General features: G+C 55.5%; 4 protein-coding genes and 1 pseudogene across 6 annotated transcripts; 2 read left to right on the forward strand and 3 right to left on the reverse strand.

Annotated features, from left to right (window-relative positions):
• Positions 1-19,513: 19,513 nt before the first annotated feature.
• On the forward strand, positions 19,514-35,799 carry PPP1R9B (protein phosphatase 1 regulatory subunit 9B). Its single transcript, XM_081109143.1, has 10 exons — positions 19,514-21,013; positions 24,859-24,991; positions 26,467-26,587; positions 28,809-28,913; positions 29,918-30,053; positions 30,496-30,648; positions 30,772-30,825; positions 33,438-33,667; positions 33,979-34,075; positions 34,252-35,799. The coding sequence occupies exons 1-10, from the start codon at positions 19,628-19,630 to the stop codon at positions 34,303-34,305; spliced, it is 2,469 nt and encodes an 822-aa protein (XP_080965269.1). The 5' UTR covers positions 19,514-19,627; the 3' UTR covers positions 34,306-35,799.
• Positions 35,800-39,309: 3,510 nt separating this feature from the next.
• SAMD14 (sterile alpha motif domain containing 14) lies at positions 39,310-56,703 on the forward strand. Of its 2 annotated transcripts, XM_081110556.1 has the most exons (10): positions 39,310-39,570; positions 44,244-44,298; positions 50,885-51,051; positions 51,496-51,784; positions 52,899-52,986; positions 53,087-53,161; positions 53,266-53,425; positions 53,952-54,071; positions 54,159-54,314; positions 55,076-56,703. In XM_081110556.1, exons 2-10 carry the CDS (start codon positions 44,256-44,258, stop codon positions 55,229-55,231), a joined length of 1,254 nt encoding a protein of 417 aa, XP_080966682.1. In that variant the 5' UTR covers positions 39,310-39,570; positions 44,244-44,255; the 3' UTR covers positions 55,232-56,703. The 2 variants fall into 2 exon arrangements, with proteins under 2 accessions (XP_080966682.1, XP_080966681.1); XM_081110555.1 differs by having other exon boundaries at positions 39,453-39,570; positions 53,952-54,314.
• A 198-nt stretch (positions 56,704-56,901) lies between these two features.
• PDK2 (pyruvate dehydrogenase kinase 2) lies at positions 56,902-72,862 on the reverse strand. Its single transcript, XM_081109625.1, has 11 exons — positions 72,495-72,862; positions 70,496-70,637; positions 63,135-63,206; positions 62,582-62,766; positions 62,206-62,295; positions 61,928-62,005; positions 59,691-59,767; positions 59,505-59,603; positions 59,229-59,336; positions 58,483-58,596; positions 56,902-57,964 (listed from the first exon to the last, which is right to left on the reverse strand). Exons 1-11 carry the CDS (start codon positions 72,610-72,612, stop codon positions 57,824-57,826), a joined length of 1,224 nt encoding a protein of 407 aa, XP_080965751.1. The 5' UTR covers positions 72,613-72,862; the 3' UTR covers positions 56,902-57,823.
• Positions 72,863-75,533: 2,671 nt separating this feature from the next.
• On the reverse strand, positions 75,534-104,529 carry ITGA3 (integrin subunit alpha 3; the record flags this gene model as incomplete). The annotated part of the gene is made up of 25 exons (XM_081108965.1): positions 75,534-77,350; positions 78,572-78,697; positions 81,644-81,742; positions 82,581-82,694; positions 83,394-83,516; positions 83,698-83,880; positions 84,034-84,136; positions 84,652-84,729; positions 84,843-84,922; positions 85,511-85,579; positions 85,814-85,961; positions 86,272-86,369; positions 86,480-86,629; positions 87,183-87,319; positions 87,395-87,462; positions 88,850-88,936; positions 89,100-89,236; positions 89,361-89,449; positions 91,055-91,251; positions 91,708-91,915; positions 92,250-92,336; positions 94,400-94,649; positions 96,818-96,897; positions 97,219-97,346; positions 104,324-104,529. 25 exons carry the CDS (start codon positions 104,527-104,529, stop codon positions 77,195-77,197), a joined length of 3,201 nt encoding a protein of 1,066 aa, XP_080965091.1. The 3' UTR covers positions 75,534-77,194.
• A 21,232-nt stretch (positions 104,530-125,761) lies between these two features.
• On the reverse strand, positions 125,762-128,278 carry LOC308531873 (glucosamine-6-phosphate deaminase 1-like; annotated as a pseudogene). The gene is made up of 3 exons: positions 128,198-128,278; positions 126,786-127,569; positions 125,762-125,828 (listed from the first exon to the last, which is right to left on the reverse strand). The product of its transcript is annotated as a glucosamine-6-phosphate deaminase 1-like (transcript).
• Between the last annotated feature and the right edge of the window lie 11,151 nt (positions 128,279-139,429).

The raw sequence follows: 139,429 nt of genomic DNA on the forward strand, positions 1-139,429 counted from the left end.
GGGAGAGGCCTGGACCAGGCCCAGCCAGGAAGAGACCGGGGCGGGGGACACAGGCGGAGAGGCCCGTAGGCCTGGACATGGGGCCACCTGGACGCCTTACTGCAGACGTGGCCCTGAAAGAGCCCCTTGCCCTCTCTGGGCTGCTTCCACCACTGGGGAGAATAGCACTCGCCTCTCGGTGTCCTTGTGAGGGACCCACGAAATCACGAACTCAGCACACGTTCAAGGAGCAGCTGCCAGGGAGCGGGCCCTGGGGATGCGGAGGTGAGCAGACTCCGGACCGCGTGGGGCTTGCCTGCCGGCGGGTAGTGACAGCTCACCCCTGCCAGTCACATGCTGAAGGGTCCACATAGATTTACGCAGAGCAGCTCATTCCATCGCACAGCAGCTCCCTGCGGTGTTCGTATTGTCCCCACTTACAGGTGAGCAAACTGAGGCACAGGGAGTGTGTAGCCTCCCCAAGGCCACACCACTGCCCACTGAGTACCTGGAAAGCACGCAGCCCAGTTCTGAATCAGTCCAGGGCACCCCTTCCTTCTGCACCTGCCCAAGGACCTAGTGCAGGGGTGTACCCTTCCTTCTGGGGGCTTCCCACTTGGAGGCGGGGCTCATGGGTGCCAGGGCTTCAAAATTCTTGGTGTCTGTGTAAACACGGCATTGAGAAAAAGAGCATTGCCACTTCACCCTGGCAAATGCCCCGGGCAAGGATATCTGGGACCTGCACTGCCGAGAGCCTGAGGGGGTAGGTGTTGGCCTGGTGAGCAGGTGACTTAGTCCTTGTCCCTTCCTCTCTCTCCCACCTGACTGTCCCACCCGTCCCTGGAGAGCCAGCAAATTCCGGAGTCAGCGTCCACTCAGGCTGGCAGGCAGGATGGTGTTTGTCCCAGAGACACATTGGCACCTCTCTGACTCCTCGGAGATGGAGGGCAAGAGGGAGGAAGATTCTGCTGGCAAAGCGAGAGGCGGAGGGCTCTGGGGGAGCAGGCAGAGGTGCCAGCGCTGGCCAGCTGCCCAGGCCTCAGCCCCTCAGCAGCACATGTGACTCCCTTCCTCTCCCTGCTGCCTCCCCTGCTATTTTTGGAGCCACCCACTCACACCCTCAGCTGCCTTAAGGTGGCAGTGCCCGAACCCAGTGCCACCAGGCCCAGAGGAGCCGGCCTCCCTTACTGATCCGCTTCCCCTCCCCCAAACCAGGGGCACCAGGGACTGTGCCCGGGACCAGCTCGAAGTCCCCTGAAAGTCCCCTCTGGCCCACCAGGGCAGCTCCCCCCGTCAGAGCTGTCTGGATTGCAACCTGCTGTTGTAACACTCAGCACCTTCTATTCCTTGGGGCCTGTAGGTTTACAGAGGATCACAGCCTCTGTAAACATATTCTAGAAATTTGTAAATAAAACAAATATACAGGCTAACAACATGAGCCCCCACATACCCATCACCCAGCTTCACCAATCATCAGCTCATGGCCAGTCTGGTTTCATCTATACCCCTCCCAATTTCCCCCTCCTATTTAATTGCCTCTGTTAGCATATCAGTATGTAACTTCGGAAGAGAATTTTTTTTTAACATAATCACATGATTAGACTTAAAGTTAAGAATTCCTAAAATCAGATCTGTAGAGTTCAAATTTACAATTTCTTATAAATGCCTTCTTCTTCTTTTGTTTTTGCAATGTATTGGTTTGAATCGGGTTTCAAATCAGGTGCACAGGCCTCTTTTAAATCTCTAGGTTCCTGTTCCAACTCTCTCTCTCTCTCTCTCTCTCTCTCTCTCTCTCTCTCTCTCTCTTCTTGAGGGGACCAGGTTATTTGCTATGTAAATTTCCACCATTTGCGTTTTGCAGATTGCATCTCTACAGTGTTCTGTCCCATGCTCCCCTGGCCTCTGAACTTCTTGTATATTGTATTTCCTGTGTGTTGTTATTTCTCATAAACTGTAATAGGTCAAGAGTGCCCATCAGCTGCAGGTTCCATTTTCTTTGGCAAGACTGCTTCATAGGTGGCAATGGTGCTTCTTCCACACAGCGGCACAGCAGCCATTGCTCTCAGACCTCATCTGCTCATTTGTTATTTGTTTATTATTATTATTATTTTACAAAATGGTGATATTCAAAATCACTCTTTCCTTTATTAGCTGGAATAATTCTAAACAGGAAAACTGCCCCTCCCTTACTGTTTGGTTGTTGAGTGATGTGCAGCTCTTACAGGAAAGACAGGCCAGATCCTTGACTCTCTTCCTATATTTGCCAATTTCCAAATAATGAGTTGGTTCTCTAGAGCTCTCTAATCTGTGACCCATTAGCTTTTTAAAATTAGTAGTATAATTATGAATGTATGGCTCTAAATGTATTCGATTGCTTCAATCGGTTGCGACTTGTGTCCCATCTTGAGCTCCTGATTTGGTCCGCACCGAACCAGTTGGAGCATCCATCTGGGGTACTGGAGGGCCAGGTCTCTGCCTCTTGGCCTCTCTCAGCCTTGTCCCCACAAGGCCAGCCCTGCCCTCAGCTAGCTGGGCCTCTGTCCCTGCTGCTTTGCCATCTGTACCTGTTTCCCAGCGTTCTGTCGGATCTTGGCCCTTCAGTGTCTCAGCTCAATCCCTGTGGTCCTTTGACCCTGTCTCCCCCCATCTCAGTGAATGTTTGCTGAATGAATGAAGTCTCCCCAACTCTGTCTCATCTCATTTCTGTCTCTGTGAACCTATCTCTTGATATCTGAGGGCCATATTTTCTTCGTCTGCATCTAAGACGGAGGATGAGTCTTCCTGGCCAGGCAACCAAGAGCAAAGGCGGTCAAGGAGGCAGAGGGTCCAGGTAGTGGGTTCTGGGACCCCAATCTCACCCAGCAGATCTCCTGGACCTGGGCTCCACGCCCTCCCACAGTTCCCAGACCAGGCAGGCTCCCTCCTGCCTCCCTGCCTCGCACATGCAGTTCCCTGCACCTCCAATGCCCTTCCTCATCCTTCAAATCCCAGCTCGGCTTTAACTCCACTGGAGGACCTTCCCTGAGTCACTTGGGGCTCCCCCTGCATCCTGCACCCAACCCAGTCACAGCTGTTTTCTGGATGATGCTCTCACAGGGCGGGGAGGTCTTGGGGATCTAGCTTTGCCGTTGTGCCCCAGCCCCTGGCACAGACAGGTGCTCAGTAATTCCAGAAGGAGGGGAAGGGAACAGAGAAACACTTCTCAGAGGACTGGAGAGGATCTGGACCGTGAGCACCTGGCCCGGAGCAAAGCCCCCTCACTCCCTTCCTGCCACCTCCACTTGAGCTTGGGCTCCAGCACCTTCTGCCTCACCTGGTTTGGAGCCGGCTCAGGGGTCATCTCCATACCTGCAGGCCTCTGTCTGTTGCCCATTTGGGTGCAAGGTACCCTCCTACTTCTGAGCGGAGCGCCTGACAGGTTGTCCCTGCAGCATGTAGAGGCTCGGATCCTAGAGGCTGTGTACAAGTCCTGGTCACCGCATCCCAGCTTGTGCCCTGAAGGGGTCTCTCTGGTAATACAGCGACATGGCCATAGTTACAAATGCACAGAGGGCCCTGGAGCCTCCTGGGTTCATGAAAATGGGGACCACACACATCAGCTGCAGAGACCGTCCTGATTCCCAGTCCAGCTCTGCTCCTTCCCGGCTGAGGGAAGCGCCGAGGCCTGGTTCTGACCTGTGAAATGGGAAGATGTGCTGGGCTGGCTCCCGGTGGACACTGCTGGGCAGCAGAGATGACTCTTACCTTTTGCAGTAACAGGAATGGGCCAGCAGATGGCGACAGCCTCTGCCGCCTCCCAAGGCAGGCCGCTGGGCAGAGCAGAACCCACACGTGGATCCCCTTCGGAAGGGGTAAGGGGGAGGCTGAAGGATGCCTTTGGGGCCAGGTGGGCATCCCGCTGCCCTGGGAGGGCTGCTCCACCTGCCACTCTGCAGATGGGTCCCCTCTGGTGGCCGCACTGCGCAGGCTGAGCCCTCCAGGAGCTGGACGTCAGCACAGACTCAGTGCTCACAAAGTTTCTGAGAGAGGTGGGGGACCAAGGGGGGGGGAGTGGGGGGGTGTCCACCTGGTGTCTGCACCCCTCTGTCTAAGGGGTCAACCCACTGGCCCCTCCCTGACAGGTTTGAGGACCCTGGGGCTGCAGGCAGGACCTGGGGGACCAGTGACAGGCTGAGGCCCTGGGCTCAGCAGGTCCCTGGAGCTGCAGGGGAGCCCTGAGGGTGCTGTGCTCGGAAAGGGGACTCCAGAGGGTGAGAGATGCTGCCACGGAAGTGGAGTGGCATCAGGGACTTGGCAGGCGGCACCGGGCCAGAGCGAAAGCAGGAAGTCAGCCGGTTTGCAGATGCCGGTTTCCAGACCCCGAATCAATTTCTTTTCGAGGTAAAACAAAATCAGCCAAGGGAGGCAGGGGTGGAAGCCAAAGACAGGAAAAATAATGATACATTGTATTCTAAGCCACAGACCCCTCTCCCCAAAGCAGTGGGACTCCACGGAGGTTCCCAGCTGGGAGGGGCGCTGGGACAAAGAGAGCAGCCACCCAGAGGCCCTGGGGCAATGATGGGACCCCTGTCCTCTGGGGCTGGAGGAGGTGTGGGGGTGGAAGGGGCAAGCCCATCAGAGCAAATGGCCACAAAGTGAAGGGCCGTCTACCCAGAGGTCACAGGTGAAGGAGGCACAGTCTGTGGGCAGCCCAGGGTTCTGTGTTTAGCTCTGCCCTTTAACTGCTCTGTGCCCTGGAGGAAGTCGCTCACCCTCTCTGTGCTTCAGGAGCCTCACCTGAATACAATGGGCCACAGCTGCACCTCCCAGGAGCCTGGGGTGATTGTGTGTGTGTGTGTGTGTGTGTGTGCCCTGAGGGCATTCCGCTTCCTCATCAACCCCCCTGCCTCCCCACCCTCCCCTCCCCCAGCCTTCCAGGGGCTGCACAGGCCCACCTGGACCTCTTGCGTGGACTCCGACAGAACTTTGCTGTCCTGTCTCCTTCTCAGTCCCAGCTGCCCCAGACCCAGCAGGAAAGAGAGGGCGCGCACACACCATTTTCTGGAAGGACTTTGGCAAAGGGACTATTGACAGGTGGGAGAGCAGGGCCAGACAGCCAACCAGGGAGGTGGCACCCCAGAAACAGACCAGCTGAGGTCTCAAGGGGTGGGGCCACGAGGTCAGGGGTAAGCGGGCATTGTACAAGGGGACAGGGCCACTCACTCAGCCAGCTGTGGGCATCTGATCAAGGGGGCAGGGCCACGGCCACGAGTTCCCCTGGAATTGGGCTTCTGATCAAGGGGGTGGGTCCATGTGATTGACCAGAAGTGTGCATGTGAACAGGGGCAGAGCCACGTGATCATGCGGGAGTAGTCACGTGAGGACAGAAGGCCCACATCAAGACTGAAGGGGTGTGGCCAGGAGCCCCCACAAGCTGAAGAGGCAGGAAGGACCCTCCCCTGGAGCCCTTCGAGGGACCACAGCCCCCCGACACCCTGATTGCAGATTCTGGGCCCAGAACGGGGAGAGCACATGTTCCTGTCTGTTTAGGCCAGTCTGTAGTCATGGGAGCAGCAGCCTCAGGAAATGCACCCCTCCTTGCCCCACCTTTTGGGGCTTTGAGTTCTGAGATCAGCTGAGCCCTGTGCCCCGGCACAGGAGACCCCCTAGACCTCTCACTGCGGAGGCTCACAGGGGATTCATCCCTGTGTCTGTGCCTCGGTCCGGTCTCTCACTGCCCCAGGGGCTCCTTGGCAGGGACAGTGCAGTGGGCACACCAGGGCAGGCGCTTGGTGGGAAGGGCAGGCTACGTGGCTCAGGGACTCCTCCCCTTGCCGAGCCAGCCCCCAGCTGCCGGATGATGCAGGGAACTCCCCAGCCCCGCCCTTACTTCCTGGGCCTTCCCCCTAATGAATCCAGCCTGGGGCTCCCTTCCTGGAGCACGTGGGTTGTAGTGCCCATATTCCAGATGCCAACACTGACGCTCAGGGAGGGGGAGCAGAGGTTCCTAGCCCCAGCCCACCTCCCCCTCAACTCAGCCCAGCTCACAGGGGGCTACCCCAGCTGCTGCCTGGTTGCCATGGTGTTAAAGGAGGAGATTTCTGAGAAACAATCCAAAACACACACCAGCTTCCTCACTCTCTCTCTCCAGCTTCAAAGCCTCCTTTTGTGCAGGTAAGTGGGGACCTCTTCCTGGCCAGGCAGCCGGGAGCAAAGGTCAAGGAGGCAGAGGGTCCAGGTAGTGGGTTCTGGGACCCCAACCTCACCCAGCATCTTTCCCGGACTTGGGCTCCACGCCCTCCCACAGTTCCCAGACCAGGCGGGCTCCTTCCTGCCCCCCTGCCTTGCACATGCAGTTCCCTCCACCTCCAATGCCCTTCCTCATCCTTCAAATCCTAGCTCGGCTTTAACTCCACTGGAGGACCTTCCCTGAGCCACTTGGGGCTCCCCCTGCATCCTGCACCCAACCCAGTCACAGCTGTTTTCTGGATGATGCCCTCACAGGGCGGGGAGGTCTTGGGGATCTAGCTTTGCCGTTGTGCCCCAGCCCCTGGCACAGACAGGTGCTCAGTAATTCCAGAAGGAGGGGAAGGGAGCAGAGAAACACCTCTCAGAGGACTGGAGAGGATCTGGACCGTGAGCACCTGGCCCAGGGCTGGGCCCGGAGCAAAGCCCCCTCACTCCCTTCCTGCCGCCTCCACTTGAGCTTGGGCTCCAGCACCTTCTGCCTCACCTGGTTTGGAGCCGGCTCAGGGGTCATCTCCATACCTGCAGGCCTCTGTCTGTTGCCCATTTGGGTGCAAGGTAGTCACACCAGGATGCAGCCGTGCACTTGACTTCATAGAAGGTAGTGTGTTTGGGAGAAAGGCCTCCATTCTGGAAATCCCAGACTGTGCAAACTTGCAAGGGCCCGAGGGCTGACCTTGAGCAGGGTTTTCAAAGGGTTTTCACAGGAATACTTTCTGCAAACAAAGCCTTACCTGAGGGCCAGTATATAAAACAGATGGAAACTAAGCTGCTTGGGGCGAAGTGGTTAAGTGGTGGGTGTTGAAGGCGCCTGGGAGGGGGGACCTGGGTCCTCTTTCCCCTGTAACTCTGGGTCCCGGGGAGATGGGGGTTGGGGTTAGTCCTGGCGGTGGGATGGGGTGGCCAGGGGAGAGGGAGAGCCCTGGGGAGAGTCCAGTGGCTGAAAGTTACTGGTACAGAAGGGCTTTAGTATTTTCAGAACTGCGTGTTCATGCCAGTGTGGCTGGGCCAAGGAACTCTTTCACAGCAAGAAGTCAGTCTATACAAACAAAAATGAAAATATGTCCTTGGAAAATAATCACAATGACTTCAACCTTTAATGTCCTCACAGTTTCTTTTTCTTTTCTTTTTTTTTTTTAATCTTGAAGGGGTATTTTAGGGGAGGTATCTTTTGTCTAGAGGAAATATTTGTATGAATTCAGCAATTCCATCAACCTCTTTTTCTTTTGCGGAATTCGAGTAAAATTAAATTTAAAATTGTGTCCTAAAAATAAAAATAAAACGGGGGGTGACATGTTGTCATTAGGGACAAAGGAAAGGGATTCTCATCCTTGTGATCTGCTTGTCGCATCTGCTTCGGAGACTCCACCCACATCTTTCTCTCCCAGCCTCCGCGCCGCCCCCCGCGCAACAACAAAGGGTGCGATCTGTCAGATCACCAGGAGAGGGCGCGCCTGCCGCTCCAGCCCGGCCCTGCGCCTGCGCAATGCTGGGACGGAGAGGGTGCGGGGTGGGGCTGGGAGTAAGGAAGCCGCCCCGCCCCAGGTCGGGGATGCGCGTCAGGGATGCGCGCTGAGCGAGGCGAGTGGAGGGAGCCGCGGAGGAGGGGACCCGCGCCTCCAGCTGTGTCTTGTCCTCCCCTTCCGGGTCCAGACCATGTTCTTCGCAACGGGAAGGAGACCCCGCATGGAGACCGAGTACTGGACACAATGCCCGCTTCCCCACCGTCTCCAGCTTCTGGACCAGCCCTCCCCCATCCGGCCATATGAGGAGGCACCCACCTGAGGACCTACGTGTACCCAGAATCCTCGCTTCTTACTGGGGGACTCAGTCCTCAAAGCGGTTCCTTGGCGCCGAGGCCACCCAAAAAGCCATCCGTCCTGAGTCTGAGAATGTCACAGGCCATCCCTGGACAAACCGCTGAGTTTACAGAGAAGGGGGGTGCGGGAGCGAATGTCCGAGGTCCCACAGCACAGTATTCTGTGCAGCTAGACCGACAGACCTTTCCACTGAGAGCTCCCTCTCTGTAAAGAGGCGGCAGGTAAACAGGGTCAATGAGATCATGGAAGCACAAGTGCTTTGTAAGCTGTAAGGCAGTGGTTCTCAACCTTCCTAAGGCCGCGACCCTTTAATACAGTTCCTCATGTTGTGGTGACCCCTAACCATAAAATTATTTTCGTTGCTACTTCATAACTGTAATTTTGCTACAGTGATGAATCGTCATGTAAATATCTGATATGCAGGATGTATTTTCATTGTTACAAGTTGAATATAATTAAAGCATAGTGATTAATCACAAAAACAATATGTAATTATATATGTGTTTTCTGGTGGGCTTAGGCGACCCCTGTGAAAGGGTCGTTCGACCCCCAAAGGGGTCGCGACCCACAGGTTGAGAACCGCTGCTCTAAGGGGTCTTTTATGTATTTGCTAGAGGACCGGTGCCCGAATTCATGCACAGGTGGGGTCTGGCCCACCCGCACCAATCCGGCAGGCTTGCCAGGGGTGGGGGTGGGAGGTCGGCCTGCCGGCCCCACCCTCTGGTCAAACTCCTGGTCCAGGGGATAATTTGCATATTAGCCTTTTATTATATAGGATAGCTGATGGTGCAAGGCAAGAGCTGCCCAGGGCCTGCCCACTGGCTCAGCTTGAGAGCTGGGAGAAGTCAGATTTAGAAGCCACCACTCAGTAATACAAGGGTTGGGAAAATAAAATCTCTGACATTTTTTTTGCAGATGGTATGATAATTTATATAGAAAATCCACGAGATAATACAGGAATGTTATTGAGGTATTAAGAGAAATCAGCAAGGTTGCTGGACAAAGAGTAATATCCCAATGCAAATAACATACAAATTCAACAGCAGTTCAATAATGAGCAATAATTTATTTGAAATTGTAATATCTTTTTAAAAAGAAATCATCCACAATAAAATTAAAATTGTACACAACCCAGGGAAAAAAACTTAGAAAAGACATTCAAAGATATTTGTGAAGAAAAACAATAGGCCACAAAAACTATAGGCTCTAAAAGGAATAAATTGAGAGATAGACGTCATGAAGACAATTTCCCCATATAAATCTATCGAGTTAATGCAACTCTACTAAATATTCCAAGAGGATTTTTCAGAGAGCAATGTAAACTGATTCTAAAATCCATATGGAAGAACAAAGGACCAGGAAGAGACTAGACAATTGTGAAAAAGAATAAGTCCCTAACAGATACCAAGACTCATTTGAAAGCGATCGTAATTAAAACAATGTGGTATTGGTGCAGGGCTAGACAAAGAGATCGATAGAATAGAGTGCCCAGAAACAGTTCCAAGTGTATGTGGGAATTTGATTTATGATGGCAGTGGCATTGCAATTCAGTGAAAGAGAATAAACTATTCAATTAAAAAGTGTTGTGACATTTGGCTTTTCATATGAAAAATCACACCATAAAGATTAATTCCAGATGGATTAAAGACCTAAAAGTGAAAAGTAAAACTTTAAAATAATTAGAAGAAAATGTAGGAGATCTCACAGTAAGAAAATATTTCTTAGACAAGAAACACAAAAGGCTGATCAATTTAACTACATTACCCAAAAAATGCTTTCTGCTATGAAAATGACATTATAAGCAAAGTTAAAAGACAGCGACAGCCTAGGTGGCAATGTTAGCAGCACATAACACAGGTAAAGGTTAGTCCCCAGGATAGAAAGACTTCCTACCCGTCAATAAAGGAAGCACAGACCTTTTGAGTGCCACCCAATGGCATTCCTTCCCCTCCTCCTAAGAAACCCTAGGGGATTCAGGAATCAGGGGTCTAGGCTTTGCGGGAGGCTGGACCTGCCCCAGCCCCATCAGGTGGAGAGTGATTGTTCTAAATAACATGATAAAAAAAAATAACCTGAGAGCCCGGCCAGCATGGCTCAGTGGTTGAGCATCTACTTAGGAACCAGGAGGTTGCTGGTTCAATTCCCGGTCAGGGCACATGCCCAGGTTTTGGGCTTGATCCCCCGTTGGGGGCGTGCAGGAGGCAGCTATCAATGATTCTCTCTCATCATTGATGTTTCTATCTCTCTCCCTCTCCCTTCATCTCTGAAATCTACAAAAATGTATATATGCATATATATTTAAATAACATGAGAATTCAGTTTCTCTGATCAATTGGTTTAGGTGTGGACACGTATGCAATTCTGTCCACCCAGACTGGAAGGGAATCTGGGACAGAGACACTGAGGAAGCATTCCCTTTCTCCTGCCTCTAGACATTGTTGTCCCTGTGACACCCTGAGAACTGAGGCTGCCATCTTGGGCCATGAAGGGGCCAATCTAAGAGGCACGCCCAGATGTGAGGCAGGTATGTTAGAAAGATGGAGCCAGCCTGGTTCTTGTGGTCACAACTGAGCCTCTGAATTAACCAACCCTAGGACTTCTTGTTATGTGAGATCGTAAAATTCCATTTTTGGTTTAAACCACATCTAGTTGGGCTTTCTGTCACTTGTAGCAAAAGCTGCAATTAGATAGCCAAAGAAATGGACATCAGCAGTTTGCCCAGAGGAAACCCAGATGGCCAAATGAGCATGATAAGATGTTTGACTTCACAGACAGGAAATGCAGATTCAAATGAGATACCACAAAAAAAAAAAAAAGAGATACCATTTACACCCATCAGATTGGCAGAAATAAAGTCTCACAAGCAGATGTTGGCAAGAACGTAATCAGACAAGACGTCTTGTGCAAATGCTGGTGGTGAGAGCATAAATCGGTTTGGTCGCTGTAGAGAGCAATTTGCAGTCAAGTTGAAAGTGTGCCTGCCCTATGACCCCGGCCTTCTGCTCCTAGGTATACACTTTAAATGTGGCTCAGACAAGTACAAGGGTGTTCACTACAGCCCTACTTATAATAGCAAAACATAGAAACACCCCAAATCCTCGTCAGCAGAAGAAGTGACAAATAAATGTGGCGTACTCACATGATGAAATAATAAACAGAAGTTGAAATGAAGGAACTAAACCCATATGTTGATACATGGCTCCATTGTGAAAAGCATGTCAAGTGGGGGCAGGGCGGGGGAAGACATGAGTAGGCAAGTAGACATGGTCTTTAAAGCCACATGAAGGGTTAACTGGTCCTTGAGGGTTGATTATCAGCAGAATTTAAATTTGGATTCTAGTCATTTGGACCATAAAGTAGCGATGAGAGTAAAGGAATACATCATTAGAGTGCTTTGGGATTGAAGCATTTTTAGTAGACAGAAAGTTTCATAAATATTAGCCACGCCTTAGATACCAGGTAAGAAATATTAAGTTTCCCCAACAATTCACAAATATAGCCCAGTCATTATTGACTTCCTAGGTCTGACAGAATAGCTGATAGGAAGTCACCAGACTCCCAAGAGTTCTACACTGTTACTATTGACAAATTCATTGTTTCACAGCCTACTGAAGTGTGGGTGTATGGGGAGGGGGAGGGAACTCATTCACAACGTAATCTAAAGGAGATGGCCACCTGTGGGGACAGGTATGCAGGGACGATTATATGCAGGAAAACAAAAGCCATTCTCACCCTTTATCCCAGTGACCTTCAGGTACTCATGACGCAGCACTGCCCTGAATTGCACTATGATCTCCTTGAGTGACAGGTGGCTCAGTTCCTCTCACATTTTGTTTCTGTTTAATATGCAAATGTAAGTGTGAGATCTTTTTATTATTATTATTATTGATTTCAGAGAGGAAGGGAGAGGGAGAGAGAGAAACATCAACACTGAGAGAGAATCATTGATTGGCTGCCTCCTGCACGCCCTGCCCTGGGGATCAAGCCGCAATCCTGGCATGTGCCCTGACCGGGAATCAAACCGTGAACTCCTGTTTCATAGGTCAATGTGCAACCACTGAGCCACGCCGGCCGGGCAAGTATGAGATCTTGAGCATGTTTGCATATGCTAACTTAAGTTAAAAAATGAATTTATAAGTACAGTTTTCGGAATTATTTCTATTGAAATAAATTACTTAAAAATGAAAAGGACATATGATACACACAGTATGATGTTTGTTATGTACATTTTAACAATACAGAAAATATTATGTTGCTTTATGGATTTTTAAATGTGTAGGGGAAACATAAAATTATGGCTAGACTTAAGAAGAAAGGAGATTCTGACACATGCTACAACATGGATGAAGCTTGAAGCCATTATGCTAAGTGAAATAAGCCAGATACAACAGTGCCGGGGTCCATCCCCGGGGGTCCAGGGGCTCCCAAAGGTGTGGACGGAGTCGGCGAAGAATGTTTTACACGGAGACAGCGTTCAGAACTCTCTAGCTCTCTTTAGTCTCCGCGGATCTTCCTGTGCCTGGCTGAGGCCACAGAGAAAGATGCCAAGGCAAGCTGAGCCTTTATTTTATAGTGAGAGGTAAACAAGGTGGTGGTTACCAAAGTTACACTGTTCTTGTGAGTTTCACTTGTTTACACTGTTCTTGTGAGTTTCACTTGTTTTTGTTCTTGTTGCACTTCCCTCAGCCCATTAGTGTCATAAGGGCAAGCCTAATTATGCTTAAGAGGACTGGGCCCTCAGCCTAGCCTGCACCCTCTCTAATCCAGGACGGGTCAGAGGATGTCCGACTGCCGGTGTAGGCCCAATCCTGGGGATCAGGCTTAAACCAGCAGTCGGACATCCCTCTCAAAATCCAGGACTGCTGGTTTCTAACTGCTCACCTGCCTGCCTGCCTGGTCGCCCCCAACTGCCCCCTGCTGACCTGGTCGCCCCACGCAGCCTCCTGTTCGGTTGTTACTGTTACTGTGATGGCATCCTGAACAATTTGCATATTCCTCTATTATTAGTATAGATATCTAGTCAAATTCATAGGGACAGGAAGTAGAATGGTGGTTGCCAGGGGCTGGGAGGTGGGGACATGGAAAGTCTGTGTTTAATGGGTACAGAGTTTCATTTAGGAAGATGAAAAATTTCTGGAGATGAATGGTGGTGGTAAGTACATATAAATGTACTTAATACCATTGAACTGTACACTTTAAATGGTGAAAATAGTAAATGCTATGTATATATATATATTTTTTTATTGATTTTTTACAGAGAGGAAGGGAGAGGGATAGAGAGTTAGAAACATCGATCAGCTGCCTCCTGCACACCTCCTACTGGGGATGTGCCCGCAACCAAGGTACATGCCCTTGAACGGAATCGAACCTGGGACCTTTCAGTCTGCAGGCCGACGCTCTATCCACTGAGCCAAACCAGTTAGGGTGCTATGTATATTTTATAATTAGTAATAATAATTTAGAAAATATGGCTCTAAAGGATGCATTCCCACTTTGTGAGAGTGGGTCGGGCAGGCAGTGGCACTAGGAAGAGAGGGAGGCTTTGGCTCAAACTCTCATGTTCTAGTTCTTTTCTATGATAGGATCTGAAGCAAAAATGACACAATGCTAGATTTGTAAATTCGGTTCATGATGTGATTCTCTGAACTTTTCTGATTTTTTTAAAAAAAAAAACTTTTCAAACTTAGAATAAAAAAAAGTATAAATAACTTTTTAAGAAAGAAGAATTCTGTGAAGAAAAGCTGCCTTGATGTGGCAGGATCTGTCCCCCAATCCATCACCCCCAAGACCACATGACGTGCAAGGGGGTGAGTGTGGGAGACCTGAGAGCTGGCGTGATGGAGGCTACACCTGTGCCAGGCACCACACCAGCCTGGCAGAGCCTGGCAGAGCTGGTCAGGAGAGGAGCTGGCAGGAGCAGCTCTTTCCCTTGACCCCAGGCAGGGGAGGTAAAGGCTGGTGGAGGAAGGTGACCAGAGAGCAGACAGAAAATAGAAACCCCCATCAAACCTCAGGAATGTGTATTATGAGCAGTTGGAGCAGACAGCAGAAGAATTCTTCGAATCTGCTGATGACAAAACAGATTGCCCAATCTTTCCGGTTCTCTTTTTCTTTGACCTCCCTGCCTTTCTCTGGAGCTTCCACAGCTATGGCTGTCTGGGTTGCAAAATACATATTTACAGGCCTCTACACCCAGCTAAATATAGGCTTTCTTTTAAAGCAACTGATGATTTGGAGAAATCTTTTCCTCTGTCCCACCCCTTCCCTGCCCCCCAACACACACACACACACACACACACACACACACACACACACATTCCTCCTTCTTGGTCTCCATCCTAGATCTCCAAGATGCATCTAAACTCTCCCAGTGGCACTAGAGTGAAGTGTGGAGGGTGAGTGAAAGAAGGGGGGCAGAAGAGAGGGGCACAGGCAGCAAGGCACAACTGTCTCCCAGCTGTGGGACAACCCCAAAGATCCCCTCTCCCTGCTGGGGCAATGGGGAGGGGGGGGGCGGGAACAAGGAACCAAGAAGCAGGAATGAGAAACCCTTTGGAAGGTAGAGAAGAGAGGTCACCTTTTCTCCAAAAGATGATTCCAAAGGATTGGGAGGCGCGGCAGGCAGGGGGTGCTGATTCTGCAGAATTTCCTATCAGAGAAGGAAACAAGAGGCCCATGTCTGCCCGTGAAGACACATGGAGAGAGGCAGACACTGGTCCATTTTCAGCCCTACTGCCCCATACATGAGCACATGTACCGACACACTCAACCATGTTCAGAGACACATGCCACCAATGACGGCCAACACCAAGCTCCTACTTCTAGCCCTGATCTATTTTAAATGCTGTATGCATTGCAAACCTGTTTAACCCCCATAATCCTAGGAGGTCAGTGTATTACCTCAATTTGATGGTGCGGAATTTGAAGTCCCTTCACTGGGAAGTGGCAGGTTGGGGGGTTCTAGTGAAGATCTGGCTTCAAAGCCCATGCTCCGCTCTGCTCCGCACTGAGTGGGGGAGATCCAGGATCCGGATCTCAGGAGACACACTCAGAGTGTGTCTAAATGAAACATTTGGAGACAATAGTGGCTTTGAGAGTAGAAAGGACTAGTTCAAGGTCACTGAGCAAATGGGTAGAGGAGCTAGGATTCAAGTCTGACTTCCGAACACTCTCCTGGACTCTTTCCTTCAAAACTGGCTCAGTCACTTTTCTCTCCACGTCTCAGCCTTCCTCATTCCCCTTGGGACAGGGTCAGCCAAAGGCCATTAAAGGCCTTCCAACACTGACAGCCTGGATTGGAGTTCGGTATATCACGCACGTACACATATACATACACATAACATACACCGATACAGCCTTCTCATAGCAGCCCAAGTCCCTAGCAGAGGAGAACAGATAAGGAGAGTGATTGTGGCAGGAACCACCGGCTCAACATAAAAGGGCTGAAGGCCAGCCTCTGATCAGATGATCATGGCCAGGGAAACACTGCTTTCAGAGGCTGAGTCTCAAGGCCCCAGGGCTGGGAAGGGAAGCCAGCCTTGGCACCCAGCCAGGGCCTGAGCCCAGGGCCTAAGGGTTTGGTACTTATCACAAATCAGATCTCTCCCTGCATCATCACCAGTCTTTACAGTTACCCTTAGTGTTTAAAACTAGCAAGCCTCAAGGAACAGATCTGAGGATCCTTATCAGACTTGTCCGTAGGTGGGAGCTTCATCAAGAAGAGAATAGGGCCCTAACCGGTTTGGCTCAGTGGATAGAGTGTCAGCCTGTGGACTCAAGCTTCCAGGGTTCGATTCCGGTCATGTGCCTTGGTTGCGGGGATTTGCGGGCACATCCCCAGTGGGGAGTGTGCATCGATGTTTCTCTCTCATTGATGTTTCTAACTCTCTATCCCTCTCCCTTCCTCTCTGTAAAAAATCAATAAAATATATTTTTTAAAAAAGAGAAGAGAGTAGGGGGTGTATTATCTCTCCCTATAGAAGCCTCCAGCCTTTTCAGCAAGGACTGTGAAAGGCCTCACCTTCCTCATACACCCAATCTTCTGTGTTCCAGCCACTTTTCCCTCAGTTTATCCTCTCAGAGCACAGAGAGGCTAAGTGACTTGTCCCAGGTCACACAGCTAGTAGGTGGTGGAGCCAGGATTTGAACTCTTAACAGCTTAGCCCCTGGGTCAACTAGGGGAACCACTCGACCCTCTATTCCAAGGCAAAGGTAAGGAATGAACTTTTATTCAAAGCCCACCAGGCAACTTGGCCATCAAGGCCCCCTCCACAAAGGACAATGAAAAAAAGAAAGAATGGTTAGATTTCCCTGGGGTTCTGAACTGGAGGACACAGGTGAGGACCACAGCCCAAGGAATAAAAATTAGATTTAAACGCTCCAATTTGGATAGCAACCCTCCCTAAAGTAATAGTCCTCCTCGTCCTTTACAGTCCTTACACGTATAATGGGGAGATGTGGCCAGAAAAGTACTGCTGCAGGCAGGCGGGGAAGGGATGGAGACAAATCTCCCAGGCCAGCAGGCTTGGTGCCTGACTTCAGGGAAGGAAGGAGTGATGGGAAAGCTCTTATTGCTCAATAAAAGCTTCTTGGGGAATTCTGGCTGGGGGTGTCATTGAGCTAACCAGGAGCCCATGAAATAATAATCCCACTCATTAGCCTCTGTCATCCAAGCTCTGGGCTGGCTCCACCCTCCCGCATCCCTGAGCCCTTAAAGGGATTTCACTTTGGAAAGTCTCAAGACAAGAGACCCAAACATCCCAAGAATTCTAGTTCAATCCAAGGTGCTGCTGAAGATGTTGTTGGGGTCCTAGGGTGCCTGGGCCCGCACGCTGGCCCTTGGCTCCTCCTCCCACCCGAGGAGCCGTCTTTCCCACCTGGCCAGGAGCGTGGGCACAACCCCCTGGGGCTGGGACCAGTTAAGATGACTCACCAACGGGTGTGGGAGATTCTGGGCAGAACACCCTGGGACCTTCGACCTCCTCCAATTCACACAGAGTTTCTGAGGACACTGCCCACACCCCAAAGCCCAGCGAGGTGAGCTTTTCTAACTCACTTCCACGCTGGGGTTGGGGGGCAGGAGGGGGCTCTGCCAAGCCCCAGACTTGAGCTTAGAAACCCAAGTCCCAAAGCATGTTCCTGAAAGCAGTCTTTTCAGACGGAGTAGGAGGGAGGGGAGCGGGAGGCTGGCTTCCCCACGCTGCCCTATGCCAGGCCAAAGTGTCAAATCGGGGAGGGGAAAGTTTCCAGGCCAGCTGGGCAAAGAAGAGGCAGGTGGCCTTGGAAAGCCTGAGGTCTGGGTTCATTCCCGGCTCCAGCTCGGAACCCAAATCTTCCTTCTCACTTAGTCTGAGGCTCGCCAGCCTCATGGTCAGTCCTGCGGTTCCTGGCCCCTCCCTGTCCCGATATCCAGGGTTCCCAGGAGCTTCCCACACCCCATCCCCCACGCTCTGGCACACGTGCTAACCGGTTTCCATCCCGCAAAACCCTCGCACACACACCTACGGTGCAGGGGCGGAAAGGCTCCCTTTGACAGCCCTTCTAGGCAAGGGGGAGGGGGGATTGGGAAGAGGAGGAAGAGGATGGAAGGGAAGAGGGCGGGGGAGGAGGCCGCAGGAAGGCCCGAGATGCAGGAAGCAGCTGGGAGTGGGGGGAGGCTTTGTGCCTGAGTTGTTCTCTGGGTCCTAGGGTCCACAATGCTCCTCGTTTTCTGGGATCTGTGGAGTGAAGCAGAGCATCTGGGCCTGTCACGGTTAGAGCGCGGACCTCCTCTCCCAGGCCCCGGAGGCTGGAGGCTGGAGGCTGGAGAGGAGTAGAGGGCAACCCCAGGCCCCTTGTTTGCAAGCTGGGGTGGGGGGTGGGGGTGATGTGAGGGAGCATCAAAACATCTTTATGGCCCTGTCTGGTTTGGCTCAGTGGGTAGAGCGTCCGCCTGCAGAATGAAAGGTCCCAGGTTTGATTCCGGTGGGGGGGCGGGGGGGGGGATGTACCTTGGTTGCGGGCACCTCCTCCAGTGGGAGGTGTGCAGGAGGCAGCTGATCGATATTTTGTTTCTCTCCTATCGATGTTTCTAACTCTCTGTCCCTCTCCCTTCCTCTCTGTAAAAAATCAAAAAAAATATTTAAAAAAACCCAAAAAACATCTTTCTGGGGTGCTAAGACAGAGGACGCGCAGGTCACTGCCGCCCTTCGGCCTTCCTCCCCGCACACAGTGGCCAGGATCCTCTTAGAGCAGAGACCCGAACCCCGGCCTCCAGCATTGTTCCTCCATACGCCTTCCTTTTTGAGGAGGGAGGTGACCTAGGAGGGGCATGAAGACAGGAACCTGCCCCCTCCCTTCCAGCCTGGGTGCAGAGCAGGCCGGTGACCGGACAACCCCTTCAGACTCCCCCAGGGACAAGGCCCGCTGGCGCTGGCGGGAGGACCATTTCCTTTCTCCAGCCCCTTCCTCCTCCTCCACGAGGCCAGCAACACCGGGCCAAGGTTCACACCTGGAGGGAGGAAGCTTGTTAAAATGCAGATTCCTGGGGCAGGCTGCCGAGCTTCTACTTCACCAAGTTTGGGGAGCCGCCCCCCCAATATCTGCATTTTTAAACATTTAGGATCCCAGAGCGGTCTTGAGGCTGATGGCCTTGAACATGCCAGGGAGCTCAAAGGCCTTCAGGGAAATACTCGTTGGCCCCTCCCCACTGATCTCTCCTCACTCCGGGGTGGAAAGGGGCGGCACTGAGACCACTGCGGTTGGGTTGCCTCCCCCCAGTATAGAGTGGGGGTGCGGTTCTGTGGGCTGCGATAAGCCGCAGTCGGAGGTTGGGATGGAAGCGTTTAAGCGGACTGGCCAGGGCCTGGGGTCAACGGAAGGCTGTCGGCGTGCGGCCGGCGTGGGATCGGGAGGGGACGCGTTGGAGTGGAGGGGAAGGGGAGGGCTCACAGGCGCCGGCCCCGGAAATCCGATCCCTCTAGGACCCAGAGGTGCCAGTTCCCCGGCGGCGGCGGCGGCGAGAAGGGCAGCCGCTCGGTCTCCGGCAGCCGCCGCTCGGGCTGAGCCAGAGAAAGACCGAGGCTCGGGGCGCGGGGGGGAGGGAGGGAGGGAGGGTGGCGCGGCGGCGGAACGGCCCGGGCCGGCCGAGCAGCCATGGGCACCGGGGTGCCGGGCTCCCCGAGAGCCAAGGTCCCTGGCCGGGGTGGGGGACACCCGGGCTGCCAGCCCCGCTGACACCGCCTCGGACGATGTGAGCCGGCGCCTCCGCCGCTGCTTCGCGGGCAGGGCGCGCGGTCCCACCGGCCCCGCCGCCGTTTTCCGGATTGGGTTTGGGTTGGGGGCGACCGGACCAGGCCGCTCGAGCTTGGAACGGGGGCTGGCTGTCTTGGGCAGCTTGATTGGCGGAGACGACCCACACCGGGGCTCGCAGATTTTTTTTTCTCCTTTTTTTTTTTTAAGCGGCCTTAACTGTCTTTGGCAGCTTGGTTTTGGGGGGAGCCTATAAAAAGGCCTTTCGGGGTTTCTTTTCTCGGGGGGGTGGGGGCGGTGGTTCCGACTTGGCCAGCCGCCTGTCGGAGGGGGGGAGCGGGGAGCGGGGGCATGCGAGCCCGGCTCCCCCCATCATGATGAAGACGGAGCCGCGGGGGCCCGGGGGTCCCCTCCGGAGCGCCTCCCCGCACCGCAGCGCCTACGAGGCGGGCATCCAGGCGCTCAAGCCGCCCGACGCGCCCGGGCCCGACGAGGCCCCCAAGGCAGCCCACCACAAGAAATATGGCTCCAACGTCCACCGCATCAAAAGTATGTTCCTGCAGATGGGCACCACGGCGGGGCCGCCGGGCGAGGCGGGGGGCGCCGCCGCCGCCGCCGCCGCCGGCCCCACCGAGGCCCCGCGGGCGCCCGAGCGCGGCGTGCGCCTGTCGCTGCCCAGGGCCAGCAGCCTGAACGAGAACGTGGACCACAGCGCCCTGCTCAAGCTGGGCACCAGCGTGTCCGAGCGCGTGAGCCGCTTCGACTCCAAGCCCGCGCCCTCCGCGCAGCCCGCGCCGCCGCCGCACCCGCCGTCCCGGCTGCAGGAGACGCGGAAGCTGTTCGAACGGAGCGCCCCGGCCGCGGGCGGCGACAAGGAGGCGGCGGCGCGGCGGCTGCTGCGGCAGGAGCGCGCCGGCCTGCAGGACCGGAAGCTGGACGTCGTGGTGCGCTTCAACGGCAGCACCGAGGCCCTGGACAAGCTGGACGCCGACGCCGTGTCGCCGACGGTCAGCCAGCTCAGCGCCGTCTTCGAGAAGGCCGACTCCAGGACCGGCCCCCACCGCGGGCCCGGGCCGCCCCGGGCCACGGCCGCCGGGGCGCCCCCGGTCAACTCGAAGCTGGTCAGTAAGCGGTCCCGGGTGTTCCAGCCACCGCCGCCGCCGCCCGCCCCGTCGGGGGATGCCCCCGCCGAGAAAGAGCGCGGCCCCGCCGGGCAGCAGCCCCCGCAGCACCGAGTGGCCCCCGCCCGGCCGCCCCCCAAGCCCCGGGAGGTGCGCAAGATCAAGCCGGTGGAGGTGGAGGAGAGCGGGGAGTCGGAGGCCGAGGCGGCGCCTGGGGAGGTGATCCAGGCGGAGGTGACAGTCCACGCGGCCCTGGAGAATGGCAGCACCCGGGCCGCTGCAGCCAGCCCCGCACCCGAAGAGCAGAAGGCCCCAGGGGCCCCCGAGGAAGAGGCGACGGCCGCAGGGGCGCCTGAGCGAGGGGTGGGCCATGGCCGGGGCCCGGAGGTGGCCCTGGAGGAGGCGGATGAGTCCAAGAAAGAGGACTTCTCCGAGGCGGACTTGGTGGACGTGAGCGCCTACAGCGGGCTCGGGGAGGACTCCGGGGGCAGTGCCCTGGAGGAGGACGATGAAGACGACGACGAGGATGGGGAGCCCCCCTATGAGCCCGAGTCGGGGTGCATGGAGATCCCGGGGCTGTCGGAGGAAGAGGACCCGGTGCCCAGCCGGAAGATCCATTTCAGCACGGCGCCCATCCAAGTAAGTGACCCCCCTCCCCGCCCCGCCCCGCGCCGCCCCTGCCTGCCACGTGCACGCTGTCGCCCCCACTTCGCCCGTGGAGTTTGGCAGGCTGAGTCAGCCCCTGCCACTCAGACCCTTCCCAGAAGTTGCCACCCGGGGGGGGGGGCGTGGGGGAGTGCCCCTGTTTGTCAGAAGGGGAGGACTTTCAGGTCCCGAGACAGGGATGGCCTGCCTGGACCTGCCTCAGGTTCCCTTGTCTGCTGCCCCGCCCAGCCCTCCCGCCGCACCCCTCCCTGCCCCGTCCCCCGCAAGGGTCCTGGGGCACCTGCTTTCCCTTCCATTCCTAGTCATTCTTCCTCCAGAGGTGCCAGAGGCAAAGGCTTGGGTGTGTGTGTGTGTGTGTCCCCAGGAGAGCCTCCCCCTATTGGTCCTTACCCAGCTCTGGGCAGGAGGGGGGCAGGGGAGCTTGGAAACACCCTCTGGACTCCCCCTGTGTAGGAGCTGTTTAGGATGTGGGAGGGAGGAGCCAGGAACTCCCCAAAATTAAGGAACAGGGGACCATAGCCCTAACTCCGTCAGTCTTGTATGTAGCCCCCACCCCAGCTTTGCAGAAGTGAAAGAGGGAAGCAGTTCTTTGAGGGTGAGCTGGGCTTGGGTCATGTGACTGGGGGTGGGGGAAGGCCAGTGCTGGGGCCCTCTTTCTAGGGGTCTGGGTGGGCCAGGGGGAAGTGTTGGGTGCCACAGGGAATAGGTACTTGGTGTGGCCCTTGAGGGGGCTAGGCCTTCAGCTGGCCAGGGAGGAGGGGGTGGGGCTGAGGACCCCCAGCCCCCAGGGGACCTGGCAGCAGCCTGCATGCCTTTGCTCTTGGCTGCTCAATAGGACAGGCTCCCAAGGCCTTGGCAGGCCCTAAACGCTCTTGGCTATGTTCTCCTGGTGCCCTGACGGGGATGGGAACTGCCCCTTTGGGAGGTCTCAGTTGGCCCCCTCACCCCCACCACGCTTGGTGATTCTTTGTAGACGGTGCCAGTGCCCTGAGCTCCTCAGAGCAGTGCTGGTGTGGGGGAGGGGGCATCCCCTGGGGAGACAAGAACCTCAGGCCACCTCCCCCTTTTTTCTACCCCCCACTTCTGACTGGCACATTCAGCCTAGATGGCCCTTTCTCACCACCCCTGGTTCAGCGGCCAGGTCCACTGCATGGGGGTGCCAGGTTCCAGGACTGTTCTTGGCCTGGACCCTGCCCCTCCCCTCCTGAGTCAAACCCTCATCTGTTTGCTTGCAGTTTCCATAACGACTGGTGGACACTGAAGCTGGCCCAGTTTCCTCTCACTTGTCAGAGTATCTTAACCTCTGGCTCTCTCATCAAGGGGCCTGAGAGGTGCTATCCCCACCAGGCCAGCCCCTTCCCCAGCTACGACCTTAAAGTCCTTTCTCAATCCTCTTTCCCTCCTGAAGCTGTGAGATCCTGGAGGGAACTGAGGATTATGGGGTTTCTTGGGATGCTGAGGAAGGGTGGGGGGCACTGAGGAAGTCAGGAACCCCCCCCAGCCCCCCACCAGTTCTCTGAGCCGCCTGATCCCCTCAGAGGTGGAATTTGGTCTTTTAGACCTGGGCCTCTGACTGTCTATATTTGACACCTTACCCTGATTTTGGGCTAAAAAATAGCGCATGATTTGGAACAGTGCTCCCCGACTCCCTGGTGACTGCCGCTGCCTGAGGGTGAGAGCCGGTGGCATCTGGTCCTGCCTTACTGTGTCTGACTTTTGACCTTGCTGGGATTTCCTCCTCCCCACCCTGGGCAGGGGTCCCCATTTTCCCCTCTCCCTGCCCCCACTCTGCGTGGATACTCAGTCCAGGGCCTCGTGTCCCGCTGGTGACCCAGTTATTGCCTTTGTGGAGGCTTCTGCTAAGGACAGAGCGCCCAGTTCCAGATTGTCACCTGGGCCCAGGGCTCAGAGAGGCTGGGCACCGTGAGGGGTGGTCTGGGCCCTCTGAGCCTGAGGCCTGAGTTTCCTGCAGGACTTCATAGACTGAGAACAGAAGATGAGGACAGAACCCAGGGCAGGCTGTGAGGGTGTTTTGGAGGTCACTGCTTGTGTTCGTGGGCGCACACACTGTGAGACTGCTTGGGGGAGGGGCTTGGTGACCCAGGCCACCACGAAGACGGTGATGAAGGGACCCTGACTCAGAGGCAAAAGTGGGCCAAACCCAGTTTGCCCGGTCTCAGCTCACACCAGCTCCTGTCCTAGGGCCTGGGACACGTGTGCAATGAGGACAAAGTCACAGGCGACCCGCCCACCAGAGCCCAGCTGGGCACCCTCTCATCCTGCCCTACCACCGGCTAACCCAGGGCAGCGGACCTGGCATTTGCACCCTGTGCAGACTGGGTCGCCCTCCCTCCAGGGGGCTTGGAGGCTGCTGGCCAGGTGTCATGAGGGCAGTCCAACGGCCTGCTGCACGATGATGAGCGTTCAGGGCCTGAGCTTGAGTTTCTCTGATGCTGTGAAATTGAGGGCAATGAGTTGCATGGCCACAGAGCTCCCCTTCCCCAGCCATGCTCCCAGGCTCACCCTGGGAGTGAGCCTCTGGGCTTGGGGGCATGGGCACAGGAGCCCAAACTAAAGCTGGGACCCCAGAGTGCTGCCTGCCCTGTGCTCCTGGGACACTGTACTGGAGGAGAGGGGCCCGGCAGGTTCTCGGGGAAGGCAGTGCCCCACTCCAGCTCCTCAGGCCCAGTCATCTGACAGAGCTGCGCCCACCCATTCTCGCCCCCACTAAGCTCCAAGTGGTGCCAACCTGTCGCTGCAGGCAGTGAAGCAGGAACAAGTCATGGTACCCCAAATGGTGCTCATTAACCTCCCACTGGGGGCTCCCCTGCCTGGGCCCACAATCAGGCACTCCCACAGCCCCTGCCCTATCTTCTGTTCCTGGGAGGAGGGTCAGGCTGGGGAACCCCCCCCCCCCTTGTGCTGAGAGATTTGGGAAGAGGAGGACAGCAGAGGGGCACAGGGGACAAGGCAGAGCTGAGCTGGCCTTGGGGCCACCGCGAAGGCTGGGTTTGCTTGTCTCATCGAGGCCCAGTGCACTGGAGACAGGGCCAGCCTCAGAGAGCAGTGGTCCTACCTAGAGGGAGACTGAGGCCTGCAGGCAAGGCCATAGGTGTTCTCTCTGCTCCTACCATCTGAGGGGCACCTTAGGTGGAGGGCCTGCCCTTCCCCCATGAGGGTGGAGGTGGCCCTTCCTGCCTCCCTCCCACCCCTGGCCTCAACTTCAGGTTCAGGTCAGCCCTGTCCTCTCCATCTCTGTGTCTCCTGCTCCCCTCCCCCTCCCTGCATCTCACACCTCCCTCCTCTCTCCCCATCTGGCATCCTCCAGCATCTCCATTCTTTCTCCCCTCCGCCTCTTTCCCGCCTGCTCAGCCTGTTCCTTCTGCTATCCTGCCCCCTGTGTCCATGTCTGTATCTGCCCTCGCCTCGGTCTGGCTCTCCCTCATCTCTTACTCGCTATTTGCCCCTGTCGGTTGGTCGTTCTCTGTCCTGGGGACCTGGGTTCCTGAGTCGGGCAGTTTCTCCAGCATGGCGCTTCCTTTGCTTCTCCTGTCGGCCATGCTTACCCTGTTGGGGCTGCGGAAGAGAATCGTGGTGTGGACTGGGCTAGGCTGTGGCCCTTTCTCTCCCATGGACTCCAGAACAAGAAGGGCCTTCACTCCAAGCTGGGCTTATCCTGGGCTGGGGAGACCTTAACCTGTCTAGCGGGTGGAGGAGGCCTGTGGTAGGAGGGGAGCATCGGTGGGTGGCACAGCCTGCCCTCTTGGCCTCCCTGAGCCAGTTCTGCCCTTGCCCTCTGACCAGTGTCCCCTCCCCAGGTGTTCAGCACCTACTCCAACGAGGACTACGATCGTCGCAACGAGGACGTGGACCCCATGGCGGCCTCAGCGGAGTATGAGCTGGAGAAGCGGGTGGAGCGGTTGGAACTGTTCCCTGTGGAGCTGGAGAAGGGTGAGCGGCCAGGCCTGGCCACGTGGGTCTCCTCTCCGGTGCCAGCTTCTGCCCGGGGCCCCTGTCAGCAACCCACAGCCACACAGACTCCAGTCTACCCCAGGCTCCCACCACCAGTGCTGTGTGCTCCTTCAGTTGCCAGGCTCCCGAGGGCACGGTGTGGGCTGTCCGGAGCTGTGTGCTGGCCAGACATGATGGGAGACCTAAGGGGGCGGCAGACATGGATGGGACAGTCACATCTAACTACGCCCTTAGGCGCTGTAATAGGTGCTGGGGAAGCCCGGAGGGGCTGAAATAATGGTGTTTTACAGGAGACCTGACCAGACTTGGGGTGGGGGTTCCCCAAGGAAGTGATGTTTGAGTTGGGCTCTGAAAAGGAGTTCAGGGGAGTTTTGGGGGAAGAGAGAAGGCGGGCTTGGCTGGATTTGGACAGTGAGAGGAAGAAGGGCGTGCAAGCAAGGCCTCGAGACCATGTGAAGGACACTGTCTTTTCCCTAAGATGGACTGGTGTGGGAGAGGTATTCCAGAAAGACCTCTCCAGGCCCTAGCCGGTTTGGCTCAGTGGATAGAGCATCAGCCTGCAGACCTAAGGGTCCTGGGTTTGATTTCAGTCAAGAGCACGTACCTCCTCCCCGGCCCAGGTGCACACTGGAGGCAACCAATTGATGTGTTTCTCTCACATCGATATTTTTCTCTGTCTTTTCCTCTCTCTTCCACTCTCTCTAAAAATCAAATGGAAAATATCCTCAGGTGAGGGTTCAAAAAAGAAAGACCACTCCAGGCTGTGCTTTGGGGAGAAGGATCCGAGGACCACTGGTGTGGACAAGATGGTGGCCGTGCGGGAGGGAAGTGGGTGGCCTGAGAGGTCCTGGGGAGGCAGATCGGCAGGGTCTGGTGGTGGTTTGGCTTGGGCAAAGGCTGTGAGGGGGAGGGAGGAATCCAGGTGACTCCCAGGCCCCAGGAGGGAGTGGCAGACAGGAAGAGCCAGTTTGTGGGGGAAGACCATGAGTTGGGATGTCAGAGGCCCACGGGAGGGGCGGTGCAGCTGGGAGAGAAGAGCGGGAAGTCTTTGAAGCTGTGAGTATGGATGAGATTGCTTAAAGAAGAGCGAGCCCATTGCCGCCACCCGACTCCATCCGCACCCCCCACACACCCTCATGTGCACACACAGTAGCCTCTGGCCCGCCCACGAGGGTCACCCTCAGCAGGCCCCGCTGCCCATCCATTCTGTGGGTGGACAGAGGGCAGGGAGTGGCCCAAGAGCATCCTAGTCGACGTGGCAAAGACGGGGTGGACAAAACTGCGCCCCTTCCCCAGTTGTGGAACACTCCCAAGCGTGGAGGGGGGCCATGCCCCAGAGCGAGGGCTGGGGATGGGGTGCATCTCTCACGTTGTCGCCTGCAAGCCCTGAGCTAGACCCCCTTGCTCCCCCTTCTCCATGGCCCCCCCGCATCTCACTGCCCTCTGCTCCACAGACTCCGAGGGCCTGGGCATCAGCATCATCGGCATGGGGGCCGGGGCAGACATGGGCCTGGAGAAGCTGGGCATCTTCGTCAAGACTGTGACTGCGGGCGGTGCCGCCCACCGGGATGGCAGGTACCGCCTCTCCCTCTCTCCTCTGTAGGTGGGTCACTGAGCCAGGCTGGGCTCGGATGGTGGTGGAGCAACTCTGTGCCAGGTGCTGGTCGAGGCCTGGGGCCACGGCATGCACTTGCATTCTGGGGGGGGGGGGGGGGGGCTGAGGATGAGGGCTGGTTTGGGTGTCTGAGTGTGGGGGGGCCAGGGTAGGGAGAGCATGAGCATGGAGATTATGTGCCTGGTGGAGTATATTTGAGCATTCCCTCCTTCATTCCTCAAATATCTAATTCCTGACTCTGTCCTGGGGCTGGTGCCAGGCCCCGGGGAGTCAGTGATGAGATACTTGCCCTTAGGAATCATGTGGTGTGGTGTAGTGTGGTGTGGTGTGGTGAGGCAGACATTCAAGTGGACACAGAAAATGGTGAAATGGAGGAAAAATACAGGGCGCCATGAAGGCATAAAAAGGAGGGCTTGACCTACCACCCAAGTGAGGCTATGACCTTAAATTTCCTTTGGTACCAGGCAGCTCAATACAACTGCCCAAGGGTAGCTGCTACACCCTCTTTGGGAAAACAATTTGGCAATATTTACCAAAGCCTTAAGGAAGTAATCCTAAATGCAGAAAGGGTTTCTGCATGAAGATGCCCATCACAGTATCTATAGAAAAATAAAAAGTCGTGTCTGTACGGCAGCAGCACGCCCAGATAGAGTATGGTGCTTCCCTCCTGATGAGATACTTTGTTTACAATGAGCAACGTGGGGATATGTCCAGTGACAAAATGTAGGATGCAAATTGTAAGTAAAATCTGATCATCAGCCCTGAATAAAAAAAAAGGGGCGGGGGGGAGGCTTGATCTCTCTGGGTATCAGAGAAGGCTTCTTGGAGGAAGTGACATTGCAGCTGAGACCTGAAGGATGAGCAGAAGTTTACTAGGCTAAAAAGGAGCATTAGGTGCAGGCTGGGGACCAAAAGCAGGCAGTTATGGCTGGAGCCTAGAGAACAGAGGGGATCCAGGTGTGTGGTGTGGCTAGAAAGACGGTGCAGATGTGTCTGCAGAGGAAACTGCTCCTTCCATGTGTCATGTGTGCCTGTGTTTTGATATCTGAGCTAGAGGGGGTATCTGTGGGTCAGAAGGTTCTGGAAGGACCTCCTGGAGTCCTGGGAAGCCCAGTGACCCTTCTGTGGACAGCTCCACTGTATGTGTCTTGCAGCAGGGAAGTGGGAAGGGCTCAGGGCACCCCGGGGTTGTAAGTGGGAGGTTGACATCAAGGGTGCCTTGTGGTGGTACCTCCAACGCAGACCCCTTTCATGTGACAGGGGTAAGTGGGTATCCCTGTGAGGGCTAATGACTTTGGGGTCATGTTGCTAGAGGTGGGGTTGCCTCCATCAGAGGCCTTTTGCCCACTGCAACCCAGGTGGCATGGGGGGGAGGGGCAGAGAAGAGGAAGATGATAGTCCCTGCTCTTCCACTTACCTCCTCATTGGGACTTTCCAGAACCCTTCCTGTGGTCACCTGGTTGGCAGTTTGGGGAGTGTGTGCATGGGAGAGAGTGTCCACAGGCTCGTACCCACATGTGAGGCATGTGAAGTGTTTACAATAGGCCGCGTCCTCCCTTTCTGCATTGGAGCCCTGTGAGAAGGCTTGGGGCTCGAGGGAGGTCCCCTCATTCCATCCCTCTCAGCAGGCCATGCTGGACCACCCCCATCTCTCCCCTTGTGAGGAGAACAGGCTTCATTCAGGTGCACAGCTGGACTGTTGGGGGTTGTGCACCAGTGTCAGGGTGAGCGGACCCTGTGGTACAGAGTGTGAACGTGAGTGTGTGAGGCAGGAAGGAAATCTTCATTTGGAAGGAAATCTTCAGACCATGTCTCTGCAGACTTGTACGTGTCAGAGGGCTGTGGGCCTTGCCACTGTGCATGGCGGTTGTGATCTCTGGTGGATGTCACACTGCTCTGTCAGGGGTGATGCAGGAGCAGACACGGGTGTGATTGTCATGGGAAGGGAGCTTGATGCTGCTCCTGGTCCCGGACACCTATGTGCTTTGCTTGCTCAGGTCACTGCCCACACAGGTGGGTCTGGCTGGTACCTGATCCTCAGGCCTCATGCATTTTATGCAGGTAGACAAAGTACCAGGTCCCTGTGGGGACTGAGCCTTGAGTTTCTAATGGGAAGGGGCCACCTCTGCCCTAGCTCCACAGGTCCCCTCGTGATGCCCTAACCAGTGTCACCTCCCCTAGGATCCAGGTGAACGACCTCCTGGTGGAGGTGGACGGAACCAGCCTGGTGGGAGTGACCCAGAGCTTTGCGGCCTCCGTGCTCCGCAACACCAAGGGCCGCGTGCGGTGAGCCCGGGCGGGTGGGGTAGGTGGGGGCTGGGAGCAGGCAGGAGGCTCGGCCTTCATCCGGCCACTCTGCCCGTTTGCCCACACAGTTAAGATTCTGCGTGACCCAACTTACAGAGGAGGCCCCACTGCGTCCCTGCCCGAAGGCATTGCTGTGCCCATATCCCTTGCCTCAAGCCTCCCTTCCCATCCTGAGCCCGTGACCGCCGCTGGCCACCAGCACTCAGGCTCCAAGGCCCGCTCTCCACCGCACCTCCAAACTGGCCTCTCGGGCTCATTCTCCCCCTGCCTGTCCAGGCTCATTCATTGAAAAACCAAGATGTACAGGGAGGATGCCATGCAGACTGGAAGGACTTTTCTCCCTGAGCCTGTCAATGAAGGGGATGGTGCTAGAAGCTCCCTGTGTCCCTCTCTGGCAAAACATTCAGGGATCACTCCTGCCCCCTCCACGAGGGGCACTGCCCCCAGGAAAGGGTGGTGGAGAGAAACAGGATGTGGGTGGCCCCGGAGAGGAGGGGCTGGTGCCTGGAAGTTCCACTATTTCCTCTCCATCCTAATCGCCAGTCCCCATCATCCCGCCCCTTCCTGAAGCTCAGGGCCTTGGAGCCTATACCAGTGCGAGACAGCCCTCCACAGCCCCTGCCCTGCCGGGGTGGTTCAGGTTCGCCATCCCCTGCCTCGTTTCCTCCCACATGGTGGGGTCAGAGCCCCTACACTGGCAGCTCCTGAACACACGTCCCCTGCAGCCCAGACTGAAGTTTGGCTGGCATCACCCCTCCCCCAAAACCAGCCAGTGGGCCTTTGCTGCTCCTGGGAAGGAAACTCAATAAGGGCCCCCAGCTCCCCCATTCATTATTAACGTTCTGCAGCCTCTGGGCTCAGCCCTCTCATTTCACCTCCCCTGGGAGGGCCTGGGTGTGGAGAGAGGAGCACCAGCGGGGAGGAGGATGCCATTCACCCAGCTGAGGACAGAGGCAAAAGGAATGACACCGGTGCCCCTGCAGGTTTATGATTGGCCGGGAGCGGCCCGGTGAGCAGAGCGAGGTGGCTCAGCTAATTCAGCAGACCCTGGAACAGGAGCGATGGCAGCGAGAGATGATGGAGCAGAGATACGCCCAGTATGGGGAGGATGACGAGGAGGTAGGGACTCCTGGCCTGGCTGCCAGCGGCATCGCCCCCTGGTGGCCAGATGGAGCTTTACAGACATCCTCTGCCTCCACCGCTTTCCCAGGCCTTGTGAAGAAGCCGGGAGCACCATTCCCTGTCCTAGGGGAGCCCCCACTCTGAGGGGACAGCACAGCCCCTAGCCCCAGGGGACATAATCTGAGGAAGGAGACAGCTCCAGACCTCAGGGGACCCCTAGAAACAGGCTGTCTCTTCAGGGATCTCTCTTATGGGGGGATTGCCCATGCCTTCAGGGGAGACACACACCATGGCCCCAGTCTGATGGGGGCAACATGAACCAGACCCCCTAAGGGGCTCCAAGTTTGACGTGGGCTGACTATTGCCAGTCTAAGCCTGGCTGTCAGGCCTGCGGAAGGCTGGGATGGGCAGGGCGCACGGCCTCCTCTCTCCTTCGCAGACCGGAGAGTACGCCACGGACGAGGAGGAGGAGCTGAGCCCCACGTTCCCAGGCGGCGAGATGGCCATCGAGGTGTTCGAGTTGGCAGAGAACGAGGATGCCTTGTCCCCTGTGGACATGGAGCCTGAGAAGTTGGTGCACAAGTTCAAGGAGGTGGGAAGAGGGGGTCCTGGGGGGGGAGGGGGGAGGGTAAGGTGGGCCAGCATCCCACCTGCAGCTCTGCCAACCCCCCGCCCCCCGGCCCGTGAACTGATCACCTGCCCCGCTCCCCTGCAGCTCCAGATCAAGCATGCTGTGACTGAGGCAGAGATCCAGCAGCTGAAAAGAAAGGTGAGGGGAGTGTGTGGAGGGGGAGGAGCAGGGTCTGAGGGCTGGAGGGATGACCCACCCCCCCACCCCACACCTGCACACTGACACTGGCCTACCTTCCTCTACCCACAGGCACGTATAGGGCAAGCTGTCCTTAGGCAAGGGAGGGCAGGGTAAAGAACTCGAGCTCTGGACGCGTCTGTCCACCATTCACTTGCTGCTCAGTGCCTCAGTCTTCTCATCTATAAAATGGGGTAATAATAGTGCCAATACCATAGGATCCTTGTGAGGATTAAGTGAGATAATCCAGGGAAAGTCCTTAGCGCAGTGTCTGACACATCATAGGTGCTCAGTAAAAGGCTGCACAATCAGCTATTATCCCAAAATACACTGGCTTACATTCTAGATGTCTTCATGTCCATGCTGTCCCACGTGAGTCCTCTACACACAGGGCCAGTGATAGATGCGTACTGCCCAGAGATACTCACAGGCACATGCCAGCCTGGACCCCGGGCACACAGTACTCACAGAGCCATGCCCCAGACACCTACTCTGTGCAGGCAGAACACGGAGATGCTAGACTTCTGCTTCACATGTGCATCGCCCTGGATGTGTAGACTCCCTCTGCATTGCTCTAAGACACACAGGCATGGCCATTGCATAGGAGTGTCACAGGACATGTGCCTTCTCACGAGGTGCTGATGCTAACACTCCCAGATGGTGACACACACATGACATCCACAGTCACACGTATGCACCGCGCACAGACACCCACCCAAGCATGTTGGGTGCTCTCGCAGGCATGGAGATGCACAGACTCCAGATGAAAAACTTGTATTGGGCCCCTGGTGGGCCAGGACATTAGGAGTTCCAACTCCTATGAGGCTTTCCGTGTAGTGGGGAGAAGCAGGGGTACACAGCCATGTGGACACGGTACACCGAGGTACATGTGTGTGCACGCCCACATGTGGGTTTACACCCACTGTGCATGGAGAAGGGAGAGTGTGAAGCGGAGCCTGGGAGAGGGGGTTAGATGCTTGCTGGCAGGAGACAAGCTTGAGCTCGGAGGCTGGCTTTGGAGGAGGCCGTGGGCTGTAGCAGCCGTTGCTGTGGGAGATGTGGGAGCAGAGCTGGCTGCCAGGGTGGGCGTAGCTGCAGTGTCCTGACCTCCCCCAAAGGCCTCTAGCCTTGGACCTGTGGCCACCTGGGGGCCGTAAGGAGGAAGACCACTGCCTGTGAAGTGGGAGGACACAAGGGTATGTGGGCAGGCCTTGGAGGCCAGCGAACTTAGGAGGCAGGTGCAGGCCAGAGCTGCCCAGCGTATGGCAGAGGGTGCGGAAGGGAAGGCTGGGTTGGAGCTGCATTTCTGAGGTGGAGATGGCAGGCCAGGTTCCTGGGTGGGTGCAGAGCATTAAGGGGCAGGGTAAGTCAAAGGCCTGTTCATGTTTTCAATCAGTAAACATCTGCGGCTGCCCGCACTATTCCGGTCCCTGTGATAGGCAGAAGCAGGTTTGGTCCTTGCCCTTGTGCAGCTCCGAGTCTGCGCACCAATGACTGTATCGTTACAGACGGACATGGGCTTTGTGGGAGAGGACAGGGTTGTGAGCTCTGAAGAGCAGCAGGACCTGATGGGGGTGGGGCGTGGGGCTGTGCTGTTGGAGGTGCTCCAGGAAACTTCTCTGGGGAAGTGACACTCTGAGCAGAGAACCCAAGGGTGAGCTAGTGGGAAATGATGAGGCAAGGGGGAGAGGAGATGGGAACACGCCAGGCAGAGGGAACAGCACGGGCAAACGCTGTGTGCCAGGAGGGTCTGCAGGAAGGCCTGTGTGGCTGGGGCCTAGAGAGCAAGTGGCATTTGCAGCCAAGGTCGGAGGGGCAGGCAGGGGCTTGAGGCTGAGCACTGGGGTGACGGTGAGAGAGGATGGCATCTTTGAACAGAGGTGGGCTGGACAGAAAGGAGGAAACCTTTGGGGTCGGAGTGGGGGCCTGGTGCCTGTGAGGAGTTGGAAGTGATGTTAGGCTGGAGCTCAGAACTCGGCTCCGAGTGCACAAATGGGGTGTGGGAGGTGAGAGAGCGAACAGAGGCTCCAGGACTGAGCCGTTGGGGACGGGAGGTCTGCACTGGCGTAGCCTGCGAACTGGGAGAGGGGCCAGGATTGTTCAAGAAGCCACAGAATCAAGGACTGGTCAGTAGGCCAGAGGTGCAGAGGGGACAGAGCGTAGTGGTGACTTTTCCCTGTTCTGCTCTCACATCTACCACCTCATGGTAGCCCTTGTGAGCGTGGCAAGACAAACATCACTCCCATTTTACAGATTAGAAGACTGAGACTTAAGACAGAAGTTGCCTTGCCCCAAGTCACAGAGCTAATCAGTGACTAACCCAGGCCCCCTGCCTTCTGGGAGCAGGAGTGTGGTGCATTGTCAGGGACTCCAGCTGGGAGCTCTGAGGCCGAGGTCCCACCTCTTCCTTCTCCGGTTTCAGGTCTCAGGTTCAGCCAAGTAAGAGTCAGTAGTTAGGGAGCAGTGGGCTCCATATCTGCAGGATCATCCAGAGGTTCTGGCCCAGTGAAAGATGGGGTGCTCCTGGGCTCCCTTGGGCCCCCACCAACCCAGGGCCATCCTTCCTCTCTCAGCTGCAGAGCCTGGAGCAGGAGAAGGGGCGGTGGCGGGTGGAGAAGGCCCAGCTGGAGCAGAGTGTGGAAGAGAACAAGGAGCGCATGGAGAAGCTGGAGGGCTACTGGGGTGAGGCCCAGAGTCTGTGCCAAGCTGTGGATGAGCACCTGCGGGAGACCCAGGCCCAGTACCAGGCCCTGGAGCGCAAGTACAGCAAGGCCAAGCGCCTCATCAAGGACTACCAGCAGAAGTATGTGGCCGGGGCCGGGGGCCGGGGGGCGGGGGGGCACTGAGGGGCCTTGGCCGCAGTCCTTCCCCATCCCCAGCTGAGGAGGGAGTGAGGAGCATAGAAGGGGGAGAGCCCGTGGTGGGGGTGCCTGGGCCCGGAATGACGACCAGACCCCAGAGGCTTTGGGAACACCTCGGCCTCCCCGACCTGAGAACAGGGAGGGCGCAGAGCTGCCCAGTAGAGCTGAGGATAGGATTGAGAACCCTGACACTTTCTGGGTGGAAGCCAGGCCACACACCCTTACCCACCATCTGTCCCCCGCTGACCACCAGGGAGATCGAGTTCCTGAAAAAGGAGACGGCACAGCGCCGGGTTCTGGAGGAGTCGGAGCTGGCCAGGAAGGAGGAGATGGACAAGCTCCTGGACAAGGTAGGCCCAGGGTGCCCTGAGGGCAGGGCCTTGTGGAGGGAATGGCAGGGAAGCCCCCATCGGGCACCGGCTCTGGATCTCAGTCATGCTGCTGGCCGAGAGCTCAGGGCCACGGCCCCACCAGTGGACACAAGGAGTGGGGCCCATGCCTGACCCCTCTCCCCTTTGCTTTCCAGATCTCAGAACTGGAAGGAAACCTGCAAACACTGAGGAATTCCAATTCTACTTAGCAGGAATCTCTCCTTGACCAGACAATAACTAACCCCTCCCACTGTCCTCCCTCCCGCCCTCAATATTTCACCCCACCCCCTACCAGCCTGGGGACAGGTGCCCCGACTCCCCCACCCCTCTGCCCCACCTCCCCCAGCTTCAGGGACCAGAGGGCCCATATCACAGGCCCCATTATGGTGGCCCCGGGCAGACAGGTGGCTGGAAGGATGGCCGCCTCCTTCTTACTTCATGGGGCTGAGGCACAGAGGCCGAGGGATGCTGAGGGCTGGCCTGGGTGGTGGATGGACACAAGGATCTGCAGACCAAACTGCCAGACTTTACAACCTCCAGCCTTTGTCTCTGGACTGGAATGGGGCTGAGGGCTCTCCCAGCATTTCACCACCTGGAGGCTGCTCCCTGCCCACAGGCTCCTTGACTTGAGATTCTACCTTTTTGGCCCCTCCCCTCCCCCATCATTGTGCTGTCTCTGTTTCATTCTGATCCTCCTGGAAGGGGTTGCCTCCACACCTTCTCCCATTCCTGTTTCCCCTCCCGGGAGGGATTGAGTCCACCCCAGAGCCTGGAGGCTGGGCCTGGCCCTGGCCCCGCACTGATGTCTCATGTATCCTTCAGGAAAAGGGGAGTAAGAGTAGGGAGAGGGGGGCAGAAGCCCTCAGTTTCTCCTTGTGCCTCCCACCTGCCCTTCCCTGGTGCCAAATAGCCATAACCTCTTCCTGGAACTGTTCTGTGGCCTCTCGGGTCGTTTCCTGTCCAACCCTGGGAATTCTGGGGATGAGAGGAAATCAGCTTTTAGGGGGCTGGCTGCAGAGACCTGGTGTTAGGCAAGAGAAGCATTTCTTACTGAGAGCCAGGCCCTGCCCTGCCCTGGCCACACATGGAAGCCTGTACTAACACCAGAGATTCCTCCTCACCCACCCACACCCACATCCACACCCTTCCAATGTTTTGACTGGAGGGCAACATTTTACTAAACTTTTTGGAGACCAGGGCTGCCCTGCTGACAGCCTGCTTTCTAAGTGAAATTGACTCGTTTCCTCACTTTAACCCCAAATTGGGGCTTGGACCAAGGGAGGTGAGGACCCTCTCAGGTCCCCCTCCCCTTTCAGAATCCATCTCTCATTTTGCCCCTCCCTGATGCCCCTGCCCCAGCCTGGGTTTTTGGCTTCTCCTCATCCCCTATAAATAGACCATGCCATCTATCAGTATTTCTTCCCTCTCCCCTCCCTGTCTCCAGACGTTTCCCTACCCCTGAAAGAGCTGGCTGTCTCAGTGCCCGGCCCATGCACTTCACCTATGCCCTCGCAGACGGAGGGGGCGGGGCCAGGCAGGTGGGGCCGCAGGCGCTTCTGGTTGCTCTGGCCAGTGTCGGACCCCATCCCGCCCTCTGCAGGACTGCGTCTCTGTATATAATATATATATGTATGTATTGTTTCCGGTTTTGTACGGACCATGCCCTCTGTCAGGTCGTCCCCATAAACGCAGCCCCCAGAGCCTCGCTGCCTGGTTTCTTGAGTCACGGGAGGGCGGTGGAGGGAGGACAGGGATGCCAGCCTTGCCCAGTGGTCTCCCACCACCAGTGCTTCTCCGTTCCGAGTACCTTTCCAAGGAAAGCCCTGGTTCCCAGGCACGCCCTCTCTGCTACCATTGCCCCATCAGCACCCACGCTTTTTTATCCATTCCAACTGGGCAAAGCTGGGTTTCTAGAGTTCCTTAGGTGCATCCCATTCCTCTTTCACAAGGCGCTGATAGAATTCCAGGATGGGTTAGATAGGGTCAGATGAACCCCAAGTCCCTCCCTGGAGAAATAAATCCTCTAGCCTGATGGGGATACCCAGCCCCTGCTCTCACAAGGCACCCTGAAGAATCAGGTTTCCAGGAGGTGGCAGCTGGGGGTGGGAGGTGACATGTCAGAGCAGTTTTGACCCCAGGGTCCTAGAGAACCCCTCTGGGGGCCCATTAGAGAGGCCTTAAATAGTCTTAAGCCTCCTGCTCTGTGCCAGCAGGTCTGGTTGCTAACTCACCAGCTCTAATATGAATGGGCCTGGGAGTCCAAACGCCAGGGTTCCAGGGACCAACCTTGGCGAAGTCCCAAAGAGGTGAGAGCAGGGGGAAGAGGGCCGGACTTGGCCATTTCCAGCGGCAGCCCCTCCTTGCTCGGGGCACTGGTGTGTGTGTGTGTGTGTGTGTGTGTGTGTGTGTGTGTGTAAACTAAAGCACAAGGCACTGGTGTTCAGTGGCCTGACCCCCCCAACGAGAGTCTCACATTTCCCTTTGCCCTACGAAGTGCAAGTTCCAACATCAGGGCCCCTCAAGGTCACCTTGGTGGGTCCGGGACACCTGAGAGAGTGGCCGCAGTGGTAGTCTGCCCCTGAAGCACCCTTGCCGATGGCTCTATCACACACGTTTTACTCATGTCAAGCCAAATCCTGGCTTCCCATAGCTTGCCTTCTCAGACCTCCTAGTTCACCTCAGGGCCACACAGGACCCATCCAGTCCTGCCACCCACCCGAGGGTCACCTGGAAACCTGGGGGTGACAACCATGCCTCTCAAGGCATCATCTCCAAGTGGACCATTCTTGGAACTCTAATGCAAGATCTCTAGGTGGCTGAATCCCAGGGTCAAACCACAAGGTCATAGGTGCTGGCTCCAGAGTTGGAGGTCACTGGGGCCCTGCTCAGGAAACATAGCCAAGAAGTGAAGCACTGGGCCTCCCTGAGTGGGGAGGGAGACATGGGGTTGGGAGGGCTTCTGCTGTCTGACGGGTTGAGCATCCAGGGTGCGATCCTGCTGCTCATCTGTCCTGGGTCCTAGGGGAGGGGCCTGCACATGGTATGTTCCAAAAGGTGGGCCAAGTAGGCCCCCCGCCTCACATCTAAGCTGAGAGTGGTGGGTGGCTGAGGGTGCTGTGTGTGGCTTTGCTGAGAGAGATTCTCAGGCCCGAGATGTGACTTGCCCATGAGCAACGTCCATGTTTGGGGCTCTGTGCCAAGGGGCTATGGGCAGGCCTATATGAGGCTTATTGCCTCAGCCCACCCTGTCACCTGCCCAGTCTTAGGAGGTTGGGTAGTTTGGGGGCAACTCCAACACTTGCCATTGGGGAGGGAAATCAGATAAAGGTTTTAATTCCCATAAGTGTAGGCATCACTAGGAATAGGGGGTCCTCCCAGGTCCCATGGTCTAGCAGACACCCTCCCATAGAACCTGCTCCTCACCCCCAGCACTGGCATTACAGACCCATCCCTACAGGGATCATATAATCAATCGCCCTACTCCAGCCTCCCACCCGGATCTCACCAGATGCCTGCGAGCCATGTCCATAAAGACCCCGGACAATAAATAGGCTGTCACCAAAGTCACCACCACCTCCCCCATCACAAGCCAGCCAGCACCCCCTGGCTGCCAGCAGAATCTAAAGACACCCAGAGACTCTCCCAAACTCCTGCAGATCTCCTTTAGCCCCTGAAGTATTAATTTTGTCCTCACCAAGAACCATCCTGGCTCAACATGCCACCTCTCACAGCCCCTCAGAGACCTGAGACGGCAGAAACACTGGCCATTGGGGAGCTCTTCCTACAGACCACACCCCTGTCCCGAGCTCTGGACCTCACCTCCTGCTCTTAAACAAGCCACTTTCATTCTTCTAAGCCTCTGGTTTCTCCTCTTTAAATGGAGAGTGATAGGAACACCTGCCTCATTCTTAATCCGAGAAAAATGCTTAGTACAGTGCCTGGCACCTCCCAAGCCAGCGCAGTATGGTAGCTAGCTGTTGACTTTTACATTATCTCCCCTCGGCTGGCCTGCCTCCACCTCCAGCTCACCAGGTCCAAGTCTGATCTCATCCCTCTCATCCCCTTATCCCTGCCAGCTCCACCTCCAGGGCCAAGCCCTGCAGTCATCCTAGACCCCTCCTCCCTCAGTGGCCAGCCAGGCCCCAAATGCTGTCCATCTTTTCCCTTCTACATCCTGAATAGTTGTCAACTTGGTCTTTGATCTTCAAGCCCATTGCCATCCTCTCTCTACAGCCTCACGAGGGTGTCCCTGGCTCCAGGCTGCCCTCTCCTGACCAGACGCCACGGAGGAGCCAGGGGTTCTTCCTAAAATGCAAGCCCGAGCCCCTCCCTCCCCTGTTACTTCCCCTGCCGCTGAGGGTAAATGCCAGCCCTCGGTCCACCCGGTCACCTCCACCTCTGCAGCCTCACTGCTCCTCTCTTCTCTCCACCCCCACCCCGCCTCTCACCCCGGCCTGGCCGCGGGAGTAGCCACCCTGTCGCCTCCTCCAGGAATCCTTCCGGATCACCTCCATCCCTTCCTCACCCCGCCTCCCGGCGCGGCCCAGCGCCCCGCACCCCGACCCCGTGCGCTCTCCCGGCGCGCAGGTACCCTCCGTGGACCAGGCCTCCGGCACCGGGCCTCCCCCCGCCCCTCCCCCCGGGCTCCGCCGCCAGCCGCACGGCCGGGACCGGGTTGGTCCGTTCCCCACGGTCCCCTCGGGCCTCCCCTGCCCCCGCCCCTCCCCCGGGCTCCGCCGCCCGCCCCGCGGTCCCCTCGGGCCTCCGCGCCCGCGACCACGCGGTGGAGGTCTGTTCAGTGGACGAATCAGGAGCCTGCGCGGACCTGGCAGAGGAGGCGGGAGCCCCGGGGGTGCGGAGGGGGGCCGCTCCCCCGGGCCCCGACTCCCGGGCTGAGAAGTAGCGACAACTCCGAACCCCTCGCCGGGCGGCCGGCCGCCTCCGCCCCTCCCCCTCCCCCCGCTCTTTGTCTCCCGGGCGCCCACCTCCCCGCCGCGCGCCCCCTGCATCGCCCCTTCCGGGGGACCCCGAGACCCCCACCGCCGCGACGCGACGCGCAACGGCCTGCCCGGCGGGGGAGGGGCCGCGTCCAGGGGGCCTGGCGGGCGGGGAGGTGGCTGGCGCTCTCTCTCTCTCTCTCTCTCTCTCTCTCTCTCCCCCCCTCTCCCCCCCCCCCCCACACACCGCACACACACACACGCACACACACTCACGCACACGCACGGAGCATCCTCCCATTAGGTCTCCCGGTCCAGCCCCGCCGGCGCCTCCTGCTCGCAGCAAACCCTCCCCAGCGCTCCCCACGCCCCCCCTCCGGCTTCGGGACCCTCCTCGCCGCCCCCACCCCACTCCTGGGATGGAGCGGACCGAGCCCGCCCGGAGCCCCCCGCGGCCGGGGTGACGGCCCCCGCCCGGAGCACCAGGGGCCCGGGGGTTCCTTAGGCGCCGGACGCTGAAGATGACCGATGCCGGAGGTGAGGGGCCGGACCGGCGGGCGGGGAAGCGGGCTGCGGGGGACCCCGAGGGGGGCTGGACGGAGTGAAGCGGCGGGCCTTTCTTCCCCGTCCCTGGGGGGCTGCGCGGAGCCGGGGAGCCGGGCTGCCAGGGGAGGGGACGGAGACAGGATGGTGTCCCTAATCCTCTCCCTCCAGCCCGCTGCCGGGATAAATTAATTTAAAAAACTGGCGTGGGAGGAGGGGGAGAGGGCTTAACTCTTTCTCGTCCAACGCCGCGAGGGGCTGATGGATTGGGAAGAAACTGTCCGAGAGGCTCTGATGGGGGAGTGGGGCCCTAGGGTGCAGTGGGTGCCTGCCCTCCACCTCTCCCCCAGCTCCAGCGGCGCCGGGGGGGGGGGCACGCTTGCCGGACGCCCCCAGCCTGGGCCTGTGGGCGAGGGGCTTGGCTTTCTCTGGCTGCCCAACTGCCTCCTCGCACCCCAGCCTCCTCTGCCGGCCATCCTCAGCCTTTCCCAGTTGCACTTCTCTCTCGGTCGTTCTGCTCCTCCTGGGCGCCTTTCCTCCAGCTGCCCGGCTGGGGCCACCCCTCTCCACAGCCCCCCTTGGGCCGCACTCGGGGCTGCCGGTGGCCCTCTCACCTCCGCTCTCCCCAGCCCGGGTGTCTCCTCTCCTTCCTTCTCTCTGGGGCTCTGTGGACTGACCCCCGCACCCCAACCGGTCTGTTCCTGCTACCCCTTCTCTCTCCGGGCTGTGCCCCTTTCTTTCTCTTTCTCTCCCCCCCCCCCCCCCCCCCCCCCCCCCCCCCGTCCCAAGAAGCTTTGAGCTCACCTGGCTCCCAGAAAGGGGTCAAAGGTCATTGGACCTCCTCTTCCGAGAATTGGAAGGAGCGCCCAGTAGAGTCAGAGCTCAGACTGTGAGCGGAGGGACAGGTTCATCTCTCCCTGTGGCAGTTACCTGGCTGAGTGTGTGTGTGTGTGTGTGTGTGTGTGTGTATGTGTGTATGTGTGTAGGAGTGTGATGGCTCAGCTTTGGAATGAGGGGGTTGAGTGGGAGAGGCCCGGTGACCCCCTGGATGTCCTGCTTCCAGAGTAAGGAGGGTCCCCCAGCCACAGGGAGTTCTGGGTGAAGGTGGGGAAGAAAGCAGTTTGTGCTGAATCAGGATGGATTGGGCGCAGGTGGGAGCTGGAAGCCCCGCCCTCCCCTGAGGGCACCTGACAGAGGACTCCTTTCCCCAGAGGGTCTCCACCTGGACTGGCCTTGAATAAAGAACATCTGGGCCCCTTGCTTTCCTCGGTGGTTAGAGCGGTGGGTTGGGGGTTCGATTCCCAGTCAAGGGCATGTACCTGGTTGCAGGTTCAATCCCTGGCCCAGTTGGTTGGGCTGCTGGAGGGGGAGGCAACCAATTGATGTATCTCTCTCACATCGATATTTCTCTCTCTCTTTCCCCCTCCCTTCCACTCTCTCTAAAAATCAATGGGAAAAAATATCCTCACTACTCGGGCGAGGATTAAAAAAATTTGAAATCAATAAAAATGTTAAGAAAAGAGCACATGGGATCTCCATGTCAGGTTGTCTAAGAGAGGAGTCACCACAGCTTCCCTCAGGGAGCCTCCATTCTTATCTTTGTTTTAATTTACTTTTTCTTTTTAAATCCTCACCCAAGGATATGCTTGTTTGTTTGCTATTGATTTGAGAGAGAGAAAGACCAGTGTGAGAGAGAAACATCAGTTGATCAGTTGTCTCCGGTATGTACCTGACTGGGGATCGAACCCTCAACCTGAGTATGTATCTTGACCCGGAATCCAACCCATGACCTTTCCTGTGTGGGACAGTGCTCCAGCCAACGCAGCCATATCGTCCAGGGCTCATTCTTACCTTCAGAGCGTCCCTAGTCTGGTGGGGAATACTGTCCCCGCTCCTCAGGGAGCTCCCATTCAGATGTGGGAGAGAGATGACCCACTTAGAGAATCAATGAAATATGAAAAATTCCTCACTTCCCAGTGCTTGGGTAAGGGTGGATTTAGAAGTTATGTAGACACATGGGAGGACGGAGGGCTATCTAGGACGGCTTTCTGGAGGAGGTGGCAGCTGTGTGCTGGTCAGATGCAGCTTTGTGATGGAATGAGGAAATGTGGTTTATTCTTAGGGGCAGCCTCCCTGCCTCTTTGGTCCTTCAGGACAGGAAGAGGGGTCCTACAACTTCTTTGCTACTTGCACCCAGAGTTCAGGAATGGCAGGAGGGTTCTTGGAGGGCCCATATACCTGGCCCTTTCTGATACCTCATTTCCTGTTTTCAGCCCCAAGCACCCATAGAGCCTGCTTCTCCCAGTTCTAGCCAGTATGGAGCAGCCCCCTTTCCTCTACCTTTCTCCCCTCGGCGTCCTTTCCTTATGAGCATCTTCCAAAACTGCAGATCCTCACCCAGGACAGGGCTGAGGGGCGGGAGACCCGGGTCAAGGTGGCGTTCTGCCAGTTATCTCCTGCATCTTGGTTTCCACACCTGTAACGTGGGGATACTAAGAGTCCCAAGCCTGGCTAGCGCTCCGTGAGACGATGTCTCTGTAATAACGGGACAGCTGGGAAAGGCCCCAGGCACGTGACTTAGCTTTCTTACACCTACCACATGTCTGGTCTAACCCAGTGCCCTGCCCTTCTCATGCAGACCGGAGTGTTAGAAGTAACTGGAGCCCTAGCCAGTTTGGTTCAGTGGATAGAGCGTCGGCTTGTGGACCAAAGGGTCCCGGGGTTGATTCGGTCAAGGGCATGTACTGTGGTTGTAGGCTCCTCCCCAGCCCAGGCCCTGGTCGGGGCTTATGCAGGAGGCAACCAATGGATGTGTTTCTCTCACATCAATGTTTCTGTCTTTCCTTCTCTCTTCCATTCTCCCTAAAAATCAATGGAAAAATATCCTGGGGTGAGAATGAAAAAACAAACAAACAAAAAAGCAGTAAGTGGAGATCATGGCCCTGGAATGCAGTGTGCCCTGCCCCTGAGCTTCCTCGCTCCCCCTTCATCCAGTATTCCCCTGCCCCTCTGACACCCTGGCCTTGGTGTCGGCTGCTGCGATCCTGTATCTGCTGGGAAGCCCCAATTGCTTCAGCTGCACATATCCTGCTTCCCCACCTGCCCTCCTTGCTTCCCACCAAAAACACAAAATCAGCCCCCCACCCATCTGCACTTCTTCCCAGAACATGCTCAATGCATCATAGAGAGTTGGCTGTCCACTGCTGTGCTGTGAGTACTCCTCGTACCCTCTGGCATCTGTGAGTCTGTCTAGAACTGCGAGTTTGTCAAGAACAGTGGCTCTGCTGCTGATGGCGCCAGCTTCCTGAGTAGCTCGTGTTCAGGAAGGCAGGTGGTGAGCGCACCAATGATGGGGGTAGGGAGGTGGGACTGGGTGATGGATTGGAAGGCGGATGGGTGGATAGTATGAACTGATGGATGCAAAGATGGAGGGATGGAGGAGTGGATGGATGGATGATGGGTGGATGGATGGAGCAATGGAGGGATGGATGGAGGGACGATGGGTGGATGAATGTGTAAGTAGGGAGGGAGGGAGGTGGATGGATGGAGGGAGGGATGGATGGATGGATGGATGATGGGTGAATGAATGTGTAAGTAGGGATGGAGGGAGGTGGATGGATGAAGGGAGGTGGATGGATGGAGGGAGGGAGGGATGGATGGATGGATGATGGGTAGATGGATGGAGGGATGGATGGATGGATGGATGGATGATGGGTGGATGAATGTGTAAGTAGGGAGGTGGATGGATGGATGGAGGGAGGGATGGATGGATGGATGGATGATGGGTGGATGAATGTGTAAGTAGGGAGGGAGGGAGGTGGATGGATGGATGGAGGGAGGGAGGGATGGATGGATGGGTGATGGGTGGATGGATGGAGGGATGGATGGATGGATGATGGGTGGATGGATGGAGGGATGGATGGATGGATGATGGGTGGATGAATGTGTAAGTAGGGAGGGAGGGAGGTGGATGGATGGATGGAGGGAGGGAGGGATGGATGGATGGATGATGGGTGGATGGATGGAGGGATGGATGGATGGATGATGGGTGGATGAATGTGTAAGTAGGGAGGTGGATGGATGGATGGAGGAATGGATGGATGGATGGATGGATGATGATTGGATGAGTGTGTAGGTAGGGAGGTAGGTAGATGGATGGTGGAAGAACCTGAGTTCTGGTCCTGATACTGCCGTTAACTTGTTATGTGATCTTAGGCCATTCTCCCTGTTGCTTTATTTGTAAAATGAGTGGATTGGATTTAAGAATCTCCAAGATTTCTCCTAGATTTTCTGTTGGACAGTTTATGATGAGTAAGTTTTCTGGGAAAGCTAACGAAGGAAAGGCCCGAGAGAGTGAAGGGGGAAAGTACTGTGACCTGGGTGGAGGCACACGGCAAATCAGCTGGGACCATGACCACAGGACTCAGCCTGTGTCTACACCTTGGACCTGCTTCTGCCCCTGCCTTCTGCTCGGCCTCCTGCCCCACCCGCCACAATCCGGGCTACCTCGTTCAGATAACTTCTCTTCCAGGGGCCTGAGGAAGAGTTCTGAGGAGAGGGGAGGGGCCAGAGGCCAGGAGCTGGTAGCCATTGCTGGCTCCCTGGCCTCCACCAACCTGAAGCTCTTACCCATGGTCTTTCTCTGTCTGCCCCTTTGTTCTCCTCAGCTCTCTTGAGCCATGGCTTCTTCAAAGCTCCGAGAAGCCGCTGATGAGGTGTTTGGTAAGTTCTGTTTGGCTCTATCTCTAGCCACCTGGCCCTTGGTGTGGGGTGGCAGGGAGGAGTCCCTTGGGGACTTTAGTGTGTGTGTGTGAGTGTGTGTGTGAGTGTGTATGTTGTGGTCGTACAGCCTGATTCTTTGTCACACATCTGGACATGGCAATTACAACAGCAGCAATATTAATAAGGATCCTCTTTTAATAAGTGCTGTCTCATGCCAGGCACTAAGGCCGGCACCCCCATCTCACACGCACGCCTCATTGAATCCTCACACTGATGCTAAGGAGTGTGTCCATTTTACAGACAAGGAGCTCGGGCACAGTGCTGGAGGGACTTGCTTTAAAGATCACGTGGTAGGTTCATGGCAGAGCTGGGACTCCAGGCTGCCAATTCCCTGCTCTCAGTCACGGTGCGGTACACCTGTACCCGCCAGGACAGGTGACACACATCATTTTTAATTTGCATACACAAGCGACCTCACTCTGCATGGATGTACACAGAACTCAAATGCATAACACGCAGTCTCGTACACACCGGGGGGCGTGCACACACCTGCCTGCGCCATCCTTTACCCGCTGCAACCTTTCTATTGTATGGATTGGAGATAGACAACCAGCAGGGCAGAGTTCCCAGCATACAGTGGGGTGGAAAGGCTGTTTCCCAGCTGGAATTGGTGCAGGAGTCAGTGAGCAAGGGAACATGGAGGAGAGGGGAAGACAGATGGAAGCGCCTGAAGCCTGTCGTGTGCAGCTTTCAGAACTCACACTGGTGTGCATGACCTTGAGGGGCTCCTGGGTGTGGAAGGCCACAGGGCCTCCCAGCTTCTCCTCCCCTGACTTCTCATCTCCACCTTCCTTCCCTTTCCTCCTCCCCCTCCCCTGCTCACCTCCTTCTCCCCTGCCCCTGCCACATGCCCTGGCCATGCCAGGAACTGCCGCCTCCCTGCTCCTGGGGGCTGCCGCTTTCCACTCACCCTCCCTGGGAACTGTGGAGGGTTTGCCTCTAGGAGACCCCCACCCCCCACCCCCCATGAACTGCGGCTGGGCCTCAGACTCAGACTCAGAGCTGCTCCACCTCCACCCAGGCCTGGCCTGACCTCTGGCCTGACAGAGGCCCTTCGTCCTCCACACCCCTCTCCCACCCCAACCCTTCCTGTTTTCCTTCTCCCTGTCAGCCCTGCCTGCTTCCCCAAGGCGAAAGGCAATTAAATATTCAAGACTTCCCACTGCCCTGGGCCTGAGTAGCTCCCAGGGGGAGAGTGGGGAGGGAAGCATCTGGAGGGAAGGATGGAAGAAAGGGAGGGGCCGGGAGAGCCAGGGCTGGAGGAGGGACTGCCCCACCTTGCTCCCTAGATCCTCCAAGGTAAGATGACCATGGTCCTGTGGTCATGGCTCAGAGTCAGGGGCAAAGGGCCCTTTCCCTGGCCCTCCTCTTTCTCCCCATCCCTATGCAGGTATGTGAGTGTGTGTAACACAGACACGTGCCAACAGTATCTTGTTGTGGGAAACCACACGTAGGGAGAATAGCACTGTACGCTCCATCATGTAACGCAGGGTGGCTGGTCACCGGCTGAGCCCTCGCACCCCCAGAGTGGCAAGAACGCTGGCCTGGGAGCCCGGAGACCTGCATGCCATGACCTCTGCCCCTGGGTTAAACCTTTCCTCTCCCAGCCTCACCTTCCCCACCTGTAAAATGAGGGTTTGGACTCAGAAGTCACTCCCATCTAGGCCTCAGAGGAGGTACAGCCGGCTTGTTAGTTACAAACCGAGCCTGGGGAGCCAGGCTGCCTGTAACCCGCCGGCTCTTCACCAGCCATATTAAGGCTGCCTGGGGATTCCCGAAGTCTCTTCTCAGAGGGCTGTGGGAGGTTTAAACGAGCTAGTAATTGTGAAGCACTTAGACCAGCCAGTGAGTATTAGCTGTTATTGTTCTGTCTTCAGTCCGCAGTCCTCACTGCTTCCAGTGTCAGGGGGCAGGGAACGGAAGGCTCCCTCCCCCAGCTCAGCCCAGGGCCTGCACTGCTGGCTGCACTGGCGCCTGCTGGGCGCCGGGCACTCCAAGCCCGAGACCATGGCATCCCTCTTGTTCTTTCTGCAGCCTTGGCTCGGTATTGTCACCCACACCTCAGCCTGGCGACCTCATCTAGAACAGTGGCCCCAGTCACTGCCTGTCTTCCTCCTACATTTGACAAGTATTAGAGGTACCGCCGAACAAGCCAAAGTCACCGCCATCATGGAGCGTGAATTCTAGCCCAGGGCCGAGCAGGGGGGCGGGTAACAAAGCCCACACGACTAAACACGGAGAGGGGAGAAGGTGCGGGGTGCTGTGCAGAGGATGGGACGTGGGCGGTGTTGGGCGGGGACCTCACCAGCACTTGCGTGGAACTGGGGTCCTTCTCTGCCCAGCTCTGCACCTGTCCGTGGAAGTGTGGCTTTACCTCGCTTGTCAAACGCCTACTGAGCACCTACCCTCGCCAGGCCCCGCACCAGGCTCGTAGGGTACCCGTGGACAGGCAAGGGTGTCACTTCTGCTGTGTAGACTGGCATGGGACACTCATGCCCAACCAGATCATAGTGGCTGTCCGGAGTGGGGGGAGGCGACGAGGTGACATGTTGGAGTTGAGGACCAAAGGGTGGTGAGTGATGGAGCAGAGAGAGCAGCGAGAGCACAGGGATGGAGGTGGGACAGGAAGGTAGAGGCGGGTGTCTGGGTATCAGTATAAGCGGTTGCATCCAGTGCCCACTGCAGCCAGTGCCTGTGAGCACTTACCACGTCACAGGTGATATGGGGAAGCACGTTATGGATTCTCTTATGTGGTGCTCACGGCTCCGTAAGGAAGAGACTGCTGGTATGGCCCCATTTTACAGACGAGGAAGCAGTTAGCTAAACGTAAGTAACTTGTTCAGGGCCGACCAGCCAGCAAGTGGCAGGACTGGGTTCAACCCAGGCCATCTGGCCCCAGGGCTTCTGCTCTTAACCAAGGTGTGCCTATCCGAGCACGCTGTGCCGAGGAGGGAGTGAGGGCAGCTCAGCAGAGGGGGCGCTGGCCCCTCAGGACTTGAATGGAGGGCCGAGGGCATGGACTTGATGTTGGGATGGCCACTCCCCACCCCTCACCCCTGACCCTCTGCCCGGGGTTTCAGAAGCAGGAGAGTATGAGACACAGTCAGAACTGTGCTTTAGGATTTCTTCTCACTTGTAGAAAGTGGGAGGGGAGAGAGAACAGAGCCTGCACACGTTAGGAGCAGGGAACTAAGAATGGAGGGTGCCGAGGCCATGCTCTGGGACAGTGGGGTAGGGTGAGGGTGGGTGGTGGAGGGGGAGGTGGCAGGTGGGCAGCTGGGGAAGGCCTGGCCTAAGGCAATCTGTCCTGTTGGAGAAAGAGGCCAGGTTCCAGGGGTGTGAGGAGGCAAACCTGTCCTTTCATTAAAATAATATTTTCTAACCACTACATACCAGGCACCATTCTGTGCCTGTGTTAGAGCAATGGACAAAATAGAAACATCTGTGCTGGTGGAGCTGACCTTCTAAAGGGTGCAGAGAGACAGTAAATGAAATAAGTAAGATATACAGTATTCTAGGGAATGATACACAACACAGGAAAAAATAGATATGTGAAAAATAGGTTCTGGGGGTATTTTAGATTACTAGAGGCCTGGTGCATGAAATTCATGCACTCAGGGGGAGTCCCTCAGCCTGGCCTGCACCCTCTCGCAGTTCAGGAGCCCTTGGGGATGTCCGAATGCTGGCTTAAGCGGGCCTAAGCTGGCAGTCAGACATCCTTAGCACTACTGCAGAGGAGGGAGAGTCTCCCGCCACCGCCGCTGCGTTCACCAGCTGTGAGCCGGGCTTCTCGCTGAGCGGTGCTCCCCCTGTGGGAGCACAGTGACCACCAGAGGGCAGCTCCTGTGTTGTCTGCCCCCTGGTGGTCAGTGTGCATCATAGCGACCGGTCATTCTGCCGTTGGTCTGTTTGCATATTAGCCTTTTATTATTGTAGATTATGTGGTCGGGGAAGTCCTCAGAGTATTTAAGCCAAGACCGGAAGGAGGTGAGAACCATGCAGAAATCGTGGCTAGAGCCTGCAGGACAGGAAGAGGAAGTGCAAAGGCCCCGAGGTGCAGGTTAGGCTAACATGAGGAAGAGCCAGGCAACCAGGACGGCTGGAGTGGGGAGAGGGAGAGAAGCAGAAGCTCAGAGAGGTGGCACAGACTGTCTCTCAGAGGGCAGACTCGGGTGGAAGGCTCCTGGGAGACGCAGGTTCTTCCGCTGTGTGAGATGGAAGTCACAGAGGAGTGACAGGGGCTGACATGTTTTATCAGGATCACTCTGGCGGCGGTGTTGAAAATAGACTGTAAATGGGAAAAGGAGGAGGAGGGAATACCAGCTGGGAGGCGAGAGGAGATGATGACCTAGACCGGCTGTGAGGAGTTCTCTTTCGTCTCCCCTCCTCTATCTTCCCCTCTCCTTCCTTCCCCTCCTCTCTCCTAGCCTCTCTTTCTCCCCTACTCTTCTGTGGACTGTCTCTCCTCTTTCTCCCCATATGCGTACATGCATGTGGGTGTGCGTAACACAGACACAGACGAACACTATTTTATTGTGGGAAATCACAAGCGGAGAGAATAGCCCTGTGCTCTCCATCGTATGCGCGTACCTGTCACTCGGCCGCAGCCATCGTCGGCGTGTGGATTAGCCTTGCTCCTCTCTGTCCCTTTGCGCGCTCCACTCCTCTGCCCCGGGATTATTTTGAACCCAATCCAAAACATCTTGTCATTTCACCATAAATATTTCAGTACGTGTAGATATCTGCCAGAAGTGGAGCGAAGAGGAACTGGACGGATGGGTGGGTAGGGCGGGAGGGAGAAAGAGGACCCAGCGATGACTCCAGGGGTTTGCTCCGAGAAGCTGGAAGGATAAAGCTGCCATTTGCTGAGCTGGGCAGACTGGGAGGAGCAGCTTGGGGGTGGGGAGTCCAGTTCTGACATGCGCATTGAAGATGCCCATTGGCCATGCACGTGGAGATGTCAGGTAGGCAGCTGGACACATGAATGACCACCTGGGTCTGAGGCTGAGGGTCAGGGCAGCAACTGGGTGAAGGAGGAGGCCTTTCACTGAGCCACGGGACAGAGAAGCCAGTTTGAGGCCAGGTGGTGCGTTTGTTTTGATGGGTTGAGTATGAGGTGCCTGGTAGGTACTGAGGTGCCCAGGTTTGGGATTCAGGGGCGGGGTCAGGGCTGGAAATAGACATGGGTGGTTGTTAAGCCAGGAGAGCCTCTGGGATGTCTGCAGACTAGAGAAAGAGGAGCAGACAGCACAGAACCGGCCTGGGGGATGGGATGGGGTCCCTGAGCTCACTGGAGGTAGGGTGGGAAGAAAGGTCTAAATCAGCGGTTCTCAACCTGTGGGTCGCGACCCCTTTTGCGGTCGAACGACCCTTTCACAGGGGTTGCCTAAGACCGTCCTGCATATCAGATATTTACATTACGATTCATAACAGTAGCAACATTACAGTTATGAAGTAGCAACGAAAATAATTTTATGGTTGGGTCACAACATGAGGAACTGTATTTAAAGGGCCAGAAGGTTGAGAACCACTGGTCTAAATCCATCCTGAAGTCCCGGAAGAACCTTCTCTGCCTGGTGACTCTGAGGTTGAGAGACACACTGCAGAAAGGGGCTTCATCCTCAGGCGGAGCAAATGGAGCTGGGAGCAGTAGGGTTTATGCATGACCCACTCGCTGGGTTTGCCAGCTCTTCCTCCACATCCCCGGCCAGGACCTGGCCCTGGGCCACAGACCCCAGGACAGGCCCCAGGCCTCAGGGCACCGAGTTTTCCTCCCTGCAGCTGCCACTGGGTTGTGTGTGTAGGGGGAGGGGGTGGGGAGCAGGGACCCCTCTGCTCCAGTTCCCCGGAGAGCCAGTGGTGCTATCTCTGAGTGTGACCCTGAGCATGGCACAGCAAGCCGGTGTCCCCAGCGGGGCCAGCCTCTGGAGCCAGACTAGCCAGGCTCCAGTCCCAGTCCACTGCTAGCTGGTGGCTTCAGGCAGACCTTCCCTCTCTGAGCCTCAAGTTTGCTCAGCTCTAAAATGCGCAAAATAACTGCCCTAGCCTGGTGCAGTCGGCACTTCCTCAGTGATAGCCATTGCTACTGTGATCTCTCCAGTCTCATCCCCCAGCCCTTCCCTCCACAGACCTACACCCTCCAGCTGCCCGGGTGGTGCCCCCTTGGCCCCGCTGCCCTACTTTCCAGCATTGCATATACAAGTCTCGCCAACTTGGCATATGCAGATCTTAAAACCCAGCCCTGGCGTGTCCTCCTCTGACCCAGCCAGCCAGGGCGGTCCTGTCTCCCCCCACCCCCTCCTCCGCCTGTGAGGGTTCCACCACCCGGCTGTATCTATGTGCCGATGTGTCTGCTTCCCCGGAGACTGAGAGAGACCATTACCCATCTCATCTGCACTCCCAGTGCCTGGCACTCGGAAACATTCATTGAATGCCTGGGGCGTGAGTGCAGGTGGCCACTGGAGGTGGGCCTCGGGGCTTGCTGTCCTCATGCCTCTGGTCTCTGCCCCCTCCCCCCGGTTTGCAGACCTAGACTTGGCTGTGCCAGAGACCGTCAGACTGGACAGCAGTTTACACAAAGCCCGGGCCCAACTGCTGGCCAAAGGCCGTAGACACCGGCCTTCCCGCTCCAGGCTTCGGGACAGTGCCAGCTCTGCGGAGGATGGTGAAGGCTCCGATGGGCCCGGAGGCAAGGTTGGGGCCGCCCACCCAATCACACATACCCCACCCACTCTTCTTGCCCCTGGAGAGCCCCTCCACACCCTCTTCCAGGGAAGCCACACACCCAGGCTTCTGATCTAATAATGCTCACAAGCTGTAGCTACCTTCACATTTGGCTCATTTCATCCTTAAGGAAGAGATTATCATCCTCATTTACAGAGGCTCAGAGGTTCCGTCACAAAGTCACACAGTAATGGAAGGAGGTGGGATTCAGCCCCAGCCTATGTGACTGCCTGCCCCTGTTCCCCCCTCGCACTGCCCAGCCACCCCTCCGCCCGCATGGGGAGAACCCCCTCTAGGTCCCCCGAAAGACAGACGCCTCAGAGGCTCCCGTGCAGTTTACAGGGCGAGCCTGGCGCCCAGCCCCTCAGGGAAGCGGGGAGGAGGGATGGCAGTGAGCGGCTGCCCCTCCCGCAGGTGACCGACGGCTGCGGGAGCCCCCTGCACCGGCTGCGCTCGCCTTTGCACTCGGGCCCAGGGTCTCCGGCCGTGGGCTCGTTCTGCCTGGAGCCTCCGGGGTTGCGGCGCAGCCTGGATGAGGATGAGCCGCCACCCTCGCCGCTCACCCGCTACCGACCCCTGCACAACGCCGCATCGCACGAGGGCCTGGCCGCCGCCTCCTGCTCGCCGCCGCGCTCCGCGCCCTCCTCGGACAGCTCGCCCAGCTTTGTGCGCCGCCACCTGCGTGCGGAGCCGCACAGCGAAGGTGAGCGAGGCCCGCGCGGCGCCCCCTGCTGGTGCGCGCGGGGACCGCAGCGGCGCCGAAGCCCAGGGCTGGACCGGGTGCAGAGCGGCTGGGGTGGTGACGGTGGTTAACACCTCGTTTCACTCATCTGAGCGCCTACGAGGGGACGCTCGGCGCACAAGCGAGCAAACATGCAGTTTCTCAGCCTCCGGGGGCGTGTAGTTTCCGGGAGGAACAATGAAATAGTGCCTTATAGTCCACCGGTTGGCGACCTGCTCCAAAGGTTTCCTTAAAGCAGCGGTCGCCAACTTTTCGGACCTCGCGGACCACTGGTTGGCGACCGCTGGTAGCGGGCAAGAGGAAAGCTGGGTCTAGGTGGGACACTGCTTCTCTGATGGAGAGACAGCGCCTGCAAGCCAAGCCAGGTCCTTATTTTATAGCCAGATTCCACGAGGTAAAGTAAGGGCGTGGTCAGGATGTTTACAATGTTCTCGAGGGTTTCGAATCCACTCAATTACACGCACCTGATCAAGCTTTGTTTCCTTGCTGCACCTCCAGCAGCGTATATCACTCAGCCACGTGGGGCCACAGGTTCGGACCATAAGGTCAAGCTTACTAGGTTCAGCCATAGCCTTTGGCTGTAATTGTGCTGGGACTTACACGTGGCTTTGTCACGAGAGGATCGTGCCCTCTCACTAGTCCCAGGCTTGAACCTGTCCAAACGCTGTAGCCGCTCGCCACAAGGGAGCATATAAAAGGTGACAGGACCTAGTTGGGAGCATCCTGGAAGGCTTCTCTGGGGAAGTGACATGTGGTGCAAGATTGGAAGGCTGGTTAGAAGTTGGCCAAGATAAAATTAACACGAAATAGTAGTGGTCCCTACCGTTTCAGAGTGGTTTATGGTTTGCATAAGGTTTTCATACACATCCCATTAGGTCCCATGAAATATCCCCGTATTTGAGATGAAGGGAGCTCAGAGAGTTAGAGTGACTGTCCTGGGTCACACAGCCAGTGAGGGGCACCAGAGCCAGATGGCATGATTCTAAGTCGGGAGAATTTCCAGCACCTCACACCGGCAGCTGGAGGAGGCAGGAAGGCAACCACACGGGCTGTTTCCGTCCCTCTTCCCCAAAAGATGACAGTCGGGATGCCAGCCCACCTGAGCCTGCCAGTCCCACCATTGGCCTGGATAAGAAGACTCGCCGGAAGTTCCTGGACCTGGGGTGAGTGGAGGAGGGACCAGAGCCAAAGGCGTGGAGCTGTTGGGGCGCAGGGTAGCACAGTGGGCAGCACTGGCCCACCCCCCCTCTTCCCTCCCCGTAGGGTCACCTTACGCCGAGCATCTACTAGCAAGAGCCGGAAGGATAAGGGCAGCAACCGCCTGTCCATGGGCAGCAGGTAAGTGGTACCCACCACACCTCAGCCTCAGCTTCTACCCATAATTCCCTGTGGGCCCACCCTCTCCTCGGTGCCCACACCCAAGCAGGCTGCTCTCTCCACAGGGAGTCGGTGGAGGGGTCCAGCAGGTCAGCGGGCTCCCCGTTCCTGCCCTTTTCCTGGTTCACAGACAGTGGCAAGGGCTCGGCGTCCTCCGGCAGCACCACCTCCCCTGCCTGCTCCCCTAAACATGAGCGCTTCAGCCCTAAGAAGTCAGCTTCTCAGGTGAGTCCATGGCCTTCTTGCCGCCATACTGGCCCTAGGGATCAGATGCCATGAGAGCACACTCCACTCTGGCTCGGGCTGGGATCAGGCATTCCTGGAGTCCATTAGTCCTCCATAAAGCCATTCGGTGGCTCACTCATTCATCCATCTCAGTTTGTGCATTCACTTGTTCACTTATTCATATTCTGATCAGTTAAGTTGTTGATTCATTCATTGCTTCATCAGTTCAGCACATCACTAAATACTATAATTCCCCTAGCGTATACCCAGCCTGAGGTCTCCTCTATTCCTGCTAACTTTTCTGCCTGGCTCATACTAGCCCCATGTCCTCCCACAGGCCTCAGATCCTGGTGCCTCTCACGAGTCACCAAGTCATGTGGTGCCTGCCCAGCTCCTGGCTCATGCATAGGGTGCCTGGTGCCTCGTCCAGGACATCTCCATCCAGATGGGGGTGGGGGGTTTGTGGGGACTCCCTTGAGCTGGGGGCAAGCTTTCTGCTCAGCAGCATGCACGCCCTCCCGTCTAGGAATCCACCCTGAGTGATGACTCCACACCCCCCAGCAGCAGCCCCAAGATCCCGAGTGGTCCCCGGCAGGAGACCAAGTGCTCCTACCCCTACCACACGCTCTCCCAGTCTTCGGATGAGGTGAGCAGGCCCTGGCCTCTGACTCTGCCGGGTGTGCAGGCCCCAGGCCAGGTCTGCCCCCCTCACTCTCCTTGGTCTCCGCCCCAGTTCCTGGATGAACCTCTTCCCACGATCCACCACTGGACCAGTCAGCAGGTGGGCCAGTGGCTGCACAGCCTCAACCTGGAGCAGTATGCCGCTGAGTTTGCCGCCCGGCAGGTGGACGGGCCGCAGCTCCTGCAGCTGGATGGGAGCAAACTGAAGGTGGGTCAGCCTGAGGCCACCTTCAGGGATTGGGCTCCCCTACCCTGACCTTGTACTCCTACTGCCCTAACCTCTGCCATCTAGGCAGGGTCCCTGGCCCGATCTTTGTACCCTGAAAGTGACACTGAAACCCAGTTCTTTAGTTTGACCTTCAAGCTCCAGTCCTTGACCTTTAGGGCTTCATCTCATCTAACTCTTGACTCTGATGCGTCTCCTCGTATCGTGGGAAGCAGGCCTCTCCCCTGATCACCTTGTCCGATTCTCAGTGGAGGCGGGTGGTAATGGAGGGGGATCAGGAGGGGCCTGATGTCTGTGCTGCAAGGTTCTGGCCTGTTTCCAACCTCTGCCAAGTTGCTTGGGGAAGGAGTGGGGAGGAGAGCCCCCCGGGAAGTCTCGAGTGGGAAGGGGCCTCACCAACTGACCAGCTGTGTGACCTTGGGCAAGTTGCACCCCATCTCTGGGCATCAGGGTCATGGCCAGGCTGAAATTCTGAGTGGAGGAGTGGGAGCCAGGGATTATGGGAAGTGGAGGATGGTGGGGGCTGGGGTGCTGGTAAAGGGCCTGGTACTCCCCACCCTCTTCTCTCCCAACTACTCCCGGTTCACATTCTTGCCCTGAGGGTTCTGATCCACTGGCAGGTCTGGGAGGTGGAGGCTGCACTTCAGAGAGGACAGGTGGAGCTCCGGGGAGGGCACACCTGGACACACAGAACCTGGGGGTGGTTCTGGGGCGCTGTCCCTCACTCTCAGCTCCTCCCCCAGAGCCTGGGGCTCAGCAGCTCGCATGACCGGGCACTGGTGAAGCGGAAGGTGAAGGAGCTGGCAGCGGCCGCTGAGAAGGAGCGCAAGGCCCAGGAGAAGGCTGCCCGGCAGCGCGAGAAGCTCCGGCGCCGGGAGCAGGAGGCCAAGAAGACCTAGAGGAGAGCGAGGCAGGCATGGCACCCAGGCACGGGCAGCCGCCGCTCAGCGGGCACAGGCTCCCGGGGAAGTGGAGCCTGGGCGCCAAGCTTGGGCTGGCCCGGCCCCACGGCCTCAGGGGTACATGCCCTCTCTCATCTTGTCACTCTGTCTGGACCAAGATCCCCCCAGAAAGGGAGGCCCAGGGAGAGGGCCCAGTACTAGATTGCCTTCCAGGACTGGCTTGGCACAGAGTTCCTGGGGGAGGTTGCAGATCATGGGAAGAGGGCAGGGAGGCCAGGGCTGAAGGCAGCCTGGGAGCCCAGAGGTCCCTGGGTCAGTCTGACTCTGTCCTCAGGCCACCGTGGTGCTGGGGCCTGCAGTGAGCTGGCACGTCTACCTGCCTGCCTTTCAGAGGCCCTGCCATGGGGCCCGGTCCCAGGGCTGTCAGGTGGCTGAGCACCAGGGGAGGAGTGGGTGGGTGGAGTCGGTCCTCTCGGGCTCTCCAAGGTGGCTGTGTGTGGGAGAGCCCTCTGCTCCCAGGGAGGCCGGTGGGCACTGCAGCCCGCTGCACTCAGGGTAGACTCCAGGCTCCTCCTCAATCGGAGAGCAGAGCAAGCGCATGGCTATCCATGCCATCTGTGCAGACGTCAGGCGAAGGGAGGATGAAACCCTCCTTTTCTTCCCCTGCCCTGCAGCCCCAATGATGAAAGGACACCTTACAGTCCTCCCCTCCTGGGGCCCAGCCAGGCCTGTGTTTGCCCTGCTCTCTAAGGCAGGCCCACTCCTCCTCCGGCTGCCCTCAGAGGGCACCTGAGCCCTCCCTGCCCACAGAACAAACTCAGAGCTGGTGGGGACACAGGACGCCCCCTACCGATGCCTGTGTGGGACTGAACTGGCGAATCCTCACCGTAGCCAGGCAGAGGCAACTCTGGGTCCCCTGGAAACTGCTAGATTGGCAGGGTTTGTCAGCCCTCCCTCACCTGGAAGACAGTGCAGGCTCTGCCTACAAGGAGGGGTTGGGCCAGCCCCCACCCCGTGGGGATGGAGTGGATCCCAGCAGCCCAGGGATGACACCTGTCCTTGTCGGGAGCCGCACTCTGGGCTAGAAAACTAGCCCAGCTTCTGGAGCACTGGCCAGTTTCCAGTGGGGCTACGGGGCCTCTGACTAGAAGTGGCCCCACCCCTCCATCTGCCTGGAGTGGGGGACAGGACCCAGTGCATGCCGACTCCCTTCATTCCTGCCCAGGGCCTGTGGCTTGAGGGCCACCCCGCCCCTGGGACCCAGCCCTTTGCTGCTCTTTGCTAGAGGAGGGGCTTCAGAGGGAAACAGATACGGGGGCACTGGCACCACCTGGGCCCGGTGGAGGCTGGTGGGGAGGTTGGCGGGCACCCGGGTCCTGGAAACTATCGGGAGCTCTATGGGTGCCCACCTGCATGTGAAGGGGGGAGGCAGTACTCAATTTATTTCAATAAACACTTACGATGTGCCAGTGATCTCTGCCTTCCTGGCTGGGGGCTGGCCTGGGCTCCGTCCTTGTGGTAACACTGAGTCATGCCCTGAGCTGTCCGAGCACCCGAGCGTGTCATACACTGGTCACAGGGGCTGCAGTCTGCACGCACTTGTCTTGTTTGTCCTGTGGCTCTCCCCCGCCCACCCCTGCCTCCCGCAGGAAAGCAGCCAGGCCGAATTCTCATTGCATCTCTTTACTGTGGATGTCCCTGCCACCATCACAGCCACTGGGAAGAGCACACAACTTTAACCCCCCGTGTGCTAAGGGGGAGGGTGGGGACACTCGGGGCTATAAAACTAGCTATGTACACAGAGTATTAGGGAGAACGCCACCCCAGGCATGCACATGTCTGGGCACAGTGGGAGCTGGGGTGGAGCTCAGGTGGATGGTGTGGATGTGAGGCGGGCAGGTGGGTGTGTGCATGTTAGGACGTGCAGGGAAGGGCTTGGGAGGCGGCAGAAATACTGCTGGGGCCCCCTGCTTCAAGCAGCCGGCTGGGCGTGTACCTCAGGGTCCTCTCAGGCTCCTCCACTTTAGGGGTGAGGTCCTGGTAAGAACCCCTTCCCTCCTAACCTGGACCTGAAGCTCAGAGTGGAGGGTGAAGCTGCCAGGCCAGGTCCAGCCCAGGGGTCCAAGGGTGCAACCCCTTTCCCCACCCACCACCCAGATCTGGGGGACCCTTTCCTACTGCTGACACGGACCAGGGCTGGGGTGCCTGGGCAGACTAAGGGGAAAAGGCAAGCAGGGGCATCTGTTTGGAAGGCCAGGCTGTGGAGGGCGGTGAGGGGGACCCTGGCAGAAAAATGGCAGCGCTGGTATCAGGACTGCCATGGGGACACCCCAGCAGGTGGAGACATCCCCCAATCCTCAGGGATCTCCCACAGAGATTGGACACTGGGGAGACCACCTCAGAATCGCCAGACAGATTGGCACTTAGGGGTCACCACAGCCTGGTCACCGCCGTGACTTCCATAGAGACAGGAGCTGGTCATTGGGGAGTCTCCCCACCTGGGGGCAGGGGACGGGGAGGGCAGCCGTGGTGGCCGGTCCCAGAGGCAGCAAGCAGTCCATCCTCTCAGGTGCAGAGGTGCCCTGGCCCCTAAGTGACACGGTACGTGGACGTGTTCTTGGGCTCCGTGCTGGGGACGCACCAGTCGCCGGCCTCCTGGATGGTCTGGTAGTGGCGCCAGGCTGACTTGTTGTAGACGGGCAGGCGCTCCACCGAGTCCGTGGACAGGGCCTGGGGGGTGTCAGGCTCAGCCTTGCCCACTGCTCAGCAGTCCACCCAGGCCCCAGGGCGGGCTGTGCTGGCCACTGACTATATCAGCCCCGCCAAGTGCCAGACACGCTGAGACAACCCAGCCTGGCCCAGGGAGACCCTCAAGGGCCTGTCCCTCTGTGTCTTCCTCCTGCCCATTCGAGGCGGCTGCTCAGAGGGTCTGGGAGGGAGGCTGGCTGAGTGTTCTTGAAGAAGGTCACCAGCTCTGAGCCTCCACGTCCTCCTGAGCTGAATGACAAATTCTCTATGGCCCCCCGCCTTCCGTCTGGGTCTAACAAGTCAAGCGTCCCCAGAGCAGGGGTCTTAGTCACGGACCATGGACTCCCTGAAACTGCCTGCCAGGTTGGGAGCATCTGGGGCCTGGGGGCCTGTAGCTTTGCTCTGATTCTGTCTGGAACTGGGCAAGGGCTGGAGGGATGGAAAAGGAATCTAAGAGCTGGCGGATCCTGCCGGACCCGCCCACCAGCAGGGACCCTCACCTTGAGATAGATGACAGCGTCCGTCCCAAAGCCCTCCATGGAGAAGAGCTGCAGGTCCCCCTGGAAATACTTGGCATAGAGGCGGGAAATGGGGAGCCCGTACCCAAAGCCAGCCTGCAAGCGGACAGGACAGGAGTGTGATGAGGAGGCTGGCGCTGCAGCGACAGGTATACTGAGGGGTGCTGAGCTGGGGTCATGCAAGGGGTCCCCAGAACTCTGATGGGAGGGGACACAAGAAACAGGAGGCTCTGGGGCAAGACAGGAGCTATGGGGTGACGAAGGTCAGTCTGGGGGGGGGAGGGGCTGAGGCGGCACTGTGGGTGTGGGGGGCATTAGCAGGGCAAGGGGAGGAGCTAGGTCCTGGCAGCCAGGCGATCTGGACAGGTCCTGGGCTCCTCTGAGTCCCAGTTTCCCAAACCCAGCTCTGCCTACTCCCCTGGGAATGGACAGGGAGGTGCTGAGTTGAACAAATGGTTAGTAACTTTGTGGGGAGAGACACGGGGGAGGGAGAACTGAGGAAGGGTGATGGACAGACCCACAAATAGGTAGGGAGGGGCAGGCTGGGCAGAGACAGGAGGAGCAGGGGGCCAGCCTCGGGAGAGGTGATGGACACCACACACAGCCACATGAGAAGGGGGAGACCCTGAGAGAGAAGGAAGCGAGAGAGGGAGGGTGACAGTTTGAGGAGAGAGGAAGAGACAGGATCCTTTAGGGGCAGGAGGGGAGCTGGAACGAAGCCATCTCACCAATGGGGTGCCCCCCGTGCCAGGCTGGGGGGTGGGTGCTGTGGAGTACATGTAGCTGAAGAGTTGTTCAATCTTCCTCAAGGGGACACCCCCACCTCGGTCACTCATCTAGGGGAGATGAGACATGGGGGCTCTCCAGCCTGTTTTCCACACCCCCATACCCCCTGACCCCCTCGATCGTCTCCTGGGTTTCCTCACCCCCAGGGTCTTCCCAAGCCCACCTCCTGGTAGGAGGGAAGTGCCTCCCACTTCTCCCCAAAGTCAAGGGTTACATACTTTGATGGACAGGTCTTCCTCTCCCAAGGCCACCATGACCTTGACAGGAGGGAGAACGAGGCTGGATTCATGGCTTTCCACGGTCGCTCGCATGGCATTCTGTGGAGGGAAAGAGGGAAGGACGAGTGAGAGCAGCCGGGCCCTAGCCGCCTCCAACCCCGCAAAGTGCCATCCCAGCCGCCTCACCTTGAAGAGTTCAAAAAGCATGTGGTAGAGATGGGAGGGGACATAAACCATGTGAATTGGCTGTTTAGAGTCGGATGCTGCGGGGAAGTCAAGACCAATGATTAGGAAATGCATTCACCCAGCATCTAGCACCCAGCACTCAACCACCATCCATTAACCATCCATCTGCTGCTCAATTCACCGAGCATTCACTCATCCATCTACCCATTCACTCAGTGTCCATTCAACCATCTATCCATATAGTACCATCCATTACACAATGTCCACCGTCCATCGATCCATCCATCCTGTCCATTCAATATCCACTAATTCCTCTACCTACTCACCCACTGTCCATTCAGCCATCCAATGGTCCTTCAGTCTATGCATCTGTTCAAACATCTATCCTTTCCATCTATTCATTCATAGAGTATATCTCCACCCTTCCATTCACCCGTTTATCTATCCATCTATTCATCATTTAAGCATCATTTAGTATCCATCTCTCCTGTACCCAGCCTCCTAGCATTCACCTGGACACCAGAACCCCCCGCTTTCACCCTGGGGGGAGAGGGCAGGGTACTGCCCAGGTGATGTTGACATCAGTCCCGTTTCCCAAGAATCACTGTAGCGTGGAGTTTCTTGGTGTTAGGGACTACGCATTTCCCCTGGTGTCTGGCACAGAGATTTGTAGGTAGCAGGAGCTCAATAAATGGGCAATGGATCAAGGAATGAAGGGCTCTCAGGCCCTGTGCTGGACAGTGAGGACATAAAGAGAAATAAAATTCAGCCCTACCCTCTTAGAAATGCAAGTCTAGACCGAGAAACACACAACTGACTTTCACATCAGGTGCTGTACCCAGAGCTGTAAGTCAAGCCCCGGGCTGGATACCAGAGTGAAGTGCCTGCCTCTGCCCTTAAGTCTTGGTCCCCAGGTAATTCAAACAGCAATACAGAGGTACACCAGGGACAGGCTGGTGCCCGGCTGGCTTCTCTGGGAGGCCTGGGAAGGCTTTCAGGGGAGCTGGACTTGAACTGGGCCTCAGCGAACATTAGGATATAGGCAGGTGACTGTCGGGTACAGGGCACGAAACACCTCAGATTTCTGGCACACGGGCAGGGCGTGGCTGAGGGGCAGTTGGGGGAGGGGTGGAGGTAGCTCCCAGGTCCCTGATCCTCCTCTCCCCTGGCCTCCCCTGCTCTCAACAAGCCCTGACACCACTATCTCCAAGATATTTATCAAACCCACCCCCTACTTCTCACCTCTGAGGCCTTCCCCTGCCCTTGCCTGGATTCCTGCAGCGACCTCTTAGCTGCTCTTCCAGCGTCCTCTCTGCCTCCTCTAAGTATCTTTAGAATGTAAGTTGTCAGATCCCGTCATCACCGGTGCTACAAACCCTCCAATGGCTCCTGCTGCACTCAAAAGCCCAGCTGCTGTCCGTGGCCCACGGGCCCGGCACGCCCCAGCCTCTCTCCAGCCCATCACCCCTTCGATCTCCGAGCCCCACCACACTGCTCCTTCTGGCCCTTAACTGCCCTGTCCCAAGCAGGACCCTGTCACTGCGCTCTGGAGCCATTCTTCCCTTCCTCATTCACTAATAGATACCCCTCCCCCAGGGCTTCCACTGGCACATGGCTACCCAGCTAGAGACGAATTCTCTGTGTCCCTTGCGGCTGGGTAGCCAGGTGACTTAGGGAAGTGATGTGTTTGGGCCCTGCCTTCCCCGTCCCCTTCTCCAGGCTGGAGAGGGAAACCTCTTCCATAATTAAGCCCCTGTTATTTGGATTCTGGGAAGGCAGCCAGACTAACTAACAGCCCAGCTAATCCACCATTCTGCCCATCACCGTCACGTGACCCCATTGTGTTTCCTGCCAGTCCCTTCACATGATATGAAAGTGTCTTGTATACTGTTTGTTCATTGGACAAAGGCTTCATTCCTCAACCTCCCGGCACCAAGAATGGCAGCTCCATAAGCACAGGGACCTTGTCTGCTATGTTTACTGCTGGATAAACGCAGGTTTACCTTGTTCGCATGGAAAAAGACATGCAGCTATGATTATGACAATAGCTTTATCGACTCAAATTAACGTCACAAGGCAACTGTAAACCTCTGTATTCACCAAGTGAATAATAATACTAATAAAAAATAGCTCTGCTTCTCCCCTATCCAGATTACAGTTCATTTCCTAACTCCCACGTTCCAGCCCTTGGACACACACACACGCACACACGCGCACACGCAGCCTTGCTCACTCACCGTTGATCTCCTGGATCTCCAGATCCGGTGATGCCATGTAGTACTTGTCACACAGGAGCTTGGCCATGTCATAGGCATCTGAGAGAAGAGAGGGGTCATCCAGGGAATGGGGGGCTCACCCAGCAAGCAGTCCTCTTGGCACCCACACTGGGCATCCCCAACACTAAACCCAGGGGGATGTGGCCCCCACCCACTGGGGAATGGGTCACCCTCTGGCCAGGGAAGCTTGGCGGGGTTCCTGGGCTCCTCTGGGGACCAGGCACATGGGGAAGGTTCACCTTTCACCACCTCAGAGATGCAACAGTTGGGGTCGATGCTGCCGATGTGTTTGGGGTGGGCCGGGTTGGTGCTGCCGTCAAAGATCAGGGCTGCAGGGGAAGGAGGGAGCTGCTGCTGGGGCTCTCCCTCCTCCCCAGAGCTCTCCACTCTCTACCTCCATTCCTAACGCCTCTGACCCTAAAGCTGCCCCCCTCCCCACCCTCCTGCCCTCTCTCCTCTGACCGACCCCTCCAGTGAGAGTTTTACGAGTAACACACTGAACACTTTTTAAAGGGGTGGCCTGATTCCGTAAACAGTTAAAACGATGGATCTCACGCTGCCATGGCCGCGCGCCACCCCCCCCCCCGCCCCCCCCTCCCCCCGCCCCCTGCTCACTGTGCTGGTTGATGAGCATGCGGATGGAGATGCGGCTGAGGTAGAAGCGGTCCAGGAAGTACTGGATGTTCTGGTTGGACACGGGGTCGTCGCCGTAGGCGTCCTTGTACTCGAGCACGCCCTGTGCCATGGTGGGCACCACGTCGTTGTGGCGGTTCCGGATGGTGACCAGGGCCTCAGTGAACCTGCGGGGGAGGGCAGATGTTGGCCCCCACCCAGGCCCAGCCTAGAGACACCCTCAGACTCTCCTCTGTGTCTGGCCTCCTCGCCACGGTCACCCACCCAACCCTTCTCAACCGGGTGATCACACAGCACCCACCCCATTCCTCCCGAAGCCCCCACTGACCTTCCCACTGCCTGCCTGACTGCCTGGGAGCTCCCCCATCAGACTCAGGGCACCCCGAGGACAGGCGCTGTCTCCCCCGTCAGACGGGATATCCTGAGGGCAGGGTTCATGTCGTCCATCCTGCCCGCACTTCTGCCCCTGGGACCATGACCGTAGATGCTGCTCGCCTACACCTACCCTCCTGCCCCCAACAGGGCCCTCACTCACTGGCTCAGGGTGCGCTGGTCCTCTGGGTCCTTGTCCAGGAACACCATGATGTCCAGGAGGCTCTGGACATACCTGTGGGCAGGGAACAGGGGGAGACATCACCTCAGCTCTGGGCGGGCCGGGCCCCCTTCCCACCCGACTCAGCTGCCCCCGCCCGGGTTTTGTCCCTCATGTGGGCACCGCATGGAGCTGCGCTGGCTGACAAGCTGCATCACAAACCCTCTTCCTCCATGTGCGTGAGTCTCCCTGACAACAGTGAGTTATGCAAGAAAACCTCCAACGTGTTGGTCCCCCTTTGAGCACCTTGCTTTGGGATCCTAGAACAGGAGTCTCAGAAGGGCCTTGCAGACCATCCATCCAAAGGGTCTCAAGGATTAGGAGACTGAGGCTCAGATGGGGCACAGGACACAAGGGCTGGCAGTGAGAGGAGGCTGGGCAAGTCACTCTACCTCCCTGAGTCCCGTCATGGAAACTGTCTGCCCACAGGTGTTGCAGGCCATGGGCTCCCCCAGAGAAGGGGCTGCGTGAGGAGGAGGACAGACCATACCCCCGACTCGGGGCTTGGCGGGCTTGGGCTGGGCACCAGGAGCCGTGCCATCTGCCAGGGAACTGGATTAAATGGGAGCTGGGAAGAACTGGGGGGGGGGGGGCAGGCCCAGCTCTGACAAGCCTGAGTGCTCACTCCCCTCCGAAGGGCCCAGCAGGAGTGGTGCCTCCATCTGTAGGCCTGGTCAGGAAGCCAGCTTCCCGAGGCTCTAAAGAGCTGGTAACCAAGTGGAGTGCTGGGAAGCCCTAACTCAGGGACAGCGGGAGGCTAGCTACTGCAAGGGAGTCAGGCCGACCTGTGGCAGCAGGTGGTACCGATCTGGAGCCACTATTCCCTGCTCCCCTGAGCCAGGACACCCACAGTTTCCCCACTAACAAGCCTCTTGCAGCTTGTTCTACTGGGGGAGGCGGAGAGCTGAGCCTCTCTCTGGCAGAAACACTTCCAGCCAATAGGACGGAGGGCTACCCATGGCCCTGAGCAGGGAGGGCCCCTGGGGCCTACCAGCCTCTCAGAAAAGGCTCCTCCCTCTCTTGCTTCAGACGGGAGAGAAGCCCTAGCAGGTTTGGCTCAGTGGATAGAGCATCAGTCTGTGGAACGAAGGGTCCCGGGTTCGATTCTAGCAAGGGCACATGCCCCAGTTGCTGGCTCAATCCCCATTAGGGGGCGTTCAGGAGGCAGCCGATCAATGATTCTCTCTCATCATTGATGTTTCTCTCTCTCTCTCCCTCTCCTTTCCTCTCTGAAATCAATAAAAAAAAAAATCTATGTTTAAAAAAAAAAAAAAAAGGCGAGAATTTGAGAGAGCTAGTTTTGGAGCTGGCTCTGCAGGGTCCCAGTCCTGGCTTTTGCTCCTTGGGCTGTGTGGCCCTGAGTAAGTCACGGAGCCGCTCTGGGCTTGGGTCTCCTCATCAGAAGGGGCGGGGGAGGGGTTTATACTAAATGCTATCACTGCTTCTTGTCGGGATTAAATGTGATAATTAGCTCAGTGCCCAGTACACAGTGAGCGCTCTCTACATGTCTGCTCTCGCTGACCGGTGGGTCAAACCCTGTCAGCAGCTGAGTGCATCCTGAGTCCCCAGGTGGCATGTGACACCCTCCTCCTGGGCACAGGCTCTGACCACACCAGGCTTTCCCCCATCGTGCTCGGGGCAGCCAGCGCTGTCAGGCACCGGGCTGTCCCCGCCTGGTGTGCCCCGTGCTCCTCAGGTGGCAGCAGAGAGAGCAGAAGACGGGGCATCCCAGAGAGGAGATCGGCCCATCCCTGCAGCCCCAGCAGGCAGAGTGGCACTCCTAAGGCCTCACCCTGTCTCCCTGGAGAATACTAACAGCCGACGCTGACACAGTGCCCGCCAGTGCACACCTGTGCTCAGAGTCTATGCGGGGCCCTCACCTCGAAGTCACCTCGGTGAGCATACAGTACAGTAAGTCCTCACTTAACGCTGTCATATGTTCTGTCACCTTAAGCAAAGCAGGGATAGCGAAACCACTTTTACCAGAGGCTACGTGATATAAACAAGAGCTAAATTCCTACAGCATCTCACCGATGTTATATTGAAATGACAAAGAACGACACAATAGTTTCCGAGGACCTGCAGTATGTCCCCCTTTTTGCAGACAAGGAAACCAGCTCAGAGAGGGCAGGGGAGAGGCCCCCGGCCACACAGTAAGCAGCTGCGCTGGAATTCAAACCCAGGTAGGTCTGACGTCAAGCCCACACCACATGGCCAACTGCGCCCCACGTGCACTGGTCCTAACAGCGATGCCGATGTCGGTGGTCATGGCAGGCAGCAGTTCCTGGGCACCGGCCTTGTGCCAGGGCTCTGCTCCATGCTTCCCTGCTTCCCACGGCAACCTCCACCATCACCCCACAAGGTAGCTGCTACTGCCCCATTTCATAGGTGAGGAAGTTAACCCGCAAAGGGAGGTTTCTCTCTCGCAGGTCTGTGTGACTCCAATTCCTCGTTCCCTAATCATGCACAGCATTAAGCTTTGTGTTCACATGGTTGTTGGATGGAGAAGGGGTTTGGGGAGGGGGCCTGCAAGTGCGCAATGCGGGGGACAGGTAGAGAGAGGAAGGGGAGCAGACCAGCTGGAGAGTGGGGGCCCTGGAATCCCTTCCCAAGACCCAGAGGGCAGGCAGAGAGGGAGGGGTGGGAGCTAGGAGGCCCTGGCCAGCTTGGTGGTACTTGGCCAGGAGCAGGGAGGTCAGAGTCCCAGTGCCCAGGGGTAGGGTTAGTGCTCTAGTTGCAAGCACCGCCCCTCGTGGCTGCCTACTGAACCATAGAGGGCAGATAGGGGCCTGGCCACATGGGCAATGAAGTACAGCAAAGGGCACCAGAACAGACTGGCAACGGGCAGGGCCGGGATGGGGAGAGCTGCCAGCCCCAGGCCTCAGTCTCCTGGACTGTGAGGCAGGGTTCAGGCTCCTTGCCTGCCTCCCTCACGGGCCACTCCTGCAGGGGAGTAGTTCTGGGTGTACTCTTGGACGGGAGAGCAGGGTATGAGGAGGATTTTCCCAGGGGACCCCAGTCTTGGCCTGAAGCCCTGCAAGGGCCTGGCACACACAAGGGTCAGGGCCAGATCTTGGTCCTAAGGACAAGACACTGGGGCTGGAGCCACGCTGGCTCCTGGGCTGCACAGCCCTCTGAGGGCCCGAGAAAGAACTGGGCTTGGACACAGGAGGCCTGAAAGCAGCGGTGCAATGACAGGTGCGTCACTTCCGGTTTACACCCTGGCAGGCAGCACGGGCAGTGTGGGGGCCGCATATGCCTAGGGAAGGCCGGGCCTGCCAACCTCAGCAGTAAACAAGGCCGCCAAGCCTCCCTTAGTGAGATCTGGAGCTCCCCGCTCCTACACACACACACACACACACACACACACGCACACACACACACCCACGCACACACACGCCCAAACCCTGCCTTTTGAGGCTTTGTAGCCAGTTCAGCCTGGACAGGGGAGGCAGAAGGGGTGGAATGCCAGAGGAGGAGGGAGTGTGGGCATGTATGTGTGCGCAGCAATGTGGAATGAGTGTGCATCGGGGGAGAGGTGCACAGAGCCTTGTATGGAAGGAGGCAGCGCTGATGCGTGTGGAGTATGTGTAAGTCTGTGTGCCCGTGGGTGTGTGTGAGCGTGTGTGTCTTGTGCATTAGTGTCCATGCCTCTGGGGACAAGGGTGTGGACAGGCAATGGGCGTTGGGGAGGGGAGAGGGGCGGATGTGTCCTGCACCTGGAAGTCACTCTGTGGAAGGGTGGGGGGTGGGGACCCTGACCAGGCAGACTTGAGCCATTCAGGTCCCCATCTGCAAAATGGGGCTCACAGCAGTGGCACTCAGAGATGATGCAGTCACTGGTTTCCACTCTGATTATGTAAGCAGTGGCTGAGGGAGCCAATGGGAGGGCTTGGCTAAAGCCCCAGGCCGGGCCTGGCAGAGCGGGCTGTGGCTGTGGGAGCCTGTGCTGATGGTGGCTATTCTCTTCAAGGGCCAGGACATTTTCCTGCGGGGGTGGGGGTGGGGGTCCTCCGCAGGTGGGGTTTGGCATCCATACACCTTGCTGACCCGCAAGGGAGGTTCCTAAGGTGCTGACCTGCGATATGACCTCCCACCCCTCCCGGCAAAGACTCTCATTAGTGACTCGCTGTCGTCGGATTCGACTCTGCTACTCTCCGGTACCCTCCATTTCCCCACCGACTCCGCACCCTCCCTCAGGCTGTCCTTCTCTCCTACAGTAGTCAAGGCTGCCCTGTCTGTGCTCCAGCAACACTAGACATCAAGCAAGATCCTGTGATGTGAATCCTCCTTTCCCACCGACTGTGATGTGGAATCTGGCCCCAGGCCACCACCCAGAACACAGCCCTCCGCCTTTCCCTTCAAGAATGCAGCCTCCAGCGCACCCAGCCTGGGTGGGAATCCCAGCTCTCCCACGGACTGAGCGATCTCGGGCAAGGTTCCTAATCTCGCGGAACCTCGGTTACTCGTTGATACAATGGGGACAGTAACAAGGCCTGCTTCCCAGGGCTGCTGTGAAGGTTAAACAGCTAATACGGAGACACACTTCGAGCAGTTTCTGATGCACAGCAGGCCCCCAGGTCTGTTTCCTATGTCATCGTCATCATTATCGTCACTACATGGTCTCAGAGAACTTCTGCCATAACCTTTGCCTGGAGGTGCTGCGGCCAGAAGCCAGGGGCATCACTTGTATTTACAGACACCCCCCACCCCCCTTCACATCTAGCAGTGGCACTCGGCCCTTAGAAACAGCCTGGATCCCCATTTTACAGATGAGGAAACCAAGGCTCAGAGAGGCCACGTGGTTTATACCAAGGATTAAGGTCCCAGCAAGCAGCAAAGCCAAGCCTCAGAGTCAAGCTTGCTTGTTGATGCCACACCCAGGGCTTTCCAGCACCTTCCAGTCACTTCCAAACAGGGCCCCCTATACGAAGTTTGTCCAGCTGAAATAATTTTTCAGGTTCATTTAGAACCAGGACTTCTCCTCTTGCTCTTGGTTCCTGCCTAGCGCCTCTCCCAGCCGAGTAGAAACTCCATTAGCTATTGCCCCATATTGACTATTAACCACCACCACCACTAGTATTTGTACAGGACTTTCCCGTTTTGTTCCTTATTCATCAGACTTTGAAGCTAGTGGCCTTCTTGCCATATGCCCTGGTAGGTCATCCCCCTCCTCGCACGCAAACTCTGCCCACCTCTACCGCCCCCATCCCCCAAGCTGGCAGGGGGTTCTCCTGGAGGAGGGCTGCACGCTCTCAAGGCAGCCACCTCATCCCTGTCCTGACTGGACAGTCCCTCCTTCCCTCAGACCTCACTCTCTCTTGCTGCAGCCAATGCCCGTTCTGGCAACAACCTCCGCAGGCTGACTCCCCAGGGTGCCAGGCACTCCAGCAATCCCTTTGCTGGCTCTCCTCTGAGCCGAGTCATCACTGGGGCTGTTTTCTCTTGTCTAACTTCACTCCCTCCTGCTGTCGGTTGACATTACTGACAGAAGAAGGCAGGCCAAGTTCCCACATGTGTAGCTGATTTTCAGGAAGGGACTTTGTGGGGCCCTGGGGATGTCATGGGCAGTTCAGCAGCTCCCTGTCCCACCCTCCCCGCAATCCCTGGCTCTCCCAGGAACACAGTGTCCAGGGAGGGCCTGAGAAGCCAAGTCCTGGAGTCAGGGATCAGCTGAGAGGCAGCCAAGTCAATCAGCCAGATAGAGCCAGAGACGGGGTAGAGAACAGATGGCACCTTCTGTCTCCCCCCTATGACCTCCATGCTGCCCCATGGTGGGAAATGCGCGTTAGCTCTGAGGTTCTGAGGTCTGGGATCTGGGAGGGGCAGGGCTCAGCAAGGGGTAACCTGGTTGGGCTACATGAAAATCATCTCTGTCCCCCCATCCCACCTTCACAGCTTTCACCAGTAGCTCTACATCCACAAAACAAGTTCTCGGATGCCTTTGCTGGGCACTTTCCTGCCTCCACGCCTTCGCACTAGCAGCTCCTTTGGCCTGGAATGTCCTTCCCTTCTTTCTAGATCCAGTTCATTGAGGCCCAGTGACAAATCACCTCCTCTATGCCTTTCATATCCATTTCAACTGCCCTACAACTTTCTGGTTCAACTAACATTCACTCTGCACAGACCGGGTGCCTGGCTTTGTGCACAAAACACGTTCCTTCTGTATTGCATCTCATTTAATTAGAATAAGTCATGCATATGCAGATCCACGCATAGAAAAAATACCGGGAGGGCCCCAATAAAACCTTATGGAGCCGAGCCAGAGCACTGAGTGTTTGGTTATGGGGTGGAGGGCAGTGGTTGGCATTCTCTTCTACCTACTTTTTTGTGTGTTTTCCAAATGCCAAAGTCAACACGTTACACTTCCTCAATGAGGGTAAAAAGCCCCAACCGGTGTTCCTTTTAAATAATAGTTTTATTCTGAAATAAAACTAAACCTTCAGCAGCTCACTGTTCCTACCACTATCTATGTAGTGCTTCATTCGACTTCTTTTATTCTGCCTCCCGCCACCCCACCCCGGCCAAGATCATGGGCTCCCCTAGTTTGACCTTGGGCTCGGGGTGGGTGTGTTGCTCCTGAATCCAAAAGGAAACCACAGCCTGATCACACCCAGGGCAGCCAGACTGAGCAAGATTTCCGCACCCAAGACCAACCATGATTAGCCACCTATATGCCCAGTTATAGAGTAAACGCAGTTATTCTCCACGTGTCTGCCACAGGCTAATAGCATCCAGGTACTTAACCCTGGACAGAGCGCTTGAGTGAACGTTACCGAGACTTTTCCTCTGGTGCTGCTGCTTTGTGCAATAAACCTGTGACCTTTCCCCTCAGAAACTCTCTGCGTGTAGGGCCTGTGCCTATTTGAGTGTTTTCCAATCCAAACCAGCGTGACTTGTAGCTCGGACGATATGACTTGAAGATTGGCTTCTTCCTGTTTCTGTCTCCCACAGTGTTGCCTCCGGTGAATATCACCGGCAGGTGCTGGGTTTTCAGGGACAGGGCTGGGGGCGAAGGCGGACGTGAGCCTGACGAGGTTATGGCACTGAAAGGGGGTTCCTAGGTGAATCTGGGCTTTCCAGAGAAAGGAGGGTGCTAAGACACGAGGCTGGGAGCCTGATCTCAGTCCCTGCTCTGGCCTAGCATTTTGCTTGACTTTGAGTAACTCCCCAGGCTCCTGGAGGGCTGTGCCTCCCCTCCGTCCCCGCCTCTGTCAAGGCTGCTGGGAGCATGGAGACTCCATCTCTGAGCCCAGGGCATCTGGCCATGGAGGGAGGTGTGGGGGCCTGGCCAGGGGTCTCACCAGCTCTGTACCAGCTGCACCGAGGGTGTGCCCAGCACCCGGTCAGGAAGCAGGTTGATCTCTTTCATGATGTTGGCCAGGCGCACGGGCAGCTCCTGCCTGAGGAAGGTGAAGGAGGTTTTCTCACAGGCATTACTGGACCCTGGAGGGAGAGAGAGAAAGAGGTGAGCGCACGAAGCTGCACACCATCGGAGCCAGAGGACGTCTCAAGGGTCAGGTTGATTCAGTCCTTCATTTCCTGAGGATTCAGAGAAGTGATCCGGGCACAGAGCAGGCAGCTCTCCCAATGCCCTGCAGTGTTGTGACCTCCCCACCACCCCGTCTAACCCATTGGGGAGCAGCATCCTCTCCTCACCCACAGCTGAACCCTGCTTTCTTCCAACAGCAGGGGGCAGATCCACTCCCAGGCCCATGTGGAGCTGGCTCCCCTGGCCTCAGTTACCTCACTGCTTCTCTTTCTTTCCCTCCTACCAGACACTCACTTTGGGGTAACTGATCCAGGTGAGCAGAGCAGCCTGGGAAATCCATCCCTTCCCAGGCCTGGGCCCTGGCTGAGGAGAGTTATTCCTGGACCACCGCAGCTACAGGCCCCCAGCATCAGCTCTGGCCCAACCCAGCATCTCCCAACTGGTCTTGATGACCACGGTAGGCTGCCCCTGCATTAATGCCCACCACCTGTGAGGCAGTTAGGGCCAAAGGATGGGAACCCAAATAACCTGGTCCTTGGCTTGGCTTCCAAATGGAAAGATGGTGAAGGACTGAATGAGGCCACAGGCTACCGTCAGGAGACCCAGGTTCTAGTCCAGGTTTTGCTTCCAAATCTGTCGCTCAGGACATGTCACGATCCTTCTAAAGGCCTCAGTTTCCCCCACTGTACTACACGTGGACCAGACTCTACTGTGAGCCCCTCCCAGCTGTGACATTTGTATAACTGGGCTCCATCCAGTCTGGACTAAACTTCTGCTGGGGGTTTCGAGTGGGCACAGGAGGCTTTCCTACATGGGGGCAGCTCAAACGGGTACAGGGCAGGTGGCCAAGTCCAGGAAACAGGTGCTCTGTGTCCTGGCTGCCCCCTCCCTGCCCGCTCCCAACAATGACGCAGCTGTAACCTGAGCCAGACACTGTCTCCTCAAGTCCAGACACTGTCTCCTCAAGTCCTGCGAGTCCCGGGCACCCCCTCCTAATCCCCAGGTGGCATCATGCAAACAACGTATAGTCAGACGGGGCCCACACGGTGACTCTGTCACCAGCTGGCACAGCCTTGCTCCTGGTCCAGAGCCACCCCCAGAACCCTGATGGTGGGTGTGCCTAGCCTAGGAACCCAGGGGCAGGCAGCCGCGGGTGGGCACAAGTCGCCTGACTCCATCTCGTGGTGCCCTGGGCCCCGGCCCAGCTGGGGACAGGCAGTCAGGCCTAAGGGGATTTGATCTTCAAGTGTCCTTGCCCACAGCGACAGCTGGGGGGCCGGCTCCATCAGTGAGTGGAGGGATCCTGGTCTGGGCCTCTCTCCTGTGGGCATCTTCTGAAAGAGCCCCTTCCCCACTGACCCCTCCCAGGTCTCCTTCCAGATGGCCAGCACCTCCCAGTGCTCCCCACCAGCAGCCCCCCCATTTCCTCTCTGTCTCCCACTCTTAGCGTCAACAGGACCCTTTATATAAGCCTGGACGGGGACCCCCTACCTCCTTCCTGCCCTAATAGCACCCATCCACTGCCCCTTATTCTCCAAGACCCTCACAAAGCCCAGTAAGACACCCTGGGCCCCTCCCCCTATTCAATGCCCCTTACTGCCCATGAACAGTCTAGTCCAGGGACCCTTCAGCCCAGGTACCCACGACCCCTTCGGGCCGGGTGGTCCCTGCCTCCCCGTTAACCCTTTCCTGCCCGCTGCCCTCCCAGCAACCCTTCCCGGGCACGCAGGGCCTCTCTCTTCCGCGTGCATCCTTCTTGGCCGGGACCCCTCCATCCGCTCCACCCAGCACCCGCGGGGCCCACTCCGTACCGAAGTCCAGGAACTGCTTCATGGACAGCGGGGACGGGGAGAACTTGCTGAAGTGCTCGATGTACTTGGGCGCCCCGGCCAGGGACGCGTTCTTCAGCAGCGCGCGGAGCCAGCGCATGGTGGCGGGGTCAGGGTTGGGTTCGGGTGGCGGCGCGGCGGACTCTCGCGCTCGGCTCGGCCCGGTTCGGCCCAACCCGGCCTAGCGGTTCCACCGCTCCGCCCCTGGCCCTGGCCGTCCTCCAAAACCGGGCCAATCGGCCGGAGGCGGCTCCCCGTCGCCGCCAATGGCCGCTCACAAACAACTCCGGGCCAGCCAATCGCGTCCCGCTCCGGCACGTGGCTTCCCTCCCGGGCCCGCCCCCTCGCCCGGGTTGGCTGGGAACGGCCTGTTGTTTTCTTCAGGCCGCGCGGAGAGCCCGCCCCCCTCGGCTCCCTCCGCGGGGTCCCCGGCCCGGCTGCCGGTTAACCCCTCGGTCCCAGAGGCCCGTGATCGCCTCCTCCTTCGCCGCCTCTTCCCTCCCGGCTCCCTCCGCGAACCTCCAGTCTTGCCTTCCCTGATACGGCCCGGGTGGCTTTCAACGCGTCCCTGAGCTCCCAGAGGCCCTGTGTCACCCTGATCCCCACCTGCTCGCCCGCAATGGGGTCCCAGCCCAGGGGACAGGGACTGTGAATGTTCACACACTTCGGGGGGAGGATGCAGCCCCCCGGACTCGCTCATACAGTCGCGCAGCCCGCCCACGCCACAAAGACCCGGCCACCAGCGGAGGCGAGGCAGCCCCTACCATCAGCGCTACGAGTGCAGTTTTCAAAAACACTTTTTATTCTTCTCCAGCTCATTTGACCTGAGAAGGCAACTTCCTCCGCCCTGGGCTTCTCTGAAGAAACGTCCAAGAAGGTGATTTGTGTTGGGGGGGCCAGGGAGCCCCCTTTCTCCAGCAGCCCCAGCTCTCTGGGAGGAGCGTAGCGCGCCCTCTCGCGGTTGGACGTGGTATGTCCTATCCACCGACTCGCCTTTTTGATGGTTTTGCCTTTTCACTGTTCAGTCCTGGGCCTACACTTGCCAAGTGCTTAATATGTGCTAGGCTTTGTGCTGGGAACAGTAAACACAGACAGGATTAAGGCACATCATTTCTCAGTTTGGGAGCTAGCTGCATGAGTAAATAACTAAATGAATAGACGTAACAGAATGAGGTTATAGCCAACACAGAGCTATGGGCAAGGCCTCACAGGGAAGGGACTCTTAGCTGATGAATAATAACCTATGTGCCAGGCACTGTTTGTATGCATTTTATCATTTAATTCTTCACCAGCTCTATGATGCTATTAATAGCTCCATTTTATAGATGGGGAAACTGAGGCTCATTTACAGCAAATCTGAACTTGTTACTTCTCTTGCTTACAGCCTTTCAAATACTCTCCACTTTTTTTTTTTTTTTGACTCTCCACTTTTTACTGGAGCCTTTCAAGTTCTCACATGATCTGCTTTGGCTTAACTGTCTAGCCTCATTTCTCCATATTCCACTGCTCAACTCCAAACCATACTTCTCTTCTGCCTTGAGTCAGCCTCCAGTCTCCAAGCGGTTGCAAATGCTGTCTCTTCTGCCTGGATACGAGAGCCAAGGCCCTCTTCTGTAATGGTTGGGAGGTGCTGTGGCCCCAAGGAGCTCAGGAAGCTTGGCGGTATAGAGGGTCCTTTTATGAAAGTGGGCATTGTCTCTGCCATTATGTTTCTTTCATAAAAGTGTAGCTGCACCAGTCCTGAAAATGACATTCTCGTGTGTGTGTGTCTCATCTAAGCAGTTGCTCGCAGGAGCCTGGGGGCTGGGCCTCTGAAGCTGGCTGGAAGGATGCATATAGATGCTACCTTTTTCTTTTCTTTTTTAAAATATATTTTTTATTGATTTCAGAGAGGAAGGGAGAGGGAGAGATAGAAACGTCAATGATGAGATAGAATCATTAATCAGCTGCCTCCTGCACGCCCCGCACTGGGGATTGAGCCTGCAACCCTGGCATGTGCCCTGACCAGGAATCGAACCATGATCTCCTGGCTCATAGGTCAATACCAACCACTGAGCAACACCAGCCAGGTGATCCCACCTTTTTCTTAGGCAGGAGGTGGCTGCAACGGTCTGGACTGAGCTGGTTCAACTGGAGCTGGACTTTAATAACCTACATATTATTGCTGACCTAGAGAATAACAGATTCTGGAAAATAAACCGAGGCGTCCGATGACTGGTTTTGAGAGCTCTGGGTAAGGGTTGAGGTTTCTTTTTTCCTAGAGGAACTGGACAGCCCACTGCCAATCGACCTGGGAACTGGCAGATCCTAGCACAGAAAGGGGAGTGGGGCGCTGGGCCCACGACTCTGTGAGGTGGCCTCTTATGGAGGGGCGGGGGGCAGGCAGCTGCTGCATTGAGCAGGGAGGTACCCAGGCAGACGGCAGGAGCAGCTCCCCGGAGAACGTCCTGGTCTGTGGGCTCTCAGAGAACCTGTGTCTAGACTTCTCCAGGTAATAAAATCGGTGAAGTCTCACCAAAGGCCACAGCCTTGGGGAAAGTGACTAGAAGGACCTGTGCCATCATTTAGGAGGAAGTCAAGGGGAAAAGAGCCTTCTTCCATTCCCGAGGCCTGTGTGGAGGGAACAACCTAGGGCAGAGGAGGAAGCGGAGGGCTTGATCTGATGCTGGGAAGGGGGCAATGTCAGCTCAGAACTGAAGCACTCCGGGGTGTCCATGCGATGAGGGCTCCCAGAACCCTGCCCGGAAGGAGGCCTTGAGTCACTGGTTCACTTCCTGATTATCTACTCATCATGACACCTGCAGGTGGTGGGGGGAAATTGAGGCAGAAAAGCTGGTCCTCACCTGAGTTAAGCCACAGGGGTAGGAGGGGCTCTCGGCTCCCACCCTTGCACCCAGGCTCCTGCCACTGTTACCTAGGACTACCTGTTTCTACAGCACGTAGCTTCCTGTCACTTCCAGACCCTGCATATCACCCTCCCTCCTGCTCCCTGTCCCAGAACCAGCTCACTGGCCACCAAAAAGCCATTTTTTATTCCATCCGCTCTACTCAAGCCTTCCTGCTCCTCTTACGTTCTGCATTTCAGTTCCCCGTGTATGACCAGCCCTTAGACTAGAGCGTCCCTGAGAGCAGGAGAGGTATCTCCTCCATCGGCCTGAAGACCCCTGCATTGCATTTTGTCCACCTGGGGGGCAGCCAGACGTCATGGTCCGTCAGAATGGAGGAGGAGGGGGTGAGGGGTGGAGGCAGCTGCAGTGTGTACAAACGGGGAGCTGTTTATTGGTGTGAGAAGCCTATGTACAAAGAAGGCACAAGGAGGGGGAGGGAGCTCCCCTGCTACAGTACCGTGGAAGGGGCGGGGGGCCTGCTGACAGGCAGGGGGCAGGAGGGGGTTTCCGGAACCAGCCTCGACTTCCCGAATGGGCCTCAGGACTCAGCCCATAGGGAGGAAGGCAGAGCTGGTTGATGATGAAAGCCAAGGCCAGCCAAGAACTCCACTTCGAGGCCCCCAGCCCATGGCGGGCGGGGACGGAGTGAGGTGTGGCCGATGGGTCAGGGACAGGGCTGCCTCCCTGTCCTACATTCAAGTGTCGCTCTGCGATCTCATGGGGTCTCTCCAGGCCCTGTAGACGCCAGGACGATCTTGTGGGGTCTCTCCAGGCCCTGCAGACGCCAGGACGATCTTGTGGGGTCTCTCCAGGCCCTGTAGACGCCAGGACGATCTTGTGGGGTCTCTCCAGGCCCTGCAGACGCCAGGACGATCTTGTGGGGTCTCTCCAGGCCCTGCAGACTCCAGGACGATCTTGTGGGGTCTCTCCAGGCCCTGCAGACGCCAGGACGGTAGCGGTGGTGAGGAGTGGCATTTCCTCTGTATCCTTCCAGCATCTCCTTGGCCTGGGACCAGCCAGTCCGCTCCTCGGTGGAGGATTCCTTGGTGCTCCCAGGGCGGTCCCAGCACCGCGTGTCCAGGCTGCCTAGCAGCTTGTCCATCCTTGTTCCTTCGGGCTGCGTTCCCCACGAGAGCACGCCGCGGCTGAGGATAGAGGCTTCGCAGTGGTCCGTGAAGGAAAGCCACCCGTGACCTTCTTTCTAGTTCGTTCTGCTCTCGCGCCTGAGCACGCCAAGTCCTGCAGTCGCCCCCTTGGACAGCCTCGGGCAGATCCGGCCCCACCCGCGTTCTCTCTCACGGTGTCAGGAACTGCAGCTTGGAGGCTGTGGGCCGTTCCCTGTCAGTAGTTTTCGTCTCGAGAGCGGAGTCCACCCAGTGACTATGGCTCAAGATGGGTCCAGTGTAAGTAGGGGAGGGGTCACCGCTTCGGGGCCTTTCCTTCCCGGCTCTGGCAGAGGCCCTTGGGCTTGGTTTTGGCAGCGGCAAAGGCCGGCACACGCATGTCCACGCACCCCCTGTGGTGCACAAGCACAGTCCACCAGCAGTGGGACCCACGTGTGTCCAGGGCACAGGGCTGCAGTGTGCTCGGCGTAGCAAAGTCCACGGCCCCAGCCCTCCTGCGTGGAGAAGCCCGTGGTCAGATGGCATGTGCATGCGCTCAAGGAGGCGTGTGTGCCCGAACCCACTGGTGCCAGCCAAAGGCTCTGGCCCCTGCGGACCGTCTGGGCATAACTTAACTTATGACAAAGGAAGAAGGGGACACCAGGGCGCAGGGGCGGGATCGGGGAGGGCGTCAGTAGTATTGATCCCATGTCTGCCAGCTGGTCACCCAGTGCTTCTTGGTGGGCAGGGTGCCCCCTGGAGGTGGGTAGCGTTCCTCCTCCCGGATCCGCACGGCGTGGTACTTGGGCATGATCTGGTAATAGCGGGTCCGCTTAAAGAAGTCACACTGGAGTTGGGGGGAGGAGAGGAAGGACATCAGCGACCTGTGGGAAGATGTGCCCAGCCCTTTCCTCCCCCACCCAGAGGTCCTCAAACCAAACACACACCAATGCTCTGCACCGACACCGGGAGGACGAGGTTCCCCACCGTCCCCAGAGGAAGGAGGAGCTGAGGAAGGCCGAGAGGAGAGGGAGAGGCAGATGGAGGTAGGGGCAGCCGCCGAGGTTGCTGATGGGAGGGCTAGGAAGGGTGGGGATCTATCCTGACCACAGTGTGGGGAGGGGTCAGGGGTCAGGGGTCACCCCGGTGGGGGTTCCCAGGAAGGACAGTGCTGGTTCCCAGGAGGAAGGACTCTACGAGCCCCCTCCTTCTCTGGAGGTGGAAATGGGGGTGTAGACGCATCTGGAAATTTGCCTTGTGAGCTACAGAGATGAGGCCTCGCCTTGGTCTTGGCTAGAAAGCATGGGAGGGTTTTATGGCTACTCTGGGGTCCCAAGTCCTCGAGGGGCTCAGTGGGGAGGCTGGTGAGGGAAGACACCACAAGCTCTCCCGGGGCGTGGCAGGGAGGCCGACAGAGTGGCCTGCTCTTCGGGGTGGCGCTGGGGACAGAGTGAGGTACAGAGAGGTCCCATGAAGGAAGATGAGCAGATAGGACAGAGTCAGAGGCCCCAGCCAGCTGGGGGGCTCAGGGGAGAGGGCCCGGAGGCCAAGTTACCCGGGCGGGGTGGGGGCGGGGCTGCCCCCTCAGTAGTCTTCGGTCAGCCTCTCTGTCTCTGACGGCTGGCTCTTCATCTCGGCCTTCTGCCTCTTAGCTTCATACAGGGCGCGAGTGCGGGCTCGCTTGAAGAAGCCGCACTGCGGAGGGGAGGGGTGGGAGGGGCGGTCAGGGAGAGCTGGGGGTCCTGGCCAGCAGCACTCATGGATGGATGGGGGCTGAGGACTGGAGAGCCTGGAGGCCTGGGTTCCAGTCCCAGCGGGGCGGTGTGGCCAGAAGCCAGAGTTCCTGGATTCCCCTTTCCAGCCTGCAGGGCTCCCCATTAACCCAGGTCGGAGCATCCCCGTGGGTGAGGTGAGGATGGGCAGGGGGTGAGACTGAAAGCTGGGGAGAAGGCGGGAGGACATGGGAGAAGGGAAGGGTGGGGGTGCGATGGAAGTGAGGGGTGGGGGGAAGGGAGAGTGGCTGAGGGGCTGCTGGCAGGTGGTCCCGGAGGCCAGCGGGGGTCCTCACCTTCCACAGCAGGAGGATGATGAGCCCCAGCAGCAGCAGCCCGGCCCCCACGGCCACAAGCACCAGCCACAACTCGATCTCGGTTGGTATCTCCTCCTGCAGCTCGGAGTCAATGTCCACGGAGAACTGGAGGGGGGAAAGGGGCTCAGCCCTGTGCAGCCCCCTTAGGCCCCATGCTCCTGCTTCCCGGCCCAGCTTGGTCCCTGACCCTGCTGTTTGACCTACTGCCAGTAGGGGGCGCGCAGGGACCGGAAAAGGCCCCTGAGAGCAGCCGATTCTGCCATGATCTGGGTTCTCCAAAGGAACAGCCTCAGGTCTGGGAGGCAGCCTAGAACTTGGGTTTGTGATGCACACATCCAGGCTTGGGTACCAGCTCCATCCCTGACGAGCTGTGTGACCTTGGACAGGTCAGCTCTCTGAGTCTCCATTTCATGGTCTCTGCTCAGGGGATCATAATGCCTGCCTCATAGAGTGGCCCAAAGCATGTGTTCTGGAGCCAGACTCCCCAGACCTGTGGTCGGCAAGCTCATTAGTCAACAGAGCCAAATATCAACAGTACGACGATTGAAATTTCTTTTGAGAGCCAAATTTTTTAAACTTAAACTATATAGGTAGGTACATTGTTATTAACTTAAGGCTTAGGAAGAGCCACACTCAAGGGGCCAAAGAGCCGCATGTGGCTCGCGAGCTGCAGTTTGCCGACCACTGCTCTAGAGGGTTCAAGTCCCAACTGTGCTATTCACTAGCTGTGTGACCTCGGGTAAGTCGCCTAACCTCTCTGTTCATCTGTAAAATGGGGACTGGATAATAATACCTACCTAAAAGGTTGCTGGGAGGGTTGAATGCATTTAATATGAATAAACTGCTTTGAACAATACTTGGTACACAGTAAGCAATCCATAAATATTTACAAAACAATAAAGAATGCATAGCAGATAGTACCATTCTTTTTCTTCCCCTACAATGGAGATACACACATACACACACACACACACACACACACACACATATGAAATATATATTATTATATTACATGTAACAATATATGACATATGTTATGATACAAAATTACATTATATATTAAATATATTTCACATATAACTAGAAAGTTTTTTTCTGGTTATACATGATTATTTCTTTAAAAATTATTTTATTATTTTTTAAACTACAGATGCTACAAAGAAAGCCAAAAGCTCCTTATAATTTTACTCCTGAGAAATAACCATCTCCAACATTTTAGTGACTCCCTTTCCATATTTTAGTGCGTATGTTAAATATGTGTACTCTTTTTCTCCCACATAAATGGGATCTATATGGACTGTACACACTCTTTTGCGACCTGCTTCCCTTTTCACTTAATATCATCACCCTTTGATGCCATTAATAAAGATCACCCTGGTCTCTTCTGATAACTGCATCGTCATTGGAGAAATGTGCCATAATTTACTGAACCAATCCACTGAAAGACACGTAGATTGTTTCCAATTTCATGTCATTATAAACAATGCTTTAAAAGAGCCCCATATATTTATGTTCACATACTTATCCTATTAGCTCCTTAAGTCTGTGCTGGGCAAAGGAGATGTGCATTTTAAGTGGTAATAGATATTGACAAACTCATCTCCAAAAAGAATCCATCAATTTAGACTCCAATCCAAAGCATTTCCTTCTGGCGCACCAGCACCACATAGAATTACTCTTCCTCATATTTCCTGATCGGATAGGATAAAAGTCTTGTTGCTGCTATTTTTATTTCTTTACTATTGAGTTAAACATTTGTATTTTACAATATGTACACTGCCTGTTTATTTTATGTTGCCCTTTACACATTAAATATGTATGTCAATACTTCGTCATCTGTGCCATAGACTTTTTAAAAAGCAATATATCTCTCGCCCTTTTCGTTTCCTTACCAGCTCTCGTGCTGGACAGGCAGGCTTCATGTTACTGGACTTTGAAGATATTGCATTTTTTTTTTACAAGCTGAAGGTTTGTGGCTACCCTCCATTAAGCAAGTCTATCGGCGCCATTTTTCCAACAGAAGATGGTTAGCATTTTTCAGCAGTAAAGTGTATACTCTGTGTTTTTTGATACAATGCTATTGCACATTTAATAGGCTACAGGATAGTGTGAACAGAACTTTTATATGCACTGTGAAACCAAAAAATTCATGGGGCTCTGTGTATTGTGATATTCACTTTACTGAGGTGGTCTGGAACCAAACCTACCATATCTCCAAGGTATGCCTGTATATAAATTTAAAGTTTCATGTAGTCAAATTTGTCAAATTTTCCCTTTGTGACTTCTGGGTTTACTAAAATAACTCCCTCTCCACATAATTAAAAATTATCATTATTTTTTTTCTAAATTTTCTCTTGTATATTAGGCTTTATTTCCTATTTTAAATGTTTAGTCTAACTCAAACGTATATTTTTATTTATGGTGTGAGGTAGGGGTTTGTCTTTAACTTCCAAATGTGCTCTTCCAACATGACTTAACAATCCACCTTTCTCTACTGATTAAAAATGCCATCTGTATAATAAAATACGTTTCTGTGCTGTTCCATCCATCTTTCTATCCCTTCTTCCAGTACCTTAATATCTTTTAAGAAATGTACCATAACATATTTAACCAACCCTCCATTCGTCTCCTATCTGTATTTCCTACATATCTCCATTTATATCCTTTTCACAACAATTTATTAGAAACTTTGTCATATTTACTCTTCCAGGTATAACTCAGAATTAAGTCTGGGAACCTTTTTTCCAAGTTTGCTTGGAGATGGGACATCCTCGTGGAGATGTTGTGTGAATCAAAAAAGGTCAAGCAGAGGTTCTCAACCACGGCTGCCCATTGAAATCACGGGGTGGTGGGGTTTTTAAAGGAACCACTGCCGGTCCCACCTCCACAGACTCAGATCTCATTGCTCAGGGCTGTGGTCTAGACATCAGAAGTCCTGCAGAGGATCCCAGTGTGCTGCCAGGACGGAGGACCACATAGCTGACGTGTGTGAAAGTGCTCTGAGACGATGCCCTGCGCTCCAGGCCCTGGCCAGGCAACACGCTCACTCACCCGCACAGTCTTGTTCTCCATGCTGATGGTGGGGACGCTGGTTCGGAGGAACAGGGTAGCCCAGCTGGTTACCCTGACTCGGTCAAAGTCTCTGTAATCCTGCAGGGAAGATGGGTGGGTTAAAAGAATCAGATGAGCCTCCCTCCTGACCCTAAGCTTCCGCCCCCCCAGGCTACCCCCTCACCACACAGCATCCTTAAGCAGCACCCAAAGGATCTGACAGCCAGGCCTCCCCCCACACAAATGCACATCATTCATTCATTTGTGCATCGGATCCTGTGCTGGATGCTGAGAACAGAGACAATGAAGGTCACAGTCTAGGTCAGGCGTGTGGCCTAGGTCTGGCCTGCCGCCTGCTTTTGTAAGTAAAGTATCTGGGGCGCACAGCCATGCCGAATCACTGACTGTGGTCTACGGCAGCTTTGTGCTACATGGAGGAACTGTGCAGCTGCAACAGAAACCGTATGGCTCACAAAACTGAAAAGATTTATAATCTCGGAGGACAGATCATTTTCAGCTGGAAGGACCTCACTGGTGGTAAAGCATCTGAGGGGGACTTTTAGGGGTGAATAAGAGTTTACATCCAGAGATAAAAGAGGGGGAGCTGGTATTCTAGAGGCAAGGAGTAGCATGTCAAAGGCATGGAGGTGGGAAAGTCGTGGGCACATGACAGAACAATGGACTCATGAGAGAAGGTCATTTTGGCTGGAGACAAACATGTCATGTCCACATCCAGGCACAGAAACTAACACTGACACAGCACACAACGACAGGTGTCCAACCTGTCCTGTATAAAACACGACGCTGTCCTTGACACACACGCACACACACGCACGCACACGCATGAGGCCTTGCTGTGACCCTGGCCTCACCCTCTCCCTGTTGTTCTCCCCACCCAGGCAGGGGGCAGGGGAGACCTCCAGACCCAGGCACTGACCTCAATGAAGGTGCTGTTCCACACTCGAGCCCGCACTGTCACGTTGGTGAGGACAGGGGCATCAGGAATGGGGCACTCCAGCCACACACAGTGGGTGTGGACACTGCCACAGCTCTGAGGTAGGCAGGGAACACAGGGCACGAGACAGGCTGGGTGTCCAGAGTCTTCATGCTTCGCCCCTTACCTTTGACTCCTCCCCTGCCCATGGCTGACCCAAAGGGCCCTGACCTCAGCCTTCACTCATGCATACCCTCACCCCCATACTTACCAGTATATGTTTAAGACATATTCTTTGGGTCAACCACTTATAGATGCCAGGGACATGGATAACATGAAATCTGATATCTGCTCATGGAAATGGGGCCTCGTCTACAACATCTCTTTCCCAGCCTCCTCCCACACTGAGCCCCCACCTCGGATACTGCCTCCACCTCCACCCAGCTGGGCCTCTACTTCCTTCCAATTCTCTTCCTGTCTCCCTTTGGGCAGGGGCACCCTACTCCGCCTTCCCCATTCCAGCCCTAATGTCCAAGGCTGAGCAGCTCTATCACCCCAACAGGTTGGGGGGTCCTGGGACTAGAGCCAGTATCTCTTCCTTTGGTCCATTGTATTGACTGTACCCCCCAGGGCAAGTGCAGGGAGGTGCCCTCTGGGGGCAGCAGATGAGTCCAGCTGCTCTGACTAGGGGCTCCTGAGGACAAGGGCTATGTCACCTCATCAGACTGGGGTCTCCTGGTGAACAGTCCCTATTCCCCTTGTTTCGCAAGCCCCCTGGATGTGTGGCCACAACCCTCTCCAACCCTGGCCACTCACCAATACGGTCTCAGACTTGGCTTTTTTGGCAGCAGCCAGAGGAACAGGTGGGGGGCCCTGGACTCCCCCCGGGTCCAGCTGTCGCCGCCTGCGCTGTGGTGATGGCGGCCTGTCCTCAGGGACCTGAAGAGGGAACAGGAGCTTTGCTGGGAGGAAGGAATGAGCGGAGGTGAGGAGAGGAAGAAAGCACACGGGGAGAGGCAGGGGCCCTCAGAGTGTGAGGGGAGGGGTGGGAAGCCGCTGGCCTTTCTGCCCTGCAGCATGCAAATGAGATGCAAATGAAAGATCCCTGTGGTGCCCTTACTGAGAGAGTGAGGTTGAGAGGGTTGACAAGGTCTCCTGGTGGTTGGCAGGTCCAGGACCCGTTGCCTCGGATGGTGATCTCCGTGGGGTACAGCAGCCACTTGCCATTGGCAACTTCATAGGGCCACTCCAGCCCTAGGACCAGGGTCCCCAGGACTGCCAGCCCTTCTCCCACTGGGCCCACCTGTGGGCATAAGGGGTGTCAAGATTACTGTCTCCTAGAAAACCACCTCCATCTCACCAACCCCCACCCTCACAGCCTGACATCCCAGACAGAAAGAACTGCCCCATCGCCCTTCCCAGAAGTCTCCGGCCCAGGGTCCCAGAGCCCCCTTACCTGGAACTCATACTTGAGAGGGCTTCCCACATCCTCCACAGTTTGCATGCCAGACTCGCCCATCACCATTCCCCCAAAGTAGCTTTGTAGCCGTTGACTCACCCTAGCGGTAAGAAAGATGCTGGAGTCACAGGAGGCAGGAGGTGCTCTGGCAGAGGGGGTGGGCACCAAAGTTGGTTAACTCCCTCGGACATTAGGCAGATCTAAGATAAATTCCAGTCCTGCCATAGCTGGGTGGCCTCAAGCAAGTTATTTACCCTTTTTGAGCCTCAGTTTCCTCATCTGTAAAGTGGAGTTAATAATTGTTGCTATATCATGGGCTGTTGTGAAGAGCCAATGAGATGATGTATAGAACATCCTTAGCACAATGAGCTGTCAAGAGATGGTACCAACACCTTATGCCCCAGAGTTGCTGACTCCTCCACTGCTGCTGGCTTTGCAGGAGGATTAAGAACGACAACAATGACAGCGGTTGTTGTTAAGGGGAGGGATGATCCAGGGGATGGAAAGGCCTCGGGAAACCAGGCCAAGAGAGCTGTGTCAGAGAAGCTTGGAGACACCTTGAGGACAGGGAGGCCCTAGCTCAGGAAGAGAAGACGGGGTCATGGTAGTACCTACATGCTAAGCGAGGCCTGGAGGGTGTAGTCCACCAGCAGAGTCAGGGTCATGGGCAACAGGTTGTCCTGGTGACTTGACCTGGGAAGGAAGTGCGGGGAGTGGGTAAGGAGATATGTCAGCTGAGGCTGGGGCTGGGGGAGGTCCCAGGACCCCTTAACCCCAATACAGCCTGGCTTTGCGAGGTCACTTACGTGGAGAGCTGCAGCTGCGCCTGGAATTCCCTTGTGTGCAGGGTCACCCCAGTGACCTCGAAGGCGATGAGCAGCTCCATCTGCCATGATGGCCAGGGAGGCAGAGAAGGGTGTTTGGAGCCATGCAGGGGTCATGCCCTGGGGCGGGGGCTCAATACTATGCTCGATCGGTTCTCTGGCCTCTTCTTCCCCCCGATCCTGGGTGAGCGTTCTCCACCTCCCCACCCATCTCCACTCTTGTACCTTCCCAGTCACATCTCCGCGTCCCCTCTCCTCTTCTCTGTCAGTGACAACTCGGCTACTTTTGAGCTACATGACCTTAAGTCAGTTATTAAAACTTTCTAAGCCTGTGTTTCCGTCTGTGAAACAGCATCTGCCACCTCAGAAGGCTGTAAGAATTACAGTCATATAGAAGAAGCACAGTGTTGGGCTTGGGGCCTGGCCCAGAGGAGGTGCTCTGCCAAACTGGTTTCCTCACCTCCACTGCCTCTCGCTCTGTGCACAGCTCACTAGTGGCTCCATTTTTCTCAGTCCCCGGATCTCTCCGCACCCCTTCCTTGATCTCCTCCTCCCCCACGCTGGCTCTTTGCTTTAAGGAGGGCCAGGAAGCAGGCAGGCAGAAGCGAGAAAAATAGGGAGTCGCCTTGGAGAATGCGGCCAGGGCTTACCCTCTGGTTCCGCTTGAAGGGGTTCCCCAGCTCACAAAGGATGGTCTCGTTGGCCTGGCAGGTTCCAGCCTAAGGAAAGAAGATAGTGAGGTCTGGGCGGTCAGAGGAGGGCTGGTCCCGCCCCTTCCCTGTATCACAGGGTCTGAAGCCCTAGAGGCATGAGAACGGGGCTCCCTTAGCAACAGAGATGCCGCAGGCACCCGAGGAGGCCCAGCCCAGAGAAGAGGGGACACATGACAACACATGTAAATGACATGCATCTAAGGATGCAAATACATGATGGAGCCCGGGCGGGGCACTCACAGGGCGCACAGAGGACAGCAGCAGGGCGGGGGGCACCGCCAGGGTGAGCAGCGCCTCGTGGGCGTCTTCCCCAGCCCGCTCCCTGCTTGGGGTGTTGGTCACATTGATGCTCAGGAACAGTTTCCGGAGGTCTTTGCTGTACTGGAGCCTGAAAAGGGAGGAGCCTTAGACGGAGCCCAAAGCCCCGCCCAGGCCCCGCCCCGCCCCGTTAGGCCCCGCCCCTCTGGTCTACTAGCTCCAGAACGCCCCTACTCCGGACAGCCAGGCCCCGCCCTCTAGTCTCGCCAGGTGGAAGCAGGCCGGTGAAGGTCAGTTACACATCCTACCTGGACAATTAAAGTCCAGCCTCTCAGCCTTGCCTCCCGCTGAGGCCCCACCCCTCGGATCTCCGCCCCTCAATCCAGGTAGCTAAGGAAGGCCTCCCCACCCTTGGCCAATAGGTGCGGCCCAGGGTGCACCTGCTCAGCCGCTGCCCCTGCTCCGACACGAAGGCCGCCTGCATCTGCAGGTTGCTGTCGCACTTGTTGTCCTGCCCGCACTCCTTCTGGAAGTGGACCTGGGGGGACAGAGGCGTGAGCAGCGCCGGACCGACCGCGGCGCCTTCTCGTCCCACAGCCCACAGCCCACAGCCCTCCCGGCCCCGCCCTGCCCGCCGGCCTCACCCACCTCCGTGTGGTTCTCCAGAGCCTGTGCCTGGTTGAGGACCGGGTAGGCGTCCAAGGACCGCAAGCCCAGCCGGGGGTGGTCGGGCAAACGCAAAGGTAACGAGTAGTTCATGGAGATGACGATGGGGCGGAGTTTGTCGCGGATGTTGTCCTGCGAAGGAGGGCCAGCTGAGCCCAGCTCTGCACCGCCCTCCCTGCCGAGTTGAATCCTGACACCACCCGGAGTCCCCAGGGAGGAGCGTAGGCCCCCCCCTCCACCTGGGAAGGCCCCCCAGTAAGGCTGACCCTCCTCTTGTCCTATAACCAAATTGGTCCCCTTCCTACCGCCTTGATCCACAGATGAGATGGGGAGCAGGGATAGCCTGGGGAGGTGTGAGCCTCCCCTCATCCCTGGGCTCCACAGTTGAGGTCTCCCTTTCACCCCAAGTTCCCAGAGAGTGGCTGAGTTTGCCCCCCACTCACAGACCCATTTCCCCAGAGCCGAGCCGAGCCAGGAATCTCAGCCCTCACTCTTCTCAGGTCTCCATCTCTCCTCTACCACAGGCTGGGGGCTGTGTACTGTACCCCCGAAGACCGATGGGTTTCCAGGCAACCTCCCCCACCTCTGTCTCTGGGGAGACTCCAGTCCCGCACCCCTGACCTGGGGGGGGGGGGTGCTGGCTACCTCTTTGAGGGACGTGGCCCTCCCCTGGCGCCTCCCTCACCATCAGGAGCAGCTCTAGGTTCTGGCAGCGCCGCTCGGGCATGGAGAAGAAGCCATGGAGGACAGCCGACTGGCTCTGCGCAAAGCGAAGCCGGGGTGGGCGGCGGTCCCGGTCTGCCTCCAACGTGTAGGCCAGGGCTGCAGGGGGAGGACCAGGTGGTCAGCAAGTGACCGGTGAGGCTGCCCCCCCTCACCTTGCACCCCAGCACTCACTGATGTTTCTCCTGTAGTTGGGGTTCCCGGCACTCTGGTTGTAAGCAAAGCACAGCTCCACCTGCACACTGTTGGGGGAGGCGGGACGTACAGGAGGGCCGGGTCACAGCGGGACCCAGATATCCAGCCCTCGCTCTTACTCCCTTTACCGGGCAAGGGGAAACTGGGCCCTTCAGGGGAGAGGCAGGGGCAACACGGGGAGTCCACATAGCTGGTCTGGGGTGTCCCTGGCTCCTTCCCTCCCCACTCCCATTAGAGCCATAGAAAACAGGGATAGAGGTCCCCAATGGGGAAACTGAGGCCGAGAGCAGAAGGGGTTGCCTGGAGTTGTGGCCCAGCCAGTCTTATTCAGGATCCCTAGTCCAGATCTCCTTCTTTTTTTAAACCAGTTTTTAAAAATATTTTTATTGATTTCAGAGAGGCAGGAAGAGGGAGAGAGAAAAACATCAATGATGAGAAAGAATAATGGATTGGCTGCCTCCTACATGCCCCCCACTGGGGATTGAGCCCACAACCTGGGCATGTGCCCTTGACCGGAATCGAACCCGGGACCCTTCAGTCCACAGGCCAATGCTCTATCCACTGAGCCAAACCGGCTAAGGCCAGATCTCCTTCTATGCCCCCCTCCCCCACCCTGTTTCCCTCTGCCTTCTGACCCAATATCCTCCCTCACACAAAGACCTTGGGGCCATCCGCATCATGGTCACCATCCTAGCAGCTAACATATTTTGAGCATTCAGGGTGCACAGAGTACCATGCTAAGGTCTTTTTGTACATTATCTCATTTAGCAATCACAACAATCCTGCAAATTGGTTATTACTAACTTTGCTTTATAGGCCAGGAATCTGAGACTCAGAAAGATGAATCATATGCTCAAGGTGGCTCTCTCCTTCCCCACCTCCACCCAACTAGGTGTTCCCCTTGTCCCTCCTCCCCGGGATCTCACTCCCAACCTCCCCCCCGCCCCCCCCGCCCCCCCCCCCCCCGTACCACTGCAGTGGGCATAGCTGGAATCTGAAGCAGGCAGTCCAGAGCTCCCACTCCTAACCCCCATGCCTACTGCCCCCCACCCCAATGCAAGGAATTTTGCTTTTTAATGAGGTTGGGTAGGCTGGGCAATGCTTACCCAAGAATCAACCCTCTACTGGTGGGATATCAGGAGTTGCCGGGGGTGGGGGAGTGGGAGCCAGGGTCCTCCTGGCTTGCCCATACATAAGGACAGGGGTCCTCAAACTTTTTAAACAGGGGGCCAGTTCACTGTCCCTCAGACCGTTGGAGGGCCAGACTATAGTTTTAAAAAAAACTATGAACAAATTCCTATGCACACAGCGGCGCCAAAAACACCCGGCGGGCCGGATAAATGTTTTCGGCGGGCCGCATGTGGCCCACGGGCCGTAGTTTGAGGACCCCTGCATAAGGAGAAGGGTGGGCAGAACGGGGACTGTGAGTCTCACCAGGAGGTGGCTGTGCAGAGTGCGGGGTCCAGCACGGACGGCCTGGCCACCAGGGTCCTGTGGAGGATGTTGATGACGGGCCTGGCCCTGCATAGGAAACACCCAGACATCAGCACCCCGCCTGCCTCAGGCCAGGCCAGGCCGGGGCTCTAGCTTGGGTGGCCCTGGTGATGAAGGTGGACGGAGATAGGGCTCCCTGCAGGCAGGGTGGGAGGGGAGAAGGCCCCTATTCACCGTCGCCTTGGCTCACCGCAGCAGCACGACGCGGTCCGACAGGCTCCCCACGAGCAGGTCTGGGTAGAAGTTCTCATCCACATCCATCTTCCCGCTCAGGGAGTAGCCGAAGGAGGCCAGGCCAGGGAGTCCCAGCTGCTCTCCGCGGATGACCTGGGGGCAGGGGGAAGCCCTGAAGACAAGCTCTAGGGTAGGATCTGGGGAGGGGGGCCCAGGGGGAGTAAGAAGGGGGTGGGCAAGCCAAGGAGGGAAGGCCCCAGGCCCTGTCCATTCATACCTGCTGGGGCTGTTGCAGGAGCCCCCTGGAGCTGCTGTGGTAGATGTATACCGTGCCCAAGCCCTCAAACGGAGCTCCCACAGCAATGTCTGGGAAGAGAGGCAGGGTGAGGTCACCCGGGGGACTGTGGGCCCCCTGTCGCCCCAATCCTGTGCTCCAGCCACAGAGCCCAGCATGGCCTTGACCCCACCCTGCCAGGCAGTACTCAAATCACCAGGAAACAGAGCTCTGTGGCTCAGGATTGAAACTGGGACGGACGGGCACCCAGCTGCCTCCTTGTATAGGTGGGGAAGTAAGTCCAGGAGAGGGAAGTGACCTACCCAGTCAGACAGCTAGTCAGTGTCTCAGGCAGGCCCACCCTCCCGATTCCCGCCAGCGGCTGCTGTTTATTTCCCCTTATTACAGTGCCTTCCATCTCCCCCCTCCAACCTCCCCTCCAGACACCTGCTTCTCCTAAGGTCATTTGCCAGCAGGGTCACAAAAGCCGGGGCTCCCCATGGCTGACTGTGCCCGGTAGGTAGCAAGCCACTCATTTTGTTCAATCCTCACAAGGGTGCTGGCTGTCGGTACCACTGTCCCCACTTTATAGATGAGGAAACAGACTCAGAAAACCCAACGTCACACAGCTGATGAGTAGAGAAGAGGATCCCGGAGGCCATGCCTCTCTAGCGTGGGGGGTGGGGGGCGGCTGGGATTTTAGTCCCAGCACTACAGTGTTAAATGTTCAAGTGTCCAGACTTGTAAAATTCCAACCATTATTTCCACGCATAAATCCAAACTGCTTCAGCTTCTTAAACTTGACTCAACTCTGAGTTCGCTGCCTTTGATCTGATAAGGCCTCCGTACACAGAATGCCAAGCTTGCTGGAGAAGAATGTGGAGGAAGAACAAGTGGGTCCTAAGTGGAAACCGGGTGACTCCCGTACCAGTAAGGGCTTTGGGCTGCATCAGCTGAACCCGCTGTCACCTGTTTGGACTATTTGGAGGCTCCTTTGCCTTCCATTTGGTTTTCAGCTATATTCTGGGAAACTGAGAGTGCCAGAGAAGCGACTTCCAGATACACCAGGTGCTCCCATGGCAACCAGGCGAACAGCCAGGTCTGATGGGTCCCTATGTGCTGCAGAGTTCTGGTGATATCCTCTATATCCAGGATTCCCACCTTTTCCCGGCTCTTAACATCCCCCTCCTAAGACACGACATTCCTGATTTTAACACCCCAGCCTTGCTCGCCCCCATCCGTCCCACATCTCCTTCCAGGGACCAGGGACCAGGGACCAGGGCACCAAGTTATCATATCAGATCCCTGCCCCCACACCTTCTCTGGACACCCCTCTGTCATTACCCAAATATAAAGCCTGGCTTTCAACAACATCCACCTCACCCCCACGCTACCTCTCTAGCCTCATCTCTGAAACGAACCCCCCACACCGGCTAGATCTGGGGACCTCAGGCAGGTGTCCTATCTCATCTCGTACCCCTCGGCTCCCTTCCATGGTGCACACTCAGCCCAGCCCTCGATGCCCAGCAGTATGTTCGCTCCTCGCCCGTGGTGGCTCCCTCGACACATCCCCTTTCTAGCGCTGCTGTACACTCCCAGCCTGGCCCCATCTCCTCTCCTCCCCGGGCCCTGCCAAGCTTGGTATGCAGTTGGCACTCAGTCAGTGGGGGTGCTGGGGCGGGTGTGCTGGCTCATACCTTGGAATCCGTCCTTGTTGATGTCATCAATGCTGGCCACGGAGAAGCCAAAGGCGGAGCCACTGGGGCCGTGAAGGAGGAGGGAGGGGTGGGCCGGGAAGGAGGTGCCTGCCTGGTTCATGAAGACATAGACGGCACCCCCTACCTCTTTCTTCTGCTCAAAGTAGTAGGGGGCACCCACCAGGAGGTCCTGCCACCTGCACAGAAGAGAAGGAGGGGGACATGGGAGTGTGAGGCCAGCCATCAATATGCAGCATAACTGTGGTTTAGCAGGCGTAACTGTGCCAGGGCACACGGCTGTACAAGTGGCATCTCTGGCCATGCGTCGTGGGAAAGCCAAGGAAATGCCAACATAACCCCATCTAATAGAAAACACATGCGAGGAAGACATGCATGCACAGATCACACCCAAACAGCCCACATGCACTAGAGCCAGAGAAATGACCGGCATAGACACGGAGAAGCAGGTGGCATGCAACTGACATGCAAATGCCTAGAATCCCAGAAAGTCTGATTGCAAGTCAACAGACAAGAGTAATTTGCAAATCCCTGCAACAGCGTGCAAACAAATGCAAGCCTCCCTGTCTCTGCCTTGGCAAGCCTGCTCCCCTCACCACTCTCCCTGGCCCCGGAGAACGTCCCTGGATTCTCACCCATCATTGTTCAGGTCTGCCAGGGCAATGGCGCTGCCAAAATAGGAGCCCACCTGTGTGCCCTCCAGCACCTGCCTCCTCCGCAGGTCTCCGCCTACCTCCTGGCTCAGCAAGAAGACAGCACCCATATGTCGGTGCCGCGGGGCACCCGTCACAATGGTGATGTCTGTAGGGTGCAGGATGGCACTGCCCACCTGCACCGTGTACCCTGGGATGGGGGAAGGTGGTCAATCAAGGCCCCAGGTAAACTCTGTTGCCTTCTACTCTGGATGCACCCCCGAGGTCACCCCCCATTATCTTCTATTCCTCTATTCTACGTTGGGCAAGAAAGTGGCTTCTGGATGCCCACTGGACTGTGAGCCCCATGAGGGTAGGGACTTTGCATCTTCGCGTTCAATAAGCGCTAATTGAACTAAATCCCACTAGTTACATCTGTGCCCTGGCCTCACCCCACCAGGCACCAAAGGTGAGAGGGTCAGCGTGCCAGGGACTGAGCCCCTCCCCTCCTCTTCCACCCTTTGGGCCACCACGACTGGACTCACCAATATAGAGGTTTCCTTGGTCCTCCTGGTCCTTGTAACTGTATTCGGATAAATCCCACTCCTTCCGCTGAATCATGTAGCTGTTTCCTTCAGGAGGATTTGGGGAGAGGAGTGTAAGTCACCACCCCTTCCTCCACCATGTCCAGGCCCCCTCCCCAGAGAAGGGTAATAATAACCTCTTAAAATATTTGTGTGCACGTTGCCAGGTGCAAATCACATCCTCTTTATTTTAACAATTCTGTGAAGTAGCCTGGCTGGTGGAGCTCAATGGTTGAGCATTGACCTATGATCTAGGCCAGTGCTGGCGAACCTTTTGAGCTCGGCGTGTCAGCATTTTGAAAAACCCTAACTTAACTCTGGTGCCGTGTCACATATAGAAATTTTTTGATCTTTGCAACCATAGTAAAACAAAGATGTATATTTTTGATATTTATTTTATATATTTAAATGCCATTTAACAAAGAAAAATCAACCAAAAAAATGAGTTCACGTGTCACCTCTGACACGCGTGTCATAGGTTCGCCATCACTGAACTAGGAGGTCAGGGTCCGATTCCCAGTCAGGGCACATGCCCAGGTTTTGGGCTTGATCCCCAGTAGTAGGGGGCGTGCAGGAAGCAGCCGATCAATGATTCTCTCTCATTGATGTTTCTATCTTTCTCTCCCTCTCCCTTCATCTCTCTGAAATCAATAAAAACATATTAAAATAAAAGCAGCCCTAGCTGGTTTGGCTCAGTGGATAGAGCATCAGCCTATGGACTGAAGGTCCTGGGTTTGCTTCCAGTGAAGGGCACATACCTTGGTGGCAGGCTCGATCTCTGGCCTTGGTCAGGGTGCATGCAGGAGGCAACCAAGCAATGTCTCTCTCTCACATTGATGTTTCTCTTTCTCTCCATTTCCCTTCCACTCTCTCTAAAAATCATGGAAAAAGTATCCTCGGGTGAGGATTAACAACAACAGCAAAATAGAATGATGGCCCCTCCCCCCATTTTGCAGATGAGAAAAGTGAGGCTTAGGCATGAGGAGCTAGTTGTAGAGACATGACTGGAATCTGGTCATCCAGGCTCGCGGCGCCTAGATGACACTTCCCCCACTCTGGTCACTGATGCCAGACTTCATGCCATTATCTCCTCCTAGTCTTGCCCCCAAACTGGGGCTGCCCACCGGGCCCCTACTCCCCGGGGCTACTGCTGGAGAGTACCTGCGCTTCACCAAGGTTCTAAAGGACCGGGGTGGGGATTGGCGCGGGGGGGTAGGGAGGGGGGACAGGGGGCAGAACCACAGGAATGAGCAGAGGCCTCAGTTCAGGTGAGCACAGAGCTGTGACTAAGACCCGGGCCAAGGGCCAAGGTTCTGGGCTCCCTCTGCCTGTTGATTCGACAACAATAGGGCACAGTAAGAGGAGATGGGTCGCTGCTGCTACAACCTATGTGGCGGAGAAAAGCGGAGATGCAGGGGGTGTGGGCCGTGAGGCGTGTGCGCCCTGGTAGTTACAAGCATGGGTCTTGGTACAAGGAAATACTCTGCAGCCACCAAAAGATTGACCTATATGTCTTGACATGGAAAAAAAAAATGCCCACAGTTTACTGTAAGGGAAAGCAGTAGAACCGCCTGTTTAGTGTGAGTCTGTCTGTGTGTGCACTAAAGGTACCTCTGTAGTCTAAAATAAGTCTGGAGGGTCCACACGATGGAGTGTACACTGGGAAATGGGACGAGGGAGACGGGTGATGGCGGGGAGGAGAGGAGGGGCACTTTTACTCTTTATTTTACCAAATCCTACTGTACCATTTAGGAGCTGTACCCGGAGCATGTCGTGCTTTTTAAATCAGTTAAGTGGCTACACTAGACGCAGATGGACCTGCATTCTAATTCAGGTTTCAGAGCCTGCTGTCGGCGTGAGCAATCTCCTTCACTTCTCTGAGGCTGTTTTCTGTAAAGTGGGTAGAACAATCCTTGCCTCACAGCGTACCTGAAGGTTAATTAGGGTAATATGTGTAAGTGCTTTCAGATAGTAGGGCTTGTGGTGGTTGCTGATACTGGCCAAGGGGGTCTGTCTCCTCTGCCCCCTAGTGCGGAGGGCCTCGGCCAGCTGTCCCGGTGGCTGGCTGGGGCGGGTGGTCTCTGCTCCTCCCCTGCCCCTAGGGTCCTCACCTTTCCAGTTGTAGGCACCGGGAGCGCCGAAGTACACAGTGTTCTTGGTGAAGCCACCGCTGGTGCCCAGCTGGCACATGCCCGTGTCCAGGTAGTCGGTGTTGCTGTTGCACATCTCGTTGTGGTAGGTCTGCCAGTCGTCAGTGTGGTCCAGCTTCAGGTTGTTGCCCCGCACGTAGCACTTGCCCACCATGCGCCACTGCTCCTCCGACCCCGACCACAGCACCTGGGTGTAGCGGTGGGCACAGACCTGGGGACCCCACCCCAGCGCACAGCCTGAGCCCGCAGCAAGGACTCGGGGCCCGCTGTCCCTCGGCCCTGCGCACCCCTGGCTTTGCGGGACAGGAGCTGAAAGGGGAGCCTCCTAGGGGTGCCTGGACCTGCACCTCCTTTCCAGAATCCAGAAATCTGCTCTGAAGGTTGGAAACACTCTTTGGAAGGCCAGAAGGTACTGGATTTGAGAGTGGCTCAGAGATTCTGGCAAAAGGAAAGGGGGGAAGGATGAGGGAATGTGGGTTCAAGCTCTCAGGTCTTAAAGGAGCTAGATCGGCAGCAGATTAAGGGACTTGCTTCTCTGCTGTCCCCAAATGACCCTGCCCTCTTAATGAAAGGACAGCTAACAACAACAGCAGCAGCAGCGGAACCGGAGTGCTTACTACATGCCGGACACAACTCCAAGCTCTTCACATACTAAGCCTTTTCAGCCTCCGAACAACACTGTGGAGTAGGGACAACCACTTTCTCCATTTTAGAGGCACAGAGAGTGAGTCTCTGTCTAAGATCTCACATCCGAGAGAGGCTGTCCGGCTCTGAAATCTAAGCTGTTACCCACTAGGCTGCACTGCCTCTCTCGTCGCCTCTCCCAGCACACGGCCGATAAATAGTTACTGGGCAAATCGATCGGAATAGGATGCTGGCAAAACAGCCAGGGGCCAGGCAAAAACCCCGAACCAGGCCTCGCTCGTGGTGGCTTACTTTCTGTGTGCCTTCCAGCTGTGAGCTTCGCTCCCCCTGGCCCAGCCTGACCTGTCACCACCAAGTTCCTGGTGCTGGCACAGTGCCTGGCACACAATAGGTGCTCGCTAAGAACTTGTTGAAGGAACAGATAGTTGGGTGAGCAGACAACACTGAAGGACCCAGTATCTAGAATGGCCTTAAGTGGGTCCTAGCCCCACACCATCCATAACAGAGGTCTGCATAAGGTGTCTGAGTGAAGTGATGCAAACCCGGAGCTTAACACTGTTCAAATGCGAAGAGCACAGCAGTGATGGGTCTAGAGGTGATGACTGGTTGAAAGGGGGCACACTTTCTAGAATGCTGTGAATACGCTATTTCTTTAATGGATGTTGGTTACACAGGTGTATAATTTTCAAAACTCAATGCCACTTACAATCTGTACATTTTGCTGTATCTACGTGTGTTTTTTTTTAAATATATTTTATTGATTTTTTACAGAGAGAAAGGGAGAGTGATAGAGAGTTAGAAACATCGATGGGAGAGAAACATCGATCAGCTGCCTCCTGCACATCTCCCACTGGGAATGTGCCCGCAACCCAGGTACATGCCCTTGACCGGAATCGAACCCGGGACCTCTCAGTCCGCAGGCCGACGCTCTATCCACTGAGCCAAACCGGTTTCGGCACTGTATCTACGTTTTATATCAGTTTTTAAAATCTCTCTCTCTCTGGGACGCAGAAACTGAGAGCTCCCGGGGCCAGCACTGAAGAATGTGGGCAGGATGCCCGCTGGCATGGCTCTGTGGTTGAGCACTGACCTATGAACCAGGAGGTCACGGTTAGATTCCCGGTCAGGGCATATGCCCTGGTTTCGGGCTTGATCCCCAGTGTGGGGCGTGCAGGAGGCAGCTGGTCAATGAATCTCTCTCATCATTGATGTTTCTATCTCTCTCTCCCTCTCCCTTCCTCTCTGAAATCAATAAAAATCTATTAAAAAAAAAATAAAGACTGGGGCAGGAGGTGACAACTGACAAGAGGGACGGGCCCTCAGACCCAAACCAAGTGAGCTGAGGTCAGCAGGACTGTCCCTCTTCCGACAGCCAGCCAGGCTCCCCGGAAGGAGCAAGACCAGGCCACACGGCCTGAGGGCCTATCTGCCCTTTTCTCTTTGCTGTTCCTGTAGCTGTTCCCACGAAGGGTGAGCAACCCAGGGGGTAGCAGGGGTGGGGCAGGGAGGAAGTGTGATTCAGACAGGACCCAGGCCATGCTGGGTCTTGGGAGAGTGCCAGACCCCCCTCCCTCCCCATAAATGCAGGGTTGAGACACAGAGAGCCATAGACGTAGTCATTTGCAAAGCCCCCGCTCATGCACCAAGGACCCCCTCTGTCCTCTGATTTCTCCACAGCTCTGGGGAGATGAAGGAGAGGGCTGAAGGGGGGAACCGACTGGAGTACCCACTTACCAGGACTCTGCCTGCAGGGCCCTGGCTGGCCACAGTCACCCCGAGCCACATGTCCTCAATTTTGTGATGGCCAGGGTCACCTGTGGGTATGGGAGGGATCATGGGTCAGGGCACCCCATCCTCCAAATGCCCAGAGCTTCCAGAGGGCAGGGGTTAGTCCCCCTCGAGTCCTCCACTCCAGCAGGGCAGCCGTCCCTCCTCCCTCCTCCAGCCCCCCACAGTCTGAGCTCCACAAATCCCATATGGTCCCATTCTCCTCTAAGACTCCCTCTTCCCAGCTGGACAAGAAGTGACTAGAAATTGCCCAGGTGAGCCTTCATCTCCTCCAGGTCATTTCTCTCTTTGCTACCCTCTCCACCAGGCTCCTGACCCAGCACTGGTCCCCAGCCCCTTCCCCTCACTTTTCTCTGTGATGTCCATCCTCTCACAGTCGTCCTTGCGGTCACTGAGAGGGCACAGGTACACAGCACCGGTCCGGTTGGTATAGCCATCAGACATGGCGAGGTCACGGGGAGCACCAACCAGGAGCCTGTGGGGCAAGGAGGTAGGGGGCCTGGGCTCAGACTCCCCAAAGCCCACTTCAAACAGCTTGCTGTTTAACATGCATTTACTGAGCATCTGCTCTGCCAGGCTGTGTGCCAGGCTCTGGGGTCAGGAGATAAACGGATCCCAGCCCCTGACCTCCAGGAGCAGGCCTGTAGGAGAAGGCAGGCAGGAAGCAGACCTCTGCAGTCAGCACCTCATGAGAGGAAAGCAGGGTGCAAACCAGCCCCGATTCTGCATGAGGGGCAGCCAGGGAAGAGGGGATCTGGTCTGAGTCTGAGAATGATGACCAGGCCGCCAGGTGAGGAAGGGGAGGAAGGGCACTTCAGGCATATGTGTGGCGTGGGCCAGGGGCCAGGAAGCATGAGCAAGCAGGATGACTCAGGTATCTGCAGGGTCCTGGCACAGCTGGAATCCAGGAACCTGGGGAGAGACAAGAGTGCAGGGTGCAAAGGGCCTTGGGGAGCCATGGAGGGATATTGAGCAAGGTCAGATCTGGGAGTCACATGGTCAGATCTGGGAGCCACATGGTCAGATCTTGGAGTCACATGGTCAGATCTGGGAGTGACATGGTCAGATCTGGGTTTTGGAAGGAATGCTTTGGCCTCTGAGATGAAGGTAGACCGAAAGAGAGCAAGCCTGGAGGGATCCTGGCGCAGGGCTCAACTTCCAGGAGGACCTGGGAGAAAACGTGTAAGAGGTGGCGTGGGGTCAGTTGTTGGGACCCTGGGTCCTTCCACTCTAAGCCATCTGAGGACTTAGATCTAGGAGGAGGGGACCCCTAAGGAATCTGAGTGATGCTTACACCCCCGCCCCCACTGCCACCTTAAGACAGGCTCACGGGTATTGGGTGGGACTGGGTACTCGACATTTTGGACATTCTGTCCCCAGGGCAGTGCTCTTGGAAAGTGGGAATGAGGGTGGACATGGGTCCCCAGCCTGCCCATCTTTAGGGACATTGACTACAAGTTCCAACAAGAATGCTTAGGATCCCAGCCAGCCATCCCTACCAGAGAGGTGACTAGAGGACAGAAAGGCAGGGGATTCGCCTCGGAATCATATCTCAAGAGTCCTTGGACCACCAGCATCTGAAATCCCTGGGATATGTGTTCAAAAGGCAAATTCCTCAGCCCATCACAGACCACCTGAATTGAATAGGAATATTCAAACCTACATGTTTAACATGTACCCCAAATATTGTACACCCAGTTTGAGAACCCAGTTCTACCACTCCTTACTCTCCCAGCATCATCGCATCATCTCTCTGTAGCCTCTGGACCTTCTGCCAGGACCGCCTCTTTGATTCTCATGGACCCAGCCTCCTGGGTGGCAGGCACCTCCTAGGAGCCCCTCCGTCGGGGCCCCAGCAATACTAGCGCCCTGAGGCTCCCAGCTCAGAACTCAGGCTCTGGGCCTCTTGCCAGAGTCTGGAGGTGCCATACCCCGCCTGCAGCTCTTGCCTGGAACCTGTGAGTGAAGGTTTCAGGGAGTGGGCAGGGCGGGGCCTAGGCATGCCAGGACTTGGGTGCCTCTGCCCACTGGGTGTCAGGAATGCACGGCCTGGAGGTGCTGGGAAGGGGGTGGGGCCCTGCCTGCACCTTACACCTTAGCTCAGACCTTACCCTGGGGAAGTGTTAGGTGGTGCTAGGCAGAAAGGCTGGCAGGGGGCCGGTGTGGCAGCCAGGCCCAGTTAGTCACCCTCTGTCTAAGCTCAGGAGGGTGCCTGACCACCCATGGACACCCACCCCTAGGGAGCCTGACAGATGAGAGAGGGAAGCCTTTAGAAAGGAGCATGCCAGCTTGGGAGCCTAAGGGTCTGGCTGTGAGGTTTGTTCTGCTTCAAGGGGCAATTTCCTTTCCCTTTCTGAGCCTTGAGTGCCTCATCTGTGAAATGGGAACAGCAGCTGTCCCGACAATCTCCAGGGGGAACTAATGGCTTCTCCCTTTGGAAGGACTTTCAGGCTATGAAGCCATGGTCGGTGTGAACACTGTCCTTCTGATTATTGAGACACCAGAATTGGCCCCAGCACACCCCAGGCACCCGGGAGTTTCTGTATTACCAGGTTAGGGAGCCTGGAGCTGAGGACACATAGCAGACGAGTCCAGTTATTAAAGGGAGCAGAGGATGGGGCACAGCAGCATTTGCAATGCCTAAGGAGACCAGGAAACCACTAAGGTGGAGGGTGGGGCCCTGGCAGCTGGAGTCATTCCAGGGTGGGAGCTCAGAGTTGGCTGGTGGAGGCTGGGGTCATGCTACAGTGACCCTGAAGGGGTGGGGCCAGGCCTCAGTGGGTGAGAGGAAGCCAGGCTGTCTCCCAGGACTGCAATGCTATGGAAGTGTTGCTGCTCCTGCTGCTGCTTGCCCAAGATGTCTGAGGGAGGGAGCTGAGGGTCCCCTCCTCTTAGCCTCCTGGGGAACCAGGCAGGCAGAGCTGGGCACAAAGGCAACTGAACTGAAATAAATCCCCTTACCATCTATACCCTCGCCGGCCTTGCCCCAACCAGTCTCGTGCCTACTGATGGGCGGCAGGGCAATGCCAGGCCCACATCCCCAGCCCCACCCCCCTCCCCAGAGATTCCACAGGGAGCCCCCACTCCCACCCCCTGGAGTATTTTTAGCTCCAACTTGGCCTGTTCAGAGGCCCTTTAAGGCCCTCTGGCTCCCAGCCCAGGATCCAATGGGTCTACGGTCAGAGGACTGCGAGTGGATGGAGGAAGGTGGTGTGCAGAGGGTCAGATCCAGCTGCCTCCAGCCACAGCCAGATGTGGGAGCACCCAGAGGGTGGGAGAGACCTTACTGACATGCAAATGTATTACACATTAATATGCAAATGAGCCCTCTGCTGTCTGCTGTTGGATCTGGTCCAGATCCGAGAATCCAAAAGCTGACCCCTTCTGGACCACCACTGAGCCCACCCTCCCAGCGGCAGTCAGAAGGAAGGAGGCTAGGAGGGAGGCTTTGCCCAGCCCCTGGAGCAAGAAGAGATCAGATCAAACCTCTCCTGGAGTCTGGGCTGGGGTTGGTGGGCAGGGAGCCGCTCCGGGAGGTAGGGGAATGGGTAAGATGACCTCTTAAAGGCTTTCAAAGAGCTGTCTCCTCACCCTCTCCTGTGGCTCCAGCCAGACAGCCCCGCCTGGCCCCTGGGGAGCCCCCTGAGCCCCAAGTTCTGGAAAAGCACTTCCTCACCCTGCCTCTCACTTCTTTGACAGTTCAAGGCTAATGCAACAGCCAAGTAGAAAGTAGTAGAATGGGAGGGGCCTGGGGTATGAGGCCCAGGGGTGTCAGGGCACCAGGCTGGCTCACCCCAAAGAAAGGAAGGCCCCCCTGGGATACTGGAGTGTGGGGTGATGCTCAGAGAAACAGGCTCCTCCCCTCAGGGGGGCGTTGGGGTGGCTCCAGTGGAGAGGGCCAGAGGGTCCAGCACTCAGGCTAATGGGCCCCCATGCCTTACTCCTCAGGGCTAGAAGCTGGTTGGGGAGGGGGCTGCCCCAGCTCTGAGCCCGCAGTGGGGTGGCAGCAGTTCTCAGATGCCTGGATCAAAGCTCTGTGCCAACTCTGTTGCTGGAATTAGGCATCTCCCAGAGGCCGGTCCTGTGGTGGCTGAGACTGCAGCCCTCTCTGTCCTCCCCTTACTTCTTACGCTGCCCAGCCAGCCCCCTCTCCTCTCTGGTGACTCAGCCCTAGAACCAGAGCAACAAGCGGGAGGAAGGGATAGAATGAGGGAGGACGGGAGAAAGAGACCTAGGCCCAAGCCTCCAATAAAAGGGAACAAGGCGGGTTTTCTCATTTCTTCTCCCTCTCCCTTGCTCCATACTATTTTTTCCATATTTGATCCCTGAGGGCATTCTTCATGTCATCTAACCTCAATTCCTCTTGCTGCCGCGGACATCCTCTTTCCCCTTTGTCTAGCTCTGGCCGAGCCCCTCTCTTTTTCTACAGGATTGGGCTTCCCCTGCCCCCCACCCCACTGGAAGCTCCTGGGCCCGGACTGGTCAGTGGAGAGGGCCAGAGGAAAGGACACTAGGCCACATGCAGCCTTCTGCCTGCAGCGGCAGCCTGCTTTGCCCGTTTCCTTTGGCACGAGCCTTGGAGGCTGCCAGGTGGCTGTTCTGCCCGGGAAGCATGTTTGAGGAGAGCACAGCAGGTAATCCTGGTTCCTGCCTCCCTCGGGGATGACCTCATCTTCCAGGAGGCCCAGCCACCCTCACCCCAGGCTTCCCAGAAACCTTCATTGCCTGGCAAGGGCGAGAGGGAGACAGGGCCCCGGAGGTATCTCCTCAAGGTCAGGCCAGACCAGGACACTGGATTCCCAGGAGGCAATGAAGAGCAGGTGCGAAGGGCGGGGGAGCCAGTGGCCATCTCCCTGAGGAATAGTCCCTCTGCCTCCCCCGGGGTCCTCATGCACCTCACCAAGAAGCCCAAAGCAACCGGGTCCTCTGCCCCACTCCTCACCCCTCAGGTCCAGCGACTGAGAAACTGGGGCCTGGGTTGGGGGGAGCCTCTTATGTTGTGGGCAGGGAACCCCAGCCCAAAGGTGGAGCTGATGGGGAACCAAGAGGGTCCACACCTGGGTTTTTAACCATTTCTGGAATAAGGCCTTCTTTGAGAATACGACGAACGCTACGCTCTCCCAGCTCCCACCCCCAGAACAACACGCAAACACACATGATTTTACATGTGCTTTCGGGGATCTCTGCCCCTCTGGAAAACCTCCTGTGAGCCCCAAACGAAGAGTTTGTTCAGGACCATGGACCCTTTCCCTTTTCCAAAGGGACTGTGACTTGATTGCTGGTTCCCCTGAGCTGCACACTCAGGCAGCTGTTCACATCTGGCTACACAGCTGGCTACAGCCAAGCCCAGCTGGGCCAGCTGGCTCTCCCAAAGGGCCAAGGAGCAGAAGTCAGCGAGACCAGGAGATGAGCCAGGATCTAGAACCACCCCTGGGGAAGACTGAGGGTACTGAGTGGCCCAGAAGTCTATCTAGAGCTTCCTGCTTCTGAGGTCCATTAGTTTTAGGACCTCTGGGCTCTTGTCAGGCCTAATGCCACCTCTAGCTGCCCAGGGGGAAAAAAAAAAGTAGAACTTCTCTGCTCAGCCATCTTGGGTGAGGCCCATGGATAGTGCGGGTGCATCCAGGTCCTGGCAGGAGCCCTTGGCTGCAGAGCATGTGACACACATTCTCTCATGGAAGCCCCATGAAGAAGGTGTGTTGGTCCCCTAACCCTGACATGGGAGGAAATGCAGGCCCCGGTCTGAGTGACAGATGTGAGAGACAGGCAAACTGGCAATGGAACTCTGCAGCCTCTTCTCTCTCCACAACGCCCAGCGGCCTCTTCTAGGGCAACAGAGGCAGGACGGAGCAATACAGATCCAGGTCCAACCCAACTCCTCTTTGGGGAAAACTGGCCCAGAGAAGGGACATGTCTTGCTCAAGGTCACTAGCAAAGGGGGGAGGGTGTGACTGATCCTTTATTGACTCCAGTTTCCCATTATTTCCTCTTGCTTCTCTGATCTTCTCTTTACACGATGCCGCCTTAGCATGGAAAGCCTTTTTCCGGATCGGGGCAGAAAGAGCACCGATTAGAGAAACTTGTGTTGACAGTCACTCAGAGTCTCCAAAAGGTGGAGGACTGGCCAAGGCCGGGCCGCAGCTGCTGGGGCAGGGCTGCGAAGGCTGTGGTGACCTCAGCCTCTGCAGAAGCGACGTGGAATTAGGCCAGTTCAGGTAGGCAGACTGGGCAGGGGCTGGGCCAGCAGGGCAGGAGCCAAGTGTGGACTTTGACATTCCTCAAGTTTCTACCGGCCGCAGCCAGAGTTGGAAGAGGTTTCAACACACCCTTTTTATGACCACGTCTTCTCGCTCAGAGGGGTCAGACGCCAGGTGGGGGCAGAGGTCTGGTAGGGGACCCGACTCAAAGTGACAGGGCCTGCCTGCCTGACCTGTCCTAACTACCTTCCCTCCTGGCACAGCCTCCGCTCCCCACCTCCCTTCCCTTCCCGAACATCTGAAACCTGGACATGCCCCTCAGGGCACGAGTGTGTGGTGAGCATGGAGGAGGGGCCTGGAGCGCAGGATGCGGCCTGGTTCCCCTCTGTCCCTTATGCCTAGCTCTTCCCTTCCTTCTTGCCGCTGGCAGGGAAGGAGAACAGAAGGAACAGAAAAACACCATTTCCCTCTTCAAACCAAACAAACACTCTCAGGGTTAAAGACTCAACATGAATCTGTGGAATGCAGGAAAGATGTCTGCTGGGAGGGTGTCACTGCTGGCCTGGGGGTGAGGGGGCAGGAGACCCAGCAGGATTTGGGACAGCCCTTCCTCTCTCTTCTACTCCCCCACCCTCAAGGGGTCAGAGGGAGGCCCCTGGACAGCTCCAAACACCCAGACTCATCACCTCTCCCTCCAGCTGCGGGGGAGGCTGAGAACCCCTCCAGTCTGTCTCTGCAGAGGGTGCGGCTGGCGTGGCCGCAGACTTAATGGGAGGTGTCAAGGGAGAGAGCTTAAATGCATGTGCCCATAGGTCCTCCCCAGGAACCGGGTGAGGGAGATCCAATAGGCGTCTATCCTGCAGTTTTCCCAGCTCCCATCCCTGGAGAATAAGGGGCATGCGGTGTACTAGGTACTCAATTCACAGAAGGGAAGGGGCTCAGGGAAGCGGAACCCCAATGCTGTTCTCCGGGGAGGTTTAAAGGGCTGAGGGGCTGCGTCTAGACAGGTTCTGGCTGGGTCAGCACTTGCCAATGATGACTGCCCCACCCCCCATGCCCATCCCACGCCTAATCCCTTCACTTCCCGCCAAATCTCCGCAGCAGGAGGGCTGCCCAGGTCCCCACCCGCTTAATCTCTGCTCACAGTCGCCGGAGGCCCGTGGGCCAGGACTCCGACTCAAGTCCGGATCCGCACCGCACCCTGCACTCGCACACACTCTCTCTCGCCCACTGCACCCCCGCCGGCCTCACTCACAGGTTGCGCTGCTGCGGCTCCGTCTGCCGATGGAGGGCGACCGAGTAGCCGAAGAGGCTGCCCGGGTTCCCGGCCTCCTTCACCACCAGGAATCGGGTGTCCAGGTTGAAGGCGGAGGCGACGCGACCGCCGGCGGCCACAATCAAGGCGAGCGCGCAGAGCGTCGGGCGCAGGACAGGGGTGGCGAGGCGGGGGCTGGGTCCCATGGAGGCGAGCGGGAGCGGGCACCCGGGCGAGAGCGCGTGCGGACGCGGAGCTGGGCGTGCGGACCTGTTCACCTGCCCGCGCACCACCGCAAAACCCTCGGCCCGCCGCGTCCTTCAGCCCCGCGGCGCTGATCGGTTTCACATCCGCTCCGGGTCCGCGCTCTCAGGTGCGCTCCGAGGTCCGCGGGTCTGTTCTCCGGCCAGCCCGGCGTCTGGTCGCCGCGCCCCCACCCCGGACACCCTGCCCCGCTGCTCGTCCCGGCCGCGCCCCCTTGGCCGCACGGTCGACTTCGATCCCGGCTGGGTGACGGATCTGGGCTGGCAGACGGGTAGACCGCAAGGAGGCCGGGAGGGAGGGGTGCTTCCGCGCGCCCCGCCTTCCCACGCCCAGCGCCGCACCTCCCCACCTTGCGCGCCCAGCCGCGCTCCCTCTCCTTCCGGGGAAAGAGAAAAGGTCCGGGCTCCGCCGCCGCCTCTTAAAGGGGCAGCACCGCCCCGCCCTCCTCATCCTGCCCAGGACGGCTCCGCCCTCTCCCCCCAAACACCTGTCGAGAGCCCCCAAAGGCTTTCATTCCCCCGCCCCGTGCCTTGCTTCTCCCCAGGAGCGTCGCCTTTCGATCAAGATGGATTGGACGGGCGGGGCCGGGGGTGGGATCTGTCCTGCCGGTTTTGCTGCCGCAGCTACTGCTGTTGCAAAGGCCGTTGCAGGCGTGGCCGCCTCGGCCGGGAGAGCCTGGCGAACGGAGCTCCGCGCGCCCCGGGCTGCAAAGTCCGCCTCGCCGCCGCTGGGCTGGGCGTCCCTGCGAGGCGGCTGGCGGTCTCTGGGCGTTCTTCCTCGCACGCAGCCCCTTCGCTGTCCTCGTGGAGATTTTTTTTTTTTCCTCTCTTGCCCGCCCCCATCCACCCTGAGCCCAGCTGGGAATGGTCCCTCAGCAAAGCCAGACAGTAGTAAATAACCAAGCAGCCGCAGTAGTTAGCAACAAGTCAGCCTTTTCCCCGAAGGACTGCGCCTTCTGGTATCCCTTGGAAGCCCATGGATGGGGAAATGATTCTCTTAAGAGTGCCTGCGTGGCCAGGGAGCTGGACCCAGACTGCACCCATTTTCACCCACCCCTGCCTTCAGATACTAGCCCAGCACAACCCCAAAGTTCCCTTCTCCCACCCAGGCTCAGACTGTTTGGAGACTAGGCGGGGATGCCGGTCCCCACAGGTGTGTAGTGGGTGGTGCCCGTTGGCATTAGGTGGGCGGGGCCTACAGATTATCAGCAGAAAAATCAATCAACTGAAAGGGAACGTCAGAGGTCATGTGTGCTTTATGAAGTCGGACTCAGGTTTCCCTCCTTGCAGCACAAAACTAAAGGAGCTTTATTATCTGGGCTCAGGAGTTCAGCCCGCAGCACTCATATCCTTCAAGTTCGGTTTAGTACTCCTATCTCTGAGCGTTTAGAATGATAAGAAAACTACCATATGGCAAGTCCTTATGCACCCAGAACTATGCTAAGGGCTTTACAGGTATTATTAAATTAAACCCTCACAACAACTGATGAGGGGTTGTCGCTGATTCGGGAGGAGAAAACAGGCGCAGGGAGGTCAAGCCGCTTGGTGAGGCCACGCACACAGCTCGGATTTTCATCCTGTGTTCCCCGACCCCAGAGCCTCTCTGGACCACTTACGCTAATAATGAACATTTGTATAATACCCAGGGCAGATCTAGTTTTGGTGAGGCCTGCAGCTTGTACAATTTGGAGCCCTCTTTAAGGAGAAGGGTGAGGAATGAGGAGTCCAAAATTAGATTCAGAGCCCGGGAGGGGCTCAAGCCTCACGTTACAGCTGATGAAACATTTCACACGAAGACTCTCACTTCCTCCTCCTGGCCTCCCTGTGAAGTCAGGATGATCATCCTCATCTGATTGATAAGGGAACGTAAATGTCCAGGATCACACAACTCGCGGGAGGCGGTGAGGACGGGCAGCCACTGGCCACAGCTGTGTCTTTAAGAGACACACTGCAGGCAGATGTTGGTCAGACAGCCAGATATGCCTAAGCAAAAGCAGCTGCGATAACAGTGTTCTCTGTGGTTTGGGGGAGTGGACACCCATCCATCCCTGTCTGTCCTTAGGACAGCGTTTGTTCCAGAGCCACGCAGCCTCTCTCCATAGCCCACCTGCGGCCCAGAGCCCCCGGGGTTCGGAGATACAGGAAGCGGACTTGGCTGGAAGTTGAACTTCTCTTGCTCTCCTTACGATGGCGCCTGGCTCCTCCACCTTCTTCCAGGAGAAGAGGAGGCAGCCAGGGCCAGGAGCTCAGGGGCCAGGTGGACACTCAGGGTGGCCAGGGGTCCTGCCTATTGGAAAGCGCTGTGATGACTCGGAAGGGCTCCATGCCAAGCGTTATCTCTTTGGCCATCCCCAACAGGAATGACCAGCATGTCCGATCCCAGGGCTGGGGGCAGGAAAGGGATGACGGATGGTTTTTCCACTCCAGGGGAGTGCCCAGAGGGAATGTGGGAGCAGGAGCAGGGCGCCTGCTGCGGGGAAGGCCCGGGCTGAGGAATGTGGAGGAGTGTCAGGCAGGTCTGGGGGCGGAGGGATGTGAAGGGAGACCTGGAGACTGGAAGGCCCCTGGGCTGGAGAGTTCGCGCCACATACCCAAAATGCTCTGGTTTCAGTGACAGCATCCACAGCCTCATCCCATCCTCAGTTGACTTCATCAACTCTTCCCCATGGCGAAGGGGCTCACCTAGCATGTAGGCACAGAGAGAGACAGAGGCACAGGAATACCATGTGCAATGAGGCATTTGGGTCCAGTTTTTAAAAAAATATATTTTTTATTGATTTCAGAGAGGAAGAGAGAGATAGAAACATCCGTGATGAGAGAGAATCATTGATTGGCTGCCTCCTGCATGCCCCACACTAGGAATTGAGCCTGCAACCCGGGCATATGCCTTTGACCAGAATCGAACCCAGGACCCTTCAGTCCGCAGGCCGACGCTCTATTCATTGAGCCAAACCTGCTAGGGCTTGGTACAGTTTTGTGTGTTTTTTAAAATATATTTTATTGATTTTTTTTACAGAGAGGAAGGGACAGGGATAGAGAGTTAGAAACATCGGTGAGAGAGAAACATCGATCAGCTGCCTCCTGCACACCCCCTACTAGGGATGTGCCCACAACCAAGGTACATGCCCTTGACCGGAATCGAACCTGGGACCCTTCAGTCCGCAGGCTGACGCTCTATCCACTGAGCCAAACCAGTTAGGTCTTGTTACAGTTTTTGATGTTTGATTGCTGACAGCTCTTAAGCCGTCACCTCTCCTTCTTCCCCTTGTGTCCCACACCTGGACCAGCTGACGAGAAAGCGTGGGCACTGCCTGCGCTCCCTCCTTTGGCATCCATGGGAGGTTTGAACCATGCAAGCCCTGCTCTTCCCACACAAATACTCACCCTGACCTCACTCCCAACCACAATAAAAATCCTGGGCCAATCTCCTTTCTTGGCTCTCTCCAGCCATATAAGACCTGCTCCCCTGAGACCTCTGTTACGTAAATAAAACTTGTCATACTCTCTTGGGGTGTGTGCGGCGCCATCTGTCCTGACATTGATGGGATCCATCTACCTCTGCAGTGACCACAGCAACATGCCACTGTGGATTCTGCCGTAGGGTCAGGGAGGCTCCCTGGAGGAGGAGTATCAGGACAAGGGACGAGGAAAGGACTGGCAAGAGGGAGCTCGGAGCGGAGAAAACAGAAGAGTTGGGGCCTTGCTTGGGGTGAAGTTTTCCAGTTGCAACAGTGACGTCAAAACTTTATAAAAGCACCTTTTGTTTACGCAGTGTTTGCTGTGTTCACACCAGCCTTCCTCTGCCTGACCCTCCCCCCCGCCCCCCCTACACAGACACCCCATCTCGCTCTCTCCTTGTCCCCTTGTCTCTCGAGGCTCCCAGACCATACCACCTGCTCACTCACACCTCACAGGAAGATCAGGCCGCGGACAGGATGTACACAGGCAGTTAGTGGGCAGATAGTGACGGAGTGGAATTGGGGTGCCACTGGCATTGAGTGCAGGCTACCTCTGCCCTCTCACCTCGGCCAAGGTACTTTCCTCCTCGAGGCCTCAGTTTCCCCGGATCTGTGAAAGGAAAGGGCTGGAGAAATGTTTCCTTATTTCCCTGCTGGTATCCTTCGTGCCCCAAGGCTCCCAGCATTTGTCAGACTAAGTGGAACACACAACTGCTATTGAACTGAGACTCAGGTCTCTATCGCCAACTTGAACTGAAAATGCAAATCCTGAGGAGAGGGGGAGGAGCTGCGAAGCTTGAATGGGTTTATCAGATTTCCTTTCTCCAGTGACCCAGTTACAGGCCTGGGGTGGGTGGGGCAGGCGCCTCGGCCTGACAACTTCCCTGGCTCAGAATCTGTCAGCCTCATTCATTGACAACCTACTATGTACAGGCACAGAGCTGGGGACCCCCGGGGCTGCCAGAGATGAACCAGAACATGTGCCAGAGGCTGCAGCTTTATCATGGCCTCCCATTCTGAAAGCTCTCAAATTTAAAGAGGCTAAACCCACATTATGTTGTATTTCAGGGCTGGTGCCTGGGGGCAATGGGTGGTGTTAGAAAGAACATTTTGGCTGCAGCATGAAGCTGGCATTGGCAAGAGAGAGTGAGCTAGCGGGAAGGGGCTGCTGTAATAATTTGGGCAAGGGGTGAGGGGCAGAGGAGGGAGAGAGTGTGAGAAGGCCCAGGGCATGGGGTGGGGGGACCAGAGGGGTTCTGAGAATCAATAGGCAGTGACCCAAAGAGGGGCCTGGTGTGCTGGCCCCAAACACCAGTAACCTTCCCTGCCAGCCAACACTACTTCTCCCCCCTCCCCACCCCTCACCCTGTCTTTCTAGTTCCTCCAACACTCTCCGTGGTCCCCTCACTGCCATCCATGGTGTGGCATTGCTGCCCTGGCTGCGAGATGAGAACTCTGGTGGGCTCTTCAGCATTCTCTCTCTCATTCCTAGGTGGCCCCTTCAAGGTTGGGAGGCCATGTGATCACCCCATCTGAGCTGAGTCACCACCCCCCAGGGGCCTTGTCATTTCTGGGGGAGATGCCTTCTTACTGGCAGGGTTCTGTGCTCAGGTGGGAAGTCTGGGCAGGGGGCTTCATCCATGCCGCCTACTCCTACTAACTCCCTAGAGACCCTCCTGGGGGTGGAGGACCACGTGTGGTTGTCAGTGAAATGCTCCTACATGTATGTTGACTGGAACATGTACCTGTGCACATGGTCCCTTACACATTCACACATGTTTGCCTATGTGTCTCTGAATGTTTTATGTACATTTGGATCCTGAAAGGAAACTGATATTTATCCATGTACGTTAGCATTCACCTACCTGCTGATGACACCCGCCCAAGCTCCTCCAGGCTCCAGCCTTGATGTTCAGCTCTCGCCAGCCACCTGGCTGGCCACCCACAGGCCCCTCAGACTCTGAGCGTCCAGAAGGGGCTCCGCATCTCCTCCTTGTCCCCACAGCCGACTCTCCTGGAACGGCCTCTGAATCAGCACCTTCTCTCCAGCAGGATTCCACAAACACACCTCGTCCACCTGGAAAATACCCACTTGTTCTTTTTTTAAGATATATACATACATATCCTATACAATAAAAGTGTAATATGCAAATCAACTGAATGAAGGAATGACAGGTTGGCGGGGGGCGGGGCTGGTGAGGCGCATGCCAGTAGGCAGAGGGAGGGGACAGTGATGGGGGTGGGGGTGGGGCCGGCTGCTCACCAGCCAGCACTGTGCCTGGATCACCCACCCAATCGCTTCCCGCAGAGGGAAGCCAGACTATGGCTTAGGCCCACTCCAGGAGCGGGCCTAAGCCATCAGTCGGACATCCCCTGAGGACTCCTGGACTGCGAGAGGGTGCAGGCTGGGCTAAGGGACCCCCCCACCCCCCAGCAGTGCATGAATTTTCATGCACCAGGCTTCTAATATACATATATATATAACTTGTATTGATTTTTAGAGAGAAACGGAGAGGGAGGGAGAGAGAGATAGAAACATCAATGAGAGAATCATTGATTGGCTGCCTCCTGCATGATCGGGGATTGAGCCCACAACCCGGGCATGTGCCCTGACCGGGAATTGAACCATGACCTCCTGGTTCATAGGTCGACATTCAACCACTGAGCCACGACAGCTGGGCAATACCCACTGGTTCTTCAACATCTTTCCTGAGTTTTCACTTTCCTCCTTCACCCCTGGACCCTATATCACCCACACTCCACGCCACCCTTGCATGTAGTCCCTCTTGAATCTCCCAGGCCTTGCGCTGGCTTGCAGCGGGGCTTCTAGTGTGATTGTCACCTGCCAGGGCCGTGACCTTGTGCAAGTCCCTTCACCTCTCTGCCTCTGTGTCCTCACCGTAAATTGGACATAAAGATACCAGACTCACAGGCCTGCTGAAAAAGTAGTCATGTGCACTGTTGCTTACACCTGTATTTGCAGCACCCTCCCGCCCAGTAGGTCTTCAACCACCGTGTGTCCAGCACACTGTGTGCTCAGTTGGCCACAGACTCTTCTTGGCTCTCAAAAAGGGAACTCCGTGGAGGTGAGGGAACGGCCAGCTCTGGGTTGTAAATAGCCTCTTGCTCCCGTCCCCGCCCCCACCCCCACCGTGGGATCCTGTTGGGACAAATGTCTTGGCTCAGTGGGCTGAAAAGGAAAGTCAGAATTCTGAGGCATGAATCGCTGTGCCCACTGACTCACTTCCTCCTCCCCACCCGCTCCGGACAGGCCCGGGCCCTGAGTAACACAGGTTGTAGCTTCCGCCCAGCCTTCGCCCCTCATCCTGGCGCCCCCCAGCCCCTCACGGTGGACCTCACCCCTCCGTGTCCAGCAGCAGAAGGTGAATGGAGTCAGTTACTGCTGATTTGAAACCTGTGTTCAAGCTGAGGAGTAGATTCCAGGGCAGACGGGGAGGCACCGGCCCCCCCGCCCCCGCCCCCCCCCCCCCCCCCCGCTCTCTGATGGGCAAGGCAGTGCCCCCTTCTGGAACTTGACCTGAAGGGCAGCAGAAGATCCCCCTCCTTCCCTGATCACAGAAATTCTCATGGTTGGCCAACCCTCCAAAGCTTAAGGCTTCCCATTAAAACACAGGCAGTGCTGCCTGGCAGGTAGCACATGGGCTCCCTGGGAGGGGCTGGGAGAGCATTACAGCGGCTCCCACAGAAACCAGGGCCCTGGGGTATGAATGACGCAGGAAGATGTAGAGGTGAGGGCAGGGCAGGGAAAGGTGCTGAAGGAAGAGTGGGGACAAAGAATGATTTAGTGGAGGTGGGTGGCCTGGGCAGGGGTTCTAGACCGGCCTCAGGCGCTGCCCTCTCCAGCTGACTGTTAGCACGATGGGTGCCATGAGGAAGATGTCTCTGTCCTGCCAACATACCCCCAGGTCTTGGCCTTTACCCTCTGGGGTAAAGGACCTCACCGGTTCCTCTGAGGAAAGGAGTCAGATGGGGTTTGTTGGGGGCGGGGAGGTGTAGGCCACCCCTTTAGTGGCAGAACTGCTCTGGGCAGCCCAGGGCAGGCATAGGAGGAAGGCAGAGTGAGGGTGCAGCCCGCCTCCGCTGCCACTCCTGAGAAGGGAACTGCGGGGACGGGGGGGCGGGGTGAGGTGGGGGGACAGCCAGATACACTGAGGGCACCAGGGGGGCTGGGAGATGCCAGGGCAGCGGGGCAGCAGGCACAGCTCGGCTGGCTGTACAGGATGCCACCTTTCCAGGCTCCCTGGGTCTCTCGGCAGGTGCTTTCCGCTCCAGGGTAACCCTGTCTCTCACTCTGACAGAGCCCTTGTCACGATTGGCCAGATGCCACTTACTAGCTCTACAAAGTTGCTTACGCAGTCAGTGCCTCAGTTTCCCTACCTGTAAAACAGTTAGAAATTGCACCCTAATCATAGAGTCATTGTGGAAAGTCGATGAGAAGCGGCACGGTGCCTGCCGCATAGCGACAGCTCCATCAATGTTACTTTTTTATTGGGGTGGGGGTGGGAGTAGCAGCAGCTACAGAGGGAGTCTCCACAGCCCTGTTTTCCAGGAAAAGCGAGCTCAGACCCCTCTTTCCACCCTGCCAATGGCTCCCACTACAGGGCTCTGCTTGGCGTGGGGGTCAGGGCTATGCATCAAATTGAATCTGGTTCTTGGAAAAACTGATGGGGTTCGCCAAGGGTTCCCTTCAATCCCACTCGTTGATACAGACATGGGCACGTCTATACCAGGGAAATGGACACCCAAGAGCTATGGGGGGGGTGGGGGGGGCGGTATCAGCATCTGGGGAATTCTGTCATCTCACCCTCATCACAAGCCTCCTCCGAGGTTCCGACCGGGACCCGACACAGGAATGGGGAGACGGGGAGGGTGGGCATCCTGGAAAACTCCCTGGAGGAGGAGAAAGGGAAGAGCTAGACTGAGCAAAGGGGTAACAGCTAATACTGGGAGTCTCACTGGGCCCGGCCTTTCGTGTAAAGCATGTCTTTTATTCTTCATGACAAGCCTGTGAGTTCGGTCTCTTAGCCCCTTTTCCAGCACAGGAAACAAAGGCCCAGACTGGCAGTGACATGCCCGAGGTCACACAGCTGGTGGGGCAGTGGGATTCGCACCCGGGTCTATTGGGCTCCAGGGAGAGGACCCAGCTGAGAGGCAGCTAACACTGAGGATGGTGGGGAATTCCAGTCCCCGGCCAGCTGCCCACTCATCCAGGGAGGCTGTGGGTGGGGCGGAAACAGCCACCAGAAGCCAGGGGCACGTGGCAAACAAGGGTGCCAGGAAACGAACCCTACCCAAGGTCCTTCCTCCCGGCCCGCCCTGTGCCCCTGGCCGGCCGCTGGCCGCCTCCCTCCGAGGGAACAGAGACGTCCCTGGAGCCCAGAGGGTGGCCCTGTGTGGGGGAGGAGCCAGGAGTGTCTTAAGGGCCAGGAGGACCCTGCCAGGCCTAAGCCCCTGTCCCCGAGGAGAGAGACAGGGCAGGGTTCCAGGGTTCTTGTTCCGTTGGCCTCAGACGGAGCTCAGACCGGGGCCTGGCACAGAGAAGGTACTTAGTGAACGGGTGTCGAATGGAGATGCAGCAGGCGTGGCATCAGCACTGCCAGGCAGGAGGTGGAGAGACCTGGTCCTGACATGATCTCTGCCACCTGTGACCCTGGAGGAGTCACCCAGCCTCCCCATCCATCAGATGGAGTTGTTGCCCTGGAATGTACGCCGCCGCTTGGGTCCCTTCCAGCCCCAACAATGCAGTTCTATTAATTCTTCTACTCGCTCGCTAACTTGTTATTTCAGCGAAACACATGGTAGAGCTGTCAATATATTTTGGTACCAAGGAAAAAGTGAGCAGGAGCGGTGGTGAAAAGCAAAGGTTGATGGGAGGGTAGTGCTTTGTTAAGATGGACTCAGATGGCCTCGGTTCAAATGTTCCCTCCATTACTTGCTAACTGTGTAACCTTGGGCAAGTTACTTAACCCTGTGGTACCTCAACTTCCTCATCTGTAAAATGGGGGTAATCGGGGTGCATACCATGTGGCTAGTATAAGAATTAAATGAGAAAATACAAATGGCGTGCTTAGGAAACTGTTTGGTACATAGGAAGCTAGTATTATTCCTTAGAGGAGAGTGGATTTCATCTGGCAAAGATGGATGGTGGGGGGGGGGGGGAGGGTGGGGGCGCCAGAACAATGCAAGTCTAAGAAACAGCAAGAGGCCAGTCCAGGTAAATTGGGAAAAGGCAAGTTGGGGGGCAGATGCTGAAAGACCTTGACCAGGCTAAAATGATCTTGTCAGTTGGCATTTCCCAGCTGGTGTTCCATGAGATGCTGCTGGATATTTTGTAAACATACGAGGGGAGCTGAGGAGGAGGACTGAATATCCATATGCAAAAAAAATAAAGTTGGATCCCTACCTCAGATCATATACAAAAATTAACTCAAAATGGATCTAAACACGAGTGCTAAACCTTTACAATTCCTGGAAGAAAACAGAAGGCTGATTCTTTGTGAACTTGGATTTGGCAATGGATTCTTCGATATAACACTAAACGCATAGCAACAAAAGAAAAAATAGATGAACTGGATGCTGTGTTCTGAAGGTTCGTGTCCACCCCAAATTCCAATACCCAAGGTAATGGCTTTAAGAGGTGGGGCCTTTGGGAGGTTATTGGCTCATGAGGGCAAGGTTCTCATGATTGGGTTGAGTGTTGTCATAAAAGAGGCCCCCAGAACTCAGCCCCTTCATCACGTGAGGATAGAACAAGAAGTCTGAGGCCCAGAAGAAGACTCTCACCAACCGTGCTGGTACCTTGATCTTGACTTCCAGCCTCCAGAACTGAGAAACATACATTTCTGTTGTTTATTAGCTACTAGAGGCCCGGTGCACGAAACTCGGGTGCAGGTACGGTCCCTAGGCCTAGCCTGCGATCAGGGCCATCTTCCCCAGCTGCCGGCAGCTGGCCCGTCCCCCCACCGCCACCTACCCTGGTTCCCAGTTTGCCATTGGGCGATGAAGCCTGATGGCCGGGGTGGGGGTGGGGGTGGGGGGAGGGACTAAGAGGTCGGCCTGTCCTGCCCACTTGTGGCCCCACCCCTGCTGTGGGTTGCCCTCTGTGTGTGGGGAGACCAGCAGGGCGGGGGCCTTGGCCTGGCACCGCCTGTATCCCCCGCCACCCCCTCCCAGATCCCCGTTCGCTGTGGGGCGATGGGAGCCTGCTGGCTGGGGAAAGGGGCCAAGAGGTGGTCAGTGCACCTCATAGTGACTGGTTGAGCGGTCGTTCTGGTTGTTCTGCTGTTATGGTTGCTGGGCTTTTATTATATAGGATAATTTTTATAGCAGTCTGAATGAATGAAGACACTGAAACTTTTTAAAAAAACATTTGTGCTTCAAAGGACACCTTCAAAAAAGCTCACAGATAACCCATAGAAATGAATAAAATACTTATAGGTCCTATATCATATAAGGAATTTGCACCTAAAATATATAAAGAACTCTTACAATTCAATAATAAAAAGACAAACAACCCAGTTTAAAAATGGACAAAGGATCTGCATAGACATTTTCCCAAAGAAGACATACAAATGGCCAATAAGTGCCCTAGCTGGTTTAGCTCAGTGCATAGAGTGTCGGCCTGAGGACTGAAGGGTCCTGGGTTCGATTCCAGTCAAGGGCACATGCCTGGGTTGTGGGCTCCATCCCCAATGTGGGGCATGTAAGAAGCAGCCAATCATTGATTCTTTCTCATCATTGATGTTTCTATCTCTCTCTCCCTTTCCCTTTCTCTCTGAAATCAATAAAAAAATATTAAAAAACAAAAAAACAAATGGCCAATAAGCACATGAAAAATGTTCAACTAATTGCTACGGAAGTGCAAATCAAAACCACAGGGAGATATCCCTTCACACCCTCAAGGATGACTAGAACCAAAAACTCAGATATGCGTTGGTGAAGACATGGAAAAATTGAAGTCCTCCTTCACTGTTGGTGGGAATGTAAAATGATGCAATTGTTTCAAAAAATAGTCTGGAATTTCCTCAAATCGTTAAACATAGAGTTGCTGTTTGACCCAGCAATTCCACTCCCAGGTGTATACCCAAAAGAATGAAAACATGTAACCACACAGAAACTTGGACATGAATATTTATAGCAACATTATTTATAATAGCTCAAAAGGAAAACCAACCCAAATGTCCATGAGCTGATGAATGGATGAGCAAAATGTACAGATTCACACAACAGACTATTATTTGGGCATAAAACAAAATAAAGTACTAATACACATTACAATATGGATGAACCATGAAAGAACCCATTCACAAAAGGCTGCATAGGGTATGATTCCATTCATATGAAACGTCTAGGACAGGCAAATATAAACAGAAAGTCGATTAGTAGCTGCCTGGGTTGAAAGAGAAATGAGAGGGCACAGGTTGGAAATGATAGCTAAAGGGTATAGGGTTGTTTTTTTTTTGGTGGTGGTGGTGGGTGGGGGGGTGATGAAAATGTCCTAAAGTTGATTGTAGTGATGGCTGCATAACTCTGAATATACTAACAACCACAGAATTGTACACTGTAAATGAGTGAGTTGTATGGTATGTGAATGATACCTAATAAAGCTGTGAAAAAGAAAATGCAAGGGGAAGGGTGTGGGTTTATCGTCAGGTTCATTTGGGAAAGGCTGGGTTACGGGGGATTGTTTGTTTTCGGACTTCTCTGGTCCAACATGCATTGGCAAACTCCTGGAGAGGATGAGGACAGTATTTCCCCAAACTTGGCCCATAGTTTGACCACAGAACCATCTTCAGATCCCTCACAAAACACTCTTCACAGAGCATAATTTGGCAAGTTTGGCTGCAAGCCAGGGGGAGCCATTGAAGGTTCAAGCAGAGGAAGGGCCTGGCCCGAGCTGCACTTGGAAGGAAGACAGGCTGCCTGGGGAGAATGAAAGGGGGGGAGGGTCGCCTAGCAGCTGGGTGCCAGCAGGTGGTTCAAAAAGCATTTGAATAGACAGTTCTCTGAAGAAGACATACAAATGGCCAATAGGCCCTTGAAAAGATGATCAACATCATTAGTAGCCAGGAGGATGCAAATCAAAACCACCGGGAGATCACTTCATACCCACTAGGTGTGCCAACAGGGATGGCCGAGGTCTGGACATGGACTTGGGGGGACCACCCTGCCCCCTCTCTCCACATTTTCTGGAAGGGGTGCTTCCCCCACTCCCTGGGCTCCATGACCCAAGGCCCAGGAACTCCCAGCCTCTATCCCTGCCGCAGACAGGAGCCCTGACCACCCGGGTGCTTCCGGAGAGGATGCTAGGGAATTCATCCATCAGAACTATGTTTATGTCCCTCTTCCTGGAAGTGGGATGGGCACCAGCCTGCCCAGGCTGGGGGGGCGGGGGGAGGCGGGGGTGGTACAGACCTGGGGGCCCGTGAGAACCCAGTGGGGAGGGTAACAGTGGGTGGGAGCAGGTTGGCCTGATCGGGGCCAGGCAGGTTGAAGCAGGAGTCTGTGCATTATTTTCCACACATCCTTCCTCCCCCAAGTCCATGAGAAACACAGCAAGTTCAGGGCTGAGAGAACCTGGGGAACTCGGCCTTTAAGTCTTACGTCTTAGTCACAATGGTTCACCTTTATTGAGTACTTTACTCTCTACTTTTTCCCATGCTACGTGTCCTGCGTGGATCGTCTCATCTGATCCTTGGAACAATCCTATGAAGTAGGTGCCATTATTATTCCCACTTTACAGATGAGGAAACTGAGTCCCAGAGGGTTTCGATAACTTGCCCTGATATTACACAACGGGACCGTGACCCAAGGGACGCTCCTGAAATGAGGTGAATTATCCAGCTGTAGACCAGGGAGCGGGGTTGGAAAAGTGGGCCGCCTGCCTTCTTCCAGCCCCCACCCAAGCTTCCTGGCTCCACGGCCTCGCCCAAGGCCCGAGGAGTGGGCGCAGGGGCCACTTCAGCCATCCCCCTGCAGCAGGCGCTGGTGGTTCCCTCAAACTCCCAGCTTCCTGGAGTGGGAGCTGTTCAGACTTCTTTCAACAGAGAGCCTTGTTGTCTCCATCAGAGGCTGTGGGAGAAGGACAATCAGGGACGGCTGAGGGCGGTGTGTCCCCGCCAGGCTCCTGGTGGGGCAGGGAAGGGGACCCCCAAGGAGTTTCAGGGGACCCACCCAGAGCTGAGCCCTTTCAGACAGGGTGACAGCCGGTAGACAGGGCTCCAGGGAGGGCACAGAAGAGCAGGTTGAGGGCCACTGTTAACTTTCCAAAAGCCCGACAGGGTTTGTTTCCATCCCCATACCAAGTAAAGGGGTCCCGGAAGGCCCAGAAGACAAGGCTTGGGGTCCCCGGGCTGCACTGACACTAGAGGCGGGGGAGGGGGTGGGGGGCTGCAGTGGTGCTGCCCAGAGTAATGAAGCAGTGAGGTTCCTGTGGCCAGACCTGGCGAGGACCCAGCGGGCTGGACCCCAAGGTCTTTGAAGCTGATCCCAGCTCGGAAGCAGAGTGACGGACTTCATGGCCTCCTTCCCCCGCCCCCTCCCCCAACCCCCCTATCTCTCCACAAGCCTCCGTGGCTGCAGGAAAGAGCTGTGTGTGGAGGGGTGGGTACCATTCACTCCCCAAATATTTACGGACTGTGTTCCTAGCGCTGGGCCTGGAGCCAAGGCCCTCGGGTCAGGCCCTGGCTGTGTCCATTACTCTTGTCTCACTCAGGCAAGCAGGCCCTGGACACAGGGAGGGGAGGCGGGAGGAGGCAGGGGCCTGGCTCCCCCTGCATGGGGGATGGGCGACGCAGAACAGTAGCCGCTGCCTGCGGCTCCCTCCCACAGCCCACCCGCCTGGCAGGAGTCTGGCTGCATCCCAAAGGCTCAAGCCTGCTCACCCAGGGGAGATGGGGAAGCTGGGGGCAGGGAGGGGGCCTCCCAGGCTCCCAGGCTGGGGGTGGGAGCCATCACTCCTGTCCACCTTCCCCTGGCTCAGATAATCCAGCCCCCCAGGAGCTGGACTCCCCCAGGGCCAGGCTGGGTCAGACAAGCTGCAGCCTGCCTCACATCCTGGGCGGGAAGCTGTCCCTGGAGGCAGAGCCGACAGGAAAAAATAATCAAGGAGCTTGACAGGGTGGGGGTGCTGCCCTGGGCCTGTCATTCCCTCGCTAGACAAGCAGCCACTTCCCAGAGCATGCTGTCCGGCGTCCCAGGCACAGCAACCCTCAGACACGCCCCCAGAACCACCCGGGCACAGAGAGGCTGGGGCGGGCCCCAGAAAGTCAAGATACCATCCTGGGCAGCGCACAGGGCCTGCCCGCCCTGCGTAGCTCCCTCCCGCTGGGCCGGGACACCAGGCGGGCAGGCGGCCTGCCCCCTCCCCGGCCCTTCTGCAGCTTCCTCCCTTGCCCCCTCTTCTGCCTCCATCACCTCACTTCTGCCCCCTGGTCCTGTAGCCCTGTGTCTCTCTGTCCCCTTTCTCCTTGTCTGTCATCTCTGGACAGGCTGGGGCAGGAAGGAATCCAGGTTCTGCCCCCCTAGAAGGGGTATGGGGTCGGGGAGGGAGGAAGGGGTGAGAGCCCAGACCACGGGCCTTGTCTGTCCCTTCCAGTCCCCACCCCCACACCCACCCCACCCCTGTGCCCTAGGAGCAAGCTGCGTCTCCCTCCCTCTTGGTGTGTAAGTAGCTAAGCTCGCACTTCAGCCAAGCCTCTCCCAACCAGGTAAACATCTGCTCCCCTTTCTCCCAAGGCCACTCTGGCCCCACAGCCGCCCCTGAGGACAGTGGGGGAGCTGCCCCACCTCCTCCCGCAGCGCCTCCACTCTGCTCACAGCAGTGTGGGCAGGGGCTGTGGGCCTGAGACTCCAGGCCTGGGGATGGGGTGGGTGGGGATGTAAGGGCTCCGGTAAGGGACAGGCCCGCTGCCCCGTCATGGCCTCTCCTCTCCCCGGCCTGGTTCCCCGGCTGGGACTGGTCCGGGGAGTAGGCAGGTCCTTCCACACCTTTAGGGGCTCCCAGCCAGGGCAGCAAGGGCAGGTCCACCCTAGAACGGGGTGTGTGGCGGGAAGTGTGGCTACCGTAGGAGGGCAGAGCACTTCTTCCCAGCTCTTTTCCCCTCTCTTTCCCCTCTCTTTCCCCAGTCTCTAGAAGATTCTCCCCCCTCCTGAGCTCAGGACTCCCTCCCTCGCTCCCTCCAGAGGTCTTCCAGGTGGAGCTGACCTTTCTCTGGTTGAGCCATGACGCAGGTGAGCACCCACCCAGCACAAAACCCACCCTGGGCACCTCCGGGGAAACCCAGAGGAGCCCCACCCCTGCAGCTCGGGTGTCAGTCAGGATGAAGTGGGGAAGAGGCAGAACAAAACCGCTCCAGGTGGCCTGTGTTCAGGGAGGGTGGGGGTTGGGGATGAAGACGGGGACAGCCTCTGGGATGAAGGCGTCCGGATGGCTTGCTAGAGGAGGTAGTGTTTGGAGAGGGGCCTTGTTGAAGAGGGTCCTATCTCTCTTGGCGTCTATGTCCACCCCGGTGGCCCCTCACCCCCACACCTGACGCCTCCTTAGCCACTGGGAGCAGAGATGCTCCTTGCCCTCCTGCCAGCTCCCGCAGGGCACTGCCCCGGCTCTGCAGCCCCACCTCCTCCACCTGCTTCCCAGCTGTGCTCCTGGGTGTGTGATGGAGCCTCATCTGTGCAACGGGGAGACCGAACCGCTGCCTCTCGCGGTGTTCCTGCTGCGGACAGCTCCCGGAGAGGTGAGATCCCACAGACTGTGCCCCCAGCAGAGGTTGGGGGTTCCAATTTGTGAGGGAAAATGCAACATGGCAGGTAAATGTCCCTCTCCCCCAGTGGCCCGGGGAGCTGAAGACCCCTGGCCTCCAGTCTCGCTCCTCCAAGCTCCGGCTCCTCAGGGCCAGCTCTCTCCCTGGGCCGGTGGCCTGCATTTAACTCCTTGTCTCTTTGGGGATCAGAGTCTTTCCACTGGAGGAGAGGCCTGGAGTGCGGCTTGAGAAAGTGTCTCTCCTTCCAGCCTTAGACTGTGAGTGAGGTGAGTGTCCTCGGCCTCCTCCAGCGGCCTTGGCCTTTGGCCACATGCCTGGTGTCTGGCTGAGAGGGGCTGGGGTTCCGCAGCTCCGCCCCAGCCCAAGAAGGGGCTCGGGGACTTCACTGAGAGGGATGGCCCTACATCGTGTCTCATCTCCCGCTCACTTTACATGAAACCCAAGGGTCGGTCACCCAGGACCTTGAATTCTCCAAAATTCCAGGCTCCCCCTTCCCCTCTTGCATTCAAACCATCCCTGGGTTTTAAGCTTAATCCCCCCCCCAAACCCCTCCCCCACACCACCCCCACTGCCCTGGGGGTCCTGGGTGCTCCCCTCTCCCTGGGATTCCAGCTTTTGCTGAAGTCCCTAGTCTCTGCCTCTCACCTGCAGGCTGTTGGCCCTGCGCTTGGTCAGCCCAGGTGTGGAATGCAGCCCCCCTTCCTTCCATTCCTCCCTAAACACCATCCACTCAATGCAGTGAGCCTGGAGGGTCATTCCTGAGAGATGGGGTGATGGAGGAGGGAGGCGGCCTCCTGGATATGAGATACCACCGATCTTCAAGCACACAGTGGCCCGTGCTCTCCCAGCCAGGTTTTTATCTCACCCTGGTGGCCCGCCACCTTGCCATCTAGCTGCTTCTCAGACCCCCTCTCTTTCTGGGTGTCTCTTCTCCACACCCCGCCCCTGTTCCACATCTTCCTTCAAGAACTCTCTCCTGAAGCCCAGAGTGCTACTAGCCGAGCCACACTTCTCTTCATTTCATGTCCAGAGAGAACCAGCAAAGTGTGTTCCCAGGCAGAGCTCTGCCTCTCACCGCAGTGAATGGGAGTCTTTTCTTGCCGCTCCACTGAGATGGAACACGGAGTCCCCAACGCGACAATGACTCCCCAGGGGCCTTCCAGGGGGAGGGACAAAGCAGGAATAAGAACCTGGGGCTCTTAACCGCCTGCTTAAGAGCTGAGAGACTCGGGGCAAGTGAATGAGTCTGTCTGGCCCACCACGTTATTTTGTTTAACGTGAATGTTTTGTTGAAGTGCCACATACGGACAGAAAAGTGGGTGGGTTTTCACAAAAGGGACACATTTGTGTAACCAGACCCAGACAGAAGAAGACAGTATTTCCAGTCCACCTCACCCCCTTGTGCCTCCTCCCAATCTCTATTTTCCCGGAAAGGAACTACATCCTGACTTCTACCACCATAGAGTAGTTTTGCCTGCTTTTGAGCTTTCTATCAACAGAACCATACAATATGTGTTCATTCGTTTGTTCAACGTTAAGCTTGTGAGATTCTTTCTTTTTAAAAAATATTTTTATTGATTTCAGAGAGGAAGGGAAAGGGAGAGAGGTAGAAACATTAATGATGAGAGAGAATCATTGATCGGCTGCCTCCTGAATGCCCCACACTGGGTATTGAGCCCACAACCCGGGCATGTGCCCTGACTAGGAATTGAACTGTGACCTCCTGGTTCATAGGTAGACACTTGGCACTGAGCTATGCCAGCTGGGCATGAGATTCTCTTTCATATGTTCAACGTTAAGCTTGTGAGATTCATCTGTGTTTTCTTGTAGCTGCTGTCGGCTCCTACCCGTTGCTGTAGGGTATACCAACATATGAATGTACCGCCCTTTATTTAGCTCTTCTGCTGCTGATGGACATCTGGTTTTTTCAGTTTGGGGCTGCTGACAATAGTGCTGTGGTGAGCATGCTTGTGTGTGTCTTAGGAGCATACTGTCTGCTTTCCTGTTGGACACATGCCCAGACATGGGATTGCTGGGGCATGGGGATCGGATATGTTCAGCTTTAGTTGATGTTTTCCAAAGTAAGTTGTGCCAACGTACATTCCCACCAGCTGGGTACAAGATGCTCCACGCTTCACACCCCTGCCAATGTTTGCAGTGCCAGTCTTTTTCATTTTAGTTCATTACAGGTTTTGCATTTCCTTGGTGACTGATGACATCACACACCTTGCCATATGTTTGAAGGTCATTTGCAAAGCCTTCTTTGTGAGGTGCCTGTTCAAGTCCTTCCCCTGTTTTCTGTTGGGTTGCCCATCTTGTCCATCCTATTGATCTATAAAGTTCTTTATATATTCCAGACACAAGCCCTTTGCATTGCAAATATCTTTACCAACTGTGTATCTTGCCTTTTACTTTCTTAATGGTGACTTTTGAAAAGCAGAAGTTCTTAGTTTTTTTTTGTTGTTGTTGTTTAGAGAGAGAAACATTGATTTGTTTTTCCACTTATCCATGCATTCATTGGTTGACTTCTGTATGTGCCCTGACCGGGGATTAAACCCACAACCTTGATGTATCAGGACCATGCTCTAACCAACTCAACTACCTGGCCAGGGCCAGAAGTTCTTAATTTTAATTGAGAATAATTCATCATGTGTGTTTTCTTTATGGTTAGTACTTTTTGTGTCTGTTTAAGAAATCTTTGCTTACCTCAAAGCCATGAAGATATTCTGTTTTCTTCTAGTTGTTTATCATTTATATTTAGATCTAAATTTGTCTGAAATTTATTTTTGGTATGGTATGAAGTGGGGATCAAGATAACTATTTTCTGGCCCTAGCTGGTTTGGCTCAGTGGATAGAGCGTCAGCCTGCGGACTGAAGGGTCCCAGGTTCAATGCCAGTCAAGGGCACATGCCTGAGTTGTGGGCTTGATCCCCAGTGGGGGTTGTGCAGGAGGCAGCCAATCAATGATTCTCTCTGATCATTGATGTTTCTATCTCTTTCTTCCTCTCTGAAATTAATAAAAATGTATTTTTTAAAACGATAACTATTTTCTGTATGAATAGCCAAGTGACCCAGCATCATTTATTGAAAAAAAAAAATTATTTTTCCTAGTGCAGCATAGCAGTATAATCTGTGTCAAAAATCAAGAGGCCATGTTTGTGTGGATCTGTTTCGGGGCTCTCTATTTTGTTCTACTGGTCTGTCTTTGCACTGATACTGTGCTGTCTTAATACCTAATGCTAGAAATCCTCCAGTCTTACTCTTCTTCAAGAGTGTCTTGGCCAAAACCGGTTTGGCTCAGTGGATAGAGCGTCGGCCTGCGGACTGAAAGGTCCCAGGTTCGATTCCGGTCAAGGGCATGTACCTTGGTTGGGGGCACATCCCCAGTGGAAGATGTGCAGGAGGCAGCTGATCGATGTTTCTCTCTCATCGATGTTTCTAACTCTCTATCTCTCTCCCTTCCTCTCTGTGAAAAATCAATAAAATATATTTAAAAAAATAAAAAAGTGTCTTGGCTATTCTTGGTCTTTTGCATTTCCATATCAAGTTTAGAATTTGTCAATTGTCACTACAAATTTACAAATTTGTCAAAATTTAGAATTTGTCAACCTGTCAGTACACACACATATACACACACATGTTTCTGCTAGAATTTTGGCTGGGATTGCATTGAATCTATAGGTTGATTTGGGGAGGATTAACATCTTTACAAGATTGAATCTCCCAATCCATGAACATGGTATATTCTCTTTATTATGTAGATATTTAATATTATCTCTCAAGAATGTTTTGTAGTTTTCTGTGTATTGTGTGATCTTGCACTTTTTTTGGTTAAAGTTATTTCTGGGTAAGTATTTGATATTTTTATGGTGCATAAATGGTGTTGTCTTTTTAATTCCTTTCCTTATTTGTGCATTAGCAGTATATTGAAGATCATTTGATTTCCTATACAGACCTTTTATCTAGTGACCTTGCTAAATTCACTTAGTTATTCTTTTTTAAAAAATATTTTGACATTTTACTTTTGAACATAAATCACCCTTTGCAAGCTAGGGAACAGAATCAAACTAAGACAGTCTAGTCCCTCGGGATTCAGGCCAAATCTTTTGATCTTCAGCAGAATGACATCAGTCCAAGGTGCTAACAATGTGGTCATAAATTATAAATAACCACTTATCTACATTTTCCTTAAAAAAAAAAAACAGCCAAAAATCTAGTCCTTAAAGGTATGATACACAGAACATCTTAATCTATAAATGATAGAATTACCTGCATTTTATGGTGCCCAACCTATTGGTGAACCAGATCAGATTTTGAAAACTTGCTCTGAGGTTGAAAAAAATTCCTGATTGCTCTTAGTAAGAAAGCAAGTAAAACATAGTACAGATGTATCTACATTAATATTTGATCTTGCCAGGATCTTCCACTAGCCAACTAGCACATGAAGCAGGCATGTCAAACTCGTGAGTTTGACATGCTTGACTTAGAGCATAGGGGAGAAGATATTTAGGTATTTTCAAAGTAAATTACTTAGTAATAAGAAATTTGATGTACTGCATTCTTCCATTTGTCACAAGAACAAATTGACAATAAAGACTATTTAAAAGAACTGCTCACCCCTAAAATGCTCAGCACTTCTAATTAACATTGCTCTTCTTCTATGGTACGGACTCATGTGGTAGAACTTGTCAGCTTTTTGTCGGGGCCAGGAGATGAAACACAGAGCATGCCCTAATTAGCTGATGGTAAGCTCAGTTAACATCTTTAGGATGATGGACTAATAAAATCTGGCCATTGTTCTGTTAAATTACAGAAAACCACAGAATTCCTTAGCCCTTAGCCATAGTTTCTGCTCAATATCTTGAAGCTGAGCTCAGAACCATCTGACTCAGCTGCTCAGGGCTGAGGTGAGTGCTAGTCATCAAGGCTGGACTGTCACTCATTGTAGGAGTAACCCTGGTACTTCTGGATGCACAGTAGGCGATGTGCAAGTGGTAAAATCCTGGCGGGACACCAGGATGCCAATGAACAGGACAGGAGTGGCTGGTCTGCTCCCTTTGAAATACACTGGAACCTTGGTTCTTGAACTAAATTCATTTGGGAAGGCTGTTCGAGAAGCGATTTGTTCGAAAACCGAATTATTTCTTCCCACTAGAAATAATGTAAATTGAATTAATCTGTTGCAGACGCTCAAATGATTCACTGCTTTAACTTTTCTTATCTTTATATATAAAAGCCCAGTGACCGGAATGGCGGAATGACCAGAACGACCAGAATGACCGATGGCGATGACGCACACTGTGGCAGCCAACTAGCCTGATCCGGACCCCAATCAGCCTCCCCCCCCAACCCCCCTGATCTGGGGCAGGGCCAGCCAGCCAACCTCCCACAGCCCCTCCCCCCCGCCGGCCGGGCCCAATGGGCTCCCATTGGGGTGGGCCTGCCGGATCCCACCTGTGCACGAATTTGTGCACTGGGCCTTAGTATACAATACATGTCTAATGTACTGTTTTCTCTATAAATTAACACTTCTTAAATTTATCGATCCACCCCCTACTAGCCTTAAACAAATTTTTCATATATCACTGCCTCTGAAATGCTATCACCAGCTACCTGCATTTTGTTTATCTGAATCAACAACAATTTTTCTACCTATTCCACTGCCTGTGATTGTTGCTTTGTGAGCACTTTCACACCCTTAGCAACATTAGCATCCTTGATGGCCACTTTATGTTTTAAAATTGTGCTAATTGTCGATTTTTTGCCAGCAACAAAAGCGTTCTCTCCTTTGTTGTCTGAGATACACTTTTTGTCCTGCTGAGGTACCAGCATGAAAGGGTTGTCAGGTTCAAAAACCAAAGTTTTGTTCCACAACTGAGACATTTTTCCCATGAGCCACTTGGTTGAGAGCCGAATTGTTCGAGGTAGGAGGCTTTTGAGAACTGAGATTTGACCGCACTTGACAGCCTTCACTTTCAGCTCCAGGGTGGCATCCTCATCGCACACAAACATGGTGCGGGGATGCTCTTGGAAGGTAGACACGGTCCACATATGGTTCACGCCCTCCTCGATGGCTTTGTACAGAGCAAAAGCCTTGGGAGCCTTGTAATCCTTACGATAAGGATTATCACCTCTCGCATCCGTGACAGCACCCGTGCCAGGGCCATCGTGGCATCTTGGAGAGATCTCCATCGAAGAACCTAGCATTGGCCAGTATGGTGTTCTCCACATGGGTCCTGGACGCCAGACTGGAGCCTGGCTCAGTGAAAGCAATGGGTCGGGGCCGATGCCTCCGACAAACAGCTCAGTCCCACCTGCAGCCTCGATCTTGTCCTCAGAAGCGTCGCTCCCGGCCTGCAGGTCAGCTGCACGCCCACCCAGGATGTGGCGTTTCCTGGGTGGATGTCAGTGTGCTGGAGGAAGCTGTTCCACAGGAAGGACTGGTGACTCTCGAGGAAGTACTCCTCCGTGTTGAAGGTCTTCCCATATCTGGACAGGTCTCCGTTCTTAGGGTACTTGATTCACAACCAATGGGGTGCTCCAGGGGGCAGCCCCAGGATGAAGTGCTTGTCAGGTCCTGGGTTAACCTGGACGATGCGGCTCCTGATGTGTCTGGCGGCCCCCTCGCTGGCCTAAGAACAGCGGTCCAGGATGATGAGCTTCTGATGGCAGATACCTCCCTCAGCAGCCGCAGCAATGAGTTGGGTCACGTGGCTGAGGGTGAAACCCTTTGCAGATATAACCTGCCAGCAGGAGGGAGCCTAGGATAATGAGAAAGGTGCCAATCAAAGACAGCACTGTAGCCCTGGCCGGTGTTGGTTGAGCGTCATCCCATGCATCCAAAGGTCACAGCTGGATTCTGGTCAGGGCATATGCCTGAGGTGCAGGCTCAACCCCCAGTGGGAGGCATGCTGGAGGTAGCTGATGGATGTTTCTCCCTCATCCCTGTTTCTCTCTCTCTCTAAAACATCAATAAAAACATTTTTAAAAAAACATACACACAGCACTGTAGCAAGCACCATGGCTTTATAGGGGATCTTAGGAGGGCTTTTCTTAAACTGAAGGTCAATGTAGCCATCATCTGTGTTGGAGAGCCTTGAGTATTTCATTTAAAAAATATATATATATTTTCTTGATTTTACAGAGAGGAAAGGAGAGGGATAGAGAGTTAGAAACACTGATTGGCTGCCTCCTGCACACCCCTACCGAGGATAGAGCTCATAACCAAGGTACATGCCCTTGACCAGAATCGAACCCGGGACCCTTTAGTCCAGGGGCCGATGTTCTATCCACTGAGCCAAACTGGTCGGGGCGAGTATTTAATTTTATTTCTGGGGATTCCAGTAGCCAGGTTGGCACGAGATGGCATACCACAGTGACACGGCTGACACAGCCACACCAAGTCACCCGTGTGCTGACAGCTTGCTCATCGTTGGAAACACAGATGCTCATGACACCCCTCACCTAACTGCCACCCACCCTACCCTGCCCAGGCAAGCTCGGCACCGGAAAGCCACTCATTTGTTCGAATCATTTATATCTTTTTTGGATTTTCTCTGTGTACCCTTATGCCACTTAAGTATTGACAGTTTTATTTCTGCCTTTACAGTTCTCTTAATGTTTTGTTCCGGCCTTAATGCTCTGTCTGGGGCTTCCATTGTAGGGCTGCACAGATGTGATCGAGAGATCCCTGTCCGGTTCCTGATCTCAGCCTAGCCTAGGGAATCAGAGGGTAGCTCCCTTTGGCTGGAGGCCAGCAGTCTATTCCTGCCATTTCTCAGGGGCCCTGCGACTCAGATCAAGATAATGACTAACTTCAGGTCACACAGCAAGTTAGTGGCTGAGTCAGAATTAGAACTCAAGCTTCCTGGAGCCCAGCCCTTCTTCAGCCACCTCTCTATGGTCAGGATTTGGGAGGTGGCCAGAGGGCAAAACAATGTGCCCATATGTGTTTTAGGAACAAGACAGCTTTGTCCACGTACTGGGCCCAAGATCCACAGTTTCTATGTAAAGAAGGTGGGCAGACAGCCCCTCCTGCAGCCAGAGAGGAAGGGGGCTCAGGGCTCATGGAGGGGGGAGGCAGGTGGAGGAGCTGGCCTTCGCTTCTCACCCTGTGCCATTTGGAAGAAGGCTTTGGGAAACTTTCTCCAGGTAGGACCCAGACCACCAGCCTGTGAGGGCCTTAGAGGTCACTGACTTGGACCCCAGGACCTCAGGGCTCCAGGGGGTGGGAGGAGCCCATGGCCAGAGAGGGCAAATCTGGACTCGTGCGCGATGCACAGGACGGTGATGCCGAACTGGGGGCAGACCAAACCCAGAGTTCTTGGATGCCTAGAATACAGACAAAAGTCCTGGCCGAGAACCCTGGCCTGGTCCCCCCCACTTCCTACCACAAATTCTAGGGGTGACAGAGAGGAGAGGGCCCAGAGAGCAAAGAGAAAATGGAGGGAAAAGAAGAACAGAACAGACCAGGAAAGGAAAGAGTAGGGATTTAGACATGAGTCCAAAGTACAAGGGCCTGGGCGGTCCATGGAGGGAACTGAGTCGGTGGCCTGGGTCTGAACTAGGGAGAAACCAGCAAATTGAGAGCAGCACTCTCCTCTCTGGCCACCCCTCCCCCACTGGGGGGAATGTCTGGAATGTGATGAGCTGATAAGATGGGACTCCTACTCCACCTGGCACAGAGCGCTGGTGGTGGGTTGCTTTGCCACCCCCCTTATTGGAAGAGATGGGGGCCAGTATGAGGAAGTTTTCAGTGGCCATATCCTAATGGAGGACTTCATGGAAGGTCCGAGGGAGGGGTGCTCCTCTTGCAGGGCCAGCGGGCCAGCTGCCAGGGCCATGGTCATGGCCAGATGCTTCCCAGCCAGCTGTACTGTGAGTCAGAAGGCACGGGCCTGGGTTGAGGGAAGGTGTTCCTGGTTGGCAGGGAAGCTGGGACAGGAGGAGAGGGGAGGGGGAAGGAAGGCAGAGATAGGGCTCCATGGCTGCTGGCCAAGGAAACCCTCTAGCGGGCCCTTCTAAAGAGTGACCCCAGTAGGTGCTGCCCCCCTGCTGGGTCTGGAGTCAGTGCATAAGAAGCAGACTGTGGTCCTCGTTGAGGTGGGTCCACGGGGTCCCCTGGTTCAACCCAAGGCAGTTACTTGGGCAAATGGACACTCTCAGGTGTGCCCTCAGCGTCCAGCTTCCCCTTGCCACCCTCCTTCCGGTGGCTCCGTGGGGCTTCCCTCTGCAGACCTCGAAGCCTTCGCAGAGCTGCTTTCCCTCACCTCCTCTGAGAGCTTCAGCCACGTTAGTTGAGACCTACAACCTACCAGCCACCATGCCAGGTCCTGGGGCTTTGATGAGCAAGGTGGCATACCTGCCCTCCTGAGGTTAGATCAGCCAACGGTGAACACTGGCACTGGGAGCTCAGAGGAAGGGGGAGGGGGAGGAGCGAGGCTTGAGGAAGGCAGGAGGGGTACAGCAACCTCAAGCTGGCACCCGGGTCTGCACCAGGTGCCCACTTTCTGCTCCCTGGATGATCATTTCTGAGACAGGTTGCCAGAATAAAGGGAAAGGAGAAGTGGCGGGGGGGGGGGGGTGGGGGTGGGGGTGGGGGGGCTGGTGGTTTGAGGTTGGGCCTGTTTGGAGGAGCAACAGAGATAGAGAAAACCTCAGCCCCAGGGACGACTGACTATGCAGCTACACTTGTGACCTGCTGCGGGCAACCTGAGACCGGATGGGAGGAGATCCAAACCTGGCTCTCACTCCAGAACAGAGGACAAGGGGCGCCATCCCACGTGGCTGCAGCGGGAACAGGCCCAGGCAGCAGGCCTGCCCCACAGACATTGATCAGCGGTTACAGACCCTGGCCTGGGCGTATGACTGGCAGCTGGGTAGAGAGTTGTGCTAAGGGCCACTTTTGTTTCCTCCTCACACCCAGCACAATGCCTGCTGGCGCATATTAGGAGTCCAAAGTGCTTGGGGAATAAAAACCATGAATGAATAAATGATGAATAAACAAATTCATCAGCCAATCTGAGTTCCCAACAGCCTGAGTTCCCATCTGTTAGAAATGGGCAGGCCTGCCACCTGGTGGCAATTGAGATAACTGCAGCCCACAGTTAGGGCCCAGCATCACCCTTCTCCCCAGGGACAAGGAGCCCCTGGATTGTAACCATTAAGACGGATCCCAAAAAAGCAGCGGCACATCTATACAACGGAATATCACTTGGCCATCAAAGGGAATGAAATCTTACCATTTGCAATAGCATGGATGAATCTAAAGGGTGCTGCACTAGGTAAGTCAGACAAATACAAATACCACATTATTTTACTTACATGTGGAATCTAAAGAACAAAACAAACAAAATAGAAAGAGACTCATAGATACAGAGAACAGACCGATGGTTTCTAGACGGAGGGCTATTGGGGGGCGGGGTAAAAAAGGTGAAGAGCATAAGAAAAACGTATTGGTAGATACAATATAGTCATGGGGATGTGAAGTACAGCATGGGGAATACCGTCAATAATACCGAAATAACTATGTATAGTGCCGGGCAGGTCCTGGAAAATATTGGAGGAATCATTTGGTAAATATAAGGTTGTCTAACCACTACGCTGTACCCCTGCAACTAATACAAAATAATACTGAATGGTAAAAAAAAGACTAGTCCAGGGGCTGCCTTCACCCCCCACTCTCCACCCCTGCTTGTCTCTAGGCCATACCACCTGATTTTCCAGCACATTCCGGCAGTTTTCTTTTATTTTTTAAAACCTCCAAGGAAAGAGATACCTCCCTCATCTTTGCCCCTTGAAAATCCCTACCTTTGGTCTCGCCTTTTCAGTTTTTCTCCTTGGGCAGAGCAGCGGGGCCAGAGCCTGCAGGACCAAAGCTGCTGGTGTGGGTTCGAAGGTGAAGGTGAAGGTGAAGGTGAGGTGATGGGAAGCATGGAAGGTCTTTGAGCTGGGGCACAGCTACAGAGGCAGGACAGGCTGAGGGAGGCCTGGTGCAGGGCGCTGAGGCCTGGGCAGGTAGGGCAGTGAGGGGGGGAGGGACGGGGGATTGAGAGGTATCTGGGAGGCAGGATCAATAACACTTGGGGGATTGACTGGTTGTGGCTGATGAGAAGGTAGTGAGCTGAGTACCTGGTGGTGTTGTTGCTGAGAAGGGGAGCCGTGGAGGAGAATGTTTAGGGCTGAGGGTGGCAAGTTCAACTTTCAACAGACAGTGCTTGAGCTGCCTGTCGATGTCCACGTTAGAACATCCAGAAAAGCACTAGGATCGCCAGCCCTGGGCTCAGCGGAAGGTCTGTGCCGGAGTTGTGGATTTAAAGGCCACAGGAGGGAAGCGATTGTGCAGGAAACACGTGAACTGCAAGCAGGGTCCAGGGCATCCTGAGGGCAAGTGCTGGAGAAGAAGCAGGAATCAGACCTGGTCCCTGTCTTTGAGAAACTCCCTGTCCAACCAACCAGTACGAGAGACAGCTCAGTAGATCGTCCTATATAAGAAAGAGCTAATATGCAAATTAGACTGAACAGCAGAACGACCGTCTGGACGACCTTCCGGGTGAATCCAGGGCTGCAAGGGCTAAGACCCTTGCACGAATTTCATGCATCGGACCTCTAGTCTCCATATAATATGGTAAGTGATAAAATGGATGCATGTTTGTTTGGCTCCAGGGATCTGGCCAAAAACAATTTAGCGGAATGCACTTTGGCTCCCCGCCAAGGGCGTAATGGACGGCTGAGGAAGCTTTTGCCTGCACAGCATCTATTCCCTCTTCTGGTAAGAGCCACGTCTCCACTCTCTCAACTTGTGTTTGAGGGAGCGGCTCCCTCCAGCCTCCCTCGCTGGAGTGAGTGCGGGACCCAGGCTTAGCCATCCCTTTAGACACAGCATGTAGTTCAGGGACAGGCGTGTGACCCAAGGGCACCGGCTGAGACGCGCCCCAGGCCTGTCTGGGGACATGCTTTCCTGGTGGAGGCTGCTGGGTGAGCAGCATGTCGGCACAGGCTGGGTGGCTGGGGGCCCAGGAAGCAGGCGGAGACGAGTGGACCTGGTGACATCATTTGAATTCTGTGAAGGGAGCCAGGAGCCCTGGATTTCATCAGGCAATGAAACCCCTCACCCACCGTGACCAACTTTCAGAGGGCCAACCTGGGACACAGCCATACCAGACACTCACCCAAAAATAAAATAGCTGTTTCACGATTTTAACATGGAAATGTGAACACAGGTACTTATTTGAAATTATATACTATTCTCTATTACTTTTCTGGTCCATAAATGCTGCTACGTAAACAAAAGAACAATAAGAGGCCATTAGTACTAATGGATGGTAGGACTAATTAAACAAATATATGTGTGAGGAAAATATAACAATATCTTTGTGACATCTCTTTTTTTGTCCTCTGATATGATTTTATACATTTTAACTCTTTTTTTAAAATTTATTTTTAATTACAGCTGATATGCAACATTATATATTCATTTTAGATGTACTTTATAGTGACTCTACATGTTTTAACTCCTTAAAATTCTTTATTGGATATTTAAATTCTGTGAGCTATATTATTTTGTATTCTTAAGATACATAAATATAAGACTACTAAAAAAGAGAGCACAAATCAAACAGATATTATCTATATTTAATTTTTAAAAAGAGCACTGGCCGGTTTCTTTCTGTCCCATGACGTGGAAGGATAATTGGACTCTATTTTCTATCCTAATAATACTCTGAACTGCCAACAGCCTTAGAACAGCCTGCTTTCCTCTTTTCTCAAAATATGGGTGTTTTTTGTTTTTTTTTAAAAATATGGTTTTATTGATTTTTAGAGAGAGAGAGGAAGGGAGAAAGATAGAAACATCGATAACAGAGAAACATCATCTGTCAGTGGCCTCCTGCACGCACCCCCACTGGGGACTGAGCCCGCAGCCCAGGTATGTGTCCCGGCCAGGAATCGAACTGGCGACCTTTTAGTTCCTGGGTTGACACTCAACTGCTGAGCTGCACCAGCCAGGCCAGCCTGCTTTCCTCTTATGCAGACAATCAACTTACCATTCATTTTGACCTACAGCTCTGCTCTTGTCAAGCCCACGTGATCCTGATTCCTGTGTCAGTCCAGTGCGATGACATCGAACTAAATAGCCTTTGGACAAAAACGTGTGAGCATGGAATACTTGGGAGTTTACTTATGGCAACAGCAGGTCTTCAGACTTGTGGGATTAGAGCTCTTCAAACATCCCTGGCCACCTTAGCTACAGGCCAGCTGCTGATCCATCTGGCCCTTTGCATCTAGAAGTTCATCATGTAGACTGTCGATGGCTAAAACGCCCATCATTTTAAATGCTAGGATGTCATCAGAAGTTTAACTTCTTTCTCAGGGAAAATGGTTTTAAAGCCCAGAGCTAGTTCGAACTGGTTTTGAAATGGAACTTGGAATCTGAGGGTTAATTTTATGTGTCAGCTGACTTGGGTCATGGGGTGCTCATTTGATTGGCTAAACATTATTCCAGGTATGTCTGGGAGGGATTTCCTGAAGGAGATTAACATTGGAATAGGTAGACTGAGGAAAGCAGATTACCCTACCCAATGTGGAGGGTGGAAGGTGTGGAGGCGGGGGGCCGGGGAGGTGGCCTCATCCAGTCTTCTGGAGGCCTGAGTATCAGACCTGAACTAGAACTTATACTATGGGCTCTCCTGGTCTCAGGTCTTGGGTGTCAGGTCTTGGAACTATCCCATCCAATTGGTTCTGTTTCTCTGGAAAACCCAGACTAACATAGATTTAAAATAAAATAGTTTTAGTAAAGAAATTAAGTCTTATTTAGCTTGGCTGTCCTTTTCTGTTAACTTTTTTTGAGTTCTGAAAAAGTCTTATTTCCAAAATATGTCTTCTTATTTCTGCATGAGGCTACACATGACATTGAACAAATCAGATGTCAGCCCATCCTTTTCCAGGCTCCTTCTGGCCTCTCCAAAGAGCATCAAAGAGTTTTGGGAGAACAGCATACGCATTCCTGTTTTATGATACCGCCCTTCTCCATTCCCATCTGTCATGTACTTCCACATTAGAGAAGGGCATTCTTTTGATCTCGCCCTTTAAAAATGTGACTTTACAGCAGGTCAACATTTGACATCTCTGCCAGGGACAGCAACACCAACACGACGGTCCTCCTGTAGGCACATGGCCGAGGAGGACTTCCTTCCCTTTATAGAAGTCGATAATCTCGTTGAGCGCTTCTGCACATTTTGAGGAAACTGGAAAGTGACTAAAAACAATCATTACCAAGGCCCTCGTGTCACGGATAAGCAAGGCGTCTCCATTCAGCCGCACGGTGCACAGGACGTGCAGGTCATTTAGCCGATAAGATCATTTCTGTTTGTTCATAAGAAGTTTATGGACTGAAGGGAATTTGCTAAAATTTGCATTTGTCCTGTCTGCTGAAGCTGCATCCTAGGTGAGCAAGATTGATTTGCATCTGGATAAGATCTCAACAACCTGTGTTTTTCGTTTTATTACTTTTTAAAATTGATTTTTAGAGGGAGGGAGGGAGAGAGAGAAACATCAATTGGTTGTTCCACTTACGTATGCATCCATGGGTTGATTCTTCGATGTGCCCTGACCGGGAATCGAACCCCTCCCTCCCCCGAGCCAGGGTTTATCAACCTGTGTAGTGTTTGCTGTGGATGTGTGAAAATCTTCATAGAAACCAAGATGACTATTTGAAACTCCGTTTTTGTGTGTGTGTTTTTTTCAAAATCGAAGTACCTAAGAACTGGGGCGAACATCTGTTGCCATGACTTGGACTTGATAGACTGTCAGTAGCATGATTATTGGTTAGAAGTAACAAAAATGGGCTCTGCACTGCCGGAGGCCACGACATGTGTCATAAAAACTCCTCCCTTTGTTCTCCCACAGGACATGGTAGCCGCGGCCTGTGAATCACACAGTGTGACTTCACCCCGTTTCACAGAGCGATCCAGGGGACAATATGGTGACACTTGCTTCCTCATGTGGTACGCCCAGGCTGCTTCAGCCGCCAGTGTCTTGGAGTGAGGATTGGTGTCTTTGGGGCGATAAAAAAACCCACCTTTTGATTGAATGAGAAGTGCCTGCCTGTCTCACCTGAACTTGTGAGATTCCCTCTACGTGCGTCTCCAGACGCGCTTCAGAGCCCCCTGGTCACTGTGGCGAGGCCCCAGGTCTTTCCTGCGTACAGTGCAGGCCTGTCTTGGTTCTTTGCCGCCCCAGCCCAGTGCCGTGGGCCCGTTCATCTGCCATTCAAATAACAGTCATTTTGCCCTTTTGTCCTTGTGATGTCATTGGGACTGTCTCATATCGTAATCATTCTCACCTTCATGAACTGAGCTCTTAGAAAACATGCTCACAATATTCACGTCAGAAACTGGACTAGCACCATCTCAAACCACAGGCCAGGCCAGAGCGGACTGTAAGGCTCAGATCCCAGTCACTGAGGTTGCACACGCAGGTCTGGCACTCGCGGTGATACGGTAACAGTGGGCCGCCTGGCACCGCTGACAGCATCAGCAGTCCTGTCCGCGTTTGGTTGTATTTACACCTGTGTATTTCTCTAGCTCTTTTCTTTTTTGTTAGAAATTGTAAATGATACTGTATTTTTAATTTCAGTTTTCACATGTTCATTGCTAGCATACAGAAGTACAATTGATTTTTTAAATTTCTTTTCAATTATAGTTGGCAGACAGTATTATATTAGTTTCAGGTGTATGACACAGTGTTAGACATTTAGTTAACTTACGAAGTGATCACTCGGGTAAGTCTAGTACCCGTCTGATACCATTCAGTTATTATAATAGTGTTGACTATATTTCCTAGGCTGTACTTTACATCCTGTGACAGTTTTTATAACTGGGAATCAGTACATCTTAATCCCGTCCCCTTTTCCATCCATTCCCCCAAACTAGGTTTATCCATGTTGTTTCAGATGGCAAGATTTCATTCTTTTTCTTTTTTTAAATATATTTTTATTGATTTCAGAGAGGATGGGAGAAGGAGAGAGAGAGAGAAACATCAATGATGAGAGAGAATCATTGATCGGCTGCCTCCTGCATGCCTCCTACTGGGGATCAAGTCCACAACCCCGGTATGTGCCCTTGACCAGAATTAAACCTGGGACCCTTCAGTCCTCAGGCTGATGCTCTATCCACTGAGCCAAACCAGCCAGGGCTACACTCCCCATTTTTAGTAACATACCATAACATTTCTCTCCATCTTGTTTTTGTTTTGTTTTTTCATGTTGTTTTTGTTTGGTGTGTTTTTTGCTTAACTATATATCTTGGCGAGAGTGAGCTTCCTAACTTGAGATAGGAATGACATCAGACTGTTACATCTCTGCTCAGAAGTATGCAGGGGCCCCTCGTCTCACTGAGAGTAAAATTCGGGATCTTTATAATATCCCCCAAGACCCTACATATCCCCTGCCCCTGCCATCACCTGTCTAACTTCATCTGCCAGCATCTCCCTCACTCTCTCTCCAGCCACAGGCCTCCTGCTGTTCTTCAAACACATTAGTAAATCTTGCCCACGAGAAATTCAAACTCAGTTACTAAGGAAGGAGTGTTGAAGCCTCCGGCTATAAAAGTGTTTATTTCCCATAGTTCAAATGCTTTTTGCTTCAGATATTTTGACATTCTTTTTTTTTTTTTTAATATATTTTATTGATTTTTTACAGAGAGGAAGGGAGAGAGATAGAGAGTTAGAAACATCGATGAGAGAGAAACATCGATCAGCTGCCTCCTGCACATCTCCTGCTGGGGATATGCCCGCAACCCAGGTACATGCCCTTGACCGGAATCGAACCCGGGACCCCTTAGTCCGCAGGCCGACGCTCTATTCACTGAGTCAAACCGGTTTCGGCGACATTCTTATTAGGTACACATACATAAACAATTGGTGTGCCTTCTTGGAAAACTAAATCCTTTATAATTATATAAGCCCATCTTTATCCCTGATATTTTTCCTTGTTCTAAAGCAGCGATTCTCAACCTGTGGGTCGCGACCCCTTTGGCGGTCAAACGACCCTTTCACAGGGATCGTCTAAGACCATCCTGCATATCAGATATTTACATGACGATGCATAACAGTAGCAATATGACAGTTATGAAGTAGCAACGAAAATAATTTTATGGTTGGGGGTCACCACATGAGGAGCTGTATTTAAAGGGCCAGAAGGTTGAGAACCACTGACTTTAGAATCTAAAGTCTGCTTTGTCTGAAGTTAATATAATTACCCCATCTTTCTTTTGATTCGTGTCAGCGTGGCATATATTTCTCCATTCCTTTGTTTTTAATCTATTGTATCTTGTAGGTAAAGGGGGTTTCATGTAAACAACACGGGGGTGGCTTTTGTTGGTTTTTGCATCTGCTCTGTCAGTCACGGTCCTTTCACTGGTGCATCCACACCACTCACGTTTACATGATTACTGACGCCGCTGAATTAGCATCCACCACATCCGTGGCTATTTTCTATTCGTTGCATTTGTTTCCTATTTCTTTTTTCTGTCCCCGCTTTTTCTACATTCTCTGGCTTTCGTTGAACATTTTATATGATTCCATGTTCTCTTCTCCCTTATACCAAGTACTGTACACTTCTCTTCCTATAGTGCCCTTGGCGGTCTGGATCCGTCTCCTGCTTCCACACTGTTTGGACGGAACCGACCCAGGGACGCTCCTTCTTCCAGCCTCTGACCTCTCTCCAGCCTCTTATCCAGTCACCACCTTCCGAACCACCTCCAGAACCACCTTCAGAACCACCTCCGGAACCACCTCCAGAACCACCTTCAGAACCACCTCCGGAACCACCTCCAGAACCACCTTCAGAACCACCTCCGGAACCACCTCCAGAACCACCTTCAGAACCACCTCCGGAACCACCTCCGGAACCACCTCCAGAACCACCTCCGGAACCACCTCCGGAACCACCTTCGGAACCACCTCCGGAACCATCTCCAGAACCACCTTCAGAACCACCTCCGGAACCACCTCCAGAACCACCTTCAGAACCACCTCCGGAACCACCTTCAGAACCACCTCCGGAACCACCTCCGGAACCACCTTCAGAACCACCTCCGGAACCACCTTCAGAACCACCTCCAGAACCACCTCCGGAACCACCTCCGGAACCACCTCCAGAACCACCTTCGGAACCACCTTCGGAACCACCTCCGGAACCACCTCCGGAACCACCTCCGGAACCACCTCTGAGACCAGCCAACACACCAGGGTTTTTCCTACCTTAATTCCTCCTGATTGCCGAACCACCATGAGCTCCCAAATTCGTCGGAATTATTCCACCGAGGAGGAGGCTGCGGCCAACCGCCCGGCCAACCTGCACCTGCGGGCGCCACACCTACCTCTTGAGCTTCTACGTCCACGGTGACGACGTGGCTCCCGAGGGCGTGGGCCGCTTCTTCTGCGAGTTGGTGGAGAAGCCGAGGGCGCTGAGCGTCTTTTAAAGGACGCGCTGAAGCCAAGGTGAGCGGGCAACACTCAGGAGCCATGGATGCCGCCCCGGCCTTGGAGGGGAGCCTGACCCAGGCCCTTTGGGAGCCACAGGCCCTGGTTCTGCCCGCGCAGACC

This window comes from Myotis nattereri (assembly GCF_964212035.1).
Source record: "Myotis nattereri genome assembly, chromosome: 16".
NCBI lineage: Eukaryota > Metazoa > Chordata > Mammalia > Chiroptera > Vespertilionidae > Myotis > Myotis nattereri.

What these genes read in the sequence shown, in the direction of transcription:
- PDK2 (XM_081109625.1), bottom strand. Translation starts at nt 72,612, where the DNA reads ATGCGCTGGCTCCGCGCGCTGCTGAAGAACGCGTCCCTGGCCGGGGCG. An exon ending in TGCTTTTTGAACTCTTCAAG is followed by an intron (nt 59,604 to 59,690) that starts GTGAGGCGGCTG and finishes TTCCCTCCACAG; the next exon opens with AATGCCATGCGAGCGACCGT. An exon ending in ACGCTGTCATCTATCTCAAG is followed by an intron (nt 57,965 to 58,482) that starts GTGAGGGTCCCT and finishes GACACCCCCCAG; the next exon opens with GCCCTGTCCACGGACTCGGT.
- PPP1R9B (XM_081109143.1), top strand. Translation starts at nt 19,628, where the DNA reads ATGATGAAGACGGAGCCGCGGGGGCCCGGGGGTCCCCTCCGGAGCGCC. An exon ending in GCCGCCCACCGGGATGGCAG is followed by an intron (nt 26,588 to 28,808) that starts GTACCGCCTCTC and finishes CACCTCCCCTAG; the next exon opens with GATCCAGGTGAACGACCTCC. An exon ending in AACACCAAGGGCCGCGTGCG is followed by an intron (nt 28,914 to 29,917) that starts GTGAGCCCGGGC and finishes GTGCCCCTGCAG; the next exon opens with GTTTATGATTGGCCGGGAGC.
- SAMD14 (XM_081110555.1), top strand. Translation starts at nt 44,256, where the DNA reads ATGGCTTCTTCAAAGCTCCGAGAAGCCGCTGATGAGGTGTTTG. An exon ending in CGCCTGTCCATGGGCAGCAG is followed by an intron (nt 53,162 to 53,265) that starts GTAAGTGGTACC and finishes CTCTCTCCACAG; the next exon opens with GGAGTCGGTGGAGGGGTCCA. An exon ending in CTAAGAAGTCAGCTTCTCAG is followed by an intron (nt 53,426 to 53,951) that starts GTGAGTCCATGG and finishes CCTCCCGTCTAG; the next exon opens with GAATCCACCCTGAGTGATGA.